General features: G+C 45.0%; 2 protein-coding genes across 6 annotated transcripts in view; both read right to left on the bottom strand.

Moving 5' to 3' along the window:
- The window catches only part of tnfsf11 (TNF superfamily member 11), a 118,466-nt gene extending 116,720 nt beyond the window's left edge, over positions 1-1,746 (bottom strand). The window contains exon 1 of the mRNA XM_048541192.2: positions 1,411-1,746. Within this exon, the coding sequence (XP_048397149.1) occupies positions 1,411-1,548 (138 nt within the window). The 5' untranslated portion in view covers positions 1,549-1,746. The remainder of the gene's footprint in view (positions 1-1,410) is intronic.
- An 11,708-nt stretch (positions 1,747-13,454) lies between these two features.
- akap11 (A kinase (PRKA) anchor protein 11) lies at positions 13,455-105,910 on the bottom strand. Of its 5 annotated transcripts, none has more exons than XM_048540511.2 (13): positions 105,791-105,910; positions 93,618-93,734; positions 93,426-93,532; positions 87,297-87,407; positions 82,434-82,490; positions 69,424-69,558; positions 60,464-60,716; positions 44,328-49,203; positions 37,928-38,083; positions 34,710-34,793; positions 27,518-27,564; positions 22,337-22,497; positions 13,455-16,511 (listed from the first exon to the last, which is right to left on the bottom strand). In XM_048540511.2, exons 3-13 carry the CDS (start codon positions 93,483-93,485, stop codon positions 16,356-16,358), a joined length of 6,096 nt encoding a protein of 2,031 aa, XP_048396468.2. In that variant the 5' UTR covers positions 93,486-93,532; positions 93,618-93,734; positions 105,791-105,910; the 3' UTR covers positions 13,455-16,355. The 5 variants fall into 5 exon arrangements, with proteins under 5 accessions (XP_048396468.2, XP_048396469.2, XP_048396471.2 ...); XM_048540512.2 differs by having other exon boundaries at positions 93,618-93,729; XM_048540514.2 differs by lacking the exon at positions 34,710-34,793.
- Positions 105,911-133,390: the final 27,480 nt, after the last annotated feature.

The following is a 133,390-nucleotide window of genomic DNA, read 5'->3' as shown; positions in this document are numbered from 1 at the left end:
GCGCGCGCGCGCGCACACACGTTCTCTCCCACTCACTCTCGCGCGCGCACGCGCACACACGTTCTCTCCCACTCACTCTCGCGTGCGCGCTCACACACAGGCACACATGTTCTCTCCCACTCAGTCACGTGCACACGCACATTCTCACTGATGCTCACATATTCTCAGTCATACACAGACATATTCTCAACCACACATGCTTTCTCTCTCTCTCTCTCTCACACACACACACACACACACACACACACACACACACACACACACACATTCTCAGACATTCACCCGCAGTCAGCATCATTCAGTCATACAACTTTTGGTTCAACTCAGCTGTGCTGACCAAGTTTCCCAAACTGAAGTCATCCGTTTGCCTGTGTTTTTCTCACATCCCTCTAAATCTTTCCTATCCACGTAACCATCCAAATGTACTTTGAATGTTGCAACCATACGTTCCTCTTGCAGTTCATTCCACATACAAACAACCCTCTGTGTGAAAATGTTTCCCTTCAGATCCCTTTTAAATCTCTCTCCTCCAACCTTAAAAATATGCCCCCACATTTTGAACTTCCCCATGGTTCTGGAAACGACCTTTGCTGTTCACCTTATCTATGTCCCTCATGATTTATAAACCTCTATGTGGTCACCCATCAGCCTCCTACGCTCCAGTGAAAAAAGTCCCAACAATCTGACCTCTCCCTATAACCTAAACTGTCTATTCCCAGCAACATCCTTTTTTTATGAACCACCTCCAGCTTTGTAATATCCTTCCTCCTGCAGGGTACCCAGGACTGCACACAGCACTCCAAAGATAGCCTCACTAATGTCCTGTACAACCTCAACATGACCTCCCAACTCTTAATCTCAATGATATGAGCAATGAAAGCAAATGTGCTGAACACCTTCTTAACCACCCTGTCCGTCTGTGACACAACTTTGAATGAACTATGTACCTGAACCCCTGGGTCTATCTGTTCTACACACTACGCAGGACCACGAACGTTAACTGTATATGTCCTGCCCATAATAAAAGCCGAAAGAATTACAGATACTGTAAAACAGAAACAAAAACCTAAATTGATGGAAAAGCTCAGCAGGTCTGGCAGCATCTGTAGAGAGAAATCAGAGTTAACGTTTCAAGCCCAGTGGCCCTTTCTCAGAACGAGTCCTGCCCCTGTTGGCTTTACGAAACGTAATACCTCGCATTTATCCAAATTAAACTCTATCTGACACTCCTCAGTCCATTGGCCCAATTGATCAAGATCCCTTTGAATTTTTGGATAACTTTCCTCACTATAGACTATACAACCGGTTTTGGTGTCATCTGTAAACTTACTAACCATGGTTCCTAAATGCTCATCCAATCTGTGTGCGGGACACACAAGTACACACACACACACACACAGTTACTCTCACCTGAAACCCCGGGTTCCAGCAGTACCAGATGAAGCCGATGCTGAGAGCTAGTTGCAGGACGCTGACACACAGTAAGGGAGCGAGAGATCGGGCTCCGGGAGAGAGACTGCCACCGCTCGGCAGCTCGGACTCGGGCATTGCTGGCCACAGACCAGGGCGTTGTGAGCCCAGGAGGGAGTGTGGGACCGGTGTCAGCCACACCCCTGGCCGCACTCGGGCTGGGACCGTAACCCGCGGCAGTGCCCCAGGCGCGCGTTCCTACTCACGGAGCTGTTTCCTGTCCCGCAGTACAGAGCTAACACACAACACTGCAACCCGATCCAGTCAACCTGTGTGTTGCTCCGACACAGATATGTGTGTGGGGGGTGGGGGTTGGTAGTTCTACGTATATGGGGGCGTTTTGATGGTGACTGTGTGACACAATGTAAGGGTTTGTGTGTGTGTGAGAGAGAGAGAGAATGAGAAAGGTTTATAGGAGCCTGTGTATGTGTCAGGGTGTGTGTATTTGGAAAAGTGAGTGTGGATGGAGGGTGTGTGAGACCGAGAAGCGTCGTGTGTTGATGAGAAAGAGAGAGAGAGCAAACCCTCTCACACAAACTGACACTTCCGCACACACACTGTCTCTCTCATACACACACATTCTCACCCACTCAAAACGCACTTTCTCTCTCTGCACCACACACACCCTCTCTCACACACATATATACACACTCACACACCCATTCTCTCTCCTCTCACACACACACAGTCACCTGTACTATCTCAGCCTGCCCCCAAAAACATTGTCTCCTCCTCACACACATATAACTCCCTCTCTCTATGTCTCTCGCAAATGCACACATGGCGTCTCTCAGTCGCTCTCTCTCTCAAACACACGGGTTTTATCACATGTAAAGACACACATTTTCACACATAAAACTCTGTTTCTCCCACCCTCAAGCACTCTCCCACGTGTGCAGGTGGGACTTGTACGAGAAGGATGGGTTTCCCCTAAACTGGAGGAGAGCCAGTATTGTGGCAGGAATGTTTAAAATAATGTGGCAGGTGAAAGAAACTCAAGCATTAGGTCAGCGAGTAAAACGACCGAGGAGATGTCTGAGACTAAGACTGGTTCAAGATGGTGGTAGAATCGTAGCACAACATGCGAGAGTGCTTCTACTCCACCTGTGTTTACTTTTTTTTCTTCATTGAAGGAGTTAGATAAATGGCAGGTAATTATATGCTCATTAGCTTGACTTCTGTGGAGGGGAAAACACTTGAATCTACAATCAAGGAAGAAATAACGAGAGCAAAAACAAAGTTGCTAGAAAAGTTCAGACCCAGTTCTGAGGAAGGGTCACCGGACCCGAAACGTTAACTCTTTATTTCTCCTCCACAGATGCTGCCAGGCCTGCTGAGCTTTTCCAGCAACTTTGTTTTTGTTCCTGATTTACAGCATCCACAGTTCTTTTGGTTCTTAAGAAATAACGAGACATCTGGATAGAAATTGACCCATTGGGCAGACACAGCATGTTTCATGAAAGACAGGTCATGTTTAACTAATTTACTGGAATTCTTTGGGGTATTACAAGTGCAGTGGACAATGGGGAACTGGTGAATGTGGTGTATTGTATCTGGATTTCCAGAAGGCATTGACAAGGTACTACACAAAAGGTTAGTGTGTAAGATAAGGTGCATGGTATTATGGGTAGTAGCATGGATAGAGGATTGGTTAACTAACAGGAAGCAAAGGCTGGAGATAAATGGGTGTTTTCTGATTGGCAATCAGTGGCTGGTGGCATGCCTCAGAGATTAGTTTTAGATCCACAATTGTTTACAATTTACATAGTTGATTTAGAGTTTGGGGACTAAGTGTGGTGTGTCAAAGTACACAGATGACACTGAAATGAGTGGTAGAACAAAGTGTGCAGAGCAGACTGAAAGTTTTTAGAAGGATATAGGTAGATGAAATGAGTGTGCAAGGATCTGGCACTTGGTGTACAATGTTTGTAAATGTGAGGTCATCCATTTTGGTAGGAGTAACAGCCCTATCGGGACTATTATTTGAACAGTGAAAAATTGCAGCATGCTGTGGTGGGTGTCCTTTAACATGAATCTCACAAGGTTGGTTTGCACGTAATTAAAAAGGCAAATGGAACATTGTCCTTCATTGATAGAGGGATGGAGTCTCAAAGCAGGGAGGTTATGTTGCAGCTGTATAGGGTGTTGGTGAGGCCACACTTGGAGTACTGCACACAGTTTTGGTCTCCTTACTTATAGAGAAAGGATGTACAGGCAGTGGAGGGGGTGCAGACAAGGCTCACTAGGTTGATTCTGGAGTTGAGAGGATTGGCTTATGAGGAGATAATGAGTAGACTGGGTCTGTAATCACTGGAATTTCGAAGAATGAGGTGTTCTTATATAAATGTATAAAATTATGAAGGGAATAGACAAGATGGAGAGGTTGTTTCCACTGGTGGGTGAATTTAGAACTGGGGGCATAACATCAAAATAAGGGGGAGCAGATTGAGGACTGAGCTGAGGAGGAACTTCTTCACCCAAAGGGTTGCGAATCTGTGGAATTCCCTGCCCAGTGAAGTAGTTGAGATTACTTCATTAAATGTTTTTAAGGCAAATAGACAGATTATTGAAAAATAAAGGAATTAAGGGTTATGGTGAACGGACAGGTAATTGGAGCTGAGTCCACAAAAAGACCAGCCGTAACTTATGGAGGAACAGGTTCAATGGGCCCGATTGCCTACTCCTGCACCTATTTCTTACGTTCTTTCCTATTTTAACCTATTTACCTTCTGTGGGGAGCTCGGCGGCTTCAGTGCATCTGATGCGATGCTTCTTCCTGATGGCGTTGGCAGAGAGGTGTCAGGCTTGTGCTCCTGGCAGCAGTGGTGGAGGAGGGAGGCAATTATGTTCCTGACCTTGGTGGAAGGAGGCAAGATTGGGCCCAGTGTCTGATAACGTCAAGTGCAACTGTTTTGGTGAGGTCAGCCCACCGCAGACTTGTAGTGGTGACCTTGCCGGTAGAGGCAAGGTGGCGCTGGAGTGGTGACAGCTTCCTGCTGGTGTTGGTCTCTGCATTGGGTGGAATAGCCCAGATCCAGGTTCATGGCTAAGCACTTAAGAGGGTCGGTAATATTGAACTTTTTACTAACTTCTTTTATTTTTCTACTTTATACCTGAGATTTTGTGCCTAGGTACTTCTGTACCTAAGACGGCATAGGGAATGGCGACTTCATACAATTTTCACTTTATTTCCTGTACTCCTATACATGTAACAATAAAATCTAATTCTAATTCTAGTAGGAAGAATAGCCAGAGGGTGGTTACTGAACATGGCAGGATTGAAGCTTGAGTATATTTGCTTTAAATAAGGAATAAACAGTGTAGATTTATGATATTTTAACTATTACAGAGACTTGTTTGAAAGTGGGACTAGACTGGCAGTTTAACGTTCTGGGATTTAGACTTTTCCAGCGAGATAGAGGGATGTAAAAGATGTGGGGTAGTTGCATTACTGATAAGGGAGAATATCACTGCTGTACTGAGGTGGGGGGGTTGGGAAACGCCTTCGAGGGCTCATCCAGTGAGGCCGTATGGATATAACTCTGGAATAGGAATGGTGCAATCAGCTTGATGGGAATGTAGTACAGGTCTCCCAACAGCCAGGGGGTGTTAGAGGAACAGATATGTGAACAGATTATGGAAAAATGTGATAAAGACAGGGTTGTTGTTGAGGGTGATTTTTAACTTCCCCTGTATTGAAAGAACTTGTGGCAAGGGCTTGAAAGCCAGAGAATTTCTTAGGTGTGTCCAGGATAGTTTTCTGAAACAATATGCAAATAATTCAACTACTAGGGCCATACTAGACCTGGTATTGGGAAATGAGTCCAGCCAGGGGGAACGTTTCAGGAACAGTAACCATAATTTTGTATGTTCAAGTTACTTATGGATAAGGATGAGAGTAGCCCTCAGGTGAAAGTACTTTTATTAGTGGAAGGCCAAATACCACAATATTAGGCAGGAACTAGGGAATATAGGCTGGGGGCAGCTGCTGACGGATAAATCCACATCTGTCATATGGGGATCTTTTAAAGGCCAGTTGATAGAGCTTAGGACCAGAATGTTCCTGTGAAAATGAAGGACAAGGATGGCAAGATTCAGAAACCTTAGTTGACAAGGGAAATTGAGAGCTTAGTCAAAAATAAACAGGAGGCTTATGTAAGGTATAGGAAACTGAAGACAGACAGAGCCCTCAAAGAATACAAAGATAGCAGAAAATAACTCAAACAAGGTATTAGGAGGGGTAAAAGGGGCCAAGAAATGTCTTTGATTCGATTTGATTTGATTTATAGTCACTTGTACCTAAGTACAGTGAAAAGCTTTTTGGCGAGCAGTACGGGCAGATGTAAGGACATAGAGATCATAGGGTGAGAAAAAACATAGACAGATTGTGGCATACATATTACACTGCACAGGACACACACTAGACAACATTAACAAGAACAGCATTATTTGAAGTTGGAGAACCCATCTATCAATTTAATAACAGCAGGGAAGAAGCTGTTCTTGAACCTGCTGGTATGTGTCTTTATGCTTCTGTATCTTCTGCCTGATGGAAGAGGTTGTAGGAGATCATACTCTGGAGTGGGAGAGGGGTCTCTGATGATGTTGGCAGCCTTTCCACGGCAACAAGAAATGTAAATGGAGTCCATGGATGGAAAGTTGGCTCCCATGATGGTCTGGGCTATGCACACCACCTTCTGTAGTTTGTTACGGTCCTGGGCAGAGCAATTTCTGTACCAGGCCGTTATGCACCTGAGCTATATGCTTTCAATGATGTATCAGTAGAAGTTGGTGAGGGGCTTTATGGACATGTCAAACTTCCTGAGCTGCCTGAGGAAGAAGAAGTGTTGTTGTGCCTTCTTGACCATCACATTTACGTGTGAAGTCTAGGACAGGCTGTTGGTTACCATCATTCCTAGGACCCTGACGCAATCAACCCTGTCCACCTCCAGCCTGGTGATGTAAATGGGGATTCTCCTTCTTTTCTGAAGTCCAATGATCAGTACTTTTGTTTTCCCAACATTGAGACAGAGATTTTATCATTGCACCACGTCACCAAGCCCTCTATCTTCTTTCTGTATTCTGAATCATCACTGTTTGATATCTGCTCCAACACTGTGGAGTCATCAGCAAAACCATAGATGACATTTGTTTGGAATTTGGCAACATAGTCGTGGATGTACAGGAAGTATAATAGGGGGTTGAGGACATATCCTTGGGAGGGGGCAGGCTCCAGTGTTGAGTGTTATTGTGGAGGAGGTACAGTTACCTATCCTCACTGATTGTGGTCTGTGGGTTAGGAAGCTGAAGATCCAGCTACAGATGGCGGAGCCGAGACCAAGGTCTCAGAGTTTTGAGATCAGTCTGGAGGGGATAATGGTATTGAAGGCAGAGCTGTAGTCAATGAGCAGGAGTCTGAAATAGATGGCCCATTGTCCAGATGTTACAGGGATGAGTGCAGGGTAAGGGAAGTGTCATCCAGCATGGGTCTGTTCTATTAGTAGGCAAACTGGAAAGGATCAAGGAAGGCTGGGAGACAGGAGTTAATGGACAACCAGCCTCTCAAAGCACTTCACAATTATCAAAGTTAGAGCCACTGACTAGTAGTCATTCAGGCACATGTAAGTGTTTTCTTGGGCTATGGGATGATGGTAGTCTTCTTGACGCAGGCCGGGACTTTGGCTTGTAAGAGGGATAGGTTGAAGATTTTGGTGAATACCTCCATCAGTTGATCCACACAGGATTTGAGTTCTTGGTTCAGAATACCGCCCAGGGCCATTGCTTTACGTGGGTTGACTCCCAGGAAAACTGATGGGATGTCTGCAGCAGCAACCGGGGGACAGGTGTGTCTGGGGGTGTCGGCGCAGGTGACACTGCACCACTAGCGTTCTGCTCGAACCGAGCATAGAAAGCATTGTGCGCATCAGGGAGGGATGTGTCTTTGTCAGCTATCTTGCTCTGTTTCATTTTGTATCCTGTACAGTCCTTGTCACAGGCAGCACGTGTCCTTATATATGAGTTTGAGCCTCTAACTTGGTCCAGCACTGCCTCTTGAATCCTTGATGGCTTTGCGAAGGTGCATTCATATTTGGAAAAATTTGGACTTATTGGCAGCGTGGCTTTGTGCAGGGCAGGTCGTGTATCGGGAATTTGCTTGAGTTTTTTTGAGGAAATGAGAAAAATGATTGATGAGGGCAGGATGGTGGATGTTAGCTATGTGGATTTTAGTAAGGCTTTTGACAAAGTTTCTCTTAGCAAACTGAAACAAAAGGTAAAGTCATGGAAACCACGGTGAGCTCGTCAGATGGATAAAGAACAAGCTTAGACCATAAGATATTGGAACAGCATCAGGCCATTCAGCCCAGTACATTTGTTCCACCATTCGATCATGGTTGTGGTTTTCAACCCCATCCTCCTGCCTTCTCCCTGTAACCCCTTGATCCCCTCATTAATGAAGAGTTTATCAATCTCTGTCTTGATACACTCAATAACTCGGTCTGTACAGCCCTCTGCAGCAATGAGTTCTACAAAGTCACCACCCTCTGGCTGAGAATGAGGATGTTGAAGAGCTACTAGAGTCCCAATGTGAAGCCTCTCTACAGTTAATCTACTATAACGTTTCACTGAGGGGAATGATGTGGAAGCTGGAAATGAAGATGATGAAGTCCAGGCTGCAGCACCACAAGAGGTTTCCACTTCTGTTTTGTCTTCAATCTTGAGGGAAATTGAGAAGCTGTTGAGCTCTTAGAGGGCAATGATTACATGACAGATGCAGTAGGGTGGCAGTTTGTGGAATAAGATCTTATTTGGCACCCTTTGAACATGAAAGAAGAGAAAGGGCAAAGCAGCAAAAACTGGATGACTTTTTATGCCAAACCCCAAGAAAACAATGAACCATAGCCATCTTCTGGATTAACTTTTTTTTTACCCTAAACCTGAAACCACAACTGCACCTCAAGGTGGTGGTGATGATGATGATGATGATGGCCCTCAGCCCCTGCATTAACAACAGAGCAATCTCAAAACCTGGAACAAAAGCAGAAGTTACTGGAAAAGCTCAGCAGGTCTGGCAGCATCTGTAAAGAAGAAAAAACAAAGTAAACATTTTGGGTCCAGTGACCCTTCTTCAGAACTGATGGTAGCTGGGAAGATGTTGGTTTATATGTAGAGAATAGGGAGGAGGATGGGTTAAGGAGTAGACGATAGGATAGATAGTTGATAATTCTTTTGTCTGTCCAACTGCTCTTCTCTCTATCTTCAGGACCTATCCTATCATTTATACCCTCCCCCATTCTTCTCCCTATCTTCTGCATGTAAACTGATGTTTTCCCAAAACATTTACTCCAACTTTTTCTTCATAGCTGCTGCCAGACCTGCTGAGTTTTTCCAGCAATTTCTGTTTTGCTACAGCATCCATAGTTCTTTCGGTTTTTACTCAGCCTCAAAACAACCTCCTCCATCAAGCCACCTTGACATATTTTCAAAGTAAAGTGTTAAATTCACTTTTATTTTATTATTAGATATCAATTAAACATTTATTCAAAGTTTGCAGATGACACAAAGATTGGGTGAGCTGTGGAGAGAGGAGGATTGTCAGAGGATATAGAGAGGCTGGAGATTTGGGTGGGGAAATGGCAGATAGCATTTAACCCGGACAAATGCAGGGTAACGTATTTTGGAAGGTCTAATGCAGGAGAGAAATATACAGTAAATGGCAGAATCCTTAGAAGTATCAACATACAGAGGTCCACGGCGACAACACAAGTGGATAAGGTAGTTGAAGGCTTATAGCAGGCTTTCCTTCATTGGCCAGGGTATAGAGTATAAAAATTAGCAAGACACGTTGCAGCTGTGTAAAACTTACGTTGTGGCCACATTTGGAATATTGTGTACAGTTCTGGTCCTTCACCATCTTATCCAGTAACTCTGTACAAAGACCACAAGTCACATTTGAACATCTGTATATAACTGCTAATCCTCTTTTCGGCCATCTTATGCCAGCTAAAAAGCCCTAGGTGGCCATTTTGTCAACTTTAATCACTGGCTGCCATAACAGAGATGTTTAAGAGGCATCTTGACAGATATATGGATTGGCAGGGACTATGAGGATATGGATTGCATAAAGGTAAATCTTTTTTAGTTTAGAAAGGTGGTGTGTTGCAGTCTTGGTGGGCCAAAGGACCCGTTCCTGTGCTGTGCTGTTCTTTGTTAAGAGCAAGCACATCAGGAGGGAAAACATGGGGAAATCTGTGCGTGGAGCAGAAGGGCATGGGTGAGGTCTTAAATGAATACTTCCCATCCCTATTCACAAGGGAGAAAGATACCATAGCCAAAGATTTCAGTGGGGATGATGAGGTTCGAGAACGTCAAATTAATGAGGAGGATGTAATAAATGCTTTAGTGGGCATAAAGTTGCATAACTTCCCAGGATCTGATGAGATGTATCCTAGGCTGCTATGGGAGGCAAGGGAGTAGATTGCTGGAGCCCTGACAGAGATATGTAATACTTTGCTGGCCACAACTGAAGTGCCAGAGGACTGGAGGAGACTTAATGCGGCTCCTTTGTTCAAGAAGGGCAGCAGGAGTCGGCCAAAAAATTACATACCAGTGAGTCTGACCTAATTAATTACAGGAGGATTAATCAATAGTTGGAAAGGCAGGGATAGTCAGTATGGATTCGTTACAGGGAGCTCCTGTCTGGCAACCTAAATTGAGTATTTTAAAAAAGGATTAAATATACTGATGAGGTTAATGGAGTTGATGTAGTTTACATGGATTTTAGTAAGGTCTTTGACAAGAACCCACATGGAAAGCTAGTCTAAAAGGTAAGAGCCCTTGGGTTCTGAGGCAAATTAGCAAACTGGATCCTAAATTAGCTTACGAACTGCAGGCAAAAGGTGATGGTGATGAGATTTTTTTTGTGATTGGAAGCCTATGACCAACGGTGTGCCACAGGGATCGGTTCTGGGACACTTGCTGTTTGTTACCTATGTTAATGACTTGGATGTGAATATAGAAGGTAATAATTAGTGGTGGGGGTTGTTGATAATGTGGAGTATGGCCTTATGCTGCAGTCTGATACTGATCAGCTGGTACATTAGGCAGATGGAATTTAATTCTGATAAGTGCAAGGTGATGCATTTTGAGAAGTCTAACAAGGGAAGGATATATACAATGAACGGTAGGTCCATAACGAGTTGTGAAGAATGAAGGGACCTTTGTGCACCAGCTCATAGATCCCTGAAGGTGTCAGCACAGGTAGACATGATGACAAAGGCAGCATACAGTCTGAGGAAAAATCTTTGCACCTAGAGGGGTGAAATATGGGACACACTACCTGAAAGGGTGTTGGAAGCAGCTGCTCTTACAACATTTTAAGCAGCATCTGGATGAACACTTAACTTGCCAGGGTACAGTAGGCTCTGGACCAAGTGTAGGTAAATTGGATTAGAAGAGGTTGGTGTTTGTTGGTTGGCATAGATACAATGAGCTGAAAGCCCTGTTTCTTCATTGTACTGAAAACAGGAGAGGTGAGATTCGGCCAGAGAAGATTGGCAATATGAGGGACAGTCAGGACGCGTGATGAGCAGGAGTGTCAGTAAAGATGATTGGCACTGACAGAGGGTCAGTAAAAGGGAGAGGCAGAGAACAAGAGATCTGACAGTCAATAGAGACAGGCAAGAGGGCAGTCTGTGAATAAGAGAGGCAGCAAATTGGTAGGGTAGACAGCAGAGGATTGGTGAGTGGGAGGCACGAGAAGGTGGTGAGGCAGTGAGAGAGGGATGGGCAATAAGTGCAAGAGGCAGTGAGTTGGATGGTCAGTGAGTAGGAGTTGTTGAGACATACGGCCTACATACCATCGTGCTGAAGGTGGCACTCATACCAGATTGCTCACCCTCTTTGGCTTGACATTAGTCTCCTGTTAGTGGAAAACATTATTCATGTTGCTGCTGCATAGCTTCCTTCATCTGGTGCTCAATTTTTTTTATAAACATCCTACCTTTGAGGTAGATTGTGTACTTCTCACAACCAAAAGGGACAGCATTAGGATCATTCATGAGTTTGTGAGATACGGTGAGCAATGTTCGGATTGAGGTAGCCAATATGTTGCAGGATAATTTTGTGCAAGATTTCAGCTACAGGAGTGTAGAATGAACCCTTGGGGCCCTTATTTACAAGGTTGCTGATAAAACCAATCTTAGTATGTGGAACTACAGGAAATCTAACATATCTTGGCCAGTGGATCTATGTTAGTCTATAAGATAACCCATTAGCAGATTTTAAATTAATAATTAATTTAGAAGATTATTTTATTTATAAATACACAAATTCAGTAACAAAGTATTCCCCCTCTCAGAGTTGAATGTTCCATTACTTTATGCTGATGAGAAAGAATTTATACAAATTAATTTCAGATTCTTACCAGCTATGATGAGAAATGTGATTCACAGAGTTGTTTAATTTAAATCCACATTTTTTAGGAGTAAGTGTACAAAAATGAAACATGCAATTTCTGTAGAAAAATATGAACATATGGCAACTTGCAATCATCACTGTCATCTTTTTGACATCAGTGGTATCGGTTACTCTGAAAGTGGCCCAAGCAATTTTCTTTTCTATGAATTGCCTCTTACCCACCAAAACTGTGTACACAGTGACAAACTACCAACAACCGACAATTTCTTGAAAGCAGATCTGGTTATTCATGTCGTCTGCACAAGATTCTATTCAACTTAAGGCTGGCCCCAGATGAGTTGAGGTTTGGTTTCAGGTGATAACTTATTTTAATCTACACTAAGATGAAATTTGATGGGTGGAGAGCTTTGATTAGTTCAAATAGTATGAATTATATGGTTGTAATGATAAATAATAAGGAATCTGTCATGCTTCCCCACATCAGAGTGACCTTATGTAGTTTAAACAAGATGACTTCTACCTAACTGCACCTCATGATAATTCTCATCATAGCTACAGCCTCACTGTTTCAGAAAGCTTGACATCCCTCCACTTTAAGGAAACAGAACTGAGCTTTCAAGGCAATGATGAAACCCTCATTGCACAGACTATCTTTCAAACCAGCTCCGTGCAAAGTTCAAATTCAAAATTCCATGGTGCGACTGTTTAAAATTTTTTCCAGGATCTGCTGAATTTTGCTTTCATATTATCTTTGGCACATTGCAAATAAAGGACAACTTCTTCACCTCATTTCAACTGTTCACACCTGAAATATTCAGAGTATGCACTGCTCAATCAGCAGTTTTCACTAACAACCAGAAATTGTATTACATAGAAAGGACATTAATCTTCCTGTCTTTACAGACATTATATACAACATGACGGGTTCACAAATCTACTATGTCAGCTCCTTAAATTCCAACAGAAAGACATTCAATAGCAGAGTCAGTGTCTCAATGCGAGGGACGTGCAAGTCTATGTTACTCCAGAACACTGACCAACTGGCCTGCTTATTAATGCACCCATCAGGCTTGGAGCAGGTACTGGGAGCAAAGATTTCTTTTTCCCTGCATCCAGCTGACCTGCAGGGCATTTACGGAACAGGGGCAGCAGTGGTGGTGGTTGTGGGGCATGTATGTGTGTGAGTGGGGTGCAGGGGTGGGCGGGGGGAATGAAATGGGTGTAGAAGAGGTGGAGGTCATTCCAAATTGTAGCAGATTTCAAGATGACAGACTGAGAGTTTGGGCTCACTGAACTCCAGCATTAGAGTTGCCCATTCCTACGCAAACTCTCTGCAATTGACCCAAAGTTGTTGTGATGGTAGTAGTAAGACTGCAGACTACACATTTGAAGATCATCACTCTCATACCTGTGAATTTCCCTTCTTTACCAAACAAAACACTTGGATACAGTGGGTGACCTACAGTTTATTTTTTAAGTCATCACTGGAGAAATAACATTAACATAGTGCAATTTGTAGCATATAATCTGATAACAGATTGTACACTGGATTAATAGCTGACACAAAATCACTATAAGTTAAATGAACTTCATTGCTCCATATTTGGCATAATTCATATAGACAATTAGGGATTACAAACAGCAGACATCACACACTTCATATTTACCCCAGCATGTGAGTTACAATTGAATTGACACTGCACAGTAACAAAATAAGTACTAATCAGAATCAAGTTCAATTTTAATGGCATCACTAAATACAACTGGAGCAGAGACAAAGAAACACACAAAATAAAGTGACAAAGTTACCAGAAATACATTTTCCACCTAGTTATTCAGCCCTGCTGTTATCACTTTGTTTTTAAAAAGGTGCTAAGTTGAATTCCATTAATGGGGAAAACACATTCCTAACCTTCTATTCCATGTTTTTTCTGACTATCAGATTGGAAAGTCAAAGACAGGAATTGTGGAATTCCAAAGTGCATAATGAAGTTGCTGAATTTTGGGAAATATCATGTGAATTTCACTTCTGTACTCGGATAAAATGCAATCTGCAATGAATTTTTTTCTGTTAGCAGTAGTGTGATAAAGCTCAAAAGGCTCCATCCATATAGCCTCTCGTGAGTTCATGGAAGCTTGAGAACTGGTGCAATTCACAATGTTAGCACATGGCAATGTCAAAACAGCTGTAGATATAACTGTTGTGACAACACTGTATCAAAGCCAGATATTAAACTTGTTGGAAACATAAAGCTGTGCGAGGTGGATCTGAAGTATCAGTGGGAACACGTGACAATGTGGTCAAGGATGTAGGTTCATGTATGCTGTACTGACTGAAGCACAGGAATGCATTGCAAACTTCCAGGAAAAGGGAATGCTTTTGGAACCAAGTGACACATCACAAGTTGAGCTACCCTGTGTTGTGCTGAACATTCCCTGAATCTCATCAAAGGGTCTTAGTATGAAAGACATAAAGTCTATAGAGCAACCACCATGAGTGGGATTTTCAATTCAGCTCTCAACTCATGTCCTGGGTGTTTTGTACAAAATCATCTTGTTCCTCCAAGGAATCAGCCTGTGGGAATGTGGGCCCTATGTAACAACTAGAATGATAGTGATAAATATGCTTTCTTTCAAAGATCCATTTCTTCCACTGACAGACCTAATAGTTAAAACTCCAGAGTTAGGATCTGTTGCCCCTGCGATTTTTGATATCTTCTTTGAGGGCACAAATAGTACAGATGTAAAGGCATCACCCTGGGAGGTGGTGGGAGGGTGGGATTCACATCAAACTGCAAGCAGGGTGATGTGAAATTCAGGTCAGTCACAGCACAGGCCGGACAGGAAATTAGTTGACTTTCTGACATTGCCAGGTAGACCTTAGAAATTCTCTCCTGTGTTCAGTGTGTCACCTCCAAATGCTGTATTATTTGAATGTCCTGCAGTAAAACGTTTTAAGAGGGAAATGGTTATTTGCACACTCCTTAAATAAGTGACCGTACAAATGAACCAGAACTGAGGGAACAGAATATCAAATCTGAAACACTACAACAGCCCACTTTAGGAAGATGGGAACATTGCAAATTTGAAATGCACACACTCCCCGAGCACATCTCTCTTGATTCTGCAGGATGGTTGCACGTAGCTGACTAGTAAAGCAAGGACCATTCTGTAAGTCTAGCATAAAGACAGCCTGCCTGCGATTCACCAGGACAGTCAGTGGGTTTGAATCAGTGACTGCAGCATGAGTGAATAAGCAGGTTTGACTACACTTAGGTAGATACTGGCAAAATGCGGTTTTATCTCCACTTGCCACAAGCTGTACTGCAAAATTTAGAAAACAAGTTTCTTCCTGGTCATAATCTTGCTTATAAAGAGCAACAGGTTCTACCACTAATAGTAAGTGCAGGCATAAACCACTTGCAAGATGAAGTCCTCTCTATGAATCCATCTTTTAAGAATGTACTGTTCTCCCTGCTTTTATGAACCTGGTGGCATATTCTGTGGTCAAGGTACACAGATATGGGCAATTTTCCAATACCACAGCCCATTCTTCATTCTCTTTCAGTGTTGCAGTCAAACTTGAATATTAAAATTTAGTCCAGTACAAACTGACGTGTCCCTTGTTAAAAGCTCTAACTTGTGAAGGAGTCTTGAAATGGAATTTCCAGACTTTTAAGGGGTTTTCACAGTATCATCTGCTTGTGAAGAGAAGTTCCAGTGAAGCCTGGTCAAAGCGAAATAGACTATTAGCCACAAGTGAAGGGCTAGTGAAGCTTTATTTCATTGTGAACAGGACCATTAGGCTCCAATGCAGCCTCAGATTCAGCTTTGAGTGAATCATGACCATAGGAGTAGCACCTAGAGAGAAAAGGGCTGGCAAGTTCAATTGTGGTCAATTTCTCATCCTCTAATCAACTGGTCAAAAGGCCTCTGGGACTAAGTACTAGTAAAGTGCAGATTGGCATCAGTGGAATGGATATGTAAAGGGACCAAAACAACAGGATTTTTTCAGAAATGGCAAGAGCAACTTTGAAAGGCAGAATTGTTCCACGAGGAACTGAAGTCTTCAATCAATTCTTATGAGAGGGATCACAAATTCTTCATGTTTGAGTCTTGAGCTAGGACCAAACAGGTGGGAATATCCTCAGAGCAGCTTTTATTCTGTTGAAATGGGCTTGGTGATTCTTATTATACTTTGGACAAAATTATACTGCACAGCAGCAGCTTCAAGAAACTTTCCACTCTGTTTTTGTATTGAATTTGGATCAAAAATCGTGCCTTCACAACAAAGTCCTTCCTATCTTTACAATACGAGAGAGTTTATTACCTTTTATGCTTTCTGTCATAAATAACACAAACCTTCAGGCTCAGTTCCCTGCTCAGTATGTCGCACACATAGCAATACTTGGGTGGTGCATAGCTGACAACTCTCTACAGACTTGAAGCACTCTTTGTGGGTGAATGGTTTATGTATTCTCCAGAAGCCATTCAAAGAGGGGAGTGCGAGCGTGGTGACCTCCAGTTGGGTGTTGCTCCTCATCGTCGCAATATCTCAGTAGCACTCGCAGAAGATCACAGACCTTCCAGCCCCTCACTTCTGCCCTTCTCACCACTGCAGGAAACTGGAGAGATAAATGTACATGAGCATCAATACATGAAGTGGCAAATTCAAACAAACACTTTGATACAAAGTGCTATCAGGATACATTGAAGTACTACACACATACTCAGAGAATGTAACAGGGTCCAAACAGAATACTGGACTGTAGGATCATATAAACAATACTAACTCTCCAGGACCGCTCTCCATTGTAAAAGGACTGAAGAACAATCTCCTGTTCATTGTTATCAGGAAGACCAGGAGAAAATAAATCATTGGAACATTAAAATTTGTGTGTTTTTGTTTCCATATTCTTTTGTTGCTTTTATTTATTAGTAGTAAAAATATTCAAGATGGGGACAAAATCTATTTGGCCGGCCTGATTGATTGCAATGAGGAGGTCTGTGATGAAACCTCCACTCAGTGAGTTCAATTGGGGCATCAGGAAAGTGGAAAAAGAGCAGCAGCTCCAGTCAGTAAAGGTCAGAACACAAATTTCCTCCAGGACAAAATAGTTTCACGCTTCTATTAGTATTGTCAATAGTCACGTGGAAGCTAGCTTTTCTGCTGGGAATAAATCCCATGCAGGGACAAATCACACAAAAAAAACTGATTCTCTCAGCATCATTTGGGGTGGCACAGTGGCTCAGTGGTTAGCAATGCAGCCTCACAGCACCAGGGACCTGGGTTCGATTCCAGCCTTGGGCGACTGCCTGTGAGGAGTCTGCACATTCTCCCCGTGTCTGTGTGGGTTTCCTCCGGGTGCTCCAGTTTCCTCTTACAGTCCAAAAATGTGCAAGCTAGGTGGATCAGCCATGCTAAGTTGCCTGTAGTATTCAGAGGTGTGTGAGTAATAGGGGGATGGGTCTGGGTGGGATATATCAAGGAGTGGTACGGACATGTTGGGCCGAAGGGCCTGTTTCCACACTGTAGGGGATCTAATCTAATCATCATCCTGGGGATTGTCACTGACTAGAACTGAATTGGAACAAATACTGCTGCCATACAGCAGGTAAGAGGTTGGGACTACTTAATCTTAGACAGTGTATTCCAGACCCTAACCACATTCTGTGTGAAAGAACTTCTTTTGTTAATTACTTTCCATTTATGCTCTCTGATCCAACCACCAATGATCCCCATCTAGTCTGCCCAGATCCCTTGCGACTGCACACACCTTGATCAAATCTCCTCTCAGCCTTCTTCAAGGAAAATAGTATTAATAGCTCGGATCTGTCCATGTAACTGAAGATCCTTGTTACTGGAACCATTCTCATTATTTTTTTCTTCATTGTCTCATGTCTTCGCATTCAACCTAAAGTGTGGTGCTCAGAAGTTGGACCCAGTGTTCCAGGTGAGGGTGAAACAAAATTCTATAGCACTTTAACACAGCTTACGTATTTCAATTTCTATGCCTTTACTAGTAAAGCCTAGGATACTGTACGTTTAAGCAATTACTATCTTGGCCTAAACTGTATTAACAAAGTTGCCATAGACCCAAAGGACTATAGGGCCGCTCTCTCTTTGGAGATAGACAGTTGGCGGTGGTTTAACCTGAAGGTCACCATGCCTCAGGTATGGGGTGAGAATTTTAAAAGACTTGCTCAATTCTACAGTCTTCTGAATGGAAAACAAAGCTGATGATCTGATATCTGTCATAGAGATACTTTTCTATTAATCCCACAGTGATGTACAGTCATCTACTGCCAAAATGCTGGATTTTAGTTTTCCAGAAGGACTATCTGACCTGGTTATTTTTAAAAAGAAAATTCTTCAAACAAATAATCATCACCTACCTGCTTCTATCTTGAAAGTCAAATTCCAAAAATGAGTTTAATATACATCATTTATACATAATAAATATAAATTCATCAGATCTGCCATTTTAGTAATTTATACTACTATGGACCAGGCCAGTCAACCCTCAAAATATTTTAAGAAGGTAGCCTAGACCCTAACATTTTTCTTATTTTAAGGGCAAATGTGAAGTGCCATGTTCCAGATGTAAAGCAACAGGACAAACTACTTGACGTTAAGCAAAATCAATTTATTTAAACACTATAGTTAAAATACAAACAAAAAAAAGACGAATGTAGAATGACAACTCTACCGGAAAATTTAACCAAATAATAGATACAGTAACTGTTACTAATTAACTGTTCCAAAAATAGTAACTTCCCATAAACATGCCCCTTTGGAAAAAAGAAAAATTCAGAAAGATAGATTTGTCTCACAGATAACCCAACATCAGAGAGAAACCCCAGCTTCTAGCTGTAACCGAGAGAGGGAAAAGATAACTTCTACTTCTTCAAGCCCACAATAGCAACTGCTTAAAACTAAACCTAAAAACTAAAACAAAAGCTAGAAAGCCTGGTATGTGAGAGCTGGCCACACCCAGCCAGGCTGTTTCCATTGTTTAAACTTTAAAAATAAACCAAAGCCTCACAAGCTGTTTACTTTCTTACACACAGCTCATCATCTCTTGTTTAATCTCTCTTTTAAACAAGAAGGACAAAATAACCTCTTAAAGCCATAGCATCATCACAATGCGCATACCTACCAAGGTCCTGGAACCATTTTAAAAATTGGCTTTGTTTTTATTGACTATCTTCGTTCTTCACAACAAACTCAACCATATCACACTTCTTCACATTAAATTTGATTTGTCAGTCCACTCCATGAACCAATCTATGTCCTTTTGAAGTTCTACACTATCCTGCTCTCGATTTACAATGTTTCCTCGTGTTGTGCCATCTGTAAATTTTGTCTTGTACTTCCAGATCTAAATCATTAACAAATCAGGAAAAGTAAGGGTATCAAACACTAACCCCTGGGGAACACTAGCACAATCTTGTTCAAAATACATTCATCAATGATTATTCTGTTTCCTAGCCCTCATCTAATTTTGTATCCACATTGATGTTGTCTTTTATATTGGGGTTTAACTTTAACCACACATCTGTTGTGTGGCGACGTACCAAACAACTTTTGGAAGTCCATGCACACTATATCAGCAACATTATCCTCTGCAGCTTTCTTCAAAAATCGCTATTAAATTAGTTAAACACAATTTTTCCTCAAGAAACCCACACTGTTTGTACTTAATTAACATACATTCATTGGCATCACAAGTAGACAGGGTGGCAAAGAAAGTATTTGGCATGCTTGTCTTCATTGGTCACAGCACTGAGTAGAGGAGTTGGAATGTCATGTTGGGCAGTACAAGACATTGGTGAAGCCACTGTTAGAATAACGTGTACAATTCCGGTTGTCCTGATATAGAAAGGACGTTGATAAACTAGAAAAGGTACAGAAAGATTTACAAAGATGTTGCTAGAACTCGAAGTCTTGATTTATAAAAAGGGGCTGGGATAGGATGTGAGCTTTGAAGCACAGGAGGCTGTGGGGTGACCTTATAGGGATTTATAAAACAATGAGGGACACAAATAAGGTGATGATCCAAGATCTTTTTCCAAGGGTAGGGAGGTCCAAAACTAGACAGCATAGGTTTAAGGCGAGAGGGGAAAGATTTAAAAGAGACCTGAGCAGGAACATTTTCAAACATAGGGTGTGGGTGTATGGAATGAACAGCCAGAGGAAGTGGTACAGGCAGATATAATTAGAACATTTAAAAGGCATTTGAACAGATACATGACTAGGAGGATATGGGCGAAATGCAGGGATTAGTTCAGTTTAGGATGCCTAGTCAGCATAGATGAATCGTACTGACAAGTGAATTTCTGTGCTGTCTGTATGATCATTTCTGGAGACTTGGCCACACCCAACATTAGCTGACTGGCTTGTGATTGCTGGGCTTATCATTACAATCCTTCTGAGCAAGGGAATGTTTGCAATTCTCCAGTCCTCTTGCATTGAGTTTACAGAAGACAGGAACTTCACAGTCAACACTTCTACAATTTCCCCTCAATTCCCTCAGTAAGTTTCAATTCATGTCATCCAGTCCTGTCACCTTATCAACTTTAAATACTGATAGCCTATCCAATATCTCCATCTCATTAGCTTCTAGGCCTTCATGTGTCTGAAATACATTTCTTCACCATAACCTGCATAACATGCTGCTCCTTTGCAAATTCAGCACCTCATCTGTATATCCCAAATCGACTCCTTTAACCAGCAAGCCCATCTTGGACATTGATTGTGTCTATCACTGACACACAGTGACAACAGTGGATACCATTTAGAAGATGTACTGCAGGAACTTATTGAGGGTCCTTTGATGGCACCTTCCAAACCTATGACCTCTGTGGTCTAGAAGGACAAGGGCAGCTAATACACAGGCACAGCATTGGAGCAAAGGATGAGAGGTGACTTGACAGAGGCGTACAAGACGATGAGAGGCATAGATAGAGTGGATAGCCAGAGACTTTTTCCCAGGGCGGAAATGACTATTACAAGGGGGCATAATTTTAAGGTGACTGGAGGAAGGTATAGGGGTGATGTCAGAGGTAGGTTCTTTATGTGCTACCATGGTGATAGTGGAGTCAGATACATTAGAGATTTTTCAGTGACTCTTGGATAGGCACTGTATAATGTAGGGTATGCACAATAGGTTGATCTTAGTAGGATAATAGTCGGCACAACATTGTGGGCCGAAAGGCCTGTACTGTGCTGTACTGTTCTATGTTCTAGGTCATGTTATGTACCGTGTGAATGGTACGTAAGGCACTCACCACCATCCTGATTTAGAATGTTATTATTGTTCCTTTGGCATCACTGGCTTAAAATCCTAACACTCCTTACATAACAGCACAGTACCCACACCACAAGGACTGCAATGGCTCAAGAAGCCAGACCACCATCATCTCCTCCAGCATAATTAGGGATAAGCAAATAAATGGTGGCCTTATAATGATGTCTACATCTCATGAATAAATAAAAGCCAGACATGGGCCATTGTTCACACAGTGTTTGCTTTTCTTGTGTAAACTGCTTCATGCTCAAATATTTAGTTATTGTGTATTTGACAGATTCTAGTAACATTCTCATCAAAAATGGTAAAGTGTTTCATTTTCACAATGTAAGAAGAGAAGGAAATAGCACGGCTACAAGGGAACCTGAAAACAAATGATGTGAAGAAATTTGGATATGATATAGGGTTCAAAAAAATGTGATCAGGTAGGTCTGAGAAATTAAGCTAGCCGTATCTCAGGATATAAGAAGAAATAACTGGGAGATTATAGATATTTTTGTTATAATTTTCCCAAGCAGTCCAATTTTAAGAAAGAAGGCTCTAGGCCCGAAACATCAGCCTTCCTGCTCCTCTGATGCTGCTTGGCCTGCTGTGTTCAACCAGCTTTACACCTTGTTATCTCAGATTCTCCAGCATCTGCAATTCCAATATCTCTGAAACAATTTTAAGAATTACTGTTTTGATCAGAATGCTACTAATGTCATCCCATTTTTAATATGATAAAGGATTGCATAGTAGTATTTCAAGAAAGAACATTCCCACAATATTCACCACAAAATGTGTTTTCGGCATTGTTGGCTGAGGGATAAATATTGGCCAGAACATCTGGGAGAACACCTCTGTTTCTTCTAAATAGTATTATGGTCTTTTACATCCACACCACAAAGGCAAAAGGGGTTTAATGCGCTATCGTTCAGGCGCAACCTCTGTGACAGTAAAGCACCCCCTCAGTTTTACCCTGGAACGCCAGTTTCAGGTTTGGTGCTCATGCCCCGGAGTGAGACGTGAATTATGAATAAAAAGGATTCAGAACGAGATTATGACCAACGAGTCATAGCGGCTCCTAGCTGGTAAGAGATAAGTAAAAATTAATCAATATCTAATTGAATAAAGCAAGCAACACTTGCACTAATACTCACATGCAATAGTTCATCTTCAAAAGATTCCATGAAATACACTGAAGACACAGGAGACTGTGAGGCTGCTATCCACTGCAACACTGCTCTTATCTGAGGATCATGACTGCAGGGTTCAAGGTCAACATTTAAAATGGATAACGGTTCTTTCACTTGCCTCATACCTACAAACGGAAAAAAAAATGAACAAATAAATAACAGATCGGAAGTGACTGCTGAGAGACTAACATTACTTAAGCAAAAAGAAAATACCCCTCCCCATCATGATAAAAAAAGTACAGTCTGTCGCACAAAGAGAGAGAGCATAACACTTTAAGTCTGTAACTCAATATCCAAGATTTGCTGATTTTATTTAGATTTCCTGGCTTGTGTTATTCAGAGCAGCACTGATGGCTAGCACCATCCTGAAAACAAACTCTTCCACTGTCAAAAGCCTGATACATGCCATTAGGCCATGGGGGTGTGCAGGAGAAGTAAACTGCAGGAGAAGCTGATGAGCTGCCGTTCTGTACCTCCAGTGGACGCTTACTTCGCTGGAGTACACAGGGTCATAAAGCTGTACAGCATGGAAACAGACCCTTTGGTCTGATTTGTCCACACTGATCAGATATCATAAATTAATCCAGTCCCATTTGCCAGCATTTGGCCAATATCCCTCTCAACCCTCCTTATTAATGTACAGATCCAGATGCTTTTTAATTTTGTAATTGTATCAGCCTCCACCACTTCCTCTGGCAGCTCATTTCATGCGCCCATGAAAAGTTGCCCCTTAGGTCCCTTTTAAATCTTTCCCCTCTTACCTTAAAACCTATGCCCTCAGGTTTTGGACTCCCCTACCCTGTGAAAAAGGCCTTGGCTATTCAGCCTATCCATGCCCCTCATGATTTTATCCTCCGATGCTCAAGGGAAAAAAGCTCGAGCCTATTCAGCCATTCCCTACAGCTCAAACCCTCAACCCTGGCAACATCCTTTTCAGACTTTTTCAACCCTTTCAAATTTAACAACATTGTTCCTGTAGCAGGGGGACCAGAATAGAACGCAGTATTCCAAAAGTGGCTTAACCAGCCTAACATGATTGGTGAACAATGGCACATCCCCAACTACAGGAGCAGTAGCCATTTGCTCCCTCAGCCCACTCTGTCGTTCAAGAAGACCATGACTGTTCTGATTGTGGGCTCTAAACCATTTTCCTGTCTTTCTCTTGAAGTCCTTGACTCTCGTTAATTAAAAAAAGTTTAATTTATTCAATAACCTAGCCTCCCTTGCTGGGGAGAGAATTTCACACATTGATAACCCTCAGTGAAAAAAATCTTCCACATGATGATTGTAAATTGGGAACTCCTTATTCTTAAATCCTAGTTCTTAATTGCCCATGATGCATCTGCCCTGTCAAACCCCCTCAGACTCTGCCTGATTACGTTGTGAGTTTCTAAACCTCCTGCTAATACCTCCTTAATAATGGATCCTAGCATATTTTTACCTCAGTGTACTAACTGGCCTGTAGTTTCCTGCTTTGTGTCTCTCCTTTTCTTTACAGTGAATTTATGTTTACAGTTTTGCAATGCATTGAACCTGTCCAGAATCTAGGGAAATATGAAATATAAGCAATGCATCCACTAACTCTTGTAGCCCGTTCTGTTAATACCCTCGGATACCATTGTCAATCTTTCATCCCATTGGCTTTCCCAGTCCTTCTCCTTGACTGATTGCTTAAAGTTCCACCCTTTGCGTCATTTTTCTTGATTCACTGTGCACTCTGCCCCCTCTACTGTGAACACATAGATTTACTAGAATTCTAGAGGAGTCAATGAGCAGGATAAAGGGGAAACAGCGGGTGTAATATATTTGGAGTTTTAGAAGGTGCTTGATAAAGGGTACCTGATAAAGGTACCATACATTAGGCCATCCTAATGTCACAGTCCCTTCAGTACCATAAGACATAGGAGTGGAAGGCCCATCAAGTCCACTCCGCCATTTAAATCATGGCTGATGGGCATTTCAACTCCACTTCCCTGCACTCTCCCGTCGCCCTTGATTCCTTCTGAGATCAAGAATTTGTCGATCTCTGCCTTGAAGGCATCCAACATCCCGGTACTCCATGAGACAAAAGCTATTTCTCCACAACAGTGAGACATGTTTTCAACTTTTTAAGTCTTATTTACCCTATGCCAATTTGTTCATGGATCAGATAGATACCCAGAGGTTAATTCTTCTAAGGTTCTGATTATAACTTTGTCTCTAGCTGTTCAAACATTCTCAACAAATCTGTTTCTTTGACCTAGCTACATCACTGACATGGACATAGACCACGTGGGCAAGAGATGCTTTGGGGTTAGGACTCTTATGCTGCCCTTACCAACAGAAGGCGAATATTCCGCTTTAACATGCCATTCAGAACCCCAGCAAATCTAATCTCAACTGAATTTGCGTTACACTGTTACAACACTGGAAAGGTTTTCTTATAAAGACATCTCAGAAGTTTAGAAGTCTCAATTACCACAATGTTTCTGACTTTTGGTGTTGAAGCAACAGTAATTTAAGATTGTTTCAGCACCTACTGCACTATTGAGGAGACCAGTTTTCATCTGCATCTGTGACCCAAGGTGCTGCTACATTCATGACCTTTCGGCACACTCCTAGATACAACTGTTTTCAGTTGCATCATTAATAGCTAAGCCTCTAACATATGAACAGTTCGGAAGCTGTTTCTGATGATAATACCATGTTTAGATTCACTTGGAATTTATTAGATAATAAAGAAGTTATTTTTCAGGCGGGAGGCACTTGTCGTTTAGGTCAGTTTTCCAGACGGTTGATTTGCAATGCAGAGTGGCACCAAGAGCACGGGTTCAATTCCCACAGTTGGCTGAGGTCACCATGAAGATCCCACAATTTTCACCACACCCTATCTGTGCGGAGTTTGCACATTCTCCCCGTGTCTGCGTGGGTTTCCTCCGCGTGCTCCGGTTTCCTCCCACAGTCCAAAAATGTGCAGGCTAGGTGGATTGGCCATGCTAAATTGCCCGTAGTATTCAGGGGTGTGGGAGTTATTGGGGGTTGGGTCTGGGTTGGATATATCAAGGGACAGTGTGGCCTTGTTGGGCAGAAGAGCCTGTTTCCACACTGTAGGGAATCTAATCTAATCTAATCTCCCCCCTCACCCTCACCTAGGCATGGCAACCCTCCAGCTAAACCACTGCATAATTCCTCTCTCATGTGAGCGCAATCCCATAATTCTCTGGGATTATGGCAACTTTACTCACACAGACTGCAGAGGTTCAAGGACACTTTAATGTGGCACTATCCAGGGTAAAGCAGCCCATCTGATTTCCCAACTTAGGCTTTCATTGCCTACACTACGGACATACAGTGACATACATACAAATTCAGGGTGGCACCCTGGCTCAGTGGTTAGCACTGCAGCCTCACAGCACCAGGGACCCAGGTTCGATTCCAGCCTCGGGCAACTGTCTGTGTGGAGTTTACACATTCTCCCTGTGTCTGCGTGGGTTTCCTCTGGGTGCTCCGGTTTCCTCCCACAGTCCAAAGATGAGCAGGCTAGGTGGATTGGCCATGCTAAATTGCCCGTAGTGTTCAGGGGTGTGTGGGTTATAGGGGGGTGGATCTGGGTGGGACGCTGCAAGGGGCAGTGTGGACTTGTTGGGCCAATGGGCCTGTTTCCACACTGTAGGGAATCTAATCAACCAGACATCAAAAAAAAATTAGGTGGAGGTCAATTGATCCCTCTAATCTGCTCTACCATTCAACAAGATTACATGTGGCTTGAGGCCTCGATCTTCCCCCTATCACTAATAACCATTGACTTTCTGATCGTCAAGAATTTATTTGCATCTGCCTGAAAAATATTCAATGGTCCTGCCTCCAGCATTCTCTACCGGGGGACAGAATTCCAAAAACACACACCTTCTGAGACAAGGCATTCCCTTTCATCTCTATCCTCAATGGGAGGTCACTTATTTTTGAACTCTCTCTCCTGGATCTCATCTGTACCACAAGTGGAAATGTTTTTTTCACCAGTCACGTGCCTCAGAATCTTTCATGTTTCAAAAACAGTGAACTCCCATTCTCCTAAACTCCAATACTCTATACAGGCCTAGGCTGTCCGGTCAACCCACCCAGCCACCCAATCATCCCATAATAGTCAGTTGCACTCGAGTAAACCTTCTATGAGGAGAGTAAAGAGGAGTAAAGGAAAGGAGACTAAAGCATTACCCAGTACGCCAGATATGCCCTCAAAAACACTCCATAAAACTGAAGCAAAGCATCCCTACTGCTACATTCCATTCCTCTTGCAATAAACAATAACATTTCACTTGTCTTCCTAGTCACATGCTATATTTACATTATAACATTTTGTGTAAAAGTGGAGTAATTGGAAATTGGGGAAAACTCTAAGTCAGCTTAAAGTCAGCTTGGCACACAGAAAGGTGGTTGTAGTCGTCGGAAGTCAATCCCCTCTGTTCCAAGACATCTCTACAGGAGTTCCTCAGGGTAATGTCCTAGGCCCAACCATCTTCAGCTAAGGGGTCACAAATGGTGCTGAACATTGCACAATCATCAGTGAACATCCTCACTTCTGACATTATGATGGAGGGAAGGTCATTGATGAAACAGCTGAAGATGGTTGGGCCTAGGTCGCCATGAAGTGCAATCCTGAGTGCCAAGCAGAAGAACTAACGGGTTCTGGTGTCAAATGATTTTGAGGAGATACCTTGTGTTGTTATTCTGAATGGTAGCTCACACCTAGCTGAATAGTAGGAAAGGTCGGATGAGTCAATTTCATTATCTGGAAATTGCATTTTATATAAAAAATGATTTTGTTAATTGTGTCAATAAACATTATTACTGAATTTTACAGAATGCACCTTGAAAAAGAAAGTTATCTGTATAACTATAGAGAAAGTACAAGGAAGTGAGAAAAATTGGAGAGTTCTTTCAAAGACCTGCAATTGTACAGGATGGACAAATTGACTTGCTTTGGCTGAGATAAATAATGAGGATACAGTTCACATTGAAGAGCTGCTAATGCTCACTAGTTAATATGTCTTTGATCTTACCGATTAGGTGCTTCAAGAATTGGACAATAGTTGGCCTTTTGTTATGATTTTCATGGCGATGGTTGGCAACACCACTTTGGGACAAAAATGGAACTTCATACTATACCTTCAGAATCTTCTTGCACTTCTTCCTCTCTGTCTTCACAATTATCACTACAACAGCAGGAAAGAATCAGCTAATTAGTGTTCACTCCAACTCAGTGGTCACATTGAAATAATGAATGCTTACAATTAAAATTAAATAGGAAGTAAACTTATTTAAAATAATAAAAGGCAGTGAAAATGCTGGTCATAGACATGCATTTCCAACCAGCAAGCCATTTGAATCTTAATACTTCTCATGTTATTCCACTATTAATAGCACCCAATGTTTGCAGTTTTATAGCATCTGCTATGACCCGAATTTGGTTAAGACACATGCCAAGAACAAAGGTTTGCACAGCTCCTTGCCGAATGTGTGAGTGTTAAAATTAGCCATAAAAAATTACTTGATGCTAGTTTTTACCTCCTCCAACTTTCACAGATTTACTTCTCATGACCTCACTTGTGAGAACTATAAATTGATTTGTCTTGAAACATGCATACTTTAAAAAAAAATCACACATCCAAATGTCACAATCTGACCTAGGACCTGCAGTCATTCTTTTCTGTTGTTATGCTAGTCATGTGATGAGAATCTGTCTTTTAGCATGAAGAACTCTCCATCAAGTACACTGGCATTAGATATTGCCCAAAAAAGCACTTGGTGTTCCACAGCCTCAAACTTCAACATTACTTTTCCACGCTAGTAAAACTGAAAATCATACTGACTTTGGCCCAGCACTACCAATAATAACTGAAACTTTCAGTGCTCCCCACCGTGTTACACAGTAAATCAGATCTGAATTTCTGGCACCCACAGTTAAACACAAATCCCAAAGGTTATGTAAGAGGTACCCTTTTCTTTTGAGGACCCTGTCTTTTAAAAGTGAACTCAGTATAGCATCTATTCCAAACAAGTACTGTCAGGGTTACTGCATGAAAGGTTCTCCTAAAGAGGGCTGATGCTGTGCATTAAGCTACATACTCCCAAGTTATTGTCCACATGTTACATCGCAGATTCACTCCTCAGAAACATTCAGCACTGAAATGATTTTGATGATGTAAACCTCTAGCATTTGTCAACTACCTTCAACTAAAAACTGTCAGCAAAAATTAAACTTTCTGCATTCAGGAATCAATGAGCTTGTAAGTGTATTAATCATTGCTGAACATCCTTTATAACATTCAAAAATGAATTTCACAAAAACATCAGATTTGGTTTCAAAACATCGTCTCTTTTATCTCATTCCCTTAACCCAAACGGCAATCTAGATAACGTTTACTCCAGAGACATACCATGCAGAAAAGGCCCTTCAGTCCATTGAGTCTACACCGACAATAACTACCACTGCAGGCACGGTAATCCCAATTTCCTGCACTTGTCCCACATCCTTGAATGTTCTGATATTTCAAGTGCTCACCCAAATATTCTTTAAAGATTCTAAGGTTTTGAGCCTACACCACCTTCCCAGGCAGTGAATTCCAGATTCCCACAACCCAGTGAGTGAAAACATTTTTTCCCCAAATACCCTCAGATTCTCCTGCCCCTTACCATAAAACTACATACTCTTGTGAGTGATCTCTCAACCAGCTGTTCCCTATTCACTCTATCCATACCCATCAATGTTTTACACCTCAATCATGTGCCCCCTCAGCCTTCTCTGCTTTAAAGAAAATAATCCAAGCCTATCTAATCTTAATTTATGGCTCAATTGCTCTAATAACAAGCAACATCCTGGTGAAACGCTTCTGTAACTCCTTTCGAACTTTGCCTCAGTACTGGAAGGATGTGAAAACAGAACTGCACACAGTACTCCAGCTGTGGCATAACCAATGCTCTGCACAACTCCAAATACTAGGGGGCATGGATTTAAGGTAACAGGTGGCAAGTTTTATTTTTACACAGACAGTAGTATGTACCTGGAACGTGCTACCAGGGAGGCGGTAAAGGCAGATATGTCAGGACATTTAAGAAGCATTTCCCAGACACACGAACAGGCAGAGGATAAAGGGTTTCAGACCATGTGCAGGCAATTTTTTTAACCTTGCTCTTAAGCCCTATGCCACAACAGATGAAAGCAAGCACCCCATATTCCTTTTTAATTATCCTGTTCACATGCTCTGCTGACTTCAGGGAATAATAACTTCAAGATTCCTCTGTTCCTCTAAACTGTTCCTGTCACTCATTAAATACTTCCTGATCTTATATCTTCTTCCAAAGAGTATCACCTCACACTTATCAGGATTACATAAAATCTGCTGCTGCTCAGCCCATCGGACCAATTCATCTACATCTTCCTGTAACCTCCAACCATCTTCTGGACTGTTAACCACCCAAACAATCATGGTGTCGTCTGCAAACTAACAACATTTCCCCACATTTTCACCTACAACATTTATGTATATAACAAACAATAAAGGTCCTGGTACTGATCCTTGTGGTACGCCATTGCACACCAAACTTCAGTCACTCAAATTGCTTTCTACCACAGTTGCGGGAAATGCCGACGGAACCTGATCATCCCCAATGGACTACAGTCCACATTCAGGCATTCCCAATTTGGCCCCAACTGTGACAATGTTTATATTCAGAAAATTGAAACTGGGAGGCACCCAAAAACCAATATCCATTTCAAGCCCACCGATTCCCACAGCTACCGAGAAAACACCTACTCCCACCTACCTTCCTGCAAAAAAATGCCGTCCCCTATTCCCAATTCCTTCGCCCCCGCTGCATCTGCTCCCAGGACAAGGCATTCCACTCCCGTACATCTCAGATGTCCTTGTTTTTCAAGAACCACAATTCTGGAAGGATGTGAAAATGCTCTCAACCGTGTCTCCGGCATTTGCAGCAACTCATCCCTCACACCCCGTCCCCGCAATAATTTCCAAAACAGAATCACCTCTTCCTCACGTACCACCCCACCAACCTCCGGATCCAATGCATCATCCTCCGACACTTCCGCCATCTGCAATCCGACCCCACCATCAAAGACGTTTTTCTCTCCCCACCCTTATCTGCATTCCAGAGGGACCACTCTCTCCACACTCCCCTCCAGCCCCACTTATACCTGACACTTTGCCCTACAACCGCAGGAAGTGGTACGCCTGCCCCTAACACCTCTCCCCTCATGCCATCCCAGGCCCCAAGAAGACTTTCCACATCAAGCAGATGTTCACCTGCATATCTGCTGGTGTGGTATACTGCATCCGCTGTTCCCGTTATGGTCTCCTCTACATTGGGGAAACCAAGCGGAGGCTTGGGGGACCACTTTGCAGAACACCTATGCTCAGTTCGCAATAAAAAACTGCACCTCCCAGTCGCGAACCATTTCAACTCCCCTTCCCATTCCTCAGATGACATGTCCATCCTGGGCCTCCTGCAGTGCCACAACGATGCCACCCAAAGGTTGCAGGAACAGCAACTCAATTTCTGCTTGGGAACCCTACAGCCCAAAGGTATCAATGTGGGCTTCACAAGCTTCAAAATCTCCCCTCCCCGTACCGCATCCCAAAACCAAGCTCATCCCCACCTCCCTAACCTATATTTCCTCCCACCTAGACCCTCCACCCACCTCAAATCCTCCCCACTAACCTCATCCCGCCCCCCTGATCTGTCCGTCCTCCCTGGGCTGACCTATCTCCTCCCTAACTCCCCACTTATACTCACTTTTACTGGCTCCATCCCCACCCCTTTGACCTGTCTGTCTCCTCTCCACCTATCGTCTCCTCTATCCATCTTCTATCTGCCTTCCCCCTCTCCCTATTTATTTCAGAACCCCCTTCTGCTCCCCCATTTCTGAAGAAGGGTCTAGGGCCAAAACATCATCCTTCCTGTTCCTCTGATGCTGCTTGGCCTGCTGTCTTCATCCAGCTCTACACCTTGTTATCTCCAATTTATATTTCCTGTCTTGTATTTCTTAGTTCAAACTCCGCAAGGTTCAGTGAAGATTCTTCAACCTGACTGGTCAAATTAAGTTAATAAAATGTGAGGCTGGATGAACACAGCAGGCCAAGCAGCATCTCAGGAGCACAAAAGCTGACGTTTCGGGCCTAGACCCTTCATCAGAGAGGGGGATGGGGGGAGGGAACTGGAATAAATAGGGAGAGAGGGGGAGGCGGACCGAAGATGGAGAGTAAAGAAGATAGGTGGAGAGGGTGTAGGTGGGGAGGTAGGGAGGGGATAGGTCAGTCCAGGGAAGACGGACAGGTCAAGGAGGTGGGATGAGGTTAGTAGGTAGCTGGGGGTGCGGCTTGGGGTGGGAGGAAGGGATGGGTGAGAGCAAGAACCGGTTAGGGAGGCAGAGACAGGTTGGACTGGTTTTGGGATGCAGTGGGTGGGGGGGAAGAGCTGGGCTGGTAAACCAGCCCAGTTCATCCCCTCCCCCCACTGCACCACACAACCAGCCCAGCTCTTCCGCCCCACCCACTGCATCCCAAAACCAGTCCAACCTGTCTCTGCCTCCCTAACCGGTTCTTCCTCTCACCCATCCCTTCCTCCCACCCCAAGCCGCACCCCCAGCTACCTACTAACCTCATCCCACCTCCTTGACCTGTCCGTCTTCCCTGGACTGACCTATCCCCTCCCTACCTCCCCACCTACACCCTCTCCACCTATCTTCTTTACTCTCCATCTTCGGTCCGCCTCCCCCTCTCTCCCTATTTATTCCAGTTCCCTCCCCCCATCCCCCTCTCTGATGAAGGGTCTAGGCCCGAAACGTCAGCTTTTGTGCTCCTGAGATGCTGCTTGGCCTGCTGTGTTCATCCAGCCTCACATTTTATTATCTTGGAATTCTCCAGCATCTGCAGTTCCCATTATCTCTGGTCAAATTAAGTCGCTGTTCTTTGTCCAACTCACGACTAACACAGATTAGCTATGCAGGGCATGGCCAACACTACAAAGACATCAAATTAGAATAAATCCACTTTGAAAAGTGCACAAAACTGAGGGCAATGGCAATATGTAAAAGGAGTGTGCTGGCCCTTCACTGCTAACAGTAGAATTGCAATTGACTTTGTGACCATAAAGCAAATTATTTGTGCTTGTGTGCTTAGATAACCTAGATTGACCGACAGCCAGCAGGAGACTTTTAAACTTATTGACTAGGCAGCCAGATTCCACACACAAGAAACAATTCTCAAACCAGAGGGAACCACCATGTGACACCAAAATTAAGAATTTTTTAAAAATTCAGTTTTGGGAAACTACTGAGTGAAGGACTGAGGTGGAAAATACTGCGAACGAGACACAATAATCCAGCCATGGTAGAATGTACATAATTGCCATCTTGCTGTGAATACCTATTAGTGAACTAGATGGGTTTTTCCTGACAATCGACAATGACTTCATAGTCATCATCAGACTTTTAATTCCATATTTTTCTTGAATTCAAATTCTACCATCTCCTGCCATGATGGGATTTGAGCTCGGGGCCCTAGGACATTACCTGGGTGCCTAGGACATTACCTGGGTGCTTAGAGAAACATTTGCCCCTCAATCACCTGAATCAAATTATCCCAGCCTTCTCTGCTCCAAGGAAAACAACCTCCCAATCTAGACTCTCTTCATGGCTGAAATGTTCCAGCCCGGGCAGCATCCTGGTGAATGTCCTCTGCAGCCACTCCAGCACTGTCACATACTTCCTAAAATTTAGCAACCAGAACCATGTACCACTTGTGGCTGCCGAACTTAATATATAGCTCCACCAGAATGACCCTGTTCTTGTATTCAAGACAAGTGCCCCTTATGTTTTCCTATCCTTATCCAGCAGTTTAGTTGCTTTCAAGGACATACATACCAAGGACCCTTCCATCCTTTGTACTTCGTGGGTCCTATCATTCATCATTGTACTCCCTTTCCTTGTTAGGCCATGTTAGTAAAGCAACACCCTACACTTGTCATGATTGAATTTCATTTTCCACTGATCAGCTCATCTGATGAGCCCCATCTACAATGTTCTGCAGTCTAAGGCATGTATGGCAGCACAGACATGGTGCACTGAAGGACCTGTTCCTGCACTGTACTGTTTTTTGTCGTTCTGCCTATTTATCACACTGCCAGTTTTCATGTCATCTGCAAACTTATTGATCAAACCTCCTACAGTCATGACTAGATCTTTAATGTACACTACAAACAGCTTGTGACCCAGCACTGAACTCTGCAATTTACCACACTACTGGTTCAGTCACAAAAATACTCTTCAAACATCACTCTCTGTCCCCTGACACTGTCAACATTTGATCCAATTTGACATATTACTCTGCATTCCATGGGCTCTTACCTGCTTGACTAGTCAGCTATGATCTTGTCAAAAGCTTTACCAAAGTACATGTAGGCGACATCTGCTGGATTACCCTCATCCACACATCTAGTCACCTCCTCAAAAAATTCAATCAAGCCTGTCAGGTAGGTTGCCTCCTTGACAAAGCCCTGTTAACAATCCTTCATTGATCCTTGTCACTTCAAGTGAACCGAAAATGTGTCCCTCCAGCAGTTTAATGCGCGGAATGACAAGGGAACATGGAGATCCCATGACATTATCACTCTTGCCTAGTAGAGCACAAATGGGACATTTAAAAGGGAATTTTTTTCTGGGTCATATCAACGAATAAAATAACAAATGTCATGGTGTTAGATGTGGTATTATAACCTAGTCTTCAACATCTTGCCCAGACTCCCAGCCAGCAAGATTTCTTGCTGGGCATGCACTTTTTTCAAATTAACCTGTTCAGACATGCTACGACACATCCCCAGGACATGTGGGATTTGAATCTTGACCTTCTGGCCCAGAGGTAGGGACACAAATCACTCCATCACAAGAACTCGTTTGCTGAGTGAGCGCGTTTAGAGAATAAATCCAATTTAGTGCATTCATATTCTATGCCTGGTTTGCATCATACTGTGTTAATTAAATGCTGAGCCATTAAATATGAAATATCATGAGAAGTAAGCAAAGTGAGAGACCCAGATTGCACAGAACACCACAAATCTCTTCAAATAATTAAAAGCATTGAGAAAAAAAGCAATGATTTCATTGGGGGGGATTTACATGAAAAAAACGTCTTAAGTGGTATTGCACTTCAAATTTTTAGTGCAGACCTGTCTAAAGGTCTTTCATTACACGCACATGCTACTTAAGAGCTTCACTTCCAAAGGCATGCAGTCGATAAAATTTCCTAGATCAAACCAATTTTCATGAAACCTAGACTGGACCAACCTGTCTGATGGTGGAAAGGATATATTCTCCTCATATATATCTCCTTCTAACCCCAGACTGCTCCAGCTACTGCTGTTGCCATTACTGCCAGAAAGGAAAAGAAAGGCAGTGGACATTGAGTGACTGACCATAGTTTCTCATTACCTTTCCGAGCAACTTTGCTTGGTCAAACCAGACATATAGAGCAATTCTAAAACACAGAGATGATCCAGTTACATTGTCTGGTCCTGTACTAACATGAAATTCAGCAGCTTCTTTCACGTCACGAGTGCTAAACAGATGTTTGGGATGTCTTTTAACAACAGGTAGGTAGTGTTGGTTATTTTTGTTGTTAAAGGGAAAAATTAGTCAGATTTCACTGCCACAATTATCTCCAGGCAGTGCTAATTTATTGGGGGACAAAACTGGGTCTAACACCTTCGTCCTGATGCACTGTTTGTCGAATTGCCTGAATCAATCAAGTACCTGGCTGCTCAATTCGGTCAGTTTTTTGCTATCACACAGTTTTTCTGTTTATTGTTATTAACTTTATTGTTCTGTTGTTCCATGTTTGTGCCAGCCTTGGAGTTTCAAACTTAGCCCAAGCAACTGGAATGAGACTAACGTGTTTAATTTGGCTAAAAATAGCAACCACAAAGTAATGTTACACCATTTATGTAAGAAAGATTATTACTTTTAAAGATATCTAGAGAAAATAAATTCTCCATTACATTTCTAACATGCACTGGATGGAATGTGTTACGTTGAAAGTAAGGGACATACATGAACATCAATCGAATAACTAATGTATGATGCTTTTGCATGAATTTAATATTAAAACTATAATGCTTCACTATTCATGAAGAAATCTAGACAGAGTAATCTTGGTGAGACACAATGAAACCCGGGTGTCATGGTGGAACAGTTGCTGAAGGATGGCATGCAAGTGCAGAAGGCAGTGTGGAAAGCTAATGGCATGCTGGCCTTCATGGCGAGAGGATTTGAGTGTCGGAGTGAGGATATTTTGTTGTAGTTATATATAGTTGGTGAGGCCACACTTTGAGTATTGTGCGCAGTTTTGGTCTGAGGAAGGACATTCTTGCTACCGAAGGAGTCCAGTGAATGTTCACCAGACTGATTCCTGGGATGGCAGGACTGACATAAGAAGAAACACCGGATCAACTGTGCTTGTACTCGCTGGAATTTAGAAGAATAAGGTTGTTGGAGTTGGGGTGGTGATGGGAGGGAATCTCACAGAAACATGTAAAATCCTGATGGGACTGGACAGATTAAATGCAGGAAAAATGTTCCCAACACTGGATAAGGTCTAGAACTAGGGGTCGCAGTCTAAGAATAAGGACTAAGCCATGCAGGACTGAGATGAGGAAGAATTTCTTCACCCAGAGAGTTGCGAACTTGTGTAATTCTCTACCACAGAAAGATGTTGGGCCGAGTTGGATAGATATGTTCAGGTGGGAGCTGGATGTGGCCCTTCTGGCTAAAGGGATCAAGGGGTATGGTGAGAAAGCAGGAGTGGGATACTGAAATTGCACGATTCGCAATGATCAGATTGAATTGCGTTGCAGGCTCGAAAAGCTGAATGGCCTACTCCTGCACATCATTTCAATGTTTCTATTTTCTTTAACACAGATATATATAAATATTTAGGATCTGCCCATTAGTCTGAATGATCAATTTCTGTCATTGCGTACTTTACACTGTCACAAAAATCAGACCAAAAGCATCTACTCCCCTCTTCAAGATGAAAGATAGGAATAAAGGTAGGGCTGATAAGTATTGGCAGGTATACAATACAGAGTTTTGAGTATCTTAAATTAGGAGAAAGTGAGAAACATTTCAGACTGTGACTGTGAAAACGTGAATTGCCAGTGAAAATGAAAACAGAAAATGAGGTGTCAATTAACCAAGAGGTTTATGATAATTAGGGGAACTGAAAAGGTAGACGGAGACAAACATTTTTTCTCTGGTGGAGCAGCGTACAATATGGGATCAGAATCTTCAAATTAGCACTAGGCCATTCTGTGGTGACATCAGGAGACATCTTAAGACAAACAATGATGGAAAACTGGAAGATTCCTCAAAAAGGTGCTGAGGTTGGGTCAACTCGAATTGTCAAAACAAGGATGTAAGAATTTTTTTGATATTCAGAAGGATTAAATGTTACGGAAATAAGGTGGGTAGCTGAAATTAAGATACTGATCAGTCATGTTCTAACTGAATGGCAAAGAAGGTTCAAGGGAACACATGACCTACTTCTGACATTTCAACCATCTAAAAATAGGTTTGGAGCATGCAGTCTCACTAATAACTCATTTCATTTCACTCATATCTACCACCTTGTCCTTAATGTGGTTGAATTGTGAAATGAAAGCTAAACTAAACCTTTTAATAGCTAACCCACTTTCACCATGTGAAGACCAATTTCCATTGAGTGTTAACTTTAGAGAGTGGTCACAACACTGAAAATAAAAGCCAATTGTGCTTTGAAAGTGGCTTAATGGAAATGCAGATAAGGACTGGTTTATGTGCCCCAGTTTGTATAACATGAGCGAGTTCAAACAGGCACAAGAATGTGAAATCAGACAGCTCTGCCCAATTTTCTATGTTAATTTATCTTCAATGGAGTTGAACAAAGGTTGTTAAAAGCCCAGGGTATACAGAACAAAATGAGCTTCAAACTTTATCACAATCTTTCAGCTTTCTAAAGCTTTGCTCATTTGACAACTTTCAAATCCCATTAAATAAGTCTCTTCCTATGTGCTGGCTGAAGAACAGACAATAAAATAGTAACCATATTAGGTTCACCAAACATCTGTGAAAGCATAGAATGAATTTGTTGAGCGAATCTGAATGTGTCGCCGACTTTGCATCTCATGGGACTAATCTCTAGCACAAACAGGTAAATATTCTATAAGCAAAGCTAAATAACTTTTCATTATTTTTACCAGTCACCACTGGAACCAACTGTAGCTGTTTGCATAAAAGCCAGCAAGACACAACATTAAAGATAGTTGATGGTACTTTGGGTTTGAAATAAAGTTAGGTGCTTCATATGGTAATTTGTCAACTTTAGCTTATTTCATGATGCACTGTTCTTTGGAGGCAAACTGGTCAAACTGTGCATATGTCAGAATGTATATTATTGCTTGCTAGATATTATTTCAAAGGGGCTAACTATATTGGAAACATTAATTTCCATTGGCATGGTTGAGATTTACCTGTCACTGAGGTGCAGGAAGCTGCTGGTTTCATCTGGATGTTCATCTTCAAAACTCAGATTGGACCAGCTGCCAGTACTATCGTCACCTACGCTGAGACTAAGCTGTTGACTGGTGGTGGAATCACTTGACCGCAATCCATCCTTGAGACTGGCACTACATGCAAAGCACAAAAGACCTCATTACTTTCTTTTCAAAATATATAAACTATTACACTGCTGAAATAATCAACTCGTCATTTTTCAACGATGTGAATATTTTGTTTTTGCATATGCAGATCTTGATTATTTAGGTTTTATGAAAGGCAAAATGAAAGACCTGCAGCTGCATGTAATAATGTCTAAAACTCTTGCAACAGTGCCTTTCATCCAGTGAGGATCATATCATATTCAAGAGAGTGCAAACACTAAGCAGCCGTTGAATTATCACAACAATCATAAATATAGAAGGTAGCCTTTCAATACTGGCTCATTACCAGTGTTCACTCATTCAAGAAGGATTAAAGACAGGCAACAAACATTGTCTATGCCGATCACATCCTACTAATCAATGAGAAAAACACGATTATTTGGACTGACTCTAAATTTGAATTGACACTCCAAGATTGAGAGCATTCTCTTGTTTAATATAGAGATCCAAAGATGTCCATGTGGTATAGGTGCCACCCCAACCCAATGATTTGAATGAAAAGGTAGTAGCAGTGCATTTAAAATATTGACCCTTGCCACAATGGAAAACAGAACATTAAAAAAAAGGTTTAAAATATACATGTTTGAAAAAAAATTCTAACTTTTCACAGCTAGCAGAAATGGAGTAAAACACAATAAAATCTACAAAGCGCCATCAATTACAGGCAAACATAGGTAGCTGCTTTGGTGCTATCTGCACCATGGGTTATACCAAGTGTACAAGTTTGTTGCTTTTTCTCAGCTGATCTGGCTCTGTCGTTGTCACCAACAATTACTCATTCATTTTTTTCCAGACGTCGCCCACCCCCAACCCCAACTCATGAAACCCAGATCTGCTGAACCCTCACTGCATTGCTCTGCGATTCCTGCTTCATTCCAACAGCGGGAAAATGCTACTTTTGCTTCATTCAGCTTCTCAGTCAAGTTATTGTTTCCCATTTGTGCAATTCCGAACTCACAACCCACTTGCAGCTCAGGTTTCAAATTCCCCATCTTTCATATCCTACACAATTAGGTGCCATTTGTCTTTCACTTTCAATACGCAGAGTGCCTACTTCCAGCTCCAGCCCACACAACAACTATAAAATTAATTCAGGAATATGGGGAAGAGCTGGAAATGGATCGCTCACTGAACAAGTCAGTGCATATTCAAAGGGTTCAATGGCCTCCCATTGGAATTATACTATTCAAATGTGTTTCAAACTATTTCACTCCTTTTCAAAGATCTCTTGGAAAATCCCATCAGCAAAATGCAATTTTTATTTATTCATGAAATATGGGTCATCATTTATCATCCATCTACAAGGCGTTAGTATCTAGCTGTGCTCAGGTCAACTGAGGGGCTTTCTAGGCCAGTTTGGAGGACATTCAGCTGACCATGTTGCTGAGAGCTTGGAGCCACATGTAGCCCCGAGCAGCGAAAGATGGTAGACTTCCTTCCCTGATGAACATTATCAAGCTTGTTTTAACAGGAATCTAACAGCTTCATAGGCATGATCACTGATGTAACTTTAAATTGGAACATCCCAGTTGCTGGGCTGGGATTTGGAGTGGTGTATTCAGAGCGACAGTCCAGGTCTCTGGATTACTAGTCCAGCAACTAAGGTTGTGCTATTGTAACTATTGTATGTTCTAGCTTGTATTACACAGTCATTACACAGTCTGAAATTCTGATAAACTGGATACTGGCAAGTCAGTAATTTGAAAATGAAAGATCAAAACACAGATCAAAACTTTATGTTGCTTTGAATTTTCCATGACTCAGAAGTCAGCAGAGACTCTCTTCGGTACCAAATGATCACATCTATTTTGAAGAATGTGAGTTTGAAGTCAGCCTTGAATTACTTTGGCAAAACCAAGATTTTTAAACACAAGTGATGAGTCTGGACAATTGACTGAAACTCAGGAACTTAACCAAGCAATTCACTGAAAATGGGTTCAGTAATCCCTGTTAACACATATCCCGAAAAATATACAGCGAGGAGTCATGACAAAGGCATACTGGGTAAATGATTCTCTCTCAACTCATTTAACAGATTGTTAGTTAAGCAGTTTTAGTTATAATTTACAAGTCTCCCAGAAGGCCACTTACAGTGAGGCAGATAGGTACAAGGGCACTGCCTGAAGACGGCTGGAACTGTGATGTCTCAGTGAAACTTTTAACATGTTATAGAGTTGTTTCAAACAACAATATCCTCCTAACTGCAGAAACAGAAACATCTGCACTATGATGCCATTCAGCATTCAGCAGAGTACTGGAGATAGGATGTTATGTTACAGCTCTACAAGACATTGTCGAACCCACATTTGGAGTACTGTGTACAATTCTGGCCACCCTGCTAATAGGAAGGATGCTATTAAAATGGAAAGGGCACAAAAAATATTTACAAGGTGGTTACCGAGACTGGAAGATTTGAGTTATAACGAGCGGCTGGACAGATTGGGACCATTTTTGCCCCTGGAGTGCAGGAAGCAGACGGGTTATAAAATCAGAAGGGGCATAGATAAGGTGAAAAGCCGAAGTCTTTTCCCCTTGGATTGAGGAATCCAAAACTAGAGGTCACAGGTTTAAGGTGAAAGGGGAAAAATTTAGAAGGAACCTGAGGAGCAACTTTATTCACACAGAATGGTGCATATGTGGAATGAGCTGCCAAGTGAAGTGGTATGAGTGGGGACAATTACAACATTTAATAAACGTTTGGACAGGTTACATGGGGAGGAAAGGTTTATGGGGCTATTGCAGGCAAATGGGATTAGTTCAGGTTAGGAAACTTGGTCGGCATGGCAAATTGGGTCAAAGGGCCTGTTTCCATACTGTATACCTCGATGACTCTATGACGAGTGCAGTCCAGGATCATGATGTTCTAAAGTAAAGTTCAAGAGTCACTTAGCTAAAAGCCAATGGAAAGATGCCTTTGAAATCTCATATCCCAGAAAATATTCTACGCTGAGGGGAAATCTAAGCAAATTTGCAGACTTGATTTGATCGCAGGAGGAGATGTGAATGAACCCTTAAAATCTCAGAATAAATGAGGGTAGACTAGGAAGTAAAGGGAGGTATTGAATTTACACAATGTAGTTTTGATACAATATAGTGTTAAGCTCACCTTTGTTTAAAACTGTGAAAATATGTGTTGTAGTCCTCCTATTCCATCATTGGATGGTCAAGTTTCTCTTTAAACTTTACAGTCTTTACAGACCTCACAAAACTCTGCCTATAGTAAATATTTTCTTTATTCATTTAAAGCAATGAACAGGTCTCCAAAATTTGGGCTGATGAGCCTTCAGCTGAAGCTTTGGCAAAAGAAATGGAATTTACACAAGCTGCTACAAGCTGTACTTCTGCCTGTCATGAAGCAACCTTACTAATCAATTTAAGAACATATGTTAACAGGTTTAGATAAAGAGTTGGATTGAGAAAGCTATCACTCTATTTATAACATCAACGTTGTGTTTATACATGAACCATGGCTTTCAAGCAGATAAAGGCCTATAGCATTACCCAAATTACAACAGAGCTGTCATTGCATTGATCACTTTATTGTATAGCCCACTGTATTTTCTTTCTCTCAACCACTTTTTAAAACTATTAAACCATGCAGGGTGTTGGAAAATGTGCCAGAAAATCACATTTCCAACAAGTCAGAATCCACTACCTACTCTGGCATTCAACAGCTTTATTATAGGTGAATTCCACCACTATCAACATCCTGTGCATAGCAGTGACCAGAAACTAAACTGGATCAGCTGCATAAATACGCCCGTGGCAACAAGAACAGGTCAGTGTCTGTCCACTACCTACAAGACACAGTGAGGACTGTGTTGGGGTAAGTGCATATCCAAAAACAAGTCAAGAAGCTTGACATCTTCCAGGATAAAGCAGCCCGCTTGACTGACACCCAATTTACTGCCTTCAAAGTTCAAACACTCCATCACTGATGCTCAGTAGCAGCACTGTGCAGCACCTACATGATGGACTGCAGCAAATTACAAAGGTGCTTCTGACAGCATATTCCTAACTCATGAACTTTACCCCCTTGAAGGACAAGGGCAGCAGATATGGGGAACAGCAACACTTGCAATTTCCCCACCAAGTCAACACCATTCAGACTTGGAAATATATTGCTGCAGAATCGCTGGGTCAAAATCCCAGAATGCACTCTCAAATACCATTGTGAGTGCTCCTACACAACAAGGACAGCAGTGGTTCAAGATGGCAACTGAGGAGCACCTTCTCCATAGCAAATGGGTATGGGCAATACATGTCAGTTTGCCTGTGACACCTAGACAATGGAAAATTGAAAAGAATATTGGAACAGACAAGTCAGGAAGTTAAAAAAATATATGATTGAGGATTTGAGCAGCAGGTAAGATGAAGTACAGGCAGACCTGGACAATACACATGTGGATCCATCTTCAGCACTCTGTTGCCAAAGTGAATGATGATTTGTTGATAGAATCATAGAATCCCTTCAGTGTGGAAGCAGGCCATTTGGTCCATCAAGTCCACAGTACTCCTCTGAACAGCATCCCACCCAGAACTATTCCCCCTACCCTATCACCCTGCATTTCCCATGGCTAATCCACCTAGTCTATACACTAGTGACCCTGTACACCATGGACAATTTAGCAAAACCAGCCCACCTAACTTGCACATCTCTGGATTGTGGGAGGAAACCTATCAATCACAGGGAGAACATGCAAACTCCATGCAGTCATTTGCTCAAGGCTGGAATCGAACCTGGGTCTCTGGAGCTGTAAGACAGTACTGCTAACAACTGAGCTATCGTGCTTCTCACACTTCTCCTCCAAACCATTTGCTCATTAATCTGGTCTGCACATAATTTCATGCTATTAAGACTTAAGAAACAAACTAAATACAACATTGTCTACACATTTCTTTACATGCAACAAATACTCCAAAGGAAAGGCATTTCCAGTTAACACAATCACCAGTCTGCATGACTCATTTGGATGTTAAACCATGCTCCCAGCAGAAATACAACCTGGTAAGTTCAGTTCTAAGGAACTCCTGGCTTTTCAGCAGGCTCCCTGCAGGTCAGGATAAGTCTTTCAGTGTGTTTGTAGCAGCATTCCACTCAGTCTTCTGAGTATCCCCTAAGTCCTTCCAGTAGTGAAGCCCACCCAGACAACTCTTTAGGTCTTTTAAGTCTCCATAAGTTCTATCTCTTTGAAGAAGGAAAGAGATCGCTGTTGTGGGTCAGTGTCAGAAAATCCTTGTTTTGTGTCAAGAGTGAAAACTGTCACTTGATGTTCTACAGGTTTTGGCTTGGGTCTCTTTCACCATTACTACCAGGTCCATTGGGCCTCTTTCCTAGTAGAGTTTACCATTACCACACCAGCCCTTTATTCAGGACATTACATCTCAATTTGAATTCAAGGAAACATTTTAAAACATGCCATGTTATAAAGTCTTGTAGAATCAGTTGCTTAATTGGGGCGGCATGGTGGCTCAGTGGTTAGCACTGCAGCCTCACAGTGCCAGGGACCCGGGTTCAATTCCAGCCTCAGGTAACTGTCTGTGCGGAGTTTGCACATTTTCCCCGTGTCTGCGTGGGTTTTCTCCAGGTGCTCTGGTTACTTCCACAGTCCAAAGATGCGCAGGCTAGGTGGATTGGCCATACTAAATTGCCCGTCGTGTTCAGGGATGTGTGGGTCATAGGGGGATGGGTGTGGGTGGGATGGTCCAAGAGGTGGTGTGGACTTGTTGGGCCGAAGGGCCTGTTTCCACGCTGTAGGGAATCTAATCTAATCAATCAATCACTTATGAAATCACACAGAAACTGAAGACAAGATCTGACATACTGGCTTACCCTAGTGCCTCAAAGACTTTTGCCTGTAAGAAAGATCCCAACTGGAACAGACTGTGGAGGCTTTATATTTGTAACTTCTGACAGATGCTGACTAACCCTCTTGTGTTTACAATGTCTTCTGTTCAACAGCAACCAATGAATGGTGATGACATACAGTGCCAGAGACAATGGAGATCTCGAGGTAACAATGGCAGGTTGGCGTGGGGCTGGGATGGCTAGGTCACTTAACTGCTGCCAATTCTTTTGAATTGACTGCTCCCTGTTCATTTTCTCCCAGCAATTTTCCCAAAAGATGAAGGCAATGTTATGACAGAGGAAACAAGGAAATATTTTCAACTTGAGTTGAGATAAAGCAATGGGAGGATAACTTTTGCTTACCTTACAATCGACTGGCTTGCACTGATCATCGCGGAAGTCATTATTTCTGCAGCAAGGTTTTCAGTGAAGCTTGCCCCATCCTGTCCGATGCCACTATCTGCTGCCAGGCTGGTATTACTGAGATCTCGCTTGGCTTTCTCGATGGCCACAGACATCAAATCCTCTGGAAAAAGGCCCCTCTGCTCCAACTCAATGTGAATCCTTGGCACACCTAGCTGGCAAGCTCCTACTGTGCGGTGGACAGTGTGTTCTGGCTTGCTAGGTGCATTACTGTTGTGCCATGGCGTTTCGGTGGCATTTTTGCTGCAGAATGCAGTAGTCTGGGAGTTAAGCCTCTTGATGCAACTTCGTGATTCTTTATCAGTTAGGCAGCATTTTAAAACCATTTCTGTCAATTTTTCAGCATATGCTAAGCACTCCTTCTGCTTCCTGCTTTCAAGAGTGCCAACACCAGCCTCAGTCATACTCAGCTGGACTGCACCATCTACACTTTTCCCCATATAATGTTCAAGAGCTCGATTTGTGCAATTGAGGCCATAACCGTAATCGTTTAAACTTCCTGTACTGTGATAGCGTTTGCTCCTCTGGATAATGGGTTTGATTGAGCAGGTCCATGTCTTCTTTATAAGCCCCTCTGCCATCTGTTCCAGTTGAGACCTTTCGTACAGGCAAGAATCTGTAAGGGACTTAGGTAAGCCATGTATGCCAGACGCTGTCTTCAGTTTCTGTGTGACTTCATAAGTGATTGATTGGGCAACCGATTCTGCAAACCTCGTCAAATCTCTGGAGTCCTTTCTGTTCAGTCTTTGATCGTAGCCTCTTCTGCAAAGGTCTCCATCTTGGGCATCCTCCCTTGTCAAAAACTTTAAAAGTTCCTTCGCCCCATTGTCACCTCTTGACTGTTGGGAGGACAGCAGTCTCCTCTTATACTTTTGCCTGATCCTCCTGGCTGCTTGTTCCAGGCCTACTTTCACAGTCCTGAAGGCAAGTTTACTGGCATAATGGTCTACTATTACCTCACCATTTCCACCTTCCCTACTGATCATTCTCATGATGTATTCTGCATACTCATCAGTCACACTTTCGCAGCTTGAATGCTTCGACATGATCCCAGGTGCACTACCTTGAGGTGAGTGAAGCACAGAATCCACAAGCTCCTGGGACCAATGATCAGCCAAGGTATTTAACCCTTCAACTCCAACCTGCTCTTGCTCTCCATAGCTGGATTCACTGCTTTCTGCTTGGCCAACATCCTTCTTGAATTTTCTCACCTTGTGCTTCTTTGAACTGAGAATTTTTTTAGCATCCCGAATGACCTCTCCAGCAACTTTGCCGGCGTAGTTCCACAAAGACCCCACAACTTCTTCTGGAAATTTCATTTCAGCAGCAGAGGCCCAAGTGTGTAGTTCACTTTGGGCTGCTGACCTCCACAGGTTGCTAGGGGGCACCTTGAAATTTCTCATTTTACTGGCATCGCACTTATTAGCATCTTCGACACAGATTGCTGCAATTTCAGATGCCATGGACACTATGCTGGATGCCAGCTGATTGGCATAATGCAGGGCATGTCTCTTAATATCCAACTTCAGTTCCTCTTTCTCCAAAATCTTTGTTTCCCGCCTCAGACTCAGACTGGGCTGCTCCCTTGACTCACCGTGCCTCTCGGCAAAGTCAAAGTTTTCTTCGTCGTCATTATCCAGAACTTCTTCAGACAGTGACCTCATTAGCTTCAGCACAAACTCAGCCTTTTGCTCAGTATCCTGGGTCACCACTGCCAAACCCTGGGCAGAATGGTTATGGGGGGTGGAAGGTGGGGTCACTGGCATGAACTCTTTAGCCAACTCTCCTTTAAGTTTCCTACTGAAACTCCTCAGACTCTTTCCATGGAACGATTGCTGCGGTGTTGGGGGTGGTGTTTCAGGGGCCTTACTTCCTTCAACATGGTCAAGATGTTCCTCTGAAAATAGGTCGTCTTTATTAAGCCCTGCACTCGATTTTCCGAGTAACCCTACACTCAGCTCTTGGTTTGGCTCATTTAAATCTGCTGAGAGAGTCTGGAAAGTTGGCATCAAGGCTTGACCCTGCAGATGTTTGGTCAATGACTTTAAGCTATCTGCGAGCTCAGGACCACGGACACCCTCTATACAGTCAACACCTGAATTCTTGAGACCCACAGTCGGACTAGGAGGTGGAGTGCATGGAGGAAACTCTTCTGCTAGGTGGCCTTTCAGCTCCTGGGCAAAATGCTGAGGGATGGTCAAACGTTTGCCAGGGATACATTCAGTTGGTGACACGGGAGGCGTTCGCAACAGATCTGGTGATTTAGAGCACACATCTCGATGCTGTCTGTCTGAAATTATTTTCAGGACTGAAAACTGATCCAGCATCTGCCCCTCTGGAACCTCCTGGAACCTTGCAGTAGGGGTTTGACTAATTTCAACAGTGCCAGCCTGCAAAACACCATTCTTACAAGGCATTATGGCTTTTGTTTTCACCTCATCGACTGAATTCCTAACAATTGCTTCAGCCAACTGTGCAGCAAAGTGCTTCTGGGAAACTGGTGGACTTTCAGTGACAGGTTCAAAGAGTACTATTTTACTTAATTGAGAAGCATACCCCTCTGTCTCGGACTCAACTTTGGGCGCAGTCACTAAATCGAAAGTATTATTGACCACAAAATCAAGCGTTGCCACTGTTGTTTGACAATTCTTCTCTATCGTAGCAGAAGCCTCGTTAGTGCCCAAGCCTTCACTTTTCATTGAGGTTTCATGGTCTGAAGCCTCCACAGATAAATACATGGTGTCACAGAAAACATACCCACTGCAGGTGGCACAATTTGCACACTCTACTGGTGTGTGTAAACAGCTTAGAGGTGACATTTTATCCACTTTTCTGCTTCTTGCGTCTGATCTAGCAAGGCTAGTTTTTGGAGATTGTTCTGGTTTCACTTTGGGTGAGATACGATGACAGAAAGAGTTCGGAAAGGAATCTGAAAAATCACAAGAAAGCGCCTTGACAACACAGGGAACAGATACGCAACTCAGAATGCCAGAAACACAGAGTAAAGCTTTTGTTATCTTGAAGTTTGCCTCTGGTGAGTGCAAGACATCAAGGTCTTTGTCTGCAACAGGGTTTGTACAGCAGGCTTCAGGATCTCTATGCAGTGTTTCCCCTTCAACATCAACAGTGCCATTAACAATCTTTAGTGCCTGGGTTATATCTTCACCTCCAACATCTTTTACATTGTCTAGAGAAATACTAATGGCTGCTTGTGTCATAAAGGTCACATCTACTTGAGACAGTTCAATAAAGGCTTCCTGTAGGACTGACTCAGACAAGTCTCTCGCGTAGCAGCTGACAACCTTTGCTTTGTCATCCAGTGACCAGCTTGTGACGGGCGTAGGTGTCAGCGGATGGGAGAACTGACAAACCTCCATGATTCCCTCGAAAACGAGCTCCTCAGCCAGGTCAGTGGCAAACCGGGCAATGGCATTGTTGAAGATCTGTTTCTTAACAAACTCTAGCTCTTGGAGTGCTCCAGAAATTGCGCCACCAACCAAATAATCTGCTAGACTGTTGATGGCAATCCGCCTCCGTGCGAAGGCTTGCCTTGCCCCAATCTCTTGTAGAGCCATTTGAATCACAGAGGATGTCAGTCTCGCAGCAAGGTGACACAGGGTACTTGTGCATGAAGTAACACCCTTCCGTAAATCCTTAAAGGCACCACCAAGACTTTTCTCAACAAGTTCCGAGGCGATACGTTGAATGCCATCTTTCAGCAGGTTCGAACATTTCTGCTGTTGAAGAGTACAGTCTGCAGGTTCTTTCAAGTTGGAGTTTTCAGCGGAGGCCGGCTCCTCCAGATGTGAAACTCCACTTGACCAGTGTACATCCTGAGTGCATCCAGTTGTTCCTCTCTGCTCATTGCCAGTATTCTGCGGGTATTTGAAAACAGAACCCTTGAAGCAGTGTGAATTATCACTGACATCATTTGAGGAGGTGCTGGAAAGCCCTCCAAGGTTCACTGCATTATAAACGTTAGTGTCGGAGGCCCCTGTTCTGCCAAAACCCTCCGAATTCCCACAAGCAGCTAGGGGGATGAATGCTGAAGAATGGACTGGGCTGAAGAGTGGACTGCTATCTTCTCCCGAGGTGTTCATTGGGCGAGGAGAATCCGGGACATCAGACAGGCTGTTGTAGGGCGATTCTGCCTTGCGAGCGGTCGGCTTCTTCACATTGGCAGGGAGGACTGGCTGGTCAAACCTCTGTGGATTCATAGCAGCAGCAGCGGCAGTTGTGCACTGCTGCAGAGTGAAGCCTGAAGGCAGCTTTGCCGCACAGTTATTCCTCAGTAGATTTTGAGGGCTGGAGCCATGCTGCAAGTTAGCAGCCGTGCACCCTAACATTTCATCCAACTCGTCAAACCGGTCAAAACTATCAAAGAATTCACTCAGTTCAGAGTCCGAGTCCTCAATGTCATCTTTAAGTATCGGGATCTGGGGTATTTCCAGGTTGGCTTTCAGACTTTTCTGGTAGCCCTCCTCATCCAAGAAGATGACAGGACTTGGACTTGAGCCTCCTGAGTCATCGGATTCTGAGGGAGAAACCGAAGGCGCAGATGTATGCCCATTACTTGATGCTAGGACAGGAGCATTGCACGGTCTGTAATAACTTCTTTGCTTCCCAGGATCTGAGCTTAAGGTTATAACTGAGCTTTTAGCAGATGACCATTGCCTTGGGCGCAGTGAATTCTGAAGTAGCAGTGGTGATGACTGGTCAAAGACCTGAATTTGCAAACAGTCACTAGGAATTGTTGTCTCAGCAAATTCTACTGCGAAGGTTTGTAGAGCTGCATCCTGGTGTTTGGGATCAAAGCCTGTGGTTTACAAATCAAAAACAAGATGATTTCTGTATTTTCAGGGAAGTGAACTTCTGAAATTGACTGTGGATACTGACAAAAATTAGGTGAGTTCTGTTGTGAAACAAGACTGTATCTATCACAACGAACTGCTCATCTGTCAAGGCTTAATCACCTGGGGTATGTGCACATCACATCATGTATTAGTTCATAAAAAGCACGTGGGAGCCCTTCTCGTTGAGTGTGGGGTGGGGGGTGTCTCAGAAAACAGCTTTGGGCATCAAGACCTCAATCTTCAAATTTAGTACTGTTGACTGATTAAGGTAGAGAATTCCAATCAGTCGACAGATGGCTGTCGATGTGGGCAAGTGGTAAGACTGAAATGCCCTTCAATCATCAGACCACAAATATACAGCACAGGAGATGGTCATTCAGCCATTCAATTGATGCTGGACAACCAGCAGTTACCCCATCTCATCCCACCTTCCTGCTCTTGATCTGTAGTCCCATAGTTTATGACACAATGGCTCAGTGGTTAGCACCACTACTTCAAAGCACTAGGGACCCGGGTTCCATTCCAGCCTTGGGTGATTGCTTGTGTGAAGTTTGCACATTCTCGCCCTGTGTCTGATGGGTTTCCACCAGGTGCTCTGGCTTCCTCCCACAGTCCAAAGATGTGCAGGTTAGGGTCGATTGGCCATACTAAATTGCTATAGTATCAAGGAATGTGTAAACTAGCTGGTTTAGCCATGGGAACTGCAGGGTTACAGTGGGGTGGGATGCATTTCAGGGATTGATGTGGACTCGATAGGTCGAATGACCTTCTTCCACATTGTATGGATTCTATCTGAGTCTTCTGAAATATCATGAGGATTTCTCCTCTTTCCACTTGTGTCCCCCCGCCCACAACACACCCCCGCACCCCCCACCACCGGCCCAACACCTGGGGGAAAATATTTCCCTTCGAAAGGCTCTGAACCTGAATTTCCACCAAGGAGAACGGGGCCTTCTGAATGATGCCATCTGGATCCTTTATTGTTTATGCAATAACCTGTAAATAAAACTGCAAATCACAGTAGCCTGCAGTTTAAATACTGCTACACAGAATGATTGCCTTTGTTGATCACTGGATTTGAGCTATTTGTCACATAGACAATCATATACAGCCAGAAAATTGGTATGAGCAGTAGGAACTAGACTTTTAATTATTTCATAATGAGACTACAGTTAGACCGAAAACATCACACCTTGTCATCCATCATAAGACTGCCAAAATAATAGTCACTTTAAATAAGGCTATGCTATTGAGGCACATATGAGTTATCTAAAAATAAAAATCAATTTTAAGTAGCATCTAGGATTCCTTGCATTCCCGCTTGCTTGCCCGGTTGTTGAAATCATGCTGTAGTGTAGGATCAGCAAAGATGGAAATGTGTGCAAAATGGGGAGTGGGGGTGCACATATAGGCTGGTGGTGGGGCGGGGGGGGGGGGGGCGGAAGAGCACAGGAGTGGGGTGGAGAGCAGAGGCGCACACAAGACAGTGAGAGGGGGAAGGGCAAAGAGAGGAGGGCGAGATAGGTAAAGATAGGGGAGGATGAGGTGGGGGTGAGAGGGAGCAGGAGGGCAGAGAGAGAGAGTAAGTTTACCCACAGGGCTGTAAAACTTTGGAATGCTCTACTAAAGGGAACTGTGCACTTCAGTCTTTGAGCATGTTTAAGGTAGAGATTGATAAATTCTGATTATCAGAGGTGTGTAGGGTTTTTTGGGATGGGTGAAGGCAGTGAAGTGTTCTATTGGCCATGATCGTATTGAATGACAGGGCAGGCTCAATGGACTGAATGACCTACTCCGATATTCCTAAGCCAAAGGCTGACATGCAAACTGTGTAAAAGTCAGTCTCTCTACATTTACACTCTTAAGCAGTCACATAATCGAATTTGAAACAGCAAGAACATCTAAGGGGATGTTGGTTCCAGCTCAAACCACAGAAATTAATTTGGCCATTAGCATGCCGGGTGTAATGAGCCATGAACAGGGAGAGCACAGTCACAATGGTGGGATTCTATTACGGACCTCCCAGGTGCCAGCAGGAGATGGAGGAATACATGCATGAACAGATTCTGCAAAGATGTGAAACTAACAGGGTTGTTGTGGGTGAGTCATTTTGACTTCGCCCACACTGACTAAGACTCTCCTGGTGCTGAGGGGCTCAGATAAGGAGTATTTTGTTAATTCTATATAGGACACTATTTTGAAATAGTATGTGGATAGTCCAATGAGGAAGAGGGCTATATCAGACCTGGTACTGGGAAGTGAACCTAGCCAGGTGATCAAAGTTTCAGCGAGGGAGCATTTTGGGAATAGTGACCATAATTCCTTAAGTTTTCAGATACTTATGGATAAGGACAAGAATGGACCTCGGATAAAGATGTTAAATTGGGGAAAAGCCAACTATAACCAACTAAGGCAAGAATTGGAGAATGTGGATTGGGAACAGCTATCTGGGGGTAAATCCACATCTGCCATGTGGGACACTTTTAAGATCAGGTGATTACAGTGCAAGACGGGCATGTTCCTGTGAAAATGAAGGAATGGCAGGATTCAGGAATTATAGATGGTAGGAGAATTTATCATCTTAGTCAAAAATACAGAAGCATACCTAAGGTATGCAACTAAAAACAAAGCGCTTGAAGAATATACAGAAAGTAGGAAGGAGCTCAATGGGGAGTTAGGAGAGCTAAAACAGGCTATGGAATGTCTGTGGCCAGCAAGGTTAAGAAGAATCCCAAGGCATTTCATACGTATATTAGGAACAAGAGGGCAGCTAGGAGGAGAGTACGTCCACTCAGGATACGTATGGAGCCAGAGGAAATGGGTGAGGTCTTTAATGAGTACTCTACATTGGTATTCACCAACGAGAGAGACATGAGGGATGTTGAGGTTAGGAAAAGGTGTATGATTACTCTTGGGGGGTCAACATAATGAAAGTGGAAGTGTTGGTGTCTTGAATACATTAAGGTAGACAACGCCCTGGGTCCAGATGGGATCTATCCCAGAGGCAAGGGAGGGAACAGCTGGGGCCTTAACAGATATCTTTCTATCCTCTTTGGCCTCCAGCAAGGTTCCAAAGGATCAGAGAACGGCCAAAGTACTTCCTTTCTTTAAGAGGGGTAACAGAGTTAACCTATGCAAATATAGGCCAGTGAGCCTGACAGCAGTGAGGAAGCAGCTGCTGGAGAAGATACTGAGGAGACAGCTTTTATTCACATTTGGAAGCAAATTGACTGGTTTGTGATAGGCAGCTTGGGTTTGTGCAGGGAAGGTCATGTCTCACTAACGTCACTGAGGTTTTTTCAGATGGTGACAAGAATGATTGATGAGGGAAGAGCAGTGGATGTTGTCTACATGGAATTCAGTAAGGCATCTGAAAAGGTAGCTCATGGTATACTGGTACAAAGACACAGTCTCATGGGATCTGGGTTAGCTGGCTTGGTAATAGAAAACAGAGTAACTGTGGAAGTGTGCTTTTCAGAACAGAGATCAGTAACTAGTGGTGCTCTGCAGACATCAGTGCTGGGACCGTTGTCGTTTGTTAAACAAATAATATGGAGGAAAGCAAGTTGGCAGATGACACCAAAAACAGCAGCATTGCAGATGATGAGGACTACTGACAAAGAATACAGTGGGATATAGATAGATTGCAGATGTGGACAGAGAAATGGCAGATAGCGTTTAGTCCAGACAAATGTAATGTTCTATGTTCTATGTAAATGTGAGGTGATGTATTTTGGAAGATCAAATTCAGGTGCGAATTATAAAATAATTGACAGAACTCTTAGGAGCATTGACAGGCAGAGGAATCTGGGCATTCGGGTTGACAGATCCTTGAAAGTGGCAACACAGGTGGGTAAGGTAGTCAAGAAGGCATACAGTACCTTCATTGCCTCGGGCATCAATATAAAAGTTGGCAAATTATATTACAGCTATATAAAATATTAGTTAGGCCACATTTGGAATATTGTGTGAAGTAAGGACGTGGGTGCTTTGGAGATGGTGCAGAGAAGATTTACTAAGATATTTACTGATCTGGAGGATTTTTAGGTATGAAGAGAGGTTGGAACAACTCGGATTGCTTTCACTAGAATGACAAAGGCTGAGAGACAAACTGATACAGAGATCTACAAAATTATGCTGTGGAGATGCCAGTGTTGGACTGGGGTAAACAAAGTCAAAAATCACGAGATGAGGTTATGGCCCAACAGGTTTAATGGAAGACAAACTTTCACAGTCTCATTCCTTCAGGTGTCAGTGAGAGGTGGCATCAGCAAAAAAAATCAAAGGGTCAGAGGACTGATGCAGTGTTGAACAAACCTAAGACGGTTATTAAATCTTTAATCAGTTAAAAAGGATTAATGTACAAATTCCCAAAAGTCACTTCCTCATGACAAAACCTTTAATTTATCAGCACCTTCAGCATTCCAGAGATGACATCCCAGGTGAGACACACTTTAAGTGTGAGAACTTGTTTAGAATTTGGTTAAGGACCAACTTGGAGTCCGACTGGTTTTATTTCCAAAGTAGGAATTTTATATGAAATGCCACATTGACTGTGCATTGTGTGTTTTTTGAACAAAACAGAATGTATCTGCAATTACAAATCTGCAAAGACAAATTCACCCAATAGATTTACACATATGTGTGCTCGCATGAGAGTGTATTTGTATATGTGTACATGTAAGAGTATATAGTGTGGTACGGCCACTTGTAGTGTGAAAGAAAGGCCAGATCCTGGTTGACACCATCCTCATGTGTGCCAAACTTGGTTATCAGCCCCTGCTGGGCGACTGTTGTTGCATGTCCTGATATCAACCTTGGAGGATGCTTTCCAAGAGATCCTAGGCCAAATGTCCTTGCCCGCAGAAGTGTTCTCCCACTGGGAGGGAACATGCCTGTCTGGCAATTGCTGCACAGTGTCCAATCATCAGTGTCATAGCCAATTCACCATGCCACAGGGCATTCATGCCTGTAGCAAATGGAGTAGTCAATGCTGGCCAAGTAACATGAGTATCTGCTGCGCACATGGTAGGTGGTGTGCATGTTGATGATCTGACATGTCTTGCAGACATTGCCATAACAGGGTTGTGTGGTATTGTGGTCAATGTTCTCTGAAGACTGGGTAGCTTGCTTCAAATAATGGTCTCTTTTTAAGGTTTGGCAGTTGTTTGAAGGTGAGAAGTGGAGGCATAGGGAAGATCTTGACAAGGTGCTTATTGTCACTGATGAGGCATTAATGGCTGCCGAGAACACGGCAGAGTTACCCTATCGGTTGTATCCTTTGTAGGTGTTCTGGAGGAGGTCATTACAAATTTTCGCTATGACACATTGGAACTCAATGAGTTGAGCATTGTATCCCATTCTTCTGAGGACATCCTTCAGCATCTTCACATGTCTGTCATGGTCCTTCTCTGAACAGATCCCACTTATGCACAGGGCTTACCAGTGTTGGACAGTTTTTAAAATACACTTATGGTGAAAGCTAGAGAAGTGCAGCATCGTGAGATTATCTGTACGTGCATGTGTCAACAAACACCTATTGGATAAACTTGTATTTGCAGGTACATTCCATTTTGTTCAAAAGGCACAATTTGTCCACAGGCAATGGGGCATGTTACAAATTCCGACTTTGGAAATAAAACCAGACTGACTCCAAGTTGACATACAGCCAGATTCTAAACAAGGCCTTATCCCTAAAACGCACTGTCTGGCCTGGGATATCATCTCTGGTACACTGAAGGAACTAAAGCCTTTAGTTGTCTCAGGGCAGTGACTTGGAAAGAAATTCAACTTTTGGAAATTTGGTCAACATGAACAAGTTGGACTCTATGACTCTTACTGGAGATTATCATTGTCTGGCATTTGTATGGCATGAATATTACATGCCACTTATCAGCCCAGATTTTGTTGCATTTCAAAATGTACTGCTCAGTATCTGAGGAGTCAAATGAATGGGGCTGAACATTGATGATTACAGTGAATATTCCCACTTCTGACCTTCTGATGGAGGGAAGGTCATTGATGAAGAAGCTGAAGATAGTTGGGCCTGAGACACTAACCTGAGGAACTCCTGTAGAGATATTCCAGAGCTGAGATGATTGGCTTCAAATAAGCACAACCATCTTCCTAATATTGTATCAGTGATAATGGGAACTGCAGATGCTGGAGAATCCAAGATAATAAAATGTGAGGCTGGATGAACACAGCAGGCCCAGCAGCATCTCAGGAGCACAAAAGCTGACGTTTTGGGCCTAGACCCTTCATCAGAGAGGGGGATAGGGTGAGGGTTCTGGAATAAATAGGGAGAGAGGGAGAGGCGGACCAAAGCTGGAGAGAAAAGAAGATAGGTGGAGAGGAGAGTATAGGTGGAGAGGTAGGGAGGGGATAGGTCAGTCCAGGGAATACGGACAGGTCAAGGAGGTGGGATGAGGTTAGTAGGTGGGAGATGGAGGTGTGGCTTGGGGTGGGAGGAAGGGATGGGTGAGAGGAAGAACAGGTTAGGGAGGCAGAGACAGGCTGGACTGGTTTTGGGATGCAGTGGGTGGGCGGAGGGGGGGAGAAGAGCTGGGCTGGCTGTGTGGTGCAGTGGGGGGAGGGGATGAACTGGGCTGTTTTGGGATGCGGTGGGGGAAGGGGAGATTTTGAAGCTGGTGAAGTCCACATTGATACCATTGGGCTGCAGGGTTCCCAAGCGGAATATTAGTTGCTGTTCCTGCAACCTTCGGGTGGCATTATTGTGGCACTGCAGGAGGCCCATGGACATGTCATCTAAAGAATGGGAGGGGGAGTGGAAATGGTTCGCGACTGGGAGGTGCAGTTTTGTGCTCCAGAGATGCTGCTGAGCCTGCTGTGTTCATCCAGCCTCACATTTTATTATCTTCCTATTATGCCAGGTATACTCCATGCAGTCAGCCCCCTGATAACCACTGATTCTAGCTTTTCTAAGGCCCTTGATGCTACACTGTTATATGTGGCCTTGATGCCCAGGGCATTAGTGAGTCCAGTTTGGCACAGTTCTGATCATCCTGCTTTCAGAAGGATATTATTAAGCTGGAGAGGGCTCAGAAAAGATTTATAAGGATGTTGCCACATCAGAGGGCATGAGGAGAGGCTAAGAATTTATCCATTAGCGTGTAGGAGGTTGAGAGGTGACCTTATAGAGGTTTATAAAATCATGAGGGCATAGATAAGGTCAATAGCAAAATGTCTTTTTCCTAGAGTGAGGAGTTCAAAACTGGAGCATATTTTTTAAGATGAGGTGAAAGATTTAAAAAGGACCAGGAGCACTTTTTTCAGAAATAAGTTGGCTTGTTTGTGGAATGTAAAAGACATTTGGACAGGGGCATAAAGAGCAAGAGTTTAGACAGATATGGGCCAAACACAAGAAAAGCTCATTTGTTTTGGGAAATTTGGTCAGCATGGATAAGTTGGACCAAGGGTTTATTTCCACGTTATATGAGACTATGGCTGTCACAGTCACTCTCACTTCAACTCTGGAATTCAACTCTTTTGTTCATAGTTGAATCAAGGCTGTAACGAGGTCAAGAGCTATGTGGCCCTAGCACAAAGTGGACACCAGTGAGCAGGTGCTGCTTGATAGCAGTATTGACAACACCTTCCATCACTTTCTGATGGGGCAGTAATTGGCTGGGTTGGATTGTTCTGCTTTTTGTATATATCTAGGCAATTTTGCACACTGTCGGGTAGGTCCAGCGTTGGAACTGTACGGGAAGAGCTTGGCTAGGGGAGCAGTAAGTTCCAGTGCACAAGTTATTGGTACTATTGACAAAAATGTTTTCAAGGCCCATTGCATGTGCAGTCTCCAGTGCCTCCAACCATTTCTTGATATCACGTGGCTGAAGACTGGTAGCTGGAATGCTGGGGACCACTGGAGGAGGCCAAGATGTATCACGCACTCAGCACTTCTAGCTGAAGATTGCTGCGAATGCTTCAACTTTTTGCATTCTTGTTGGATTCTTCTATGATTGACGGTGGGGATATTTGTGGAATTTCCTACTCCATTTAGTTGTTTAACTGTTCACCACCATTCATGACTGGATGTGGCAGGACTACAGAATTTAGTTTGTGGAATCGCTTAGCTCTATCACTTGCTATTAAGCTACTAGCACACAAGTCATCCTGGTTGTTAGCTTCACCAGGCTGACACCTCATCTTCAGGTATGACTGTTGCTGCTGCTGGCATGCTCTCCTGCTCTCTCCATGTAACTAAAGTTGATCCTCTGGTTTGATGGCACAGATAGAGTTGGGGCTACATTGGACCATGAAATTGCAGAATATGCTAGAGTACAATGCCACTGCTCTTGATGTCCCACTGTACCTCATGGACACCCAGTGTTGAGTGATAGTGCCACACAACACAAAAATTCTCAACATGAAGACAGGACTTCCACCTTCATAAGAACTGTGCAAAGTTCACTTTGACCAATACTATCACAGGCAGTAGCTGGCAGATGGGTGAGGGTTAGGTCAAATATCTGTTTCCCTCTTGTAGGTTCCTCACCACCTGCTGCAGATCCAGTCAACCAGCTTGATCAGTAATACTGCTGCTGAGCCACTCCTGGTGGTGGATGTTGAAATTCCACACCCAGAGTACATATTGTGTCCTTGCTATCCTCAGTGCTTCCTCTAAGTGTTGTTCAACATGGAAGAATTCATCAGGTGATGGGGGAATGGTGTGTGACAATCAGTAGGTTTCCTTCCTTATGTTTAACTGGATGCGATGAGACATAACGGGGTCTGGAGTTGATGTCAAGGATTCTCAGGGCAACTCCCTCCTGATTGTATACCACTGTATTGCCACCTTTGCTGGCTCTGGCCTGCCCATGGGACAGATGTCCCAAGATGGTGATGGTGTCTGGGATATTGTAAGGTACGATTCAGTGAGTATGATTATGTCAGGCTGTTGCTTGACTAGTCTGTGAATCAGCTCTCCTAATTTTGGCACTAATTCCCAGACATTAAGGAGGGCTTTGCAGATTTGATTGGGCTGTTTTTACCATTAGCATTTCCAGTGCCAAGGTTAATGTCTGGTGGTCCAACAGGTTTCATTTCTTTATTTAACCTGCACAGCAATTGATACAAGCAGCTTGCTAAGCAATTGCAGTTGAAAGTTGATCCACAACAACCTAATGGGTGTCTGAAATCACAGGGACAAACCAGGTAAAGATGGCAGATTTTGTTCCTACAGGGCTATTAGTAGGTCAGGAGGAGTTTCCAACAATTGACAATGATTTCAAGGTCATCAATCTCTTAATTCCACTACCTGCTAGTGGTATTTGAACTTCAGTCCACAGGACCTTAGACTATTAATCTATAAACTAAGTTAACTACAACACTACTTGGCTATCACCTCCCCTTCTGGGCTAGGCTAGAGGTTTCAGTTATGTGGAGAGTGGGCAAGAGAGAGAGATCAGACAAGTGGCACAGTGGTTAGCACTGCTACTTCGCAGTACCAGGGACCTGGGGTTGATCCCAGCCTCAGGCGACTGTCTGCATGGAGTATGCACATTCTCTGCCACCTGTGTGGGTTTCCTCCGGGTGCTCCCATGTTTTGAGAAGATTTATAGCTCAGGTTGGAGGTTCTGGACGTGAGTGTGCTCACTGAGCTGGAACATTAGTTTTCAGACATTTTGTCACCATTCTAGGTAACAGTGAGCCTCCAAAGCAGCACTGGTGTTATGTCCCACTTTCTATTTATCTGTTTAGGTTTCCTTGGGTTGGTGATGTCATTTCCTGTTCCAAAAACTCCAACAAACACTGATTTGGAGCCCATCTACCATCCTCAAAAGAATGAACAGGAAATGACATCAACCCAAGGAAACCTAAACAGATAAACAGAAAGCAGGACGTAACACTAGCGCTTGAGGCTCACTGATGACGTTACCTAGAATGGTGACAAGATGTCTGAAAACTTACCTTCCAGCTCAGCGAGCAAACTCACATCCAGGGTGCTCCCATTTCCTCCCACAGTCCAAAGGTTGTTTGGCCACGTTAAATTGCAAGTACTGTTCAGGGAGGTGTAGGTTAGGTGGATTACAGGCAGATGGGTCTGGATGGGATGCTCTGAGGTTTGGTGTGGAATTGTTGGGCTGAAGGGTCTGTTTCCACACTGTAGGGATTCTACAAAGACTGCAGTTTACTTTTCCTTACAGCAAAGTAGGTCAATAGGGGACATGATTGTGATGTATAAAATTGAGACACAAGAGTGAAGGCAGCAGTAGCTGGGATCTGAGTTCGATTTCACCCTCGGGCTACTGTCTGCACAGGGTTTACATACTCTCCCCGTATCTGCACGAGTTTCTGCTGGGTACCCTGGTTTCCTCCCAGTCTAAAGATGCACAGTTCAGGTCATGCTAAATTACCCATTGTGTCCAGGAATGTGCAGACTAGGTGGATTAATCATGGGAAATGAAGGGTTACAAGGGATAGAGGATTAGGATGCTCTTGAGGGTTGGTGTACTTGAGCCAAATGGCTTATCACCACACTGTAGGGATTCTATGATTAAAAGAATTGACAGGAAGAAACATCTCTTGCATGATGGAGGAATCAGTGACCAGGGGCAGAAGGTTCAGATGAAATGTGAGGAAAAAGCTTTTTCAACCAAAGTGGTGCAAATCTGGAACTCAGTGCTTGTAAGGGTGGTAGAGGCAGAAACCCTCATAACATCTAAGTGTTTAGATTGCAAAGCATCAAAGGCTGTGGGCTGAGTCCAGAAAATGGGATCAGAATAGTTGGTAGTTGTTTTTGAGCAGCATGGATATGACAATCAAAGGGCATTTTACTGTCCTATGACCCACTGCAGCATGGTGGCTCAGTGGTGAGCACTGCAGACTCACAGCACCAGGAACCCAGGTTCAATTCCAGCCTCGAACAACAGTGTGTGGAGTTTGCACATTCTCCCTGTGTCTGCGTGGGTTTCCTCTGGGTGCTATGGTTTCATCCCAGAGCCAAGATATGCAGGCAAGGTGGATTGACCATGCTAAATTGCCCAGTGTTCGGGGTGTGTGGGTTATAGGGGAATGGGTCTGGGTAGGATGTTCCAAGGGGCAGTGTGGACTTGTTGGGCCAAAGGGCCTGTTTCCACACTGTAGGGAACCTAATCTAATTCCTGGATCATGTTCAGCTCCTGCATTCAGCAAGCATGGGAAGGCTCAATAGGTGCTTGATTACATTTTCCAACTAAGCTACTGGTTTATGTTTACCTGCTGTCCCACGTGTAGTTCCAGCTTCCTCCTCTTCCAAGTGCTCAAAAGCAGTCACAAAATCATCCTCAATGGATGAGACAGACTGATTGGTGTCATCTTCTTCTGTGGGATGGCTCAGTGCTGAGCTGCCATCTAGAGAAAACTGAATTGCTCTGGTGTATTTGCTGAGTGCAGAGAATATCGAGCTGTCAGTGAACTTCAGAGATGCTGGTGGGTGCCTCATTACACAGACTATTTCAGACAGGGAATGCTGCAAAAATGGTTTAAGAACAAAAAGTGTCTTTATCACAAAGAGATTGTTAAGAGAAAACAGCAAATCCACAAAATTCTCAAAACAAACCTGACAACATCATATACAAGACTGAAAGTGGCTCTTGAAACATGTTCCTGAATGAGATAAAAGTGTTAGTCCAGTCACAAGAGAAGCCTCGCTAAGCTACACCATGTCAGGAGATTTGAGAATGAGCCTTACTCCTGCACAAGCAGATTATAGCACTCTGACACCAAACATTGGCACTTGCAGGTCCCATTGATGACCAACCCATCTCTACTTGCCCTGAGACACAGCTGGCAGGCCCCCTCTGAACCACTATTGTCCACATGGGGTCACTACGTATGACGGCTGTAGCCATTACTCAACAGGACTTTCACTGAGGCCCAAGAGGGCTCCCCCTCACCACTGAGAAACACACTTGCTCTTAGACAAGAAAATATTCCTGAGGGAGGCTTTACTATGGGCACTGATGCCCTGCTGGACTGATTTTATTATCTTGAGATGTGGGTATGTTTAGCTGGCCAGCATTTATTGCCCATCCTTGATGTCTTATGCATCCCGATATACACATCTCTGAACATGTGTTCAGGATAAAATCAAGGCTCTGATCGCGAATTGTCTCTGCATATTCTTCCTAAGATGAATTCCTTGCTATTTCTCTGCATTAAATCTCATTTGCCACCTGTCCTTGCAAATATCTGTTCTTCAGAGAACAGACAGGTAATTTAATTTGGATGACATAAAAGCCAAAGGACCTGCATATTACCTTGCAAGAACAGAAGTTTGTGTTCCCCTTAACACAAAACATTCAAATTGAGAGCTTTGCACAAAACAGCAATGTCAAACTAATGGCTGTGGAACCAGTCTGCAATACAGTCAACTCCACAAACTATTTCTGCTCTATCCTGGACCACTAGCAAAATCCCATTAAAATGCATAGCACCCAATGTGTCAGAAAAGGTGCAAAGGAAGCGGCAGTTTCCAGATGCCGACACCTCAAGGCTGTTAAAGCTTCGGCATTCTTAGTATCAAGCACAAAGGCATAAAGCATTAACTTTAAAGGTCAGAAAGAAAGTCATGGACAAATTGGGCCATTTATGATCAACATCATATACAAGACTGAAAGTGGCTCTTGAAACAAGTTCTGAATGAGTTAAGTGTACCATCTTGGAGATAATCCACAGAACAGAAACCCAACTGTTGCTGAAAAACCCTCTACTTCAAATCACTAATCTAAAGATGTTCTATAAATCTAAGGCCAATTCTTTCTTCATGTTTTGGTACAGTTCAGACAAGCCACTTAAGAAAGTATTAGGACTTTGCTCTTTCTTGCTTGGGATTAGAACCAGTCGGTTGGGGGGCCAAAGTCTACAAAATTATATTTAAGGTCTGTGGGTTTTGATTGATTATATTTGTGGCATTAAATATAAATCAGATTAAGGAGATCATGTAACCTCTACCCATCAGAAAGCCTGGGGTGGTTCAATTGTCAAAGATGAAAGAAAGCTCAGAACACAGAAAAAGGTCTTTACATCAGGAGACAATGGTATCAGTCTCAGGTTCTTATTATAATTCCTTTGGAAGTTTGACAGGTAGAGTTTATGCTCAATTTCCTACCTACTGCTAAAACAAAAAAGGGATTGGGATTAAGGCTAACTAATTAGCATTTCTACTGGGATTCAAAGCTACTACACTTCCCATTGTCGCGAGAAAGCAAAGTAGAGAAAGCTATTTTATGGTTGGGTTACAGGTTACCCTATAAAAGAACAAAAAATTACAGCACAGAAACAGGCCTTTCAGCCCTCCAAGCTTGCACCAATCCAAATCCTCTAAAGCAGTCATCTATTTTGAGGATATACAATGCTCTGCTCCCTGCCCATTCATGTATCTGTCCAGATATATCTTAAATGACGCTATCATGCCTGGCTTAGCGACCTCTGCTGGTAACGCCTTTCAGGCATCCACCACCCTCTGCGTAAACTACTTTCCATGCAAATCTCCCTTATACTTTTACCCTCTCACCTTGAGATCATAACCCCTAATAGAGTCCTCCACTCTGGGGGGGAAGCTTCTTGCTATCCACCCTGTCTATACCTATCATAATTTTGGAGACCTCAATCTGGTTACCTCTCAACCTCTGTCTTTCTAGTGTAAATAATCCTAACCTACTCAACCTCTTTATAGCTAGCACCCTCCATACCAGGCAATGTCCTGGTGAACCTCCTCTGCACCCTGTCCTTTTGGTAATGTGTGACTAGAACTGTACAGTATTCCAAATGTGGTCAAACCAAAGTCCTAAATATAACTAACATGACCTGCCAACTCTTTACTCAATACCCTGTCCGATGAACAAACATGCTATATGCCTTCTTAACCACTCATTTTATCAACCTGCGTTGCCAACATCTGGTTACAGTGGACCTGAACACCCAGATCTCTCCGCATCAATTTTCCCCCAGGGCTTTTCCATTTACTGTATAGTTTGCTCTTGCATTGCATCTTCCAAAATGCATCACCTCGCATTTGTCTGCATTGAACTCTACCATTTCTCCACCCAACTCTCCAATCTGTATTCTGCTGCATTCTGACAGTCCCCTTCACTATCTGCTACTCCAATCTTAGTGTCATCTGCAAACTTGCTAATCAGACCACCTATATCTCCCTCCAGATCACTTATGTATATCAAGCAAAAGTTGCCCCAACACAGATCCCTGTAGGCCACCACTGGTCACAGTTCTCCATTTTGAGAAACTCCCTTCCACTACAACTATCTCCTGTTGCCCAGCCAGTTCTCTACCCATCTAGCTAGTACACCTTGGACACCATGCAACTTCACTTTCTCCATCAGCCCACCATGGGGAGCCTTATCAAAGGCCTTAGTGAAGTCCACACATCTACAGATCTTCCCTCATCTCTCAACTTTGTCACTTCCTCAAAAAGAATTTTCTCAAGTTGATAAGACATGATCTTCCCTGCACAAAACCATGTGCTCCCTTCACCAATAAGCCCACTTTCTCCCAAATGTAAATAGATCCTATCCCTCAGTATCTTCAATAGCTTCCCTACCACTGACATCAGGGTCACCAGCCTATAATTACCTAGATTATCCTTGCTACCCCTCCTTAAACAAGGGGACAATATTTACTTTGCCAGTCCTCCAGGACCTCAGCCATGCTCAAGGATGCTGCAAAGATATCTGATAAGGCCCTAGCTATTTTCCCTCTGGCTTCCCTTGTAAACTGGGATAGATCCCATTGGGACCTGGGGACTTGTCCACCTTAATACCTTTAGAATACCCCAACCATCTTCTCTCTCTCTCTCCCCCCCCCCCCCCCACCACTCCTTATGCTGACTTTACCTAGACTAATCAAACATCAGTCCCTAACCGCAACATCAGTCATGTCCCTCCCCTCAGTGAGTACTTTGTTGGTATTCACTAAGAATCTCACACTTCCTGACTCCTCACATAGGCCCACTCCAGGATGAAGGAGGGAAGTTTTCTTTAGTTACCTTCTTGCTCCTTACGTACGATTTTCCTTGCTAAAGATATTTCAAAGCCCCTTTTAATTCCTCATTTCAGATTGGTCCTACTTTCCCAATATTCTTCCAAAGCTTCGTCTATTTTCAGTGGTCTAGACCTTATGTATACTTCCTTTTTCCTATTTGTTAATCTCAATTTCGCCTGCCATCCATGGTTCCCTAATTTTGCCCTTTCTATCCTATTTTCACAAGGACATGTCTGTCCTGCTCTGTAATCAACCTCGCTTTAAAATGTGCCCACATATCAAACAGCTGCATGTATAAACAGCTGCATAAATCCACACATATCACTTGTGCTGCAGAAAACTCCAGTCAGTCCATATCTGAACTACTTGCTACAGTGTTAGAGGATGAGGGACAACATGATGCAAGATAATAAAAGTGTGTGTGTCTTGGAAAGGTGGACAGTCCAAGTCTTTTCCCCAGGGTGAAAATGTTAAATGTTAGGGGCGCACACTCAAAAAGGTAAGAGAAGAAAAGTTAAGGTAGATATGCAAGCAAAGTTTTTTTTTAAGAAAAGTACAAACTGACACAGCAGGTGCCTGGAATCTGCTGCCAGAGATGGTAGAAGCAGGTACATTAGCACAGTTAGAGGCACATGAGCAGGCAGGTAATAAAGAGCTACAGACCATGGGCAGGAAGATGGGATTAGTTTAGAATGGTGTCATGGTCGGCACAGACATGGTGAGCCGAAGGGTCTGTTCCTGCCTTCTAAGTGCAAGAAACAAAAGCAGCCAGGCCTCCACCTCAAGCAGAAAAAGCCTCAGTCATCACACTGTTTGGACTTGGAATGAAGTCTGAATTCATAAGCTTTTAGAGGAAACTGGAAGATTTACCTACTGTAGAGCTTGGGGAAGAGAACTACAGCATAAACCTCAGCAAAAGGCAATTCTGGGATCATAAGTTACCCAGCTGGGCAAGTACAAAGAAAGCACGTCACTGGAAATTTGACCATTCAGCTTGCGACATTGTGATCAAATGGATTGAATTAACAAGTGACTGGTCTCCACAATGAGCAAGGAAAATAAACATTGCATAAAGTATAAAATAGACAGCACTGACAGTTAAGGTGCATGACCATTGCTTTCACCAGATCATCTGATAAGGGGAACAGAAAAGTGCAACCCAAAAGGAGGTAATGTACTTCATTAAGCAAAACAGCATCTGAGTGTCTTAATCTGTTACATCGTATCATAGGGGAATGAAGAGAAGTAATAAATTAATCCCCTCTTTCATTGCCATCCTGTGAAAAAGAGCACACTTAACAGGGCCTTCCTTTTCCACATCTTATTTTAGGGCACAGGCTTCCAAGATTATTATAAGAAAGGACAAAGACTGAAAGAAATTGTAAAGTCAAAAGATGACCATATTAAATGTTTACCTAAATTGGAAAGACAAGTGTATCACATTTATTAATAATGCTGAATGGTATAATTCAACACAGTATCATGCTGAGATTTAACATCCATGCAAGATTAGTGAAAGTAGAGAAAGATGATAACCAAAGTTGATGACAACAATGAGTACAGTAACGAGACAGGGCAAGAATAAATCAATCATTCTAAATCACAACAGTCAGTCCTGCTTCTATTAGTAAGGATGTGGTTATCAGTTGCATCCGAGAAAAGTTGCAGATTTGTTCAGCACTAGGTGTCAGTCCGAAGGAGGAAGGAAAAAAGTTGCAGATTTTCAAACATAACCAAGCTGCTCAACCAGAAACGTTGTTCATTGTTTAGGTAATTTCAAATCATAAACAACATCACGTAGTTCTCAGACAGCCTCCTCTTTTCACAAAACTGGATTACTTTTTGCCCAGACCAAAAAACTGCAAAGACTAGTACTAATGATTCCAATGAACACATGATATGCTGTGGAAGTATCTTTCCTGAAGTTGGAGGTGACCAGCTCTGATGACTATACATTCATTCCCAATTCAGAAATCTTAGCTTGAAATCTGAAGCCACCAAGCAAAACAAAAAAGAGGGATCAAAAAAAGGTAAGGCACCCAAATCATCAAAACATCTTTAAAAAGGTCTCCAGAGGAAGAATCTATAATTACTAGGTTAAGAGAAATCCTATTGGCAACCAGGATCTGGCTCAGGTTTTTGAAAACGAATCCTGACCAGGGGTCACATTGACAGAATCTCCACATTCTCACAGTTTGTGCAAGGATTTACCAGGAATCGAGTAATTTGCACTGGTAACTAGTCATGCTCTACTGCAGGGCTATTGTGTGTTTCCATTGGACATAAAGGACAAGGAAGATGCTGAATATAGTAAAATTTATTGATAATAGGAGGGAACAAGTAGTGAGGTGGAAATCCAACAGCATTGCAGGACAGAGTCAGAACTATATAGCAAGAAAACAGAGCCTTCAATCCAACTCATCCATGTTAACCAGATATCCTAAATTGATTTAGTCCCACTTGCCAGCATTTGGGCCATATCCCTTTAAACTCTTCCTATTGACATACCTTTTGAATGTTGTAATTGCATCAGCTTCAGCAACTTTGTCTGGCAGCTCATTCCATACAAGAACCACTCTGCATATAAAAAAGTTTCCCCTTTGATATTTTCTCTCACTGTAAGCCTATACCTTCCAGTTTTGGACTCACCTATCCTGGGGAAAGACCTGGGTGTTCACACCACCCGTGCCTCTTATGATTTTATAAACCTCTAAGGTCACTCCTTAGGCTCCAATGCTTGAGTGAAAAGAGCCCCAGTCTCAAATTCCACCACAGCAGCTGTTGGAAATTAAATTCGACAAATCCAGAATTGAAAGTCAGGATCAATAATGGTGGCCAGGAACATAGAACAATACAGCGCAGAACAGGCCCTTCGGCCCTCGATGTTGCGTCAACCTGCAAACTAATCTAAGCCCATCACCCTACACGATCCCATCATCCATATGCTTATCCAAGAAACTCAGTTTAAAAACTCACACGATTCACTAACATCCTTTAGGGAAGAAAATCTGCTGTCCTTTCCTGGTCTGGCTGACATACAGACCCTTGGTTCTTAACTGCTCTCCAAGATGACCCTGCAAGCCACTCACTTCAAGGATAGAGACGGAGGAGACGGAGAACAAATGCTGGCATAACCAGCGATGCCACAGTCCAAAGGGGAAAGATGAAGAAAGATCCACAGAACTGACAGATGGCTAACTCTGCACAATTCAAACCTCAAAAGGACAATTAGCATTAAGAGGGTGCCTTTCACAGTACCACAGGTCAAATGAAATGCTCTTTGAAACAGTCACTTGTACAAAGGAAACGTAGCAGTCAGTCAATATACAGATAGCAAGCTCAAAAACAATCCATAAAACAGTCCATTCAAAAGCATGGTAACAGGGAAGAAGCTGTTCTTGAATCTATTTGTACTTGTATTCAAACTTTTATCTTCTGCCTGATGGAAGGTGGAAGAGAGTTTCACCAGGGTGGGAGGAGTCTCATTACGTTGGTTGCTTTTCCAAGGCCACAGTGTATTTGGAGTCAATGGGTGGAAGGCTGGTAGCCTGATAAGCTGTGATACTTATTTTGGTTGAGGAATAATTGTTGGACGGGACATAATAAAAGGTGAAATTCTGTTGCTCTTCAAAATGAATTTTCCACTTTAAAAAAGGACAGTTGAGGCCTCAGGTTAACATCTCACCCAAAAAGATAGCATCTCTGACAATGAATGCCCCCCAGCAGAGCACAGGATTGGCAGCCCAGGATTTGGCCTTCAAGTCTTTGGAGCAGGGCCTGAACCCATGACCTCTGACTCAGGAGAGAAGTTTGCTGCCAACTAAACCAAGATGACAACTCCTTTGCACAGTTAGATCAGAAGGGTCACATCCTCCATCCTGCAGAAGGTCAAAGTACTGTGAGGTCACATTGTTACTGAAAGTCTGGGGCAGCACAGTAGTAATTACTGATGCTGCATAGTACCAGGGACCTGAGTTCAAGTCCAGCCTCGGTTGGCTGTCTGTGTGGAGTTTGCACGTTCTCACTGACTACGTGGGTTTCCTTCAGGTGCTCCGCTTTCATCCCACAATCCAAAGATGTGCAAGAGCTGGTCATTGATTCAAAGAGGTAAAGTGGAGGGCACGCTCCTGCTTGCATCAATGGTGCTGAGGAGAAGATGGTAGAGTGTCAAGTTCCAGGGAGTGTTGATCACTAAGAATACATCCTGGCCTGTGCAGTCAAGAAAGCGCAATGTGTCTCCTTCCTCAGGAGGCTAAGGAAATTTGGCATGTCTGCAAGGACTTCTACCAATCTTTATTGATGCACCATAGAAAGCATCCTATCTGGATGCAGAGGGGCTTGGCAACTGTTCTTCCGAAGACTGCAAGAAACTATAGAGAATAGTGAACATGGCCCTGTCCACCATGTAAACCAGCCTTCCACCCATCGACTCCAAGTACACTATGGCCTCGGAAAAGCAACCGTGATCAGAAACTCCTCCCACCCTGGTGAAACTCTTTTCCACCCTCTTCCATCAGGCAGAAGATAAAAGTTTGAATACAAGTACAAATAGATTCAAGAACAGCTTCTTCCCTGTTATCGTGCTTTTGAATGGACTGCTCAAAATGTTCATTCTGATCTGTCTCTCTGCACCTGTAACACTATTCTGCACTGATGCACTTTTTATGGTGCAATCTGCCTGTACCGCATGCAAAACATCATTTTTCACTATCTTGACTTTATTGACAACAAAGTCAAAGTCAGTCAGATTAGGTGGATTGGTCATACTAAATATGGGACAATGGGGTTAAGGCAAGATGGAGTGCTCCTCAGAGGGTCAGCCAACCTGATAGAAACTCTACATTGCAGAATAAAGCCTTTTGGCCTATGAAAGTCAAATAACCAATTCAATTTAAAGTATAAACCAAAGCTTGGAAGGGAGCAAGAGCCTTCCAATTTTCAAAGTAACAAGTTAACAAGCAGCAATAAAGATGAATATCAACATCTCAGGGCAAGTGTGCATCTTAAGCACGTGCATAACTCTGGGCTTGAAACTGTAATAATAATGATGATTTTTTTTGCTGTGTACCATAAACTGGAGGCAGCAGGGTTTGTATTGGCCTGACAAACACTTTTGCTGTGCATGAGTTAACTGAAATCTTATAGTTTCTCCCCAGAGTCTATGATGCTATTATTACCTGGTTAACAGTGTTCTCTTGTGTCCTGGAGTGTTTCTTCAAACCTTTCAAGAGAGCGATTTCAGTACTCTTTAGCTTCTGGAGCTGGAATGAATTCAGCAAACCAGATAGCTCCAGATGAATAGCAGCAAGGGCCTGTGCAAGGGAATTGAAATTTGCAGAGAGTTAGTCACACCAACTAACGTGGGTTTGAAGGTCAGGATAATCGAAAGGCAAATTATACTTAAGAACAGAAAAAGTGAGGGTACACTGCTGTACATCCCACACACTTCCTTGAATGACTTTTCTGCACCATATCAATGGTCCATATATGAACCTCAGGGAAATTCTGAACATGCTAGTTATACACATGTGCCACAGTAGTCTACCCTCATGGCTCCCAGACCAGGAAAATTCCAGAAACACTATTTCCATACAGTTGCCAAAGGTTAACAATGCTCAAGAGCACAGGCTGGGGGGCTGACATTCCTCTATCAGTTTGGCTTCTAAATTAAATTAGTTGCACTTAACCTGGGGAGGCACCAATATTCTGGCAGGGTGGTTTCCTAGAACACCAGGGAGGATTTGATAATGTGACAGGGGTAAGAGAGCCAGAGCCACCAGTCAGCAAGTGAAATAACCAAGGAGGAGCCTGACACCAAAGCCAGTAAGGCTCAGAGAAGACAGACAAGGAGAGGTTACTGAAACTGCAGGCTGGCAATCTGATTATGCATCTGTTTTAGACACAAGGAGTACAGCAGGTAAGGCAGATGAACTTGGTGCTTGGATTAGTGCATAGAACCACGATATTGTAGCTATTGCGAGGGGGGGGGGTGGGGAGGAAGAGGAGGAGGGAGGGGTGGGGAGGAAGAGGAGGAGGGGGGGGGTGGGGAGGAAGAGGAGGAGGGAGGGGTGGGGAGGAAGAGGAGGAGGGAGGGGTGGGGAGGAAGAGGAGGAGGGAGGGGTGGGGAGGAAGAGGAGGAGGGAGGGGTGGGGAGGAAGAGGAGGAGGGAGGGGAGGAGGGAGGGGTGGGGAGGAGAGGAGGAGAGAGGGGAGGAGGGAGGGGTGGGGAGGAAGAGGAGGGAGGGGTGGGGAGGAAGAGGAGGAGGGAGGGGTGGGGAGGAAGAGGAGGGAGGGGTGGGGAGGAAGAGGAGGGAGGGGTGGGGAGGAAGAGGAGGGAGGGGTGGGGAGGAAGAGGAGGGAGGGGTGGGGAGGAAGAGGAGGGAGGGGTGGGGAGGAAGAGGAGGGAGGGGTGGGGAGGAAGAGGAGGGAGGGGTGGGGAGGAAGAGGAGGGAGGGGTGGGGAGGAAGAGGAGGGAGGGGTGGGGAGGAAGAGGAGGGAGGGGTGGGGAGGAAGAGGAGGGAGGGGTGGGGAGGAAGAGGAGGGAGGGGTGGGGAGGAAGAGGAGGGAGGGGTGGGGAGGAAGAGGAGGGAGGGGTGGGGAGGAAGAGGAGGGAGGGGTGGGGAGGAAGAGGAGGGAGGGGTGGGGAGGAAGAGGAGGGAGGGGTGGGGAGGAAGAGGAGGGAGGGGTGGGGAGGAAGAGGAGGGAGGGGTGGGGAGGAAGAGGAGGGAGGGGTGGGGAGGAAGAGGAGGGAGGGGTGGGGAGGAAGAGGAGGGAGGGGTGGGGAGGAAGAGGAGGGAGGGGTGGGGAGGAAGAGGAGGGAGGGGTGGGGAGGAAGAGGAGGGAGGGGTGGGGAGGAAGAGGAGGGAGGGGTGGGGAGGAAGAGGAGGGAGGGGTGGGGAGGAAGAGGAGGGAGGGGTGGGGAGGAAGAGGAGGGAGGGGTGGGGAGGAAGAGGAGGGAGGGGTGGGGAGGAAGAGGAGGGAGGGGTGGGGAGGAAGAGGAGGGAGGGGTGGGGAGGAAGAGGAGGGAGGGGTGGGGAGGAAGAGGAGGGAGGGGTGGGGAGGAAGAGGAGGGAGGGGTGGGGAAGGAAGAGGAGGGAGGGGTGGGGAAGGAAGAGGAGGGAGGGGTGGGGAAGGAAGAGGAGGGAGGGGTGGGGAAGGAAGAGGAGGGAGGGGTGGGGAAGGAAGAGGAGGGAGGGGTGGGGAAGGAAGAGGAGGGAGGGGTGGGGAAGGAAGAGGAGGGAGGGGTGGGGAAGGAAGAGGAGGGAGGGGTGGGGAAGGAAGAGGAGGGAGGGGTGGGGAAGGAAGAGGAGGGAGGGGTGGGGAAGGAAGAGGAGGGAGGGGTGGGGAAGGAAGAGGAGGGAGGGGTGGGGAAGGAAGAGGAGGGAGGGGTGGGGAAGGAAGAGGAGGGAGGGGTGGGGAAGGAAGAGGAGGGAGGGGTGGGGAAGGAAGAGGAGGGAGGGGTGGGGAAGGAAGAGGAGGGAGGGGTGGGGAAGGAAGAGGAGGGAGGGGTGGGGAAGGAAGAGGAGGGAGGGGTGGGGAAGGAAGAGGAGGGAGGGGTGGGGAAGGAAGAGGAGGGAGGGGTGGGGAAGGAAGAGGAGGGAGGGGTGGGGAAGGAAGAGGAGGGAGGGGTGGGGAAGGAAGAGGAGGGAGGGGTGGGGAAGGAAGAGGAGGGAGGGGTGGGGAAGGAAGAGGAGGGAGGGGTGGGGAAGGAAGAGGAGGGAGGGGTGGGGAAGGAAGAGGAGGGAGGGGTGGGGAAGGAAGAGGAGGGAGGGGTGGGGAAGGAAGAGGAGGGAGGGGTGGGGAAGGAAGAGGAGGGAGGGGTGGGGAAGGAAGAGGAGGGAGGGGTGGGGAAGGAAGAGGAGGGAGGGGTGGGGAAGGAAGAGGAGGGAGGGGTGGGGAAGGAAGAGGAGGGAGGGGTGGGGAAGGAAGAGGAGGGAGGGGTGGGGAAGGAAGAGGAGGGAGGGGTGGGGAAGGAAGAGGAGGGAGGGGTGGGGAAGGAAGAGGAGGGAGGGGTGGGGAAGGAAGAGGAGGGAGGGGTGGGGAAGGAAGAGGAGGGAGGGGTGGGGAAGGAAGAGGAGGGAGGGGTGGGGAAGGAAGAGGAGGGAGGGGTGGGGAAGGAAGAGGAGGGAGGGGTGGGGAAGGAAGAGGAGGGAGGGGTGGGGAGGAAGAGGAGGGAGGGGTGGGGAGGAAGAGGAGGGAGGGGTGGGGAAGGAAGAGGAGGGAGGGGTGGGGAAGGAAGAGGAGGGAGGGGTGGGGAAGGAAGAGGAGGGAGGGGTGGGGAAGGAAGAGGAGGGAGGGGGGAAGGAAGAGGAGGGAGGGGGGAAGGAAGAGGAGGGAGGGGGGAAGGAAGAGGAGGGAGGGGGGAAGGAAGAGGAAGAGGAGGGAGGGGAGGAAGAGGGGGGGAGGGGGAGGAAGAGGAGGGGGGGGGAGGGGGAGGGAGGAAGAGGAAGAGGGGGGAGGGGGAGGGAGGGGGGGAGGGGGAGGAAGAGGAGGGGGGGGAGGGGGAGGAAGAGGAGGGGGGGGAGGGGGAGGAAGAGGAGGGAGGGGGGGGGGAGGAAGAGGAGGGAGTTACATTATGGATTAGGGAGAATATCACAAATTGCAAGCAGAACACCTTGGAGGCCAAATGGATAGAGCTCTGAAATTGGAACGGTGCAATCACCTTAATGATGGAGTTGTAGTCCAAGCCTCCAAAAACTGCCATTGGGAAATAGAGGAGCAGATATGTGGGCAAATTGTAGAAAAATATGAAAGCAAAATGGTTGTTGTGATGGGAGATTTTAAAACTTCCCATGTTTTATCTGGGACTCCCTTAGTGTCAGCAGCTTGGATTGGAGTTGGGTGGGAGGGGGTTTGTCAGCTATATCCAGGAGGGTTTCTTGAAACAAATGTGAATAGTCCAACAAGGGAAAGAGCCATATTAGACCTGGTATTAGGGACTGAGCCTGGTCAAGCAATCAAAGTTTCAGTGGGAAGCATTTCAGGAACAGTGACCATGATTCTGTAAGTTACTGGTGGGTAAAGACAAGTAGTCCCCAGGTGAAAGTACGAAATTGGGGGAAGGCTAGCTACCAGAATATTAGGTAGGAACAGGGAAACATTAGGGACGGTGGTTTGAGGATAAATGCACATCTCATTGTGGGAATCTTCTGAAGGCCAGTTGATTACAGTACAGGGCCAGCATGTTCCTGTGAAAGTGAAGGACAAGGATGGTGAGATTCAGCAACTTTGGACAATGAGAAATTGTAAGCTTAGTCAGGAGGCACATGTAAGGTCAGGAAGCTGACAAAGAGCCCTCAAGAAATACAGAAGAACTTAAACAAGGCATTAGGAGGGCTAAGAGGCCAAAAAAACTTCAAACATGAATAAGGAAAATCCCAAGGCTCTGCTAAGGTAAGGATAGGTCTATTCAAGGATAAAAAAATGGGAGCTTGTGTATGGAACTGGAGGATCTGAGTGAAGACCTTAAATGAATACTTTGCATCAGAATTCAAGAGGAGGACAGGATGAATGGTGAGTCCAGAAAGGGGTATATTGATATTTTAGGGAAAGTCAATATTTAACAAGGTGGTGGTGTTAGGTGCTTTGTAAGGATTCAGGGAGACAAGTCCCCAGGACCTGATCAGATCTACCCCAGAATGCTGAGGGAGGCGAGGCAGGAAATTGCTAGGGCCTTGTATTAAAATCTGTCTTTAGTCATAGCAGAGGTCCCAGAGGAGATGGTATTTCATTCAGATAAATTTGTGGTGTTGCATTTTCATAAGGCAAACCTGGGTAGGAGTTTTACAGTTAATAGCAGGGCCCTGGGGAGTGTTGCCAAAAAGACCTAGGAGCACTGCTGCCTAGTTCCTTGAAAGTGGAGTCACAGGTAGACTGGGTGTGAAGGCAGCATTTGGCCTTCAGCCTCCTTTGATCACTGCACCGAGTACAGGAGTTGGGACATCATGTTGCAGCCACAGGATTTTCATGAGGCCACTTTCATAGAATTCTGGTCACCCTTCCACAGGGAGGATGCCGTTAGAAGAGTTTAGAAAAGATTTACAAGGATGTTGCTGAGATTGGAGGGTTTGAGTTATAGTGAGGGGCTGATGATTCTCTCCTCCTCCCCACCCCCCCCCAACCACCCAAGCATAGGAGGCTGAGGGGTGACAATAGACAATAGGTGCTGGAGTAGGCCATTCGGCCCTTCAAGCCAGCACCACCACTCGTTATGATTATGGCTGATCATCCACAATCAGTATCCTGTTCCTGCCTTATCCCCATAACCCTTGATCCCTTTCTTGCAAATATCCAGAGACTTGGCCTCCACTGCCTTCTGGGGCAGAGCATTCCATATATCCACCACTCTCTGGGTGAAGGTGGTTTTCCTCAACTATTCTAAATGGCCTACCCCTTATTTTTAAACTGTGTCCTCTGGTTCTGGGCTCACCCATCAGCAGAAACATGCTTCCTGCCTCCAGAGTGTCCAATCCCTTCATAATCTTATACACCTCAAATCAGATCCCCTCTCATCCTTCTAAACTCAAGTGTACACAAGTCCAGTCACTCCAATCTTTCAACATATGATAGTTCCGCCATTCCAGGAATTGACCTCAAATCTAGGCTGCACTCCCTCAATAGCAAGAATGTCCTTGAAATTGAGACCAAAACTGCACACAATACTCCAGGTGTGGTCTCACCAGGGTGCTGTACAGATGCAGAAGGACCTTTTTGCTCCTATACTCAATTCCTCTTGTTATGAAGGCCAGCATGCCATTAGCTTTCTTCGCTGCCTGCTGTACCTGCATGCCTGCTTTCGTTGACTCATGTACAATAACACCTAGATCTCATTGTGCTTCCCCTTTACCTGACTTGACTCCATTTAGAGAATAACCTGCCTTCCTGTTCTTGCCAAAGTGTATAATCACACATTTATCCACATTAAACTGCATCTGCCATGCAGCGTCCAGTCGCCTAGCCTGACCAAGTCACCCTGTATTCTCATACCATTCTCCTCACATTTCACACTGCCACCCAACTTTGGGTCATCGGCAAATTTGCTAATATTACTTCTAAGGCCTTCGTCTATATCATTAATATATATCGTAAAGAGCTGTGGTCCCGGCACCGAACGTTGTGGTACCCCACTGGTCACTGCCTGCCATTCTGAAAGGGACCTGTTTATCACTACTCTGCTTCCTGTCAGCCAGCCAATTTTCAATCCAACTCAGTATTTTGCCCCCAATACCACGCGCCCTAACTTTGTTCAATCTCTTATGCAGGACTTTATTAAAGGCTTTCTGAAAGTCTAGGTAGACTACATCTACTGTTCTCTTATCCATCTTTATAGATGGATCCTCAAAAAATTCCAGAAGATTACTCAAGCACGATTTCCCCTTCATAAATCCATGCTGACTCTAAAATATTGTTACTGCTATCCAAATGAGTCAAGTTCATTTTTTATAATTCACTCCAGCATCTTTCCCACCACTGATGTCAGGCTAACTGGTCTATAATTTTCTGTTTTCTCTCTCCCTCCTTTCTTGAAATGTGGGACATTTGCCACCCTGAATCTATAGAACCTTGGAAAAACAATTACCAACACGTTCACTTTATAAAGGTTTGCAAAAAAGAAAATTGAGGGGCTTGGATAGGGTGAAAAGCAAAAGTCTACTTCCTGGGTTTTGGGGGGCGGGGCGGGGGGGGGGGGAGGAAGAGGATATTCTAGAGGGCATAGGTTTAAGATGAGAGGGGAAGGATTTAGAAAGGACCCAAAGGCAACTTTTTCATGAAGGTGGTACGTGTATGGAAGGAAATGCTGCATTAAGTGGGGGAGGCTGGTAATAATTACAACAGTTAAAAGGCATCTGAATGGATATTGGGTCGGAAGGGTTTAGAGAGATATAGGCAAAATGCTGGCAAATGGGATAGGTCAGATTTGGAGGTCTAGTTGGTGCAGACCAGTTGGAGTGAACAATGCTTTTCAGTACTATATGACTGACTGGAGAATAGCTGTTGAGGTTGGGTAGAATATTTGTGGGATAACACTGAAGCTGGGTGAACACAGCAGGCCAAGCAGCAGAGGAGCAGGAAAGTTGACGTTTCGGGCAGAGACCCTGCAAAGAGTACTCATGGATTGGGAGGCAGGAAGTTAGAATTTGGCATTTGTAAAGTGTTAGGGAGTAAGTATTGCATGGTGCCTTTAAGAGATGTGCTTTTTCTATGCTCCAAGATTTGAAATGTATTTCTAAGAGCAGCAGTTTGAAAGTTTGCAAGTACAGAGACAGCACCAGAATTGAAACTTGTATCAAAAAGGCCATATAGTTATCAGGCCAAACAGCAGTTTTTAAACCAAGTTGACATGTTTTGAATTTCACCAGTCAATCTGAAACAGGCACTTCAATGCCAAAAACCTACTAAATTCAAGTCTGAGTTTTGACAACATAAGACCAATCCTATTGTAAGAAATATTGATATGTCATCAAGAGTATGAAAAGAAAATATCAGTTTGACAAAACTCCAGAGTTAACTGCCCACAGCTCAAGAGAATCACAGGCTGTCAGAGATTCCTAGGTCTTAGGAAAAGCACTAAATAACAATGGGACCAACAGCACAACTTGTTAATACTCCTGACAGAAAAATCAACATAGAAGGCACAAAGTATTCGAAGAGACAACCTGGCTGTAACTTCAAGAAACTAAACTCTATTTTATATAAGTGGGACTTATTTATTGGAACATCATACCATGAGAATCTTGCTTTATTTGGAAACTAATTAGAACAGGGTTTATTTGGTTTGTTAATAATTTAGTTAATTTGCTCACTGTTAGAGTTAGATAAATCATAGATCATAGAACATTATAGAATCCCTACAGTGTGGAAACAGGTCATTTGGCCTAACAAGTCCACATCAACCCTCCGAGCATCCCACCCAGATGCATTGCCATATACCCCATGTTATCTACACGTCTGAACAATACGGGCAATTTAGCATAACCAATCCACCTATCCTGCACATCTTTGGACTGTAGGAAGAAACTGGAACACTCAAAACACAGGCACAGGGAGAACGTGCAAACCACAGACAGACAGTCACCCAAGCTGGCATTGAACCCAGGTCCCTGGCACAGAGACAGCAGTGCTAACCATTAAGCTACCATGACACCCCCAAATAAATCATTACTTGTTGATTTTAAAGAGAATGCCAGGGATTTATCTTGTTTAACCACTAGAAGTTGCTAAAAGGCAGGTTACAGCAACTTAAGCTTCTTTTACAGATTATGGGTCAAGGTGCTCCCCTTTGGGTGTTTTTGTTTTATGTCTTAGGGTGGAGGGGTGGTGTCAAACTCTGCTTAATAACAATAGCCAATGCTATCCTTTTAAGAATAGCAACAGAGATAATGTAGCAAATTACAGGTTAGTGATCTGGTCCTCTGGTGGTCAGGAAAATATTGGAGAAGATTCTTAGGAACTGGATTTATTTACGTTTGGGAAACAAAACAGACTTAGTGATAGTCAGCATGGCTTTGAACAGGGAAGGTTGCATTTCACAAACATTGAGTTTTCTGAGGAAGTAAAAATGATGTTTCATGAAAGCTGAGCAGTGGATGTTGCCGAAAATGGACTTAAGCATGATCTTTAACAAGGTCCCTCACAGCCAGGTGATACAGAAGATAAAGTCACATGGTATGCACAGTCAGCTGGTAAGACAGATACAGAACTAGCTTGGTCAGAGAAAACAAAGTAGCGGGGAAAACGGTGTTTGTCTGACTGGAAATTTGTGACTAATGGTGTCCTGCAGGGATCAGTGCTTGATTCTCTGCTGCTTGTTATACAAATTATTTGGAGCAGATGGCAGGTGGTCCGATTTACAACTTTGCAGACAGCACAAAGGTTGGTGGAGCTGCAGGTAGTGAGGAAGATTCCCAGAGGATACAGCAGGATATATGTAGGCTAGAGACTTGGGTAGAGAAATGGCAGGTGAAGTATACAGTAAGTGGCAGAACCCTCAGAAGCATTGACACAGAGGGATGTGTGTGTACAGGATCACAGTTCCATGAAAGTACACTGCAAGAGGATAAGGTGGTCAAGGAGGAGTATGGCATGATTCCCTTCATTGGTTGGATATAAAAGTTGGCCAGTCACGTTACAGCTATACAGAACTTTAGTAAGGCCACATTTGAAATACCATGCTAACTGGAACTGTACACAGAAGGATGTAGATGCTTTACAGAGGGTATGGAAAAGATTTACTGGATGTTAAATCAGAGGTCAGGGCCCTTCTGAAATTTCTGAAAAAGGGTCCCAATCTGAAACATCAACTTTCCTAGTCCTCTGATGCTGCCTGGCCTGCTGTGTTCCTCCAGCTCCACTGTGTTGTCTTTACCTGGATGTTGCCTGGTTTGGAGGGTATTAACCAAGAGGAAAGATTGGACAAACTTGTTTTGTTTTAACTTGAACATTAGAAACTAAGGAGTTTTATGTAACCTGGTATGTAAACGAGAGAAGTTTACAAAATTATGAGGGACATTAGATTGGATAGTTGGAGCCTTTTGTCCCCAAGGTAGAAATGTCAATTACTAGTATTCATAGGTTTAAGGTTAAAGGGGAAGGTTTAAAAAGAGGATGAAGGAGGCAAGATCTTCCACCTCCCCCCCCCCCCCCCCCACAAAAAACAGAGGGTGGTAAGGGCCTGGAATGCATTGCCAGAGGAGGTGGAAGAAACAAATACGATAACAATGTTTAAGATGCCTCTTGACAGATACTTTAATACTTCAATACAGGGATACAGATTACGTAGAGGAAACATTTTTCATTCAGAAAGATGTCACATGTCAGCACAGGCCTACTGGGTTGAAGGACTGTTTTTATGATGTTCTTAGTTCTTCTGTGGATAGCAGAGTTTGCCATAATGTCTAAAATGTGATCACCATATTGAAAAATATGGTCTTCTGCAGAGAACTGATCAGTAGAACTAGACAAGAGGCAGCTGAGGTCTAATGTATTTCTCTCAGCATGATCCAAAAAGTAACTGCTGCTTCAAGAATGGGCTTAACGCCCCCACCTTCTACTGTGGGGCCCTGTCAACTGAAGAAAAATATATATAGTTTCAAGACCTTTTACCAAGACTATATTCCATACAAATATCGGAGCAGGGGCTGGGAGTTCAGGCTATTGAATCCATTCCGCCATTCAAAGACATCAAGGTGGATTGTGTACTTCAACTGCCCAGACATTCACCATCCTTATATCTGTCCTAAATGGCCTGCCATTGTATTCTAACATTTTCTCTTGTCCTTATAATTTTAAGGCCCTCTTCATTTTGCACAGTCAGTATGTGGAAAATTTTACACATTTTATTGCCCACAGTTCCAATTTTCTTTCACAGATCTTTACTTTTATCCCAGATTCTGAAGCATAAAGAAAAAAATGGATGGAATGGAGCATCTTAAACATCCTTAAGGGTTTTTCCTCTTTACAAGCTATTGCTGACAGCATTCACCTTCACAAATTTACTTTGATCTATCTTTATCCTTCTAACTTCCAAAGCACATTACTACTTCTAAATAGACACCATAACATGGCCCACTTCAACTTTCATTCTTGTTTCTTCAAAAACATATTCCTGGCCATGCTAAAATGACCATATAGTATTTAGGGATGTATAAATTAGATGGGTTATGTGGGATGGATCTGGGTGGAATGTTGAGTGTCAGTGTGAACTTGTTGGGCCAAAGGGCCTGTTTCCACAGTCAGGGTTCTACGATATGATTCATCTCAAGAACTCACTAAATTTCTCCCTCCCTACCTCTTACATTCTGCTCAAAACCCATCAGTCTGACCAAAACAATGGTTCAATAATCCCAGCACATTCCTGGCTGCTCTCCAACACTTGACCTTTCAGAAGCTTCAGGTAATCCAAACGTCTGTGGCAATGTCATAAACACATCACATCTGTCATTATTAACACACACTAGCTTCCAGGTATGGCACATCCTGATTTTAAAATACTCATCCTTGTTTTCAAATCCCTCCATGGCTTCACCCCCATGGATCTGTCTCCTCCAGCCCCATAATCTTCCTCTAATTTTGGTATCCCATCCATTCCAAATCATCATTACTCCAACATTTGTGGCCAAGCCTCCAGTTGTCAGAACCCTTAATTTCATTTAAGTTATAACAAATTAAGGTTTCTTGTTTTTGCTCCCCAATATCTTAGTAATGCCAAATTTCATTCAATTACATTCCTGTGAAACACCTTCAAATACTATCATATGCTGATTATATGAATACAAGCTGTTGTTAGGTTATACAAAAGTTAAGGATAATGATGGTATAAGGAAAGCAATCTGCCTTAAAGAACGTTTGAACTGTCAATCTTGCAGAGTGCTCAAGAAAACAGTGCCAAAAATTGGGAGAGCTGTTCTACAGACTGATTAAGCCTGACATAGCCAGGGTCAGAATCAAACCTACTCCACATGACATGAATCAACAGCTGAAGGCATTGGATATCAGCCCCGATAACATTCCAGCATAATATGAGATGTATACTCCAGACCTTGCCATGTCCCTAGCCAATCTTTTCCAGTTCAGTTATAACATCAGCATCCAACTGACAATGTGGAAAATTGCTCAGGTACATCCTGCATGCACAAATCTGGGGGAAAAATTCCACTGCAGCTAATTACTACATTATCAGTCTACTCTTGATAAGGAATGTCATGGTAGAAGCTGTCACAATTTAGCAGCACTTGAGAAGTTACCGAGCACTCAGTTTGGGTCCCACCAGTGCCACACAGCTGCTGACCTCATTACAGCCTTGGGTCAAACACGGACAAAAGAGCTGAACTCCTGGGACTGTAGAGTGCAACTACCCTTGACATCAAGGCTTAACTTGATCAAGTGTTGCATTAAGGAGCCCTAACAAGCCTGGAGAGAACAGGAACCAGGGAGAAAACACTGCTTCCTGGAGTCAGATCAGCTCAGCTCTGGGACATCGTTGCACAAATTAATCAGGGTAGTGTCCTTGGCTCAACCATCTTCAGCTGCTTCAAAGACATTCCCACCATCAGAAATGGAGATGTTCACTGATGGTTGCATAACATTCAACACCAGTTGAGACACCTCAGACACTGAAGCAGTCCATGCCCAAATGCAGCAAGACCTGGACAATATCCAGGCTTGGGCTGACAAGTGACATTCGTGCTACATAAGTGTGAGACTATGACTATCCCCAAGAAAGAATTTAAGCATTGACCCTTTACTTCCAATGGCATTACTATCTCCCACTATTAACATTCTGGAGGATTACCAATCAAGCAGACTACTTTTCCCTGATTGGGGACAAACCTGGGGTGTGTTTCTGGAAGTGCAAAAGAGGAGTATTCCAACACAATCCTGACTCTTGCCATGTAAACAGTAGACAGGCTTTAGGGATTCAGGAGGTTAATTACACATTGCAGGACTCCTAGCGTTTGAGCAGCTCTTGCAGCCTCAGTTTTTGTGTAGTATCAGTTCAGTTTCTGCTCAATCACAGCAGTGACAGTGTTGATTTTCCAATGGCAGTCTGGTGCACTGTTAGAGGCTTTGTTGACCTGGCAAACAAGCACTGGTTTGCCTGTTCAGAGATACACCAATCAACCAATAAACTTGATAAACATTTCAAGGGGAATAACCCGAGTTCCAGGCAACCTATCAGAGGAAGTATTGCTTGCTCATCCACCTTGTGAAGGCCATTCAGGGTCTTACATACTTCATTCAAATCACCTCACTCTTCCAAGCTCCAATGGAAACGAGTCCAGTCTGTTCAACCTTTCAACATGAAACAGCTTGCTCATTCTGGGTATCACTCTAGTAAGCCTCTTCTGAAACTGAATATACCTGTACATTCTTCCACTCAACATGAAGCATACCTTGATGTTTGAAATTGTACAAATGTTAATTTTATAATTTGTAGTAATCACTCAGTATTTCCAAATGCACATTGGTGTCTCCAGCTGTTTATGGCCCAACAACCAAATGGAAATCATGAAGTGCAGAACTGCATGATGGTAATGTAACAATGCCACCCATCTGATGTTACTAATCAGAAACCGAGAAAAAGGCAAAGAGTATTTTGCATATTAAAAAGGAACCCACAACAACCTGCAAATTTAGAGCTGGCTACAGGACATGCAAGTTCTTGTTTCTACAGTCTAAAGTGACAATACCTGTTTATCAACCAAATCTTCATCTTCAGTTGAACTGGAAAACCCCAAGAAAGTGACCTGCAGAACCACAGAAAAAGGTTATTTGAGTGACTGCTTCATGGCATGGCAACATCTGAGGAATAACATGATTTTGCACTGTCTTTTTTAGAAGAAAACATCACAAATGGGAGTGATGTGGATGGGGTAATAGCTAAGTTGCAAACTGCAGCAGAAAGGCAATAATTGCCCACTGACCAAGCAATTCTAGCAATTGGAGAAACTTGTTTTGGTGCCATGTAGTTGATTCATCAACACCTAACAATGCAGAAGGTGGTGTTTGCAGCCTCCGAGGGTTCAACAGAAAACCCAGCGTAGTAATGATGGAGTAGTGGAATGTTGAAGGATCAACCCTGAGGGGGTGATGCACAGTCAGGGGATCAGCCCTCAGCAAAAATATAGGGAAAAACCAAATAAATGGTCAACCAAATAAATTAAGATGAACATAAAGTTGAAAGATATATTAGGAGGCACAGGTCAATGATTGTTGCAAAGACTGGGTTAAGTTCAGATTCCAAGGGAGGGCTAAACAGATGCACGGGAAGCTAACAAGAAATATCAAAAGGCTGACAGGAAGAACATAAAAAGTAAAGAGGTCAAAGGAATCAGAAGCTCCTTGGAAAATCAACCTAGGGATGTGATCAAGGAAATGGTAGAGGAGTTAAACAGATTTTTGCATCAGTCTTTAGTGTAAGATGCTTTGAATATTCCACTAATACTAAAGAAAACAAGAGAACTGGATGGCGGAAATCAAACAAAAACCGAAATTGCTGAATAAACCTCAGGTCTGGTAGCATCAGTGGAGAGAAATCAGAGTTAATGTTTGGGTGCAGTGGTGGGTGGGTGGGGGGGGGGGGGGGGGGGGGGGGGGAAAGAGAGAGAAACAGTTGGGCCGTCAAAGGAATGGATTGAGGTCAGCCTGCAAGAATGAATAGCTGCTAAATGAATAAGAGCTCAACATCTCATCTTTTGCTTGGGGACCCCTGCAGCCTTCTGAATTTGATATGGAGTTCAACAATATTAGGGCTTGTGCACCTTCCCTCATGTCCTTACCATAACCCCCCCACACTATGCCTCGTCATCAGATGGGCTGTTACCACAAACTACCCATCGTCAGGAACTAACCGTCACCTTGAACAGCCATTCATTCTCTCAGGTTGACCTTCACCCATTCCTTTGTCTGCCCAACCATTTTGCTCTTGCTGGGCTCCACCACCACTTGTCATTTACTCTTTCTCCCTCTCCACAGCACCCACCCCTAGTCAGTATACGTACCAATCTTTTCCCAACTACAAATCAGTTCTGAAGGGTTATAAGGCAAAACATTAGTTCTGCCTTCTCTCCACAGATGCTTCCAGACCTGAATATTTTCCAGCAAATTTTGTTTGTTACTAAAGAATATGGGGTAGAATTAATTACTATCACCATCACTGCAGAAGTAGTTTATTAACCAAACTAATGCAGCGAGAGGCAGTAAATCCCCTGGCAGCTTGCATCCTAGAGTCCTAAGAGAGATAGCTACAGAGGTGGTGGATGAATTGGTTATAATTTTCCAAAAACTCCTTGGATTCTGGAGAGGTGCGCGAGGATTGAAAAACTGCCAGTGTGACACCCTTCTTAAAAAGGGAGGCAAAAAGCAAGTAACTATAGGCTAATTAGCCTGACATTTATTGGTGGAAAAGCTTTGAGTCAATCATTAAGCAAAGTAATAGGAGGACATGTGGAAAATCATGGTCTAATCAAAGAGTCAGTATGGTTTCATGAAAGGGAATGTGCGTCTAACTTGGAGTATTTGAGGAAGCATCAATCAGAATGGATAGAGGGGAGCCATCAGATGTATTACATTGACCTTCTGGAAGGCATTGATACAGATGCCTCAAAAAGGTTAAATCATAAGCTCATGGTGTTGGAGGTATATTTAAATAGAAAAGAACTGCAGAAAGCTGCAAAACATGGAGTTGGGGGGTGCTTGTGCATGAAACACTGAATGCTAACACAAAGGCTCAGCAGATAATCAGGAAGGCTAATGGCCAGTATTCCATTAGTTGGAGTATAGGAGTAGGGAAGTATTATTCCAACACATTGTGTTAGTGCGATCACATCTGGAACAGTGCAGTTTTGGTCCCCTTAAGGGATGAAAATATTATTTCATTGGAGGCAGTTCAGAGAAGGTTCAAAAGGACAATCCCTGGTATGGTGGGACTGACTGTCATATGTAAAAGCTAAGAGGTCAGGACTTTACTCACTGGAGTTTAGAACAATGAGAAATGATGTCATTGAAATATGTTGGATTCTTAAAAGGCTTGAACAGGGTAAATGCTGAGTGGATTTTCCCCTGTGACAACCCAAGACTAGAGGGCATCAGGTCAGGATAAAAGGGTGCCAATTTAAAACTGAGATGAGAAGAAATTTTCTCATAGGGTTGAGCGTCTTTAGAACTACTTGCCACAGACAGCAGTGGGAACAGAGTCCTTGTGTATATTTAAAACTGAGATGGAATCCCTGCTGATACTGAATCTAAGATTATGGAGAGAACACAGGAAAGTGGATATAAAAAGGAACATCAGATCAGCTATAATCCTATTGAATGTTGGAAGTGAGCTCGAGGGGTCAAACAGACCTGCTCCAGTTCCGAATTCTCATGGTCTGAGGGAGTGCTGCACTGTCGAAGAGTCAGTCCTGAGGTACTGCTATATGCTCTTGAATGTCAGCATGTTCAAATGAATGCAAATAGTCCCATAGCACTGTACCAAGTGGAACACATGAATTCTCCCAGGCTCTTGGGGGAGAACTATCCCTCATCCAATATCACCAGATTATCTGGTTATCCTGACATCATTTAGAGAGCTTGCTGCATGCAGGGTGGCTATTGTAGTTCTCCCTTGCACGTGCTTTAAAAAGCAGTCAATACTTGAAACATCTTAAAAGAAAAGTGCACAGTCTTCCCTTCTAATGTTAGGCTGACCATGAATTCAGCAGTGGTTCAAACAGAACTGTGGACCTGAGCAGCCTCTGCTGGTGATACTGTGTAACTGCCAACAAATGAGATTCTTCACACTTGTAATGGAGGTAGGCCTGCAATTTGTTGTGTTTAACATGTCTCTGATAATCTAACACATTATTTAAATGATTCAGCTGTGACAGGCACGATAAGATACTAGAGTTATTCTCCGAGCTTCCAACTCTGTTAGGGAGATGGAGGTGCAGAGGTGATGTCAGTGGGCTAGTCATCCAGAGACTCAGGATAATACTCTGGAAATAAGAGTTCAAATTCCACCACTGCAGAAAGGCAAGTCAGAGGTTCATCCAGATGGCCTTAGGAAACATGAGGGTTTTGCAGTGGAAAGCAATGAAGGCAAGGCCAAGTGGAGGGGTAAAACAGAATCATTGAATCCCTACAGTATGGAGGTAGGCCATTCAGCCCATAAAATCTACACAAAACTGCTGACCAGCAGTCCACCCAGGCCAAAGCCCCCTACTCTATCCCCATAACTCTGCATTTCCTCCAACTAATCCACCTAGCCTGCACATCCCAAGCACAATGGGCAATTTAGTATGGCCAATCCACCTAACCTGCACATCTTCGCACCATGGGGCAAACTGAGGCACCCAGAGGTACATGGGGTGAATATCTGTGTGGCAGTTTGCAGTTAGTTGCGAGTGGAATTGAACACATGCTGGTGCTCCAAGGCAGTAGTGCTAACCAGTGTTCAGCCTTGGCTTTGAGCAGGGCATAGTGCAGTGTGATTAATTTTAGATTTCTCCAGTGAAGAGCTGACAGACAAGTTGGAGTTTTTAAATTTAAAAAATGGATTATGGTTTGATTAGAAAGCACTTAAAAACTATTTTGGGGTGAAGGAGGGTTAATGGAAACAGTGGTTGAGGGGTACTGAACTAAATTAAATCTAAAATTCAGAAAGCAGGAGAAACCTTTCTACTGAAGAGTTGCAAGGTTTTAGAATGCACAAGCTGAGTTAGTAACTGAAGCACAGGGCAGGTGCCCATTTAAGGACCAGTTGTCAGGTAGGTAGTCAAGCAAGGTAGAAGAAATGGATAAGGCAATAGCAGGGATGTCAGAGTAGGATACACACTAACAAGCTGCTTGGGCCAAATACTTGGCCATAATGTTTCAGTTTCAAGATGGAGAACATGTTCTTCCTTCCCACTGTCTTGAATACACAATGTGCTTCCAGGAACCGTGTATTATTTATCAGACTTTGAACATTTTACCTTCACGAAACCTTTAAATTGGTGTATCTTCACATGATACAGTCAGGTCATTGTAGATTTAATATTTCCATCACTAAAAATTTCTCAAAGAATAATCGATTCAAATTTTAAAGCAGTCTCTCAAAAGAAAGCCACATTCACACAAACTGCACTTGCAACCAGAATCAGGCAAGGATACTGCATTAGTAATTGGGTTATCATGGGGAGACTGCACTCGTTAGGGTCATACAGGGACACATGTCCCCATTTACACTGCACAAACCAACATAAAGTGTGGCGTTGGATGAACACAGCAGGCGAAGCAGCATCTTAGGAGCACAAAAGTTGACATTTTGGGCCAAGACCCTTCAGAAAAGAGTTTTTCAACCCTTTTCTGATGAAGAGTCTAGGCCCGAAACATGAGCATGTGTTCTTAAGATGCTGCTTCGCCTGCTGTGTTCATCCAACGCCACACTTTGTTATGTTGGATTCTCCAGCATCTGCAGTTCCCATTATCTTTTACCACAAGCCACGTCACTACATTATGACCCAACAGCACAGAACTCGTGGTTGTCCAATATTCCAAGATGCTTAACTAAAAAGTTCAAACATACACACCTCAGTAAGGTTGTCATTTTCCTTCCATTGCTGGCCTAGCGTAACATTACACAGTTGCCGCGTGCTCTGTAACAGAGTCTTCATTGAAAATTGGTGTTGGCTGCTCAGCACCTAAATACAGCAAAACAACTTTTCAGTTTCCTTGATCACACTGAGAGGAAAGGACATTAAGGAATGGTTCAGTGGCATGACCAACTCACATGGATAGACTGGGCAAGGAAAACAATTAGGTGATAACTTCAATTTAAAGGGAAGTGCTAGTTATTAGTTCTATATTTAATCAGGTTGTTAATTTTAAATGAAAAATCAAACTTTGGCTGAGTCTTTAACCATCTACTTTAATAGACTAGTGGAGGCAATGGCCTAGGGGTATTATTGCTAGACTGTTAATCCTGAGACCCAGATAACATTCTGGGGACCTGGGTTCAAATACCACCATGGCAGATGGTGGAATCGGAATTCACTGAATATCTGGAATTAAGAGTCTAATGATGTCCTGAATCCACTGTCAACTGTTGGGGAAAACCCGTCTGGTTCACTAATGTCCTTCAGGGAAGGAAACTGCCATCCTTACCATGTGACACCAGACCAACAGCATTGTGGTTGACCCCTGACTGCCCTCTGGGCAATCAGGCGTGGCAATAAGTGCTGTCTAGCCAATGATGCCCTCACCCTGGGAATGAATATTTAAAAACCAGCCCCTACAACTCATCCCTAAACTGTTGGAATGATGTGAATTTTAAAAAGGTGCCATCAAGTTTCCTGGGAAAAACCCATGTGACATTCTGGAATTGTGGCAGGTAATGAAGATTCCTTTTATTTCTTACCTAGAGCAGAGAAAAAGCCCAACACTACACAGACACCGAAGCTGCATAATAGCTCAAAATCCTGTTAACTTGCCACATGAATTTCTTACCCAGTTCAGGTTTCACCCCCCAGACAGGGCAGATGGAGAGAAACAGGCCTTACTAAAGTGCAAATCCACCCTGCAAAACTACACAATGTGTAGCTGATGCTGAATCCAGAAGTCACTCAAGTAGTTTGAATGTCAAAATCAACTGAGGTCACCATGTTTTCCCATGAAACGTGTAGGTGCATTCTGAGAACAGACAGCCCTTCTCTTGTTCAGTAAAGAGTTCCAAATAACTCAAATGGACCCATAGCTGAAAGCTTCCCTCTATTACACTATTGGATATTCCAAACTTAACTTTAAAACAAACAGTTACATGATGGAATACACAGCATTGAGAAGGTGGTGACAAGCAGGATAGGGAGTTGGACAGGCAGAGGTTTTTGCAATAAATTATAGCTATAGTTAGGTACATGAACCTGGTCAACCCCATTCTGCTCACTTTATTCCACCAGCCAGGTAAAACAGACTTTCCATTCTTTGGCTATATCATTAACCTATGCTGCAGCTCAAATGTGGGGCTTTAGAATCAGTGGACTTTCCCATCTAAGCTGTAACACTGGTAAGGGAATGCAACATTGAAGATACTAAGTAATTATCAGCAATTGACCAGGTGGTGATTTTTTTCCACCCCCCCAATTAATGGACAAGCTCCAAGATGAGATGTAAGTGATCAGCAAGTTAGAAATGAGACCCAACAGAAGTGGAATTATCACTTCAGTTCAGAACTAAATTCAGTAGCACAATATTTATTAGTAGGACAGTTATAGCTAATCAATCCAATTGCTGATCCCAATTGGTCCTGCAACTGCATGTTAGCTTTCATTAAGTTTGTCCAGGACCCCCCCCAGACATCAACATTTCCCAATCTCTTACAATTAAAGATATACACTGCATATCTTGTTTCTACCAAAGTGGATAACTTCACTTTTCCACATGATATTCCATCTGTCACATTTTGCCCACTCACTCAGCTTGCCTAACATCTTTACATCCTTCTCAACACAATTCCCATCTACTGTTCTGTCATCTGTAAATTTGGGTACAGGAGCAAAGAAATTAGCTGCTATTATAGATCACTTTGGTGAGACCATACCTGGAGTATTTTGAATAGTTGACCTTCTAATCTAAGGATACACAGTCTTGCTATAGTGAGGGTGCAATGACAGCTCACCAGACAGATTGCTGAGATACCAACATCAGAAAAATTTAGAAATTTACATCCAAATCATTGATAAAGGTTGGGAATAACTGAGTGGAATCAGATTGTCTACCTAAGAACTACCCATTTATTCCTATTCTGTTTCATGTGTTAAGGTCAATACACATCTCAATCATCTGATTGCCAAATTAAGTGCAGCATAAAGAAATTTGGGCTCCAAGTTGAGATGAATAGAGTACTGAATTATAGCTGGACAATATCAACTTGGCGGACATAATGTGCGCCATTAAAACTTCACTTGTAAGTAAACAAATCTTTGTCCTCAAATATATCTCATGACAGAGCATGGCAGTTGCTCCCAATTATATTTTCGTTGATAAAGTAGATGACTTGATTATCAACACCCTGCTGTTTATGAGAGTCAGTTGCACATATAATTGGATGCTGCTGTTTCTACAAGTGAGTAGACTTCAAAAGTACCTGATTGCCCCAAAATGCCTTGGAGTCACAGAGATCCTGAAAGTTACTACATAAATGCAGACCTCTTTTCTCTAATGGATAGGGGAATGTTGAGGATATGAAGCACAAAATATTACTAATAGTTTTGGAAGGGTGTTCATTATGGAAAGTCTAAGCTGTGATGTTCTGTAGTAGACTCCACTTGCTCTTTATTGTCCTTACAGGAATCACCTGAAAATCTATTCCACTCGTATGGACTAGGAGGGTTAAAGCAATCATTTCCAAACAAAAGAGAAGTCCTGACATCAGAGATTGAACCAAAAATCTCAAACAGCATATTAGTGTTGACAAATGCTTGCCCCACAAGAAATCTGAACCTGGTTTTATATATTCTATGCCATCAATGAAAAGCAGCAATCACTCCCAGTAATATCATAAGATCCTGTTTCAGTGCTGACACATCCGGATCTCTTCACCTTTCGTGAATTACTTTGAAACACAGCTATGACCATACGGCAGGAAAATGTAGCAGTCGATTCATGCAAAGGAAGGTTCCTCAAAACAGCAACACACAGTCCAAAGTATGAATAGCATGGATATTTTCTAAATGGGGAGAAAATTCAGGAGTCTGAAGTGCAAAGAGACTTAGGCGTTCTAGTCCTGGATTCTCTCAAGGTAAGCTTGCAGGTTGAGTCAGTAGTCATGAAGACAAGTGAAATGTTAGCATTTACTTTGACAGGAAATGAACTTAAAAGCAGGGATCTACCACTGAGGCTTTATAAAGGTCTTGGTCAGACCACATTTGGAGTACTGTGCGCACTTTTGGGCCCCATATCTCAAAGGATGTAACAGCCCTGGAGTGGGTTCAGAGGAGGCTCATGAGAATGGTCCCAGGAATGAAAAGCTTGAATAGGAGGAATGTTTGAAAACCCTGCTCATTTGAGTTTAGAAGGATTGAGGTGTGTGGGGGGGGGGGGGGGGGGCAGAAATCTAATTGAAACTTAGAATTCAGAATGGCCTGCAGAGTGGATATTGAGGATGCTTCCATTGATAGGAGCAACTAGGATCTGAGGGCACAGCCTTAGAGTAAAAGGGAAAACCTTTTAGAACGGGGATAAGGAGAAACTTCAGCCAGAGAGTCATGAATCTATGGAATTCACTGCCACAGAAGGCTTGGGAGGTCAGGTCATTGAAGACATTTAAGACTGAAATAGATAGGTTCTTGATTATCAAGGGGTAGATTAGGTTAGATTCCCTAGTGTGGGAACAGGCCCTTCAGCCCAAGCCCACACCGCCCCTTGGAGCATCCCACCCAGACCCATTCCCCTGTAACCCACATACCCCTGAACACGATGGGCAATTTAGCATGTCAGATCCACCTAGCCTGCACATCTTTGGACTGTGGGAGGAAACCAGAACACCTAGAGGAAACCCACACAGACATGGGGAGAATGTGCAAACTCCACACAGACAGTTGCCGGGGCTGGAATTGAACCTGGGTCCCTGGCGCCATGAGGCTGCAGTGCTAACCACTGAGCCACCCTAATAGTTATGGGGAGAAAGAGACAGAATTGAGTTCAGAAACTTATCAGCCATAACTGAATGGCAGGACAGACTTGATGGTCAAATGGCCTTATCTGTTCCAGTGTCTTACTGGCTCCCACCCCCACCATGAGCACCAGCCCAAAGACAGCAAACATTACTTGCAAGTGGTTGAACTGTGACAGGACTGGCCTGGCAAAATGGCACAAGCACCACCTTGACCAATACCTTTAATGTAATCACTGAACAAACACACTTGGTAAGAAGTGAACACCTGTTAATCACAAATGGCTCAATGAAATGTTACTGTATCAGCATGGGAATAATAAAAACACACCACACTGAAACCAAAGACTATTTGCTGGCAATCATGCAAGTGTTTGACATTTAGCAGAAAATAAAATTCTCACTGCTTCAACAGCAAAAGTAACACTCCATCAGTAAAGTCTATAGACAGCAAGTAGTAAGATTTACTGTTGCAGCATCATAGAATGTCTGCTGAGATTCTCCCACTCATCAGTTACTAAAGGCAATCTTAATGTTAGTATAACCCAAAGAATAATTAATTGGTGAATGTTTAATCATGCTCCACATCTTCATTCTTTAGTTTTTGTTGTGTCCTCAGTTTTGAAGAATATACTGAATAGTTTCATTACTGCCCAGTAGCTCTCAGACCTTGTTTTGTGTAGCCCTCTTAAAGTTTCCAATAAGAATGTGTGACAAAAATGCAGTGGAAGCGTTCTGCAAGTCTTAATCATTCAGGGAATCGAGGGTTATATGGCAAAGGTCATGATCTCGTGGAATGGTGAAGGAAACTCTACGGGCTGAATGGTCTACTTCAGTTCCCAAGTCTTACGGCTCAGAGTCCACGGTTTGAAACCAGCATATGAACGAAGCCCTTACTGAGGTTGCTGACTTGCTCACCAAGCTGGTTTGTTTTCCTTCAGACGTTTCACCACCATTCTAAGTGACATCAGCAAGACCTCTGAAAAAGCAATGTTGTTCTACTCTGCTTGGAATTTGCACTGTCTGGTCCGTTATGGTGAATAGTGTCATTTCCAGTTTTGATTTGTTTAGGGGGTCCAATTCTGTGTGTTTGTTGATTGCATTACAGGTGGAGAACTATGCCTCTAGGAATTCCCGTCAGTGTCTATGTTTGGCTTGGGCTACAATGGTTACCTTGTCCCAGTTAAACTGATGGCCTTCATTGTCCAAGTGTACCGATTTTAAGTTTGTTGTACTGTTTTGCTGCTAGCTGATGTTCACATTCTGATAGCTACTTTCCTTCCTGTCTGTCCGTTGTAATGTTTATGGCAGTTGTTACATGGTGTTTTGTAAGCTACATTGGTTCTGCATGTTGTGGAAATGGGGTCTTTAATCCTGAGTGTTTGTCTGACAATGGCTGTGGGCCACCATGATTCCTCAGTCATATGAGTCTGGCTGTCAATTCTGGCATGTTCCTGCTATAGGGCAGTGTGGCCAGTGCGTTACAGCACACTGTGCCCTCATGTTGTCTACGTAGACACCTGTGGAAATATCTGTTCAGAGCAAAGATTTTGTATAGGTACTCTTCCTCCTTCCTGCGTAGTTCTGGAATGGTGCAGAGAGATGTGGCCTATTTAAATAGTGACCTAATACAGCTTTCTCTGTGGATGTTGGGGTGGTTGCTGTGGAAGTTAAGGATTTGATCAGTATGGGTTGCTTTCTTGTATACTGAGGTTTGGAACTCCCCGTTGGTCATACGTTCGGCTCTGACAACCAGAAATAGAAGCCAATTATTGTTTTCTTCTGCTTTTGTGAATTGTAACCTGGCAAATTCTCTGTTGATGAGGTGATGGGTCTCTATTTTGTTGCATTTAATAATGACAAATGTGTCATCTATGAACAAAAACAAACCAACTTGGCAAGCAAGTCAGCAATCTCACCCACAACCAGAGGTTCAAAAATTTTGCTAAAACCTTAAAAAGGAGCTCTTACTATGTGAAGATAGTCTGTAAGTGAGTGACTACTTCGTGCATACAGTATTATAACTATTTTGTACAATTTTAATAATCACCTCTTTCTTCAAAGACATTCTGGACTTGGAACAGCCACTTTCCATTCTGTTAGTCATCATTGCATGACAGTTGCAGGGTCTGACATAGATGAACACAGCACTGCTCACTGCAAACAGAATAATAAAGGAGCAAAATTTTTGAAGAACAGTGGCATGGAAAAATTGATAGAATAAAAGACTGAAAATCTTCACCTCAAAGCCATCTGAAGCTGCAAGGGAAACCAAATTTCTGCTGTTCTGTTTCTTCAGACACAGACTGTCTACATCATATTGCAGAAGCATTTTTGGGTTTTTTTTGAAAAGTCTAAGCTGAAACAAATGTAGAAATTAAAACCCATGACATGAAGGAATTCGAATCCCAATGCTGTAAATATCGGACCATCTTTGACACAGTGGTCAAGCTAAACATTAACAGCCCCATGAACAAGAACTTAAAAGTTAACTCAGTATTAGGTGTACTTCATAATACTACTTATTTTCTTTGCAGGAAGTGGGCATTGCTGGCATCCCTTCCCTAAGTGCCCTTTGAGTGGCTTGCAATACATCGAAATGTGAAGAATTGCTTCCAGAGAGTAATTAATGTCTGCAATTCTCTACCCTGGAGAATTGTGGAAACTAGATCATAAAGTATTTATTAAGGGAGGTAGATAGATCTTGAAATATTGACAAGATGAGGGCTTTTGGAGCTGTCAAAACAGTGCAGTTAAGGCCTGGTGCAGATCTGTCCTGAACTTGTACAATAGTAAGGCAAGTCTGAAGGGGTGAATAGCCTACTCCCTTTGTTGCTATTTCTTATACTCTTGTTGCTTATTTTTGTGGGAAAGGGATAGTGTCCTTACCTCTGCACCTGGAGTGCTGGGTTCAAGTTCCATCTGCCTCAGGATTATGTTAAAAACATATTAGAGGTTGATTAAAGATAATTCTTAGACTGGCCAACTTAGTGTGACTTAAAGTTAGAATTTGTGATTAAGGGAGTTATAGGAGAAAGAAGAAAGAGTCATGTAGTTTTCACTTTTCATACACATTTTTAGCTTCAGGAACAGACTCTTACTCTACTTCAGAGGAAGCTGGTTATTTGGTACCTACTGAAGTCTAGACTATTCAGAAGGTTCAACATAGGATAGCAACTGGTGGTAAAGTTAATCAATTATTGAAGAACATTATTAAAATACAAAAAACTGAATACATTTACAGGTAGCTCCTTATAACATGTTAAGGAAAACAGGACAGGTGATATGTCATAATTACTGTACATTGGCGTTTTTGGGTGCTAGTTTGGTCCGGAGCAAGTGTCTGAAATTTGAACAAGTTCGACTTGGGGTTTGTGAGCTGGAGGCTGAAGCACACCTGTGATGTAATGAGTGTGAGAAGTGAAAGGTTATATTGATTCCTTGTAACAGGAAGCAGCTTCACCTCTTAGGGATGGGGCATTTGATTTGGCAGGAGTTGAGGAACAGCAGAGTGTGACGGCAAGCAGAGTAGGTAAGGGTTCCCAGAGGGCAGGAGGCTTAAACTCTGCAATTGTCCCTTAGGATTGAAATTTTTCTTTTAGATTGTCTGGATGAAAGAGTTGCATGGAACAGTAAGCCATTGAGGTGGGGCAGAGAGATAGGTGTAACAAGTGTATGATAGTAGGGGACAATATAGTCAGAGGGATTGACATCATTCTTTGCAGCAAAGAGTTTGAGTACAGATGGCTGTGTTGCCTGCTTGGTACCAAGGTTTTGACAGCTGCTCAAGACTAGACAAGAACTTGCAGTGAGAGGATCCAGTCAGTGTGGTCCACGTAGCTACTAATGATATAGGTAGGACAATAGGAAGAGATTTCACACAGTTAATACAAGGAACGAGGCACTGAATTAAACAAAAAACTTTAAAGTACAGCAAACAGTGCATTATTACCTTGGCCATGGGCAAATTAGCAAAGGATAAACAAGATTACCCCCACAGGCCCAAGCTATGCCTGCCACTTTGTAGGTTATGTGGAACAATCCCTCTTCTGTACCTACTGGCCCTAAACCCCACCACCTCCTCTGTTACATTGATGACTGTACTGGCACTGCCCAGAGGAGCTTGAACAGTTCATCCACATTTCACTAACACCTTCCACCCCAACCTTAAGTTCACCTGGACTATCTCTAACAGCACTCTCACCTTCCTGGACCTCTGTCTCCATCTCAGGCAACCACCTCAAAACCAATATCCATTTCAGGTCCATCAACTCCCACAGCTACATCTCCTCCCACCCACTGCTATTCCCAATTCCTTCACCCCCTCCAAATCTGCTCCCAGGAGGCAGGATTCACTCCCAAACATCTCGGATGTCCTTGTTTTCCAAAGACCACAACTTTCCCTTTGCAGTGGTCAACGCCCTGGGCCACATCTCCAGCATGTCCAACAACTCATCCTTCACACCACCCCCTGCAACAACCACCAAAATGGAATCCCCCTCGTCCTCACGTACCACCCTACCAACCTCTGGATCCAATGCATCATCCAACGACACTGCCACCATCTGCAATCCGATCCCAAAGACATTTTTCCCTCCCCACCCTTGTCTGCTTTCCAGAGGGACCACTCTCTCCATGACTCCCTTGTCTGCTCCACACACCCCTCCAGCCCCACCACACCCAGCACTTTACCCTGCAACTGCAGTAAGTGCTACACCTGCCCCCACATCTCCCTCACACCCCCATCCCAGGCCCCAAGACGACTTTCCACATCAAGCATATGTTCACCTGCACATCTGCTAATGTGGTACACTGCATCCGCTGTACCCACTGTGGTCTCCTCTACATTGGGGGAAACCAAGCGGAGGCTTGGGGACCGCTTTGCAGAACATCTACACCGTTCGCAACAAACAACTGCACCTCCCAGTCAAAAACCATTTCGACTCCCCCTCCCATTCCCCAGATAACATGTCCATCCTGGGCCTCCTGCAGTGCCACAACAATGCCACGCGAAGGTTGCAGGAACAGCAACTCATATTCCGCTTGAGAATCCTGTGGCCCAAGGTATCAATGAAGATTTCACAAGCTTCAAAATCTCACCTCCCCCTACCACATCCCAAAACCAGCCCAGCTCATCCCCATCTCCTTAACCTGTTCCTCCTCTCACCCATTTCCTCCTCCCACCTCATGCCACACCCCCATTTGCTACCTACTAACCTCATCCCACCACCTTGGACTTGTCCACCCTCCCTGGGCTACCCTAGTTCCTCCCTTCCTACTCTCAGCTTTACTGGCTCTATCTCTGCCTCTTTGACCTGTGTCTGTTCTACACCTATATTCTCCTCTATCCATCCTTGATCCGCCTCCCAGCTCCCTATTTATTTCAGAACCCACTCTCCCTCCCCCATTTTGAAGGAGGGGGGTCTAGGCCCAAAACATCAGCTTTCCTGCTCGGCCTGCTGTATTCATCCAGCTTCACAGCTTGTTATCTTGGATTCTCCAGCATCTGCAGTTCCCATTATCTCTGACAGTTCAGGTAAGGTTGACTTGACTAATACCTCAATTTGAGGTGAAGTCTTATAAAGACAGCTGATGTCTGATATGATATACAAATGCATAACTTAAAACAGAGTAGGCCGCATGATCCGTTGAAAATGGCTTACTCCTGTGCCTATTTTGTACATTTGTCTGTACTCATTCTCCATTCTGGGCTGATCAGAAACAGAATCCCAAACAATGTACTATCCTCAATTTCAACACTTCTTCCAATTCTCACTTGTCTCCACATTTTTGGTCTCACACATGAAGCTGAACTGAAACATCAAGAAAAATCTCATCTCCCTCTGAGCACTTGGCTCTGAATATCAATTACATACTGTCAGCTGCCTGGGAGTACACTGCCCTGTTATCTGTTTATGGTTTAAAAGACGTTGGTTGGGCTAAATTAAGACAGAAGGACACTACATTTCAGAGTAACGAAAAAAATAAACGAATATGGTTAAATGGAGAGATAACAAAGTGTGGAGCTGGATGAACACAGCAGGCCAAGCAGCATCTTAGGTGCTTGGCCTGATGTGTTCATCCAGCTCCACACTTATCTTGGATTCTCCAGCATCTACAGTTTCCACTATCTGATACAATGGTTAATAGAAGTTGGGTGGAAGAATCAATTTTCTTCCAAGTTGACACCAACTGGAAGCAGCCCTGAGGGTGGCAAGGAAACTAATCTACCTGCCACAGATGCATCTGTCCACACCAATATTAGTTGGAGTAATCACTGCACAGTCCTTACATAGATGAAGAAGTGACACCCTCACAATGAAAATATCTATCACGTTGTGACACCACCACCACACTAAATCCAATGGATATCCAACAGATTTAGTAACAACAGAATTGCATACAGTGTTACCCTATGGCCTGGTACATCACCCACCCTAAGTGACCATCAAGCCAGGGTATCAACCCTGATTGAATTAAGTGTATAGGAGGGGCATGCCAGAAGCAGGACCTAAAAAGAGGCATCAACCTGGTGAAACTACATAACCACTTGTGTTAAACAGTGGAAACACTCAACAGACAGGGCTAAGTGATACTGCAACTAACAGATCACATGTTCTGCAGTCCTTTTACATCCATTCATGAATAGTGGTGGACAATTAAAGTAACTCACTGGAGGAGGCAGCTCCATTAGCATCCCAACCACAATGATGGGGGAGCCCAGCACATCAGTACAAAATACAATGCTCAGGCATTCACATCACTGGTTTTTTCTCCCCCGAGAAAGAAAACTGATTCACGGAGTATGAGCACTGTTGGTTAGATTTGCATTTATTGCCCAGCCTTAATTGCTCAAAAGGGCATTTAAGTAGTGACCATATTGTGGCGGCTCTGGAGTCACATGTAGATCAGATGAGCTAAGGACACAACTTCCCTCACTAAAGGATATTAGCAAACCACCTGAGGTTTCAAACATTACAGCTGCCAGTCTTCAGCTAATTCAATTCACTCACCAGACATCAAGAAATGGCTAGAGGCACAGGTATTGCAAAAGCTACCCACATGCCAAAAACTGGTAACCCAGAACTAGCAATTGATACTTGCACCCTAGTACAAGGCACTGACCACCTCTAAGATGATAAAATTCAATCACTGTCCCTGGACAAACAACACCATCCTCAGTGATGGGGAGCACAGCACTTCAGTTCAAAAGGCAAGGCTGAAGCATTACCAACATCAGCCTGTTACCAAGGTCCCCACAGTTCATTCAATGCACAGTGAACTTCATTGCACTACCTTGACAGTTAATCACAATCACTCACTAAATTCCCCACAGCAACATCCCGAGTATACCACTAACCAGATAAATAGTGGCTACAAGAACAAGTCAGCAGCTAGCAATGCTACAAGAAATGCATTTCCTGACTCCCCAAAGCCTGTTGTCCACTATCTACAAGGCACAAGTCAGGAGTGTGATGGAATGCTCCCGATTTATCTGAATAAGCACAGCTCCAACATTTAAGAAACTTAACTCCATTCAGGTCAAAGCAGTCTGCTTGAGCATCACCCCATCTGTCACTTCAAACCTTCATTCAGAGCCAAAGCTGCTCAGCACAAACAGACCTTCGGTCCACCTCCTCCATGCCTACAAAATTATCCTAAATAAACCTATTCAGATAGTAGGAACAGCAGATGCCAGAGAGAATCGGAGATAACAAAGGTGTACAGTTGAATGAACAGAGCAGGCCAAGCAGCAGAGGAGCAGGAAGGTCTAGGCCCAAAATGTCAGATGCCACATTATAGGAAGGATGTGGAAGTATTAGAAAGGGTGCAGAGGAGATTTACCAGGATGTTGCCTGGTATGGGGGGGGGGTGGTCTTAGGAGGAAAGGCTGAGGGACTTGAGGCTGTTTTCGTTAGAGAGGTGGTTAAGAGGTGACCTAATAGAGACATACAAGACGATCAGAGGATTAGATAGGGTGTAGTGACAGCCTTTTTCCTTGGATGGAGATAGCTAGCACAAAGGGGCATAGCTTTAAATTGAGGGGTGATAGATATAGGACAGATGTCAGAGGTAGGTTCTTTACTCATAGTAGTAAGGGCATGGAATGCCCTGCCTGCAATAGTAGTAGACTCACCAAGTTTAAGGGCATTTAAATGGTCATTGGATAAACATATGGATGATAATGGAATTGTGTAGGTTAGATGGGTTTCAGTTTGGTTTCACAGGTCGGTGCAACATCGAGGGCCAAAGGGCCTGTACTGTTCTATGTTCTAGTTCATTTCATACAAGCACCACGCTCTGAAAAAGTTGCCCCTTAGGTCCCTTTTAAATTTTTCCTGTCTCTCCTTCAGCCTATGCCCCCTACTTCTTCCAATACCAACACACAACAGCAGTGAGTACTGTTTAAAAGATAGACTACAGCAACTCATCCAGAAAACATAGGTAAGAGGGACAGGGACCAGCAGCTGCATGTTCCCCTCCAAGCTACACATCCTGATGTGGAAACATATTGCTGGGTTCCTTCAGTGTCACAGGGGCTCCTTCTGCATGAGCCTGAACTGCAACAATCCAGTGCCACCTTCAAGGGCAACAAGGGTTGGACACTGATTGCTCAATCATCAACATCACACATTCCTGAACTAATTTAAAAAGTGTAAAACAAACTCAGGACAGAGCAGGATAATAAAATGTGAGGCTGGATGAACACAGCAGGCCAAGCAGCATCTCAGGAGCACAAAAGCTGACGTTTCGGGCCTAGACCCTTCATCAGAGAGGGGGATGGGGGGAGGGAACTGGAATAAATAGGGAGAGAGGGGGAGGCGGACCGAAGATGGAGAGTAAAGAAGATAGGTGGAGAGGGTGTAGGTGGGGAGGTAGGGAGGGGATAGGTCAGTCCAGGGAAGACGGACAGCGTCAAGGAGGTGGGATGAGGTTAGTAGGTAGCTGGGGGTGTGGCTTGGGGTGGGAGGAAGGGATGGGTGAGAGAAAGAACCGGTTAGGGAGGCAGAGACAGGTTGGACTGGTTTTGGGATGCAGTGGGTGGGGGGGGGGGGGGGGGGGGGGGGAAGAGCTGGGCTGGTTGTGTGGTGCAGTGGGGGGAGGGGATGAACTGGGCTGGTTTAGGGATGCAGTAGGGGAAGGGGAGATTTTGAAACTGGTGAAGTCCACATTGATACCATATGGTTGCAGGGTTCCCAGGCGGAATATGAGTTGCTGTTCCTGCAACCTTCGGGTGGCATCATTGTGGCAGTGCAGGAGGCCCATGATGGACATGTCATCAAGAGAATGGGAGGGGGAGTGGAAATGGTTTGCGACTGGGAGGTGCAGTTGTTTGTTGCGAACTGAGCAGAGGTGTTCTGCAAAGCGGTCCCCAAGCCTCCGCTTGGTTTCCCCAATGTAGAGGTAGCCGGACCGGGTACAGTGGATGCAGTATACCACATTGGCAGATGTGCAGGTGAACCTCTGCTTAATGTGGAATGTCATCTTGGGGCCTGGGATGGGGGTGAGGGAGGAGGTGTGGGGACAAGTGTAGCATTTCCTGCGGTTGCAGGGGAAGGTGCCGGGTGTGGTGGGGTTGGAGGGCAGTGTGGAGCGAACAAGGGAGTCACCGAGAGAGGGGTCTCTCCGGAAAGCAGACAGGGGAGGGGATGGAAAAATGTCTTGGGTGGTGGGGTCGGATTGTAAATGGCGGAAGTGTCGGAGGATAATGCGTTGTATCCGGAGGTTGGTAGGGTGGTGTGTGAGAACGAGGGGGATCCTCTTGGGGCGGTTGTGGCGGGGGCGGGGTGTGAGGGATGTGTCACGGGAAATGCGGGAGACGCGGTCAAGGGCGTTCTCAGTCTCCATCTCAGGCAACCAGCTTGTAACTGATGTCCATTTCAAGCCCACCGACTCCCACAGCTACCTAGAATACACCTCCTCCCACCCACCCTCCTGCAAAAATTCCATCCCCTATTCCCAATTCCTCCGCCTCCGCCGCATCTGCTCCCACGATAAGACATTCCACTCCCGCACATCCCAGATGTCCAAGTTCTTTAAGGACCGCAACTTTCCCCCCACGGTGATCGAGAACGCCCTTGAGCGCGTCTCCCGCGACACATCCCTCACACCCCGCCCCCGCCACAACCGCCCCAAGAGGATCCCCCTTGTTCTCACACACCACCCTACCAACCTCCGGATACAACGCATTATCCTCCGACACTTCCGCCATTTACAATCCGACCCCACCACCCAAGACATTTTTCCATCCCCTACCCTGTCTGCTTTCCGGAGAGACCACTCTCTCCGTGACTCCCTTGTTTGCTCCACACTGCCCTCCAACCTCACCACACCCGGCACCTTCCCCTGCAACCGCAGGAAATGCTACACTTGTCCCCACACCTCCTCCCTCACCCCCATCCCAGGCCCCAAGATGACATTCCACATTAAGCAGAGGTTCACCTGCACATCTGCCAATGTGGTATACTGCATCCACTGTACCCGGTGCGGCTTCCTCTACATTGGGGAAACCAAGCGGAGGCTTGGGGACTGCTTTGCAGAACACCTCCGCTCAGTTCGCAACAAACAACTGCACCTCCCAGTCGCAAACCATTTCCACTCCCCCTCCCATTCTCTTGATGAAATGTCCATCATGGGCCTCCTGCACTGCCACAATGATGCCACCCGAAGGTTGCAGGAACAGCAACTCATATTCCGCCTGGGAACCCTGCAGCCATATGGTATCAATGTGGACTTCACCAGTTTCAAAATCTCCCCTTCCCCTACTGCATCCCTAAGCCAGCCCAGTTCATCCCCTCCCCCCACTGCACCACACAACCAGCCCAGCTCTTCCCCCCCACCCACTGCATCCCAAAACCAGTCCAACCTGTCTCTGCCTCCCTAACCGGTTCTTCCTCTCACCCATCCCTTCCTCCCACCCCAAGCCGCACCCCCAGCTACCTACTAACCTCATCCCACCTCCTTGACCTGTCCGTCTTCCCTGGACTGACCTATCCCCTCCCTACCTCCCCACCTACACCCTCTCCACCTATCTTCTTTACTCTCCATCTTCGGTCCGCCTCCCCCTCTCTCCCTATTTATTCCAGTTCCCTCCCCCCATCCCCCTCTCTGAAGAAGGGTCTAGGCCCGAAACGTCAGCTTTTGTGCTCCTGAGATGCTGCTTGGCCTGTGTTCATCCAGCCTCACATTTTATTATCTTGGAATCTCCAGCATCTGCAGTTCCCATTATCTCAGGACAGAGCAGTTTGGCTGAACAGCATTTTCTTAGCCTGCACAAGTCCACATAATCATGAATAAGAATGTTTTCATTTATTAATGCTGTATAAGGACAAAACCCTTAGGACAGGCCTCCATTTCCTGTCCCTCATCTTTTCAGAATTTACTTTATATCTTGTTACTTGACTCTACTCTAGACAAGACAACTTTGTTCCATTTTGCAGTCATTGAAGTTTGTGTCTTTCAAAGCTTAAATGAGACAACATTTGTGCAGCCATTGTTCCTCATCTCTTCCCAACTCGCTAAAGGCTCCACACCATTGCCAAACATTAACAGACCGTGTAGAATTGGTTGGCTTGTACTCGTAATGCCCACATTTCCCATCTCAAAGACATTCTCAATTGCACTGGACAAACTCTGGTTAACAGCTGTTGTTGAAACTATTAGATACTGACAGGCCTGCTGAAGACATCAATTTTCAATTCCCATTTCCATCAGGCTGCTTCTATTCTGACCAGATCCTTTTCTTGGCATGTTACATCACTGACCTAAGACTGAAGCCACATCCTGAAAATCTGACTCCCCCAAGAAAAGCAATATCTGCCTAGACCAGTCATCCTGGATATCTTGGAGTTCCCAGTAGCCTGCTCACTGTCTCCTGCTCCGGCTGACATGAAATACCTCTCGTGATCGTCCCAGTGCCGATCAACCTTCAATAGACTAGCAGGCAACCAACCAACTAGGGTACATTACATTCTCTACTGTACATTAGTGTGTGATATGATAATGCATTATGTACTTAAAAATCACTTGCATCAAAGCCACAGAATTGTATTTCTACTGCCAATGTTTTTTTAATTTTAAGTTGCAGCTACAGCAGTTATACACAAGCATTCTCTTAACTGACTCAAAACATCAATCTACACTTGATCTGTGGCCTCATTAAATCAGTGCCATTGGAAACAATGGGGATATGTGGGGAAAAACAAGCAACAATGTGTGCTTGGTTCCCAACAAATGCCCTAACAGTGGCACTGGCTGCAAATCTCAGAAGTGGCAGAGCCAAGAGCAATTTACAAGCGTTTCTTATAGGCTCTTCGAGGCTCAGCACCTTGTGAGCATGGAGTCTCAAGCATTCGTGTTTCTGGACTGTCAGCGCTGCAATTGCCTGTTACTTGATAAAATTCATTTGGAAGTGTCAAGCAAAACATCTTTTACCAACTTGCATTGTAGTTCCTTAGTTACCTCAAATCTGTCCGAGTGATTATCGTTTCTTTAACCCTACCCACTATTGATGCTAAACTAGCTGACTAGAGCCATCAGGACTGCCCTTAAACTCTCCTGAATAAAAAAGGTGACACTTACTAAACTTCTGGCCTCTCAGCATATCTGAGGCAGGTTAAAGACTTGCACTATTTCCACGTCTACTACCTTTAACAAATCTGAGATACAAACCAAGTGAGTGATGCATTCTTAGCCTAGAAACATTTCCATCCAACTTGCCTATCATTTTTCAGCCTATTTACTGCTACCACTGTATCTGCTCCACTGATATTTTGTCAGCATCAATTCACTTCATAACCATCAATATTAAGTACTTACTGTGTGTGTCCCTGCTCCTCTAAACCATATGTAATGCTCTTTCTCTCTAATAGGTCCCACTTCACCCTTTACTACATGCTTTGAATTTTTTTTAAGCCTGAGGTTTTTACTGTTAAAACATTCCCTCTTTGGCAGTCTCATTTTCCTGAACTCTCCCCTCCAGAGTGTATATGATTCGATTCTCACTTCAAGAATTTACCCAACATGCAACAAACTTCTCATTTCATGATTTTCTCTAGTTACTTCATCATCAAGGGAGGCCTGACATTGATTCCCTTACCATTCACCCATGTTAGATTGCACTAAGCCTGTACCTAAAACATTTCTGCCTTAAAGAGTAAGAATTATTTACTTGTGCCTTAGTACAGCATCTTACAAAGGGTTATTCCTTAATAGTTCCCTTAAAGTTTTTCCTGTAAGTCTCTGGTTCCACTGTACCATGGTCCTCTGCCCGCATTCTAGTTAAACTAGCTGTCTTATAATTTTCTTTTGTTTGTTCCTGCCTCTTCTCCCTCATTAATGTAAGCCTTCTTACAATGAAGATTCTTACCCAAGTGCTCCCCCCAAACAGTACACAAGATTTAGCAATGCCCTCTTCTAGTTGCTCCAGAAACCCAACCAAAAGCTCATTTCAAATTTATCCTCCACACCCTTTACTGTAACATTGAACTAATTGATTTGCAGTGAAATTAAAGCAGCCCATTAGCACTAATCCACAGCTCTTGCACATCCCTATGATTTCCCTGCAGATGTGCATCACTCATCATTTTGAGGCATATAGAATATCATATAGTGTGATCATACCTTGTTGACACTAACCAAATAGACTGTATCCTTGCCTCAAGGGCAGACCCTCTTTCCATGGTTACAATGACTTCTTTAACTCAATGCTCTACTTTTTTTGAACACTCAATTTCCTTGAATATTAAACTCTAAGTCCTCAATTTTTCACCCTCCATTCTGGAGGGAAAAAAATATTATATTGTCACAATGCTGTTTGTGCTTACAATCTATCAACCTTATTTATCACACTTTGCACATTTAAATTCATGTATGTAATTAGCAAAAGAATTGGCAGTTAGGCTAAATATTCATGAAGGCTGGGTTTCCCCCCCCCCCCCCCCCTTCACCGAGAACACCTTCCTTTACAAAGCGAGAAATCAAGAGTTTAACGTTCTGGGTCGGGTGGCCCTCAGAACCGGGGTCACTGGTTCCAGTAACTTGAAGCACAACCAGTCCCTGGGTGGTCCTTGCCCCAGAGCAGCTCCCAAGGTCTCATCATGTCCCTTCATCCTGCAACAGGCCTTCACCCACAATAGGAGTCTCAATGCCTTCCTATTCCTTCTCTCAGCACTGGAATAAAAGTCAACAAAATAAGGCACCCAGGCACGTGTCAGCCCCCAAACACGCAACCTACCTGCCGGAATGTAACCCCGGTTCGGGTCTGACCCCCGCGCCCAGAGGGATCTGATGGGGGGGGGGAAGGCAGTTCCCCTTTCCGCCCGTGTGGCCCGCGGCCCACTCGACCCTCACCATAAACCCCCACCATTACCCAGTTACCGCCTACACCGCCCCCACGTTACCCCGGCCTCTCACCCGCTCTGGTCCCGGCCCCACCGCCACAATCCAGCACCGAGTCAGGACGCGCACTAGGCCACAGGAATTGAGGGCAGAACCAAGCGCCAAATCAATCAAACAGGGAGACACGGAGAAGGAGAGTGGGATAGAGAACAGGAAGGTTAAAGGTCACAGCTCCGTCCATTGACCAATCGGAATGAAGCTATATGAACGAGCTCTTGGAGTGTTGGCCAGTCAGAATAAAGGGTTGTCAACCAATCAGTGCGAGAGGCCATTGACCAATCAGAGTCAGGCAGCGCTGACCAATCAGAGCGAACACATATGGTCCAATCAGAGTGAGGCGGTGTCCCTCAGTTTGCCAGAACATGTACATTGAGATCAGTGATAATGGGAACTGCAGATGCTGGAGAATCCAAGATAATAAAATGTGGAGCTGGATGAACACAGCAGGCCCAGCAGCATCTCAGGAGCACAAAAGCTGATGTTTCGGGCCTAGACCCTTCATCAGAGAGGGGGATGGGGAGAGGGAACTGGAATAAATAGGGAGAGAGGGGGAGGTGGTCTGAAGATGGAGAGTAAAGAAGATAGGTGGGGAGGTAGAGAGGGGATAGGTCAGTCCAGGGAAGATGGACAGGTCAAGGAGGCGGAATGAGGTTAGTAGGTAGGAAATGGAGGTGCGGCTTGGGGTGGGAGGAAGGGATGGGCGAGAGGAAGAACAGGTTAGGGAGGCCGAGACAGGTTGGACTGGTTTTGGGATGCAGTGGGTGGAGGGAATGAGCTGGGCTTGTTTTGGGATGCAGTGGGGGGAGGGGACAGGCTGGGCTGGTTTTGGGATGCAGTGGGGGGAGGGGAGATTTTGAAGCTGGTGAAGTCCACATTGATACCATTGGGCTGCAGGGTTCCCAAGTGGAATATGAGTTGCTGTTCTTGCAACCTTCGGGTGGCATTATTGTGGTACTGCAGGAGGCCCATGATGGACATGTCATCTGAGGAATGGAAGGGAGAGTTATAAAATTGTTCGCGACTGGGAGGTGCTGTTTTTTATTGCGAACCAAGCGGAGGTGTTCTGCAAAGCAGTCCCCAAGCCTCCGCTTGGTTTCCCCAATGTAGAGGAAGCCACACCGGGTACAATGGATGCAGTATACTACACTGGCAGATGTGCAGGTGAACCTCTGCTTAATATGGAAAATCATTTTGCGGCCTGGGATAGGGGTGAGGGAGGAGGTGTGGGGCAAGTGTAGCACTTTCTGTGGTTACAGGGGAAGGTGCCGGGTGTGGTGGGGTTGATGAGGAGTGTGGAGCGGACAAGGGAGTCGCGGAGAGAGTGGTCTCTCCGAAAGGCAGACAAGGGTGGGGATGGAAAAATAGCTTGGATGGTGGGGATGGATTGTAGATGGCGAAAGTGTCGGAGGAGGATGTGTTGTATCCGGAGGTTGGTGGGGTGATATGTGAGAACGAGGGGGATCCTCTGGAGGCGGTTGTGGTGGGGGCAGGGTGTGAGGGATGTGTTGCGGGAAATGTGGGAGACGCGGTCAAGGGCGTTCTCGACCACTGCGGGGGGAAAGTTGCAGTCCTTGAAGAACGTGGACCTCTGGGATGTGCGGGAGTGGAATGCCTCATCCTGGGAGGAGATGAGGCGGAGGAATTGGGAATAGGGAATGGAATTTTTGCAGGAGGGTGGGTGGGAGGAGGTGTGTTCTAGGTAGCCGTGGGAGTCGGTGGGCTTGAATTGGACATCAGTTTCTAGCTGGTTGCCTGAGATGGAGACTGAGAGGTCCAGGAAGGTGAGGGATGTGTTGGAGATGGCCCAGGTGAACTTGAGGTTGGGGTGGAAGGTGTTGGTGAAGTGGATGAACTGTTCGAGCTCCTCTGGGGAGCAAGAGGTGGCACCGATACAGTCATCAATGTAACGGAGGAAGAGGTGGGGTTTGGGGCCTGTGTAGGTGCAGAGGAGGGACTGTTCCACGTAACCTACAAAGAGGCAGGCATAGCTTGGGCCCATGCGGGTGCCCATGGCCACCCCCTTTGTCTGTAGGAAGTGGGAGGAATCAAAAGAGAAGTTGTTGAGGGTGAGGACGAGTTCGGCTAGACGGCTGAGGGTGTCGGTGGAGGGGGATTGGTCGGGCCTGCAGGACAGGAAGAAGCGGCGGGCCTTAAGGCCATCTGCATGAGGAATGCAGGTGTATCGGGACTGGAGGTCCATGATGAAAATGAAGTGTTGGGGGCCAGGGAATTGGAAGTTCTGGAGGAGCTGGAGGGCGTGGGTGGTGTCACGGACATAGGTGGGGAGTTCCTGGATCAAGGGGGAGAAAATGGAGTCCAGATAGGTGGAGATGAGTTAGGTCAGCCAGGGCGGGCGGGTTTTTGGATTTTGGGAAGGAGATAGAAACAGGCCGTGCGGGGTTGGGGAACAATAAGGTTGGAGTCTGTGGGTGGGAGGTGCCCTGAGGTGATGAGGCCATGGATGGTATTGGAGATGGTGGTTTGGTGCTCAGGGGTGGGGTCATGATCAAGGGGCAGTTGGAAGAGGTGTCGGAGAGTTGGCGTTTGGCCTCGGCAATGTAGAGGTCAGTGCGCCATACTACAACTGCGCCTCCCTTGTCTGCAGGTTTGATGGTGACGTTGGGGTTGGAGCGGAGGGAACGGAGGGCTGCCCGTTCTGCGGGGGAGAGGTTGGACTGGGTGAGAGTGGTGGAGAGGTTGAGGCGGTTGATGTCTCAACATCAGTTGGCGATGAAGAGGTCGAGGGAGGGTAGGAGGCCTGGGGTTGGTGTCCAGGAAGAGGACTTGTGTTGGAGGCGGGTGAAGGGGTCAGTGGAGGGAGGGTTAGGTTCCCGGTTAAAGAAGTAAGCGTGGAGGAGAAGGCGGTGGAAAAAATACTCGATGTCCAAACGTGACTGGTATTCGTTGATGTGTGGGTGGAGGGGGACAAAGGTGAGCCCCTTGCTTGGGACTGACCATTCATCCTCAGTCAGTGGGAGGTCTGCGGGGATGGTGAAGATTCGGCAGGGCTCAGTGTGGCTGTCCTTTGAAAGGTCGGTGTGGTCTTGATTTTTTAAAATTTCCTTTATTCTCATGGTGGATTGAATATAAAATGCAGTGAAAAGCATGTACTGTCGCTCTGTGCATGTACTGTTCACATAGTAAAAACACAATAACTTAAAGAGGGTCTAAACTTCCCTTCACCTTTGCTACTGCATGCCGCCACCAGAGTCATGCTGCAGGCTTCCAGCCTACGCCGTGCCACTATGAGTGTCTCTCAGCCCCTCTGACGCCCTAGGACATGGCCCCTCCGTCACTCTGGGGATAGGGCCCCTCCATCAGCCGCCTCAGGCTGCCTTCTCCCATCTGCTACCAGTCACACCTCCAGCTTGTGCTCTCTGCCCACATGATGCTCCATGGCTGCTTCCCCACAAACTGCTATGGAGTTCTTCTCCATGCAGCTCCTGTGCTCGCTGCTGACAGTGTTCTGGGGCATGAGGGCTCACTGCTCTGGACTTGCTGCCAGCTTCAGTGCTGAGGGTAGAGGAGAAAAAAAGAAAGGAAAAAGAACAGGTGGAGCACAGGAGTTCTGACAGCTCTGATGAGCTGAATGGCCTGCATCCACACTGTAGGGATTCTGTTCTCTTCTACATTTGTGAAAAGATTGATATTGGTGACCAGGGAGGGTGATAACTGTCTCATGGTCCCTATGCCCATTTCCCTGCAGAATGCCTGTTCACTTCTGCAAAAGACCATCTGTCAGCTTATTGTGAATGACTATATGCTACCAGTGGCCTTGATGGAAACATCTGTCCGGGATAATGACACCTTTTTTATGGCTGAAGCCTCCCTTTCTGGCTATTTCTTTGATCTCTAGGTCCATCAGGCTCGTTGTAGTTTCCTCCCTTGGACTCTCCAACAAATGTCTTCTTATCCTCAATGATTTTAATCTCCATCTCAACTCACCATGTCTAACTCTAACTTCACTGGCTACTTATCATCACTATCTCTTCTCTATCGGAATACCCTCCCCAGATTAGAAATATAGCCAGCTCTACACCTTGTTATCTCATTTTTCAAAGGTTGTAAGGTTGCCAGCATCCACTACCTCCCTGGGCTGTACTTTCTAGATTCCCACCACCCTCTGAGAGAAAAAGCTTTTTTCTCAAACCCTGTCTGAATCTGCTGCGCCTTATGCTAAAAGTGGGCCTTCTTGTGATTGAAGCCTCAACCAAGGGGAATAGCTGCTCTCTACTCTCCCTGCCCATACCCCTCATAATCTTATGCACATCAATCATCTCCCTCTCAGCCTCCTCTATTTTTGAGAAAACAATCCTGTAACTGACAACCATCTTCTTCACTATTGAGCATCCAGCAGCCTTTGTGTTGTCTGAAAACTTGCTTAACATCCCCCGTTTATGTATATAACAAACAATATGCGTCTCAGACTGATCCTTGTGGCGTATTGCTGGAAGTTGGCATCCAGTCACTTGGACAGCTTTCTACTTCTACTCTTTGTATCCTATTACGAAGCCGGTTTCTGATCCATCTCATCATCTTCATAATCAGTTTCCCCTGTGGGACCTTGTCAAATGCTTTGCTAAAGTCTGTATAAACTACATCAACTGAGCTTCCTTCATCCACACACTTGATCACATTTTTGAAAAATTCTGTGACCTCCTTCTGACAAAGCCATGCTGACTGTTTGTAATTTACCTATGCTTTTCCCAAGTGGATGTTAATTCTCTCCTTAAAAAATTTCTCCAATAGTTTCCCTATCATGACATGATACTCACCAGTCTGTAATTTCCCTGGTTCATCTCAACCAACTTTCTTGAAAAGTGGAACCACATTAACTCTTCTCCAGTTCTCTGGCACTCCCCCTGTGGCCACAGAGGCATTAAAAATTTGTGTCAGAGCCCTTTCAATTTCCTGCTTAGTGTCCCACAACAATTTGGGATGCAATTCTCCCAGGTCAGGAGATTTCCCTGTTTTTAAGCCTGACAGAGTCTCCAGAGGGTTTCAGAATGTGCTTTGGGTAAGGGACTGTGCCAGAAGTTGTGATACACATCAGACCAATAATGTAGTGTCTAAGAAGAGTGTTTAGTAAGTATGAAGATACACAGTTTCTGCAATAAGCACTGCTGTCTGTTCCTGTATGGCCCTGCAGCTTGCTGTACAATAGGAACAGTGTTTTCTTTTCTTCACTCATGGCACAAGGACATCGCTGGCTGGGCCAGCAATTATTACCCCTCCCCATTTATCCTTGAGAAGGTGGTGGTAAGATGCCTTCATGAACTGCTGCAGTCCATGTGCTGTAGGTTGACCCATAATGCCCTGATGGAAAGAGTTCCATGATTTTGGCCCAGCGACAGTGAAAGAGCAGTGATATATTTCCAAGACAGGATGGCGAGTGGCTTGGAGGGAAACTCGCAGAGGGTGGTGTTCCCATGTATCTCCTGTCCTTGTGCTTCCAGATAGAGGTGGTTGTGGGTTTGGAAGGTACTACCCAAGGATCTTTGGTGAAGTTCTGCAGTGAACGCGACTGAGCGTCAGTGGTGGAGGGTATGGGTGCTTCTGGATGTAGCGCCAATCAAGTAGGCTGCTGTGTCCTGGATGTTTTGTATTGTTGGAACCACATCATCCAGGCAAGTGGGGGATATTCCAGCATATTCCTGACTTGTACCTTGTAGATGGTGGGCAGGCTTTGGGGAGTCAGGAGGTGAGTTACTTGTTGCGGTATTCCTAGCCTCTGACCTGCTCTTGTTGCTAACTGTATTTGTATGGCAAGTCCAGTTGAGTTTCTGATCAATAGTGACTCCCAGAATGATGACAGTGGGGATTCAGTGATGCTAACTCTATTGAATGTTAGGGGATAGTGAGTAGATCGTGTCTTATTGGAGATGGTCATTACCTGGCACTTGTGTTGTGTGAATACTACTTTCCAAAGCCTGGATATTGCCCGGATCTTGTTGCATTGGAGCATGGACTGCTTCAGAGTTACATGTTTTATTGAGATTTATCTCTAGATTAAGCTTTTTTAAAATTATAAAACATAAGTACCAAGTTATCCGAGAGCAGTAAGGCTGTGCTATTTTCTGGATCTTTAGAGTAAGATGCAAAGATGGCGCAGAGTGATGCAATCTTGTACAGAATCCCTATAATGTGCAGACAGGCTATTCAGCCCAACAAGCCTACACTGACTCTCCGAAGAACATTGCACTCAGAATCGTTTCCCTGCACCCGCCACACGCCAAACACCTGGGACCCTGCATTTCTGGTGGACATCACCAACACAGGAAATGACATCAACACAGGAAATGACATCACTAACCCAAGGAAACCTAAACACATAAATAGAAAGCAGGACATAACACTAGTGCTTTGTTGGAGGCTCACTGTTGATGTTACCTAGAATGGTGACAAAACATCTGGGAACAAACCATCAAGATCAGTGAACCAGCTTACATCTGGAACAAAATAAAGACCCACTCTCTTGTGGACCGACAGGAGGAGAGCGCTGTGTTGGAGGTGAAAGGAAGATGTCGGGTTGGCTGTGCACCCTTGTGACCAGTGGATCTTAATGCTGGCTTCGGCCTAACGCTGGTTCAGGGGAGCAGCCAACCTGCAACGATGGCTGCGGCAAGTGCTCGTGCCCCAGGTCAGGGGGTCCGGAACACCATCCGTGTTTCCGTAAAGAAGGTGGATGAAGGTGCACCTGTGGACCACACCTTCTTTGTGAAGAGTGTCCTGTTGGACTGTTGTGGGTTTGCTGCTGCGGACATTTAGTGCCTGCAGGATTTCCCCGGAGGGGGTTTTTACGATGTGACCTTCAGGAGTGCCAAGCTTTGCGAGCACTTCCTGGACGTTTTCAAGGAGAAAGGAGGTGAGGGCCCCCTCTCTGTATTGACCGCTGTTCGTGATGACAGTGCAGAGGAGCCGTATGGTGACTGTACACATGTACAATTCGCATGTGCCAGCAGCTGATGTCCTGACCTTCCTTGGAAGGTACGTGAAGGTGGAAGGGGACCTAACCAACATCATGGACCCCTTTGGCGTCTGGATGAGTAAGAGGCAGGTCAAGGTGACGCTGAGGATGGGCGCGGATGGGAATGTCATACACCCACCATCCAGCTTTGTGATCGGCGGGAGCAAGGGCTACCTGACCTATGCAGGGCAACCTAAAGTCTGCCACGCCTGTGGTAGGTCAGGTCACGTGGTGGCCGACTACAAAGCCACCATCTGCAGGGAGGAGGGACACCTGGCAAAGGATTGCCCACAAGAGAAAAGCTGCAACCTTTGCGGGGAAGCGGGCCACCTCCTATAGGGCATGCCCGCAGCGGGGGACCACCTACGCCCAGGTCACCGGCAGGGGCAATGCGGGGCCAGCCCCCCCAGAGGAGAGGAAGGCACCAGGGCCCAGCAAGGACCCCACTAATGTGCAGGAGGGCCAGATCGTGCAGGAGGGCCCAGCCCCGCAGGATAGGCCCGAGGCCAGCAAAGCACCCCTGCAGGCTCCGCTCCCCCCGACAACCAGGAGTCGATGGAGGCGGCGACAGGCGAGTGGCCAACGGTCCGGAAAGCGAGGTGGAAGGTGCGCCGACGGGCCCAGGAACCGCAACCATCAGGCGGGAAGAGGCAGCTTCTGGTGGTCTATAAGAGCTCTTCTGACGAGGGGGATTCGGAGACGGCCCGCCCGAAGCAGAAGTTAAAGATCTCGCGGGAGAAGGAAAGCAGCACCCCGCTTCCAGGTGACGGGAGGCGTCCTGAGGCTCCCTCCGACACCCAGTCAAGTGCTGCTGGGGCACTGGAGGGCCCCCCGGAACTTCCAGGTGGGAAGGAGGAAACAGCGCATCCCCAGCCTGACCCAGAGCCAGACCCTCCTGCCTCCGCACCCCTGACGGTGGGGGGGGGAAGCCACCTGGTAGGCAGCACGGACGGTTTCCTGAGCCTGGAGAGCGTCCAGCAGTTAGCCCGGGCAATGGGCATGAAGGGACAGATGGAGGGGCTGGACCTTGGACTTGGGGAGGGTACTGCGGTCACTGCCCACAATGGGGGTACGAGTTGCGAGCATTAATGTGCGCAGTGTCAGGTCCACCGCAAGATGTGTGTGTCCACGTTGGCCTACCTTACCACCGTCAAGGCGGACCTCCTGTTCCTGCAGGAGTGCGGGATACCGCACCTCGGCAGGTACGGAAAATGGTCCGGTGCCTGGACATGTGGGCCTTCGATCTGGTCGGGGGCGGCGGGGGGGGGGGTGTAATGACTGTCACTCCTCGGGCCTGGCTATTCTGCTGCGGGGGCGCAACTTCACCATTTCTCACTTTCAGGAGTTGGTGGGGGGGTGCCTCCTAGTGGCTGACGTCACCTACAGGAACGCTCCCCTGAGGCTGATCAATGTGTACACCCCAGCGGTACGGAGTGAGCGGTTGGCCGTCCTGCAGCGGCTTCCACCCCTGCTGGCTACGTCCAGGCCGGTCATCCTAGGCGGAGACTTCAACTGCATCATCGATGCAGACGGAAGATCCGGCATGGGGACAGCGGGTGGGGGAGTCAACTGGACGTCACGTCCAGATTCCTGATGGGCAGGGTGAAGGACGCCAAGCTGCTCGATGTCTTCAGCACCCCTGCAGACGGAGCGCAGCGGAGGTACACCTGGTAGCGGCCAGATGGGTCTATCCGCTCAAGGATAGACTTCCTGTTTGTGTCACAGGCGTTCTCGGTCAGGTCCACCGGCGTCGAGCCGGTGTTCTTCTCTGACCACTGCCTCCTGCTGGCCATCTGTCACTTACAGGACGACCAGCCAGCCGGCAAGGGGACGTGGAAGCTCAACACGACTCTGTTGACCCCAGAGAATGTCGAGCTTAAGAGGGAGTACGCCGGTTGGAGAACCGTGAAACTCCTCTTTGAGTCTCCGGGCGACTGGTGGGAGATGGTGAAGGAGAACATCAAGAGGTTCTTTGTCCTCAAGGGTGTTCGGAAGGCGAGAGAGAGGCGCGGAAAGCTGTCGCAACTCCAGAAAAGAGTGCAGAACCTGCTCCTTCTGCAGTTGATGGGGGTCGATGTCACGGAGGACCTCCGCGAAGTGAGGGGCCAGCAAGCCTCGCTCTTCGCCGCGGAGGCCTCCCGGATAATCTTCCGGTCCAGGGTCCGCTCCGTGGAGCAGGATGAGACGTGCTCGCGTTTCTTCTTTCAGAAGGTGCACAAAGAGCTCTGTGCTTAGCCGGCTGAAGGAGGACGACGGCTCGGTGACGTCGTCTCGGCCCGACATTTTGAGGATCAGCAGATCCTTCTATGCCGGACTGTACGACGTGAAGCGCACGGACAGCACGGCCTCCGAGTCGTTCCTGTCATCTATCATGGAGGTCTTAGACGACGGCACGAGGGAGTGGCTGGACCGGCCGATATCCCTGGACGAGCTGACCAGAGCCCTCAAGTCCTTGGAGAGGAATAAGACTCCTGGAAGCGACGGTTTACCGGTCGAGCTGTATTCCGCTCTGTGGGGCCTGGTCGGCCAGGACCTGCTGGAGGTGTACGATAGTGCGCTTCGGGCAGGGGAAATGTGCAAGTCCATGAGGAAGGGCATCATCACCCTCATTTACAAAAGGAAGGGGGAGAGGGAAGAAATTAAGAATTGGCATCCCATTTCACTTTTGAACATGGACTACAAAATCCTGGCCAAGGTTGTAGCCAACCGGGTCAGGTCTGTCCTGGAGTCAGTGATTCACCCTGACCAAACCTGCGCTGTGCCGGGCAGGAAGATCGCTGAGACCCTTGCGCTCATCAGGGATACGATCGCCTACGTACAAGACCGGCGGGTGGATACCTGCCTCGTCAGCCTGGACCAGGAGAAGGCCTTCGACAGGGTCTCTCATGCTTACATGAGGGACGTCCTCTCCAAACTGGGGTTCGGGGAGGGCATCAGCAATTGGATCCGGCTGCTCTACGCCAACATCGTTAGCGCAGTCTCATTCAACGGGTGGGAATCGGACAGTTTTCCTGTTAGATCTGGAGTTAGGCAGGGCTGCCCGCTCTCTCCTGCCTTGTTCATGTGCTGTGTGGAGCCCTTCGCCGCATCCATCAGGAAGGACGTGAGCCTGAAGGGCGTGACTATCCCAGGCAGCGGAGGCCTTCCGGTCAAGACCTCCCTGTACATGGACGACGTCGCCGTCTTCTGCACCGATCGTCGGTCGGTGAGTAGACTATTGGACATCTGCGGCAAGTTTGAACTGGCCTTGGGTGCCAAAGTCAATAGGGGTAAGAGCGAGGTCATGTTCTTCGGGAACTGGGATGACCGCTCCTTCATCCCTTCACCATCAGGACAGATTACCTGAAGGTGCTGGGTGTTTGGTTCGGTGGAACTGGGGCGTGCACTAAGACTTGGGAGGAGCGTATCACCACACTGGAGCAGAAGTTGGGCAGGTGGGCGCTCCAGTCCCCCTCCATCTGGGGTGCGAACCTGGTTGTCAGGTGCGAGGGGCTTTTGGTACTGTTGTATGTGGCGCAGGCTTGACCTATTCCCTGGACCTGTGCCACTGCGGTCACCCGGGCCATCTTCCACTTCATTTGGGGGCCGAGGATGGACCGGGTCCTCAGGGACACCATGTACAAAGACCTGGAAAACGGGGGAAAGGACGTACCGAACGCCACCCTCTCTTTGTACGGCTGCATCAAACTGTGCGTAGATCCTCAGTACACAGACACCAAGTGTCACTACTTACTGAGGTTCTACCTGTCCCTGGTGTTGCAAAGGATGGGCCTGGCCTCATTGCCGCGGATCGCTCCGAAGTTGGACCGTCCCGTACCACCTGTCCTTCGTGGAGAAATTTTTGAAGGGAAACACCTTTGACCACAAGGCCGTCAGGCAGTGGTCAGCACGTAGTATCCTCGAGACCCTTCGGGAAAAGGAGAGGGTGGATCCAGTCATGTGGTTCCCCACGCAGACTGCCAAAATTGTTTGGCAGAATGCCTCATCGCCAGAACTTTCAAACAAGCACAAGGACATTGCTTGGCTGGTGGTGAGAGGGGCTCTGCCAGTGAGATCCTTTATGCACGCCCGGAATCTCTGCGCCACCGCACGCTGCCCTCTAGGCGGTTGTGGGGGGGATGAGACTGTGTCTATCACCTCCTTCTGGAGTGTGCCTATGCACAGGAGGTCTGGAGGGGGATGCAGTGGTATTTGTCAAGGTTTGTCCCGAGCAGCTCCATGACACGGGACTCCATGCACTACGGGCTGTTTCCTGGGATGCACACTGAGACCAACATCAACTGCGCCTGGAGGACCATCAATGCACTGTAAGACGCTCTTTGGTCTGCCTGCAACTTGCTGGTCTGCCAGCTGAAAGAACTGACCCCGACCGAGTGTTGCAGACTGGCGCACTCCAAGGTCCAGGACCATGTGCTGAGGGACGCGCTAAAGCTTGGGGCAGCCGCTGCCTAGGCGCGGTGGGGAAAGGCCACCGTATGAAACCTCTCGTCCAGAATAGAAAAAAGGGCCCTATCTCTGAACTGGGCCCAGCTGGCACCTTCCCCAACTGGTCAGGGGGCCAACGGGGACTGTGCGGGGAGAAGACTGCCGGGGTATTTTCTTTGCTTTGTTTTTTTTCTTCTTTGTTTTGTTTTTTTCCTTTTTTAGTTGGTGTACGTATCCCCTGGGTAACCCGGAGCGGCTTGCATGACTGGGTAGGTGTATAAATGTTTTATTTTTTGTACATTCTATGAATAAAGTATATTTTTCTCTAATTTTTTTTAAAAAAGTGACGAAACGTCTGAAAACGAACCTTCCAGCTCAGCGAGCAAACTCACATCCATAACTCACCTATCCCTGGACACTATGAGCAATGTAACCATGGCTAATCCACCTAGCCTGCACATTTTTTGGGCTGTGGGAGGAAACTAGAGTACCTGGAGGAAACCCACACAGACACAGGGAGAGTTGTAGCATGGCACATGACCTCTACATTGCTGAGGCCAGACACCAACTCTCCGACACCACCTCCTATTGCCCCTTTGATCATGACCCCACCCCCAACCACCAAACCATCATCTCCCAAACCATCCACAACCTCGTCACCTCAGGTGACCTCCCACCCACAACCTCTTACCTCATCGTTCCCCAACCCCACACCACCGCTTCTACTACTTTCCCAAAATCCACAAACCTCACTGCCCTGGTCGACCCATTGTCTCCCCCTGCTCCTGCCTCACCAAACCTATCTCCCACTTAGTCCATGAACTCCCTACCTACGTCTATGACACGACCCATGCCGTCGACCCACGCCGTCCACCTCCTCCAAAACTTCCAAATTCCTGGTCCCCAGCACCTTTATCTTTACCGTGGACATCCAGCCCTTTTCAACCTGCATTCCCCATACAGATGACCTAAAGGCCCTCCGCTTCTTCCTGTCCCACAGGCCTGACCAGTCCCTCTCCACTGACGCCCTCATCCGCTTAGCCAAACTCGTCCTCACCCTCAACAACTTCTCTTTCAATTCCTCCCACTTCCTACAGGCAAAGCGGGTGTCCATGGGTACCCGCATGGGCCCAAGCTATGCTTGCCTCTGTAGGTTACGTGGAACAATCCCTCTTCTGTACCTACACTGGCCCTGAACCCCACCTCTTCCTCCATTACATTGACTGTATTGGCACTGCCTCGTGCTCCAACGAGGAGCTCGAACTGTTCATCCACTTCACCGACACCTTCTACCCCAACTTTAAGTTCACCTGGACCCACTCTGATACCTCTCTCTACTTCCTGGACCTCTCTGTTTCCATCTCTGGCAATGACCTGGCAACCAATATCCATTTCAGGCCCACCGACTCCCACAGCTACCTAGAATACACCTCCTCCCACCTACCTTCCTGCAAAACTTCCATCACCTATTCCCAATTCCTTCAACTCCACTGCATCTGCTCCCAGGATGAGGCATTCCACTCCTGAACATCTCAGATGTCCTCGTCCTCATTTTTCAAGGACCGCAACTTCCCCCACTCACTGGTCGAGAGTCCCCTCGACCGTGTCTCCCTCATTTTCCCCCAACTCATCCCTCACACCCCCACCCCACAATAACAAACTCTGGATCCAACACATCATCCTCTGACACTTCTGCCATCTGTAATCCAACCCTACCACCAAAGACATTTTTCCCCTCCCCATGCTTATCTGTTTTCCAGAGGGAACGCACTCTCCCGACTCACCTGCCCCTACACCTCCCCTCTCATCCCAATCCCAGACCCAAGAAGTCTTTCCACATCAAGCAGATGTTCACCTGCACAGCTGCTAATATGGTATACTGCATCCACTATTCCTGTTGTGGCCTCCTCCATGTCAGGGAATACAAGTGGAGACTTGGGGACTACTTTGTGGAACACCTATGCTCGGTTCAAACTGAACAACTGCACCTCCCAGTTGTGACCCAATTCAACTGCCCCCCCCCCCCCCCATTCCTCAGATGACATGTCCATCCTGGGCCTCCTGCAGTGCCACAACGCTGCCACCCGAAGGTTGCAGAAACAGCAACTCATATTCCAGTTAGGAACCCTGCAGCCCAATGGTGTCAATGTGGACTTCACAAGCTTCAAAATCTCCCCTCCCCCTACCGCATCCCAAAACCAGCCCCGTTTGTCCCCGCCTCCCTAACCTGTACTTCCTCCCACCTATCTCCTCTTCCCAACTCAAGCCCCACCCCAATCTCCTACCTACGAACCTCATGCTGCCCCCTTGACCTGTCCGTCCTCTCCACTCTCTAACTCCCCACCTACACTCACCGTTACTGGCTCCATCCCTGCCTCTTTGACCCGTCTGTCACCACTTCACCTATCTCTCCTCTCTCCCTATTTATTTCAGAATCCTCTTCCCCTCCTCCATTTCTGAAGAAGGGTCTAGGCCCAAAATGTCAGCTTTCCTGCTCCTCTGATACTGCTTGGCCTGCTGTGTTCATCCAGCTCCACAACTTGTTATCTCAGACAGAGTGAGAATGGGCAAACTCCATGCAGACAGTCATCCAAGGCTGGCATTGAACCCAGGTCCCTGGCATTGTGACGCAGCAGTGCTAACCAATGAGCCATGCTGACATGCTGCTCTTCCTGTCAGATATGGGAGATAAGGGAGAATTTCAGTATTATCAATGATTATTTCCTCAGGATGTGTGTTTGGTTGTGAATCTTATTGGATCTCATAGTGTGGTGTCCTGGTTTGCACTCAATAATTTGCCAATTTCAAGTGGTTCAAATCACCCCTAGATCCCTGGTTCTGACACTGCATTTAGTTAGGGAATGTGAAATGAAGAAGGCAGTAGACAGGTGTTTTGGGGCAAAAGAATCTGTGTTTACTAAAACACAAAGCATAAGTTATAATACAAGAAATACAGGTAGAAGCACTCAACAGTGGAAATTAACGCTATCAACTATATAAAGGACAGTAATTAAATGCACTATTAAATTGTATACAGATTAAACACTATTAGGACATAAACAACAGTATTAATCACAGAAACTTTAATCAAACTTCCTGTCCTTGGAGCTCCATGCACTGCCGCCAATTGCCTTCCCCTTCCTGCTGGCTAGTTTGGAACTTTGGCATCTCAGGAGTTTCAGCTCACCACTAAGGGAAACACTGATGTGATGTGCACTTAGTTGCTGATGTTCTTACTGTTGGTTCTCTTAGTTCAGAACAGGCCAGCATCTGGAAGCTCTTGTTCGGATAGCATTTGGTTGGCATCTCCCCCTCTCTTGGATATCCTTTGTTGCGATGATGCCATTGCTTTGGCTTCCCAATTCAGCTTCACTGTTTGGCCTGTGTGGTTCTTGGTTCCAAAGCTGCTGGTTGGAGGTTGAGCCTGCCGGGGAGAAACGTTTGTGCAGACATTTGTTGTTGAAAAGGCTCTCTCTCTCTCTCTCTCTCTCTCTCTCTCTCTCTCTCTCTCTCTCTCTCTCTCTCTCTCTCTCTTCCCTTCCCCGCCTTCGGGTCACATCAGGGCTAGTGGTTATACAGACTGCATGCCCTGTTGTCTCCCCTCAAATCTCTGTTGTCCGTTGTGTTTCTGGTGTTTTCTTCTGAAGTCCATTGGCCTCTTGATAGTTAAGAGTATGTGTAAATAGATTTTGATTTGAAGTTAAATGTTTGGTATCTGTGTAGCCCAAGGTGTAAAAGTTAGTTTCAGTCTGGAGCGTTTGGTCGATTTGTTTGCTTACAGTAGACGTGGAAATTAGAATTCCAGGCTGAACAATGGTTCCAAGCAGCCATCTGTGTTTGTGTATTTTTTCCAGAGCTGAGCCCAGCTGTCCCCTTTACTTTTAAAAGTTTTTTGAAAAGTCCGGGGTCTTGTCCAGTATTTTAGATGATGGGGATTTTTGCTCAGTCCTACAATGGATGGGTTGGAGCGGCACTTAGAGGCAATGAGAATTTTCCATGACCCGGGGTGTGTGATAAATGGCAATTTCAGGAAGGTAGAAAAGGTACAGATACAGTTGGGTAGACGGGTTACCTCGGAGAAAGGGAGGAGAGGTAGGCAGGAAGTGCAGGAGTATCCTGTGGCTATCCCCATCTCAAACAAGTATGCTGTTTCAGCAAATGTAGGGGGTGATGGTCTCTCAGGGGCATGTGGTACAGACACTGGGTTTCTGGTAACAAGACTGGCTTTACTACAACGAGGATTACATCAGAATCCAAGCAATGATTGTAATAGGGGACTCTAAATGCAGAGGCACAGACAAACATTTCTGCAGTCGACAGTGAGACATCAGAATGGTGTGTTGCCTCCTGGGTACCAGGGTCAAGGATATCTCGGAGATGATGCCAAATATTCTCAAAGGGAGAGTGATCGATAGAGGCCATTGTACACATTGGAAGCAATGACATAGGAAGAGACAAGCACAGTGTTCTGAGGAGAGAAAATAGGAAATTAGGCAGGAGGTTAAAAAGCAGGTCCTCGAAGGTAGTAATATCTGGATTACTTCTGGTGTCATGTGCTAGTGAGAGTAGGAATAGGAGGATAGAGAAGATGTATGCATGGCTGAGGAGCGGGTGCATGAAAGAAGAATACACATTTTTGGATCATTAGAATCACTTCTGGGTAAAAGTTACTGTATTCGGAAGCCGATTGTACCTGAATAGGAAGGGGACTAATATACCGGAGGGGTAATTTGCTACAGCCAGTCAGGTGGATATAAATTAGTAAGGGTGGGTGGGTGCAACCCAGAGAGATGAAGGGGGAAGAGATCAATCCGTACCTGGTATAATTGGGGAAAAGGAGAAAGTCAAACAATCAGGGCAGGCAGGAACGAAACAGAGAACAAGACAGGACTGCTCAATTAAACTGCATTTATTTCAATGCAAGAGTCCTCACAAGTAAGGCAGGTGAACTCAGGGTATGGTTGGGAACATGGGACTGGGATATCACAGCTGTTAGAGAAACCTGGTTGTGGGAGGGACAGGATGGGAGCTTAACATTCTAGGGTACAGATGCTACAGGAAGGATAGAGATGGGAGCAAGAGAGGAGGGGGAGGAGATTGAATAGGGATAACATTATTGGCTGTATTTAGGTCTGATATTCCAGGGATAATGTCCAGTTAAGTTATTTGGGTTCAACTGAGAAATTAGGACGGGATGATCACTTATTGGGATGAACTATAGACCTCCCAACAGTCAGTGTGAAATTGAGAAACAAATTTTTAAGGAGATCTCAGATATCTGTAAGAATAATAGGGTGGTTATGGTAGGGGATTTTAACTTTCCAAACATAAACTAGACTGCCATAGTTTTAAGGGCTTGGATGTACTTACTGGAGAAGGTGCAAAACTTGACTCACCCTTGGGAAATAAGGCAGGGCAAGTGACTCAGATGTTGGTTGAGGGAGCATTTTTGGGTCAGTGATCAGAATTCTTTTAGTTTTAAGTGATTGGAGGAAGGCCAATTTTGACAGCATTCGGCAAGAACTTTCAAAATTTGATTGGGGCGGATATTTGCAGGTAAAGGGACAGCTGGAAAATGGAAGGCATTCCTAAATGAGACAATGAGAGTCCAGAGACAGTGTGTTCCTGTAGGGTGAAGGGTAAGTCAGGTAGGTGTAGGGAATGCTGGACATCTAGAAAAATTAGTTTTGGTCAAGAAAAAGAAGAAAGCATATGTCAGGTATAGGCAGCAGGGATTGAGTGAATTCTGAGAAAAGTATAAGGGTATTTGGAGTATACTGAAGGGGTCAATGAGGAGGGCAAAAAGGGGACATGAGATGGCTGTGGCAAATAGGTTTAAGGAGAATCCAAAAGGATTCTATAAATACATTAAGGACAAAATGGTAACTAGGGAGAGCATAGCCTTATTGATATTTAAGGAAGCCTATCTGTGTGTGGAACTGCAGGAGAGCTGAGGAAGGGTCACTGGACCCAAAACGTTAACTCTGATTTTTTTTTTTTCTTCACAGATGCTGCTGACCTGCTGAGCTTTTCCACCAACTCGTGTTTTTGTTCCTGATTTACAGCATCCGCAGTTCCTTCAGATTTTATCGGTGGTGAGCAAGTTGTTGGAGGGGATTCTGACGGACAGGAGTTGTGTGTTTGGAAAGGCAATGATTGATTAGGGATCGTCAACATGCTTTTAGGAAATCATGTCTCACTAACTTGATATAGCTTTTTGAAGAAGTGATGAAGAAGATTGAGGGCAGACCAGTGGATGTAATCTATATGGACTTCAGTAAGGCGTCCAACAACATTCTGCATGCTTAGATCAAATGGAATACAGAGAGAACTAGCCATTTGGATACGGAACTGGCTTGAAAGTAGAAGACAGAGGGTGGTGGTGGAGGATTGCTTTTCAGACTGGAGGCCTGTGACCAGCAGTGTGTTGCGAGGATTAGTGCTGGGTCCACTGCTTTTTCATCATTTATATAAATGATTTGGTAATGAATATAGGATATATGGTTAGTAAGTTTGGAGTTGACATCAAAATTGGAGGTGTAGTGGGTAGCAAAGAAGTTTACCTCAGAGTACAATGGGACCTTGATTATATGGATCAATGGGCTGAGGAGTGGCAGATGGAGTTTAGATAAATGTGAGGTGCTACATTTTGGCAGGGCAAATCAGGGCAGGACTTAAACACTTAATAGTAGGGCCCTGGGGAGTGTGGCCAGACCTTGGTGTTTGTAGCTCATTGAAGAAGGCATTTGGTACTCTTGCCTTCATTGGTCAGTGCATTGACAATAGGACGTGGGAGGTCATGTTGTTCTGTCCAGGACATTGGTGAGGCCACTTTTGGAATACTGTGTTTAGTTCTGGTCTCCCTGCTGTAGGAAAGATGTTGTGGTACTTGAAAGTGTTCAGATAAAGTTTACAAGAATGATGCTATAGGGAAAGGTTGATTAGCCTGGGGCTATTTTTCCTGGAGCATTGGAGGCTGAGGAATGACCTTAGATGTTTATAAAATCATGAGACAGATGGATAGAATGAACAGCCAAAGTTTTTTTCCCCCAGGGTGGGGGAGTCCAAAAATAGAGGGCATAGGTTAAATGTAAGAGGAGAAAAACTTGAAAAGGACCTAAGGGGCAACATTTTCATGGAGAGGCTGGTGCATGTATGGAATGAGCTGCCAGAGGAAGTGGAGGAGGCTGGTACAACTAGTGTTTAAAAGGTATCTGGATGGGTATATGAACAGGAAGGGTTTAGAGGGATATGGGCCAAATGTGTGCAAATGGGACAGGATTAATTTAGTATCTGGATGGCATGGACAGGTTGGACTGAAGGATCTATTTCTGTGCTGTATGTCTCTGTGACTCTATAAGTTACGAATGGTGCTGAACATTCTGTAATCATCAGCGATCATCCTGTCTCTGATCTTATGGAGAGATCGACATGGATGAAGCAGCGGAAAATGGCTGGGCCCAGGGCTCCTGCAGAGATGTCCTTTAGGACCTGACCAGCTTGATCAGTAAAGCTGCTGCCAAGTCACTCTTGTTGGTGAACTTTGAGGTTCTCCTTCCAGGGTACATTTTGCATCCTTGCCAACCTGACTACTGCCTCCAAGTGATGCTCAACGCAAAGGATTTATGATCATGTTGCTACCACCATCTTTTAAGTGCAGGAAACTACACGGCCTGCTTGTTCTAGTGTGAGAGAGGAAAACCACTTCCTGGTCTAACTGGAAGAGTTTGTTGCAGTTGAGTTGTTATCACATACTAGCAACTTGTTACAGGATAGATTCATATAGAGACTATGAGAAAGAGCAATGTTCTGTCTCACTCCTTTGAGATCCTAAGTTGTTCTACCCACAAGCCCATATGACATCATCACACTGGGTGGTCCTTATGGCACTTCTCAGTGTTAACTCTTTTAGAACCATATACAATAACCCTACAGTCATGTATTAGTTAAGGTAAAGAGATCTGACCCAAATATTATTGTTCAAAATATTAGGTGGACCCATATAAATCAATATCAAACTTTTAAACAAACTGCATATTGTTAAGGAAAGGATATGGATACAACAGCAACAATGTCACACCAATCAGGAGCAGGGAGCTCAGACAGAGACAGCATGGAGAGCCTACTCTGAGAGGTCACATGGCCCAGTTTGTGAGCGGAATAAGACAATTGTATCTGGATGTGAGTTTGCTCGCTGAGCTGGAAGGTTAGTTTTCAGACGTTTCGTCACCATTCTAGGTAACATCATCAGTGAGCCTCCGACGAAGCGCTGGTGTTATGTCCCGCTTTCTATTTATCTGGTTAGGTTTCCTTGGGTTGGTGATGTCATTTCCTGTGTTGGTGATGTCATTTCCTGTTTTTTCTCAGGGGATGGTAGATGGGCTCCAAATCCATGTGTTTGTTGATGGAGTTCCCGTTGGAATGCCATGCTTCTAGGAATTCTCGTGCGTGTCTCTGTTTGGTTTGTCCTAGGATGGATGTGTTGTCCCAATCAAAGTGGTGTCCTTCCTCATCTGTATGTAAGGATACTAGTGATAGTGTGTCATGTCGTTTTGTGGCCAGTTGATGTTCATGTATCCTGGTGGCTAGCTTTCTGCCTGTTTATCCAATGTAGTGTTTGTCATAGTTCTTGCAAGGTATTTTGTAGATGACATTCGTTTTGCTTGATGGCTGTATAGGGTCTTTTAAGTTCATTAGCTGCTGTTTTAGTGTCTTGGTGGGTTTGTGGGCTACCCTGATGCCAAGGGGTCCGAGTAGTCTGGCAGTCATTTCGGAAATGTCTTTGATGTAGGGGAGAGTGGTTATGGTTTCTGAGCCCGTTTTGTCTGTTTGTTTGGGTTTGTTGCTGAGGAATCGGCGGCCTGTGTTCATTGGGTACCCATTCTTTTTGAATACGCTGTGTAGGTGATTTTCTTCTGCTCTTCGTAGTTCCTCTGTGCTGCAGTGTGTGGTGGCTCGTTGGAATAATGTTCTAATGCAGCTTCGTTTGTGGGTGTTGGGATGGTTGCTCCTGTAGTTCAGTATTTGGTCGGTATGTGTTGTTTTCCTGTAGACGCTGGTTTGAAGTAGAGCGAACAGTCAATGGGGAACTTCAAACCAGCAAAACAACACAAACGGACCAAATGCACTCCAGACCTCCAGTCTCTCTGAGCCCATGACTTCCGTCCGCCTGCTCTTACACTGCGGTATGCATCTTTCAGTCTCTCCTTTTATCTTGAGTCCCTGCACTTATTGGGCTGTTGTGCCAGGTCCCACCCACCTGCCACACTAGTTTAAATCCTCCCGAAGAACTCTAGCAAACCTCCCAACCAGAATACCGGTGCCACTCCAGTTCAGATGCAAGTCATCCTTCTTAAACAGGTCCCATCTTCCCCAGAAGACATCCTAATGATCTATATATCAAAAGCCATCCCTCCCACACCAGCTCTGTAGCCATGTGGCCCACAACAAACTGGGGGCTCTTGTTGGGATCAGAATCTCTAATTCCTGGTTCACTTTGAGACTGTTGGACTCAAAGGCTGTTTATTTTGAGTGTTGAATTTTTGTCGTTTAAACAAGGGTGTGTCATATGTAATAAAGGCTCTTTCAGTCACTAAGAGTTTCTTAGGGGTGGAAGATGTCACCCAGATGTTTTACAAAAAGTGAGCAAGGCAAAGCTTTTGGAATTGGAAAACAAGCTGGAGTGAGGGTTGCCTGTGTCTGTGAAGAAAGGGGAGATAGTTGTGGCCATCACAATCGGCATTGGAATGCCATCAGAATCTTTGGAAATGGCTAAAATTCAATTGAAAATGAATGTGAAAAGGAAATGAAACGATTTGAATTACATTTAAAAGTAGAGGAAAATGAAAATAGCTCTAGCAGAAGAAAGGGAGAATGAGTGAGAAGAAAGGGAGAATGAGAGAGTTTTTGAACTTAGGAGGTTGGAACTGAGATCACAAGGCTGACTTAAAATGATGGAGGTAAAGATGAAAAGGAGAAAGTGATGAGGAGGGTGATGGGGATCAATCCATCATAGCCAAAGGCCTGGTGGGGATCTGTTTAAATATGTCCAAGCATTGCCTTAGTTTGCGAAGGATGTAGAAGCCTTCTTCATTTTATATGAGAAAGTGGCTAAATAAATGAAGTGGCCAGTGACCATGTGGGTATTGTTGATCCAAACAAAGCGGTAGGTAGAACTAGTGAGTTATTTGCATCACTGTCAGAGGGAGCATCTGGGCAATATAATGTGAAAGTGCCATCTTAAGTGCAAATGAGCTAGTACCAGAAGCTATGGGCAACATTTCTGCAACCTAAGGAGGAAAGCTGGTTAAATGTAAACTGAGTTTGAAAGCATCAAACAAAATAATTGCGATAGGTGGATATGGGCATTGAAAATAGATCCAATATATGATGCAGTTCGAGAGATAACTGAGGAGGCGATGGTCTAGTGGTATTATCGCTGCGCTGTTAAACCAGAGACCCAGATAATGTTCTGGACATCTGGTTTGAATCCTGCAACGGTAGGTGGTGGATTTTGAATTCAATAAAATATCTGAAATTGAGTGATGAATCCCATAAATCCCTTGCTGATTGCTGGGAAAAAGAAGAAAATATCTGGTTCACTAATGTCCTTAAGAGAAGGAAACTGCCATCCAACAATCAAATTTTACACCAAGGCTACTCGAGGGCATTTATGGATAGCTAAGGAATAAAACAGTTCAAATCTGATACGCACTACCCAGAATCGCAGGGACTGTTAAAAGGTGGCATCAAACTTTAAAGACCATGTGGAGGGCTTGTAGTCAAGACTGTCCCGAGGATTGGGATGAAGGAATTTCATTTGCACTCTTGCAATTAGGAGTGCAGCTCCATTTGAATTAGAGATAACAAAGTGTGGAGCTGGATGAACACAGCAGGCCAAGCAGCATCTCGGGAGCATGGTCGAGAATGCCCTTGACTGCGTCTCCCGCATTTCCCGCAACACACATCCCTCACACCCCACTCCCGCAATAACCACCCCAAGAGAATCCCCTCATCCCCTCATACCACCCTACCAACCTCTGGATACAATGCATCATCCTCCGACACTTCCACCATTTACGATCCGACCCCACCACCAAGACATTTTTCCATCCCCACCCTTATCTGCCTTCTGGAGAGACCACTCTCTCTGTGACTCCCTTGTCCGCTCCACACTCCCCTCCAACCCCACCACACCCGGCACCTTCCCCTGCAACCGCAGGAAGTGCTACACTTGCCCCCACACCACCTCCCTCACCCCCATCCCACGCCCCAAGATGACTTTCCATATTTGGCAGATGTTCACCTGCACATCTGCCAATGTAGTATACTGTATCCACTGTACCCGGTGTGGCGTCCTCTACATTGGGGAAACCAAGTGGAGGCTTGGGGACCGCTTTGCAGAACACCTCCGCTCGGTTCGCAATAAACAACTGCACCTCCCAGTCGCAAACCATTTTAACTCCCCCTCCATTCCTTAGACGATATGTCCATCACGGGCCTCCTGCAGTGCCACAATGATGCCACCCGAAGGTTGCAGGAACAGCAACTCATATTCCGCTTGGGAACCCCGCAGCCCAATGGTATCAATGTGGACTTCACAAGCTTCAAAATCTCCCCTCCCCCGCTGCATCCTAAAACCAGCCCAGCTCGTCCCCTCCTCCCACTGCACCACACAACCAGCCCAGCTCATCACCGCCTCCTTAACCTGTTCTACCTCTCACCTATCCCCTCCTCCCACGTCAGGCCGCTCCTCCATTTCCCACCTACCAACCTCATCCCACCCCCTTGACCTGTCCGTCCTCCCCGGACTGACCGATCCCCTCCCCACCTCCCCACCTATACTCTCCTCTCCACCTATCTTCTCCTCTATCCATCTTTGGTCCGCACCCCCCCCCCCCCCCATTTATTCCAGAACCCTTTCCCCATCTCCCTCTCTGATGAAGGGTCTAGGCCCGAAACGTCAAAAAAGCTTTTGTGCTCCTGAGATGCTGCTTGGCCTGCTGTGTTCATCCAGCTCCACACTGTTATCTTGGATTCTCCAGCATCTGCAGTTCCCACTATCTCTGATCCATTTGAATTTAGTTTTTGCACATGAAGTGAGAGGACCACTGAAGTTAATTAAGGAGAAATTGGTGAGTCAGAGTTCAGAGACCACACATTTGGACTATGTGTCAGATTTAAGGGAAAGATTAACATTTAATAGTAGTACAGTATGTGATGAAACAGGAAGCAGACAGAAACCAAAAATGGAATCCTCCGACACTTCCGCCATTTACAATCCGACCCCACCACCCAAGACATTTTCGCATCCCCTCCCCTGTCTGCTTTCCGGAGAGACCACTCTCTCCGTGACTCCCTTGTTCGCTCCACACTGCCCTCCAACCCCACCACACCCGGCACCTTCCCCTGCAACCGCAGGAAATGCTACACTTGTCCCCACACCTCCTCCCTCACCCCCATCCCAGGCCCCAAAATGACATTCCACATCAAGCAGAGGTTCACCTGCACATCTGCCAATGTGGTATACTGCATCCACTGTACCCGGTGCGGCTTCCTCTACATTGGGGAAACCAAGCGGAGGCTTGGGGACCGCTTTGCAGAACACCTCCGCTCAGTTCGCAAAAAACAACTGCACCTCCCAGTCGCAAACCATTTCCACTCCCCCTCCCATTCTCTTGATGACATGTCCATCATGGGCCTCCTGCACTGCCACAATGATGCCACCCGAAGGTTGCAGGAACAGCAACTCCTATTCCGCCTGGGAACCCTGCAGCCATATGGTATCAATGTGGACTTCACCAGTTTCAAAATCTCCCCTTCCCCTACTGCATCCCTCAACCAGCCCAGTTCGTCCCCTCCCCCCACTGCACCACACAACCAGCCCAGCTCTTCCCCCCCCACCCACTGCATCCCAAAACCAGTCCAACCTGTCTCTGCCTCCCTAACCGGTTCTTCCTCTCACCCATCCCTTCCTCCCACCCCAAGCCGCACCCCCAGCTACCTACTAACCTCATCCCACCTCCTTGACCTGTCCATCTTCCCTGGACTGACCTATCCCCTCCCTACCTCCCCACCTACACTCTCTCCACCTATCTTCTTTACTCTCCATCTTCGGTCCGCCTCCCCCTCTCTCCCTATTTATTCCAGTTCCCTCTCCCCATCCCCCTCTCTGATGAAGGGTCTAGGCCCAAAACGTCAGCTTTTGTGCTCCTGAGATGCTGCTTGGCCTGCTGTGTTCATCCAGCCTCACATTTTATTAACCAAAAATGTGTGGTTTTGTTTGAAGAGATAAAGTGTTAGTGTTACTTTTAGTAGTAAGTGAACATTTAAAGGTAGTGTTCAGTGGGCCTTAGCAAATCAAAAGGAAATTGAGTGGTGAACTAATTAATCAGAACACCAGATAGAAAGAAATCTGAGTATGTTGTGTCAATATGATCAATAAAAGGTAATTTGTTAGGAAGGAAAGCAAAAGCAGAATGTGTTACTTGTTACAGCACAGTGAAGAACCAAGTTCAGATTTTTTGTTTTTGATTTTATTATCATGTACCAAAATACCATGAAAAGCTTTGTTTATGAATGGTACAGGTAGATGACAGCAAGTAAAGGATGTACAGGTCGCAAAGACTTAGAGACATACAAGTAACATTGCAGGTTATCTTAATTGACGTTTGAGTCCATTCAACAGTCTGATAACAGCCGGAAAGAAGCTGTTCCTGAACCTGATTGTGCGTGTGTTCAGGCTTCTGTATCTTCTGCCTGATGGAAGAGGTTGTAGGAGATCATTACCAGGTTGTGATGGGCCCTTGATAATGTTGACAGCCTTTCTGCGGCAGCATGTAAACAGAGACCCAAGTAAATAGATGTTGACTTCTGTGATGGTCTGGGCTGTGCACACAACCTTCTATAGTTTATTATGGTCCTGGGCAGAGCAGGAGCCAGAACAGGCGGTTATGCACCTGGACAGTATACTTTCAATGGTGCATCTGTAGAAGTTGGTGTGGGATGTTATGGACATGACACATTTCCTGAGCTGCCTGAGGAAGAAAAGGTGTTGTTGTCCCTTCAGGACTGTCGCATTTACGTGAGAAGTCCAGGACAGGTCATCAAATATCGTCACTCCTAGGAACTTGATGCTCTTTCCTCTCTCAACCTCAGTTCTGCTAATGTAGTTGAGGGCATGTTCTGAATTGGACGTTCCTAAATTTAAGTTGGACAATAAGGAACTTCCGAAAAATTGGGATAAATTTGGGAGTTACCTTCCAGATGAAAATTGAAATGACCTAAAAAAAAAAATCACAATCACATGTGGAAATATGTGGGGAAAATGGGAAGTACTAATTTAATTACACTTGATGTATAAATAGGAAATGCTGTTTCAATTAAGCAACATCCTTATTGACTTAATCCTCTAAAATTGGCAAAGGTTCAAAAAGAGATTGCATGCAAGTTAAAAGACATGATAATAGAAGTAAGTTGCAGCAAAATGAGTTCGCCCATAGTAATGATGTCAAAACCAAATGGTACCCAATGATTATGTGTGGACTATTACAAAAGCAATGCATTTTAAAAAATCTGATTTCCATCCTATTCTGTATTTGGGAGACTGTATTAAGAAGGTGGGACCAGCAACTTACATTTATAAATTGGACTTACTCAGAGGATACTGACAGATACTTTTATCTGAAAGAGGGAAGACAATTTTGGCTTTCATGACACCAAATGGACTGTACCAGTTTAAAGTCAGCCATTTGGTATGAAAAATGTATCAGCCACATTTCAAAGACTAACCAATAAAGTTATTTCAGGATTGTCCAATTGTGTGGTGTACGTGGACAAGCTGGTGATTTTTAGTCACACTTGGAAGGAACATTTGCAGCATCTATTGAAATTGTTTGATTACATGAGGCAGATTTGGTGATAAACCTAGCTAAAAGAGTCAGTTCGCAAAACCTTAAGTTATGTTCCTGGTCCATGTCATTGGATGTGAAAGGATAGCCCGACAGGATGTGAAAACAAATGCTATTTGGGTGTTTCCCTTCCCATCAATGATGAAGGGAAGTACTATGATTTCTGGGATTGAATTTTTTTTATTGGAAATTTGTGCTGAATTTTAGCAGTGTGGTTGCTTCACTCACCGACTTACTGAAGAAGCACAGAAAATCTGAGTGGACAGCATACTGTCAGAAGGCACTTGACAGCCCGAAAGCTGTGTTAACCACTCTCCCAGTGTTAGCCACACCCACTTGTGCAAAGCCATTCAAGGTGGCTATTTAATGTGGGTGTCAGTGCTGTACTCTTACAAGGAAACAGAAATTGGAAAGACCTACTGGGTATTGTTGCAGAAAATTGAATAATCGTCATTGGAAATATTCCATGCTTGAGAAGGAGACCTTGAGCTTAGTGTTGGCATTGCAACATTTATATTGCCAGTAACATGTCTGAGACAATTGTATATACTGATCATAAGCCCTTAAAGTTTCGGGAAAAAATTAAGGATACAATTTCAAGGCTTCATTGGAGTTTATTATTGCAGCCATTCAGTTTGAAACTTGTACATGTGGCAGGAGGAGAGAATGTAATTGCCAAAACGTTGTTGTGACTTTGATGAACGAAGATGGAGACATTCAGTGGTGGGAAAAGGACGGACTGAAACAGACCGTAGTAGTGAATGTTTGCATGCTCAGAGTAATGTATTTGTATTGTAGCGTATTAATAGCAAAAGATTAAAGGTTTTTTAAAAATGAAGATTTTTTAAAATTTGCATGTTGGTGGTTCATTTTTTTAAGTGAGGAGATGTCATGATACTGAGGCTTTAAGATGTCTATTTTGTCATGTTATTTTTAAAAGATTTTACAGCCAGTGGTGAAAGTTGTCTATTGAAAACTTATAAAGTAAACAGCTTGTGAGGCCTTTGGGTTTCTTTTCTGTAGTTGGAACAATAGAAGCAGCCTGAATAGGTTTGGTTAAGCTCCCACAGAAGCAGAACTTTTAGTTTCTTGGTTTCTCAGTGACAGTTTTTGCTGGTTCTGTTGCTGCAGTACATCTCTCCCTGTTACACTCTCTCTGAGTTCCCTTGATGTTTTTCCTCCTGGGCTGCTGGAGTTGCATGTGAGACAATTTGTTTTCTGAATTTATCTTTTGCCAAGGGTATGTTTATGGAACGTTACTATATTGGAATAGTTATCATTTAGTGGCTAACTCATCTATTGTCTGTAAAGTTT

This window comes from Stegostoma tigrinum, chromosome 12, assembly GCF_030684315.1.
Source record: "Stegostoma tigrinum isolate sSteTig4 chromosome 12, sSteTig4.hap1, whole genome shotgun sequence".
NCBI lineage: Eukaryota > Metazoa > Chordata > Chondrichthyes > Orectolobiformes > Stegostomatidae > Stegostoma > Stegostoma tigrinum.
Note: the sequence above shows the minus strand (reverse complement) of the source record. Positions and strands in the feature narration are given on the sequence as shown.

What these genes read in the sequence shown, in the direction of transcription:
- akap11 (XM_048540511.2), bottom strand. Translation starts at nt 93,485, where the DNA reads ATGATGACTAACAGAATGGAAAGTGGCTGTTCCAAGTCCAGAATGTCT. An exon ending in TTCCTGCACCTCAGTGACAG is followed by an intron (nt 34,794 to 37,927) that starts GTAAATCTCAAC and finishes CCTTTCTGGCAG; the next exon opens with TAATGGCAACAGCAGTAGCT. An exon ending in AGTGCAAGAAGATTCTGAAG is followed by an intron (nt 22,498 to 27,517) that starts GTATAGTATGAA and finishes TTCCGTTTGTAG; the next exon opens with GTATGAGGCAAGTGAAAGAA.